The following is a 102,929-nucleotide window of genomic DNA, read 5'->3' as shown; positions in this document are numbered from 1 at the left end:
CCAGCACTCCTCTGCTTTGTGCCAGAGAGAAGACTCCTGGCCAGGTAGCAACTGCAGCTAGCATTATGTCAGCTAGGGCACCTGGTGGTATGGTGTGCTTTTAGGCTTTGTTGGTCTTTGATGTTTTGTGGGTTTTTCTGGTTTGTGTGTTTGTTTTTTTGTTTGTTTGTTTGTTTTTGAGACAGAGTCTCGCTCTGTGACCCTGGTTGGAGTGCAGTGGTATGATCACTGCTCATGCAGCCTTGAACTCCTGGGCTCAAGCAATCCTCCTGCCTCAGCCTCCCGAGTAGCTGGAACTATAAGCACTTGTCACCACACCTGGCTAATTTTTAAATTTTTCTGTAGACACAAGGTCCCACTATATATTGCCCAGGCTGATCTCAACCTTCTGTACTCAAGCAATCCTCCTGCCTCAGCTTCCCAAAGTCCTTGCATTACAGGTGTGAGCTACTGCACCTGGCCTGTTTCTTATAATGCACTCTCATCCCCATCCTGGGTAATTTTAAGTGGAGTGCATATGTTGGGAGGGCCTCAAAGGACTCTGGGCACACAGTCCCTCCCTCCCTCATACAGGTCTTGTCCTGTAGCCCCAGATTCCTTGCTTTCCCTAGGACAGTGCTGTGTTTCTAAATCTATCCGAGACTCATACAGAAATGAGTCTCCCCATGAGATGGACGAATAAATGGAGGCAAAAGCTAGCCTCCCTCTCAAACCCCAAGTCAAATAAAGAAGAGATGGGAAAGAGCCATCAGATGGGAGAACACAGGGCTGCCTCACTTTACCAGGCATCCTTGTACAACCAGTGGTGACTGGCAAGGGTCAGAGCTGGGGTGTAATCAGTAACTTGAGAGAGAAGCGTTGATCTGCTTCCCAGGAGCCTGCCTGTGCCCTGGCGTCCTCCGACTCTGCTGCTTGACTCTACTAATCATCATGCCACGTGACGTGGGTGGGCCACCACAAGAGCTGACATCTGCATTTTTCCCTCTCCTCGCCTGTTTCCACAAATACAATTGGTGCCCCCATCACCTAATAGAACCTCTCTTCCCTGCTCCTTACCTGAAGCTAATACCCTAAGTCTCTCCTCCATCCTGAAGTCCTCAGGAGAGGACTCTCCCTGCTCTCTCTGCTAAAAATGCACTCAGTCCTCTCAGTCCTTAACCCTTTGCGTGACAGTTTCTTTTCTTTTCCTCTCTTTTTTTTTTTTTTTTAAACGGAATCTCACTCTGTTGCCAGGCTGGAGTGCAGTGGCGCAATCTCGGCTCACTGCAACCTCCGCCCGGAGGATTCAGGTGATTATCCTGTCTCAGCCTCCTGAGCAGCTGGGATTACAGGCGCCTGCCACCATTGCGTGGCAATTTCTAACCCTTGCAGTTTTCTACAGAAATTTTTGCATGCCAGCCACATCGGCTGCTCCTCCCAGCATGAACCTCTCAGCCTCCGCCTCCTCTGGAATCCCTTCCTCACTTCCGCTCTCTTTCTTGGGGCCCTCTGCCTTTTCTCCCTCTCCTTCCTCCCTCCCTGCAACCCCGTCCTGGCAGCTGCTGTCCTGTCCTCACGTTGGTCATCTCTCCTATTCCCACACCCCAGTTACCAACCCCAGCTCCTCCTCATTGCAGTCCCACGTGTTCATGTGCCTCCCGGCAGCTCTACCTGAATATTCTGCTGCACCTAAAGCTCAGAAAGTGTACAATATTTGTGTCCTGGGAGTGCTCTAACAAAATGCCACAAACTAGGTGACTTAACAGAAAGGTGGTCTGGCGCGGTGGCTGACGCCTGTAATCCCAACACTTTGGGAAGCCGAGGCAGGCGGATTACGAGGTCAGGAGTTCAAGACCAGCCTGATTAACATGGTGAAACCCCATCTCTACTAAAAATACAGAAATTAGCCGGGTGTGGTGGCATGCACCTGTAATCCCAGCAACTTGGGAGGCTGAGGCAGGAGAATCGCTTGAACTTGGAAGGCGGAGGTTGCAGTGAGCTGAGATTGTGCCACTTCACTTCAGCCTGGACGACAGCGATACTCTGTCAAAAAAAAGAAAGAAAGAAAGAAGGAAGGAGGGAGGGAGGGAAGGAAGGAAGGAAGGAAAGGAAGGAAGGAAGGAAGGAAGGTCTGGAGGCCAGCAGTCTGAGATGGAGGTGTCAGCAGGGCCATGCTCTCTCTGAAAGCTATCCTGGAGGACCCTTCCCTGCCATTTCCTAGCTTATGGTCACTCCTTGGCTTGTAGATGCATCACTCCGACCCCTGCCTCTGTTGCCATGTGGCACCCTCCCTGTGTGTCTCTGTGCCTGTCCAACTCCTCTCTTCTTATAAAGATACCTGTCATATTGGATTCCGGGCCCATCCTAATCCAGTATGACCTTGTCTTAACTTGATTACATCTGCAAGGACTGTATTTATAAGTAAGGTCACATTCACAGGTTCTGGGTGGACATGAATTGGGTCGTGGGGACAGACACTATTCAACTCAGTCCAGTGAGGCAAGAGCACCAAGAGGCCTGCATTCCTGTTCTAACATTCCTTTTTCTCGTTCCTTCATCTGTGAAATGATTATCTGGATCGGACTCACTGGTGTGCAGACCCCTCCAGCTCTGTCCTTCTAATCTTTCTTCACAATCACCAACTCCTTCTTTTTTTTTCTTTTTTATTAAGACGGAGTCTCGCTCTGTTACCCAGCACAGTGGGGTGATCTCAGCTCACTGTAATCTCCGCCTCCCAGGTTCCAGCAATTCTCCTGCCTCAGCCTCCCGAGTAGCTGGGATTACAGACACCTGCCACCACTCCCGGCTAATTTTGGGGTTTTTTTTGTTTTTTTTTTTTTTTTGCGGGGGGACGGGTTTGACACAAAGTCTCACTCTGTCACCCAGGCTGGAGTGCAGCGGCATGATCTCGGCTCACTGCAACCTCTGCCTCCCGGGTTCAAGCGATTCTCATGCCTCAGCCTCCCGAGGAGCTAGGATTACAGGCGCCCACCACCACGCCCCGCTAATTTTTGTATTTTGGTAGAGATGGGGTTTCACCATGTTGGCCAGGCTGGTCTCAAACTCCTGATCTCAGGTGATCCACCTGCCTCAGCCTCCCCAAGTGCTGGGATTACAGGCGTAAGCCACCGCGCCTGGCCTAGTTTTTGTATTTTTAGTAGAGATGGGGTTTCACCATATTGGCCAGGAGGGTCTGAAACTCCTGACCTCGAGTGGTCCGCCTGGGATTACGGGCGTGAACCACTGCGCCTGGCCACCAACTCTTTCTAATGCCATTTTTTCCCCTTGCATTTACCTCCTTTTTACCAACCTGCGGCCAAGCATAGAGTCATCTCTCTCTTTTTTTGACTCTTAGATCCTATTAGCCACATCTGGATCCAGCCTTTGAGACAGCATTATCTACAGCTATAGTGACTCTGTAATTTATCATCCAAACTGGGACACTTTTTGAGAATGAAAAGGGTCACTGTTAACAATTCCACCAGGACAGAGGGTATAAGCTGAGACTATCCTGGAAAAACCAGGACATAGAGTCACCTAATTATAGCCAGACCTTGCTTGTCACCCCCAAAACCATGTCCCTCAACCTATGGCCCTTGTCTCTTCTTATATCCTCTTGGAAGGGAAGACTCTCCACATCTCCACTGTTGAAGTGATGTTCAACATTCATTTCTCAACTCAGACACCTCACCTTCCATGAAGTCTTCTCTGACCCCTAAAAAGTAAGAGGAACCCTGAAGCTCTTCTCTGCCTCTTCCACAGCTCTTAGAACCTTGCACTTTACATTGCAGCTCTGGAAGCCATGTCTTAGCCCTCCCATTATACTCTAAGTTCCTTGAATACACACAATGAATAAACAGTACTTATTATTAAATGAGTCAGAGTTTCTTTGGAAAAGAGCTTCATCTTCCTATATAACAGCATGAAATATTGCAGACGTCCATGATTCCCAGGGAGTTAAAGAACATGTTGCACCTCAGAGCTGGAGGTTCTGAGCACAGGTTGTGGAGAAGAGAGAAAAAGGTGACTTTTTTTTTCTTCCAAAGTATATGTCACAAACACTAAATTAGGGAGCTACCTTTCTTTTCTTTTTTTTTTTTTTTTTTTTTTTTGAGATGGAGTCTTGCTCTGCCACTCAGGCTGGAGTGCAATGGTGTGATCTCGGCTCACTGCAAACTTCGCCTCCCAGGTTCAAGTGATTCTCCACCCCAGCCTCCCGAGTAGCTGGGATTACAGGCACGCATCACCATATCTGGCTAATTTTTGTATTTTTAGTACGGGGGGGTTTCACCAAGTTGGCCAGGCTGGTCTCAAACTCCTGACCTCAGATGATCCACCTGCCTCAGCCTCCTAAAGTGCTGGGATTACAGGCGTGAGCCACCGCACCGGCCAGGGGACTATCTGTCTTAGGACAACATGGAGTTACTAAGCCGGGGACCTGGAAGAGAACTAGAGTATGATATAGCCTATAAGTCCTTTCTTACAGGTTAACAAAAGAGATCCAAGGTAAAGTAACATGTCCAAGGACACAAAAGTGGTTGGCGGCAGAGATGGGATAAAACCCCAGGTGTGTCATTCAATACCCGTTCACTTACTCACCTTTGAAATAAACTCAGAGCCTGATAAAACTCCTTTATTGCTATCATTTGTCATATCTCAGATGCCTGCTCTGTAAAAATCAATAGTCATCAATTCTCTACTCTGGTCAGGTTCACCTGACACAGCACATTAGCACACAGCCACATTTGCACAGTTTTGTACTGAGCTCTATGCACAGTGAATAAGAGAGTTCACTGACCACGATCCTTCAGGCAGCAAAGTCACTGTATTTCCCTGCCTCAAATAGACTACTGAGCAGAGAAGAGGCCCCTCTGTAGGAGGATGGAGATGATATCGCATAAAAATAACAAGCATGTGCTTTGGAGACAGATCAGGATTGAGTAAAACCCACTGCTTCCAAGAGTTGCCCTTGGGAGAAGCAGCTTGTTTGCAATTGGAAGCACCAATCACTGTGGTTTTCCATTTGCGTTCCATGTGTTTTCTCTGTCCACGGCATCTAATTATGCCTTGCTGGTCTCTCCTGACTTTAGTCATATGTGTCTCTCAAGTCTGGACCCCTGTTTCAGCTGCTGTTGGGGGGCAATTGCAGAGTGATTGTGAATTTGCAGGAGAAAGATGTGCAAAGGGGGCCTGGTTGCCACCTACCAAAGCAGGGGGGGCAAAGTGAGCACCGAGAGTCTCTCAGGTGGGAGAGAAGGGTTAACCAAGGATCTCCACTGGGTGGCCTGTCTCCACAGTCCTTCAGAAACATTGAGTAGCAGAGAGGAACCCTGGGAGTGGCCTCAGAGAGCAGCCAGATCTTCCCCCTCCTCTCAGGCTCCCAGGCTGAACCCTTCAGCTACTGTGTTGGCAGATGGAGCCCCAGTATCTGAGACTCCCAATGTGGCTGTACTAGAATGGGCTGGATGGTAACTTTTCCCTACATCAAAGCTCCAGGCTATGGGGAAATTCAGCCACATACACACGGTGAAGTTCTTAATTCTGCTTTATTAATTTCCAGAGTCTTATTTGATGTAATAAACACATCCTTTTCAGTTGAGCCCAAATGTGGTAATTCATAAAATTTGTCTATGTAGCAAGATGCTACGCAGCAGTTTTCCCCAAGAAATCTGCCTACTCAGGACAGATTTTCAAGAATCAGGACATTTGGTGAACATAATCAGAAAGAGTATTTTTAGTCCAGTTTTTAAAACTAACCAGCTCTGATGCAACCAGTTTAGAAAACGGTCTGGCAATGTCTAGTAAAGCTGCATATACACATGACTTATGACTCAGCAGTTCTACTCCTAATATATACCCCAGGAACACCCACTTTGTGCACCTAAAGACGTTCACAAAAATGCTCATAGCAGCACAATTCACAATAGTCCCAAGCTGGAAACAACCCAACTGTTCATCAGTAGCAGGATGGATAAATAAATGGTGGTATGTTCACACAATGCAATGTGACACAGCAACAGAAAGGAATGATTCTCAACTTTGGAAAACAACATGGTTCAATATCACAAACATAATGTGGAGCAAAAGAAGCCAGACACAAAATAGTAGACAATATGATTCATTTAACATACAATTCAAGAACAAAAAAAGCTAATTGATAGTGTTAGAAACCAGCATAGTCATTACCCTTGTGGCTGCAGGGAAGCGTGAGAGACCTCCTGGGATTCTGGTTGTGTTCTGGTTTTTTTATCTGGTGTGTTTACTTCATGGAAATTCATGGAACTGGACACTTACGATTTCTACAGTTTTTATAACATATATGTTGTAAGTCAATATATAAATATAAATGTAGAAATATTTATATATTCTGGAGAAAAAATATAGTAAATATTTGTTTAATTGATTGAGGAGGAAGCAGAGAATAGCAGGAAAGTTTAAAGTTTACAGGAAAGGTAAATTTTGAAGTCAGAACTCCTGACTTACCACCTACTACCTAGCTGCATGTCCTTGGAAAAATTACTTACCATCTCTGAGTCTGGTTCTCAATTATAAAATGAACACAAAGAATTCCTACATTACAGAATTAAATGAGAAATTACAGGAGGCACCTGATATATATTAATGCTATTACACATACATAGACTACTGCTATATGTATAATATATAATACATATAATAGTGATATATATATGCCAAACTGTCAATTTCCCCTTAGTGTTTGGCTAATATTTGTCAGCATTTACTGTAGCCATAGACAGTCACCCAGGCTGGAGTGCAATGGCACAATCTTGGCTCACTGCAACCTCTGCCTCCCTGGCTCAGGCAATACTCCTTTCTCAGCCTCCCGAGTAGCTGGAATTACAGGCACCCACCACCATGCCTGGCTAATTTTTGTATTTTTAGTAGAGATGGGGTTTCACCATTTTGGTCAGGCTGATCTCGAACTCCTGACCTCAGGTGATCCATCCTCGGCCTCCCCAAGTGCTGGGATTACAGGCATGAGCCACCATGCCTGCCCTGCCATAGAGATTTTTCATAGCATGTTTATGTTCACCAAAGATCTGTCTCTTAATCAGCAGTTAATTCTGCTTTTTAAGTGTCCTCTGGCCAGGCGCAGTGGCTCACACCTGGAAACAACCCAACTGTTCATCAGTAGCAGAATGGATAAATAAAATCCCAGCACTTTGGGAGGCCAAAGCGAGCAGATCAACTGAGGTCAGGTGTTCAAGACCAGCCTGGCCAACATGGTGAAACCCCATCTCTACTAAAATTACAAAAATTAGCCGGGCATGGTGGTGGGCATCTGTAATCCCAGCTACTCAGGGAGGCTGAGGCACAATAATCGCTTGAACCCTGGAGGTGGAGGTTTCAGTGAGCTGCGATCACGCCACTGCACTCCAGCCTGGGCAAAAAAAGTGAGACTCTGTCTCAAAAAAAAAAAAAAAGTCCTTTTTTTTTTCCAAAAATCAAAATCTATTTGATAAGTGCAAGTATATAAAATCAGGACATGAACATGATTTGCTCAGTTTAATGAACTTAATTTTAAGATATAGATCAATTCAAATTCTCATCAATTGTGTCACATCCATAAAAGTTACTTTAAGGGCATTAGTAGGCTCTCAAAATTGATCAATTTGGCACAAGTAAACCATGTTTCTCTTAAAAGGCTTGTGCACTCACCCAGCCACAAAGGTGTTACAGTCGAGCACATTTACACGGGTAGAAACACAGAGTGCCTTCTTGTAGCTTTGCTGTATTCCCCTCTGTCCTTCCGTCACTGTCCTAGAAGAGCAGTGAACTCACTTAGTTTCAGTGTCTCTCCATTCCCGGAAGTTGGTGGCCAAGTCATCCTAAAAAATGGCAACTTGATAACTTTCTAGCACTTTCAGATATCTTATCTCTTTTCCTTCTTAGGGCTGTTATTAAGGAGTAAGCTGGAGAAATGCAGGCTGTGTAATTTTATATGATACTTGGATCCATTTGTTGCTGCACCCCAAGAGGGTTGATTAATGGTGACAATATCAGCAGGAAGGGGGTGGGACACAGGATTCTGTCCTTGACTTGGGTTCAACTCAACTTTTTTTTTTTTTTAATCAACTACTAGAAAAAGTCCTGGGATGCAGATTTATCAAACTCTTAGAAGATAAAGCTCGGGGGAGTTACTTCTTAGAACGTTAAAATTCAAAATTTTTTTTTTTTTTTTTTTGAGATGGAGTTTTGCTCTTGTTGCCCAGGCTAGAGTGCAGTGGCGCAATCTCAGCTCACTGCAACTCCATCTTCAGAGTTCAAGCGATTCTCCCGCCTCAGCCTCCCAAGTAGCTGGGATTACAGACATCTGCCACCATGCTTGGCTAACTTTCTATTTTTAATAAGACGAGGTTTCTCCATGTTGGTCAGACTGCTCTTGAACTCCCAACCTCAGGTGATCCACGCATCTCGGCCTCTCAAGGAGCTGGGATTACAGATGTGAGCCCTTGCGCCTGGCCTCAAAATTATTTTTAAAATCTTTAAAAGTATAAAATTTTACCCTTAAATCCTAAACATTAGGGATTTACTGGACAGGACTCAGCACTCCTAAGCAGATAAAACTTCACATGGCACTGTCCTCGCCCCCCCCAAGCTTGGCACAAACTCCAGCTCCTAGAACAATTTTCCCGGGCTCTCTTCACCTGGGTAGTTGCTACTTGTCCTTCCAGTCCCCATTTAGATGTCACCTCCTCTGGGAAGCCGTGCTGACCTCACAGGTTTGCTTCTAGTTGCTCAAGCCAAAAACCCTGGAGTCATTCTTAAGTCCTTGTCTTTCACACAGAAAATTCCATCACTCAAGAATCATGCCAGCTCTACCTCCAAAGTGTTACTTTCCAATATACAGTATAGCTGTATGTATTCTTTTTAAATGTCTAACTGGATTATTTACGGTTTTATTTATTGTGCTTATTTGTTTGTGTTTATTAACTGTTTCCCCCCAAAAAATGTGTCTCAAGAGAGACAGAACTTCAATCTGTTTACTGATACTTTCCAGAATCTACAGCGGTTTGTAAGACATGGTAGAAACCTAAAAAGAATTTATTTTTTATAAATGAGCAGATAAATGTTCGGTACTCCTGTATCACCCTGAATTCTCTCATCATAAGACTTTGTATCCTGTCATGTGATTGACAGAGGTTTGTTTCTACATAAAAACCTGTCTTTTGGCTAGGTGTGGTGACTCACACTTGTAATCCCAGCACTTTGGGAGGCCAAGGCGGGCAGATCACCTGAGGTCAGGAGTTTGAGACCAGCCTGACCAACATGGAGAAACCTCGTCTCTATTAAAAATACAAAATTAGCCAGGCATGGTGGCACATGCCTGTAATCCCAGCTACTTGGGAGGCTAAGGCAAGAGAATCACTTGAACCCAGGAGGCAGAGGTTGCAGTGAGCCGAGATCGCACCATTGCACTCCAGCCTGGGTGACAAGTGCGAAACTCCATCTCAAAAAAAAAAAAAACAAAACAAGCAAACAAACAAAAACTGTCTTTTAATTACACCTTTGCCCATGAATAAATTCCAGTTGTCACGTAATGGTTTGACCATTTCACTAGACTACAAACCACAAAGAGCCCATAGCCGGTCAGCCTGGCTGACTGCAGTACCCCCAACACCTTGGGGCAGTGCTCTGTAGAGAGAAATAGCACATGCATTAAGTGCCAGGCACTCTTCTGTGTTTTACAGGCACTAATTCATTTAACCCTTACAACTACTCAATGAGGTGGGTACTACTGCTATCTCTACTTTATAGATAAAGAAATTGAGGCCCTGAAAAGTTAGGAAATGTACACAGTGGCACATAGCAAGAAATGGATCTTGGATTCTGACCTAGGAAATCTGGCTCCAGAGCTTGAGTTCTAAACTACTACACTGAAGTGCCTCATCTTCTCAGGACACTTAATAAAAATTGTTTAATAAATAAATCCATGAAATATGGCTGCCAAAAAGAGGAGAATGTGTTCTTAAGCTGCATTAATAAAGTGTCAAGATAAGTAGAGGCTGTTATAAGCCACATATATAATTTTAAATTTTCTAGTAGTCACCTTAAAAAATGTAAAAGGAAACTGGTGAAATTAATGTTAATAATATATTTTATTTATCCCAATTTCTCCAGCGTAGGGTACAGGTCAGCTCAGTTTACGATGACTCGTTTTCAAAAAGACATCAGTCCACTGAAGTGGGTCTGAAGACAAACCACAAAGGCAATGAGTCTGGAATTTATGAATAGTCAGTGAAACTTCTCAGTCTTTGAAGAGTTGGGGTGGGAATTCAGGATCTCCCTTCAAATCCAGGGATTCCTGTGGGAAGAGGACTCATCTGGTGCAGTGGGGCCTGAGGGCAGAGCTGAGGGGTGAGAGTTAAGTCCTAGAGAGGCAGATTTCAGTTCCCTATAAGAGGAAACTAGTAGTTAGAAATACTCAAAATTTCAAAACCCAAGGGCCTAGCAACAGATGAATGGATAAACGCAATGTGCTCTATACATACAATGAGATTTTATTCAGCCTTAAAGAGCAATGAAATTCTGACATATGTTACAACATGGATGAACGTTGAAAACATGACGCTAAGTGAAATAAGCCAGTCACAAAAGGACAATATGTGATTGCACTTACATGAGGTACCTAAAAGAGTCACATTCATAGAGACAGAAAACAGAGTAGGGGTGACCAGGGGCTGGGAGAGTGGGAGAACGGGGAGTTAGTGCTAATGGGTGCAGAGTTTTAGTCTGGGGAGATGAAAATGTTCTAAAGATGGTGGTGGTGGTGGTTGCACAGCAACATGAATGTACTTAATGCTGGTTGATTGTACATTTAAGAATGGTTAGAGGCTGGGCGCTGTGGCTCCCGGCTGTAATCCCAGCACTTTGGGAGGCTGAGGCAGGCGGATCAAAAGGTCAGGAGTTTGAGACAAGCCTAACCAACATGGTGAAACCCCGTCTCTACTAAAAATAAAAAATTAGCCGGGCCTGGGGTGCGTGCCTGCAATCCCAGCTACTCAGGAGGCTGAGGCCGGAGAATCACTTGAACCCAGGAGGCGGAGGTCACAGCGAGCTGAGATCGAGCCACTGCGTCATTCCAGCCTGGGCAACAGAGTGAGACTCCATCTCAAAAAAAAAAAAAAAAAAAAAAAAAAGAATCGTTAGAATGGTAAACTTTATGTTGTGTGTAGTTTGCCACAATAAAAAATGGAAAAATTAAATTTTTAACCCATTTATGCCTGAGGTTATGCAATTTTTTGAATTTTTGCAATCAGACCTTGGTGATGACCTTGAGCAGTAGGATATAAATAACTCCCACATGCTTAGCGTTGCGATTATGGAACTCTAGGCTTAAATGGGTTAATAAAAAATAAACAAACAAGGCTCTGCCCTGTGAGACAATAGCAGCAAATGAGCTGAGGCAGAGGTTAAAGAAAACATAGGGACATTCTTGAATGTGGGTGGGAGTTAGACAGGTTGGCCCTTCAGGTCCTTTTTAATTTTTGAGTTTTTAGTTGTCTGTTTTGAACATTTGTTGAGCACTCGGTATGTCATAACTATGTTAAGTATGAAGTATATCATTGACTTTCTACCACTCCCAGAGACATCACTATCATAGTCCTCATTTTTCATACAAGGAAACCCAGGCTTAGAATTCTCAAGCAATTTGCTCAAGGCTTGCCACATTCTAAATGTAAGGAAGAAGGGCAGAAACTCCAGAGACAGCACCAAGCTACAGGGCATGGATTTCACTGATGGGGAAACCAAGAGAGTTCCGTGACTCACACAAGACCATGCAGAGCCGGCATCAGGGCTCAGGTCCTTCCTGCTGTCAGGGGCTCCTCAATGACTGTATGCTCCCTCCCCACTCTTTCCTCCTCTGCTCGGGGCATCAAATGCTTTATGTGGGCATCCTATTTGGTCACAAAGGCTCTAACTGTCCTCAGGAAGGCACATGCCCAGGCTCTGAGAATATTACTGGGACAGGATGTCTCATGAGAGACATAAAGACTGGGCCAATGTCGGCGGCACCATCACTGTCCTTTCAGAGTCCAATTTCCTGGTTAACAAGTAAGTTACCTTGTTATTTTCATCACAATTTCCCATGTCAAAACCTCAGTGCTCCCTCATTGAAAAGGCCGTTGTAAAGGATGGTTTGAGAACACAAGCGCTTCCATGAACCCAGTGCCCATTTTAATTTGATGAGCACCATGCTTTGTGTTTGATATGGTCTGTTTGAAGCAGAGTCTAGACAGTAAAAATAGAAGTCAAGCCACATTATGTAATATTACACTTTCTAGTAGCCACCTTAAAAAATGTAAAAGGAAAAAGGTGAAATTAATGTTAGTAATAGATTTTATTTAACCCAATTTATCCAAAATAATTACTGATGAGATTTTTGCATTCTTCTTTCATGCTATCTTTGAAGTCAGTATATATTTTATATACAGTTACATCACATCTCAATTCAGCCTCGCCACATTTCCAGTGATTAACAGCTACATGGAACCAGTGACTACCATATTAAACAGTGCACATCTAGGCTCTTTTTTTTTTTTTTTTTTTTTTGAGACAGGGTCTCACTCTGTTGCCCAGGCTGGAGTGCAGACTGGTGCAATGATGACTCACTGCAACCTCCACCTCCTGGACTTAAACAGTCCTCCCACCTCAGCCTCCCAGGTAGCTGAGACTACAGGCATGTGCCACCACTCTCAGCTAATTTTGTGTGTGTGTGTGTGTATTTTTAGTAGAGATGAGGTTTCACCACGTTGCTCAGGCTGGTCTCAAACTCCTGGGCTCAAGCAATCTGCCACCTCGACCTCCCAAAGTGCTAGGATTACACTATGCCCAACTTAGGCCCTTTTTTCAAGGAGTTTGATGCTGAAGTATAAAAGAGAAGTAAGGGAGTTAGATCTAGTGAAAATTGTACTTAGGATGAGATGCTGATCATGCATGTCACCTATGGGGTATAGAGAGGGGAGGGACTAAAGATAGAAAAGAAAGGAAATAAATAATGGTGCCTTCTCCAGGAAGATGCTTGACTGGGGTGGATGGGGGCAGGAGGAGTACAGAAGGTGTGCTATCAAGGGCCAAGACAAGGGCAAGCTTTGGGGCCAGTGCTGATCAAGTTCTCCTTCTTCTATAAGAAACTCAACCTCTATAGAAACTCTTCTATAAGAGGACTCAAAATCATTTTACTCTTTTTGTAGGATTTCTAGTTTCCACCCTTATTTCCTTCTCTCCACCCTGTTGTCCCTCATTTATCCAATTGCCATCATTGTGATATCACAACAAAAGAGCTAGGACTCATGTCACCTACAAACCCATCCGAGGGGCCACTGCTCGACTATGGGACTTGCAGCAAATCAGCTTCCTTCTATGGCTCCAGCTTCCTCTTTAGTAAAATCAGACAGTCCAGCTATTCAGGTATTCATGCATTCATTCAGTTAGTCAGTCAATAAGTCATTCTGTAAGTATTAAGCACTTAATAAGCATCCCACGAGGTTCGAGCTGCTCTCTGATTGTCACCTCCCTCTGATTCTGCTTTGTGTTCCCTGTGACTCCTGGGTAACCCTCACTCTGCTGCCTCGTGCTGGATCTCCCAGGCTGAAATTTTTTGTTCCCAAACCAAACAAGAGGCTTCTCAGGCAGCCCAGATAGTCCCTGCTGGTGACCAAGAAAGGGAGGAGAATGTATTAGTCCATTCTTTCACTGCTATAAAGATACTACCTGAGAATGGGTAATTTAGAAAGAAAAGAGGTTTAATTGACTCACAGTTCCACATGGCTGGGGAGGCCTCAGGAAACTTACAATCATGGTGTAAGGGGAAGCAGGCATGTCTCACAGGGCAGCAGGCGAGAGAGCGTGTGTGTGAAGCGAAGGGGGAAGAGTCCCTTATAAAACCATCAGATTGCATAAGAACTCCCTCACTATCATGAGAACAGCATGGGGGAAATTGCCCCCATGATCCAATCACCTCCAACCAGGTCTCTCCCTCAACACCTGGGGATTACAATTCAAGATGAAATTTGGGTGGGGACACAGAGCCTAACCATACCAGAGAGGGAATGATCACTGACAGGATGGGCCACAGCTGTGCCCACTGCACTTTTCCACCCAGGAATTTTCTCAGTACAGTGGCCTCCTTAGCTTCCATTTGGAGGTTTTGGCCAACATCCATCTGAGCTCTTTGAACTATACGCCACAGCACTGGGAGCATAGGAGAGAAGAAGGCAAACACAACAAAAATCCCCAATCCGGTCTTCGTTCCTCAAAGCATGATTTATAACTGCTATTAGTTAGTACTTAGGGGGCCACAGGGTGGTGCCTCTCACAACTCTGGCAATGAGGGAAATTTGGCTTTCCTCTGACGGTCAAAGCTGAGAGTTTGCATAGAGTACATTGGAGCTGCATAGCCACCTGAAAGAGAGAGGAGGATACTCAGGTGCAGGAAGTCTGACTGATAATGGATTGCAAGTAGCAATGCTTCCATTAGAGAAGGAAATAAAAATGGGTTTGTGAAAAAGAGTTTTGAAGTCTGGGAGTAAAAGGAGAGTCACACCTAGAGACTTCAGCAGTGCCTGTCCCCACAGAGATAGGAAATGACACAGCCTTGGCAAGGCCCAGAGGTCCCATCTGCTGACAGCCTCCTGGAGCTGGGACACACAGGGCTTGTGAGCACAGATGGCATGCCAGTATCCTGTGGCCTTTGGTTGGACAGGTGTATAATGCCCTACTGTTTCTACTGATGCTGCGAAACGCCTGATTTATCTAGTTTCCCCTGAGTGTGGCTTTGTGCTCACCAGGTAACCATCCAGGCCAAGCTTTGGTTTCTACAAGGCTCTCCCTACAGAGAGGGAATGTGTCCAGGCTCTGGAGCCCGCTTATTTATTCCTCACTGTAAATTCACGAACAGGTTGGAAGTCTAGTTCCGTACATTAATCTTGAGAGTTTGATAAATATGAACCAGGCCCTGAGAGATCAAAGTACCCTCAGGGCACCAACAAAAGCAGAGTTCTGAGTCTGTTTGGTCCACACCCTGCACAATGTGTGGGCAGTCACCAAAGGTGTTCACCCATGCCACCCAGCAGGAAGCGGCCCTGCCTCAGTGGCAGCACCCCCAGAGCGGCTTCTTTATTGGAGAAATGTTATCTGAACACTTTGTGTTGGAGGGCACTGAGCTGAGTTTTGGGAATTGCTTTTTTGGTGCCTCTGGTTTTGCTTTCTACTGTAACTTTTAGAGAAATTAAAATAACAGTGCTTTCCTTCCTCTTCTCAAGCCAAAAGATGACCTTTGAAAAAAGTAAATATGTGCAGGCTGAAGGCAACCTCTGCAGTCCTGTTCTACCCCTCCCTGAGGTTTTGTGGCCAAGGAGGTTGACTTTAATGAGTGGTTTCCCCTGACAGGGAGGTTCTTAAAATTCAGCTCTATCTTTGCTCCATGTTACCTGAACATAAGAGTGAGAGAGGGCCTCAAAGGCTCTGACTCTACGGTAGCCTCTGAAGGCAGACAAGGACAAGCTGCAAGGCAGGTGGGAGAATCAGGTACACGGCCACCCAACAGGCAAGTCCTCCCTAAGGGGCCAGCTGTTATGGAGTAACAGGAATCCAGCAGGTTTTGGAGGTTCTATCTTTGAGTCCATTTCTGTTTTGTGAGTGTTGTGCGGCTGATCCTGTTGTGAAAACGAGCTTCGGGGGACAGTAGGAGGAAGCTGCTGATCTGTTCATCATTTGCTCACATACCATATTTAACCCTCCTGGGGGCTCCTCCCGGGAGAGCGCAGCTATATTTATCTCCCACTGACTTGCCAGCTCCTTTCTGGTTGATTAGAGCGAGGGCGGGTTTAGTCCTATATCGGAAACCATCTGCTCTCAGGCCAGAGCCACATGTACGGAGTAAGATCTCTCAGAGAGGTGGTGGGTATGGTAGGATAAGCTGGGAGTGACCTGTCCCCAGCACACACCCTCGTTAGAACCCAGGGGAACCGAGGCTCTTAAAGGGCCAATATGAGGTATGTTTGTTTCTCCAGCTTGCTTTGATTGTTCAGAATATTGTCTGGTATGATTTTGGCTTAAAGGACATTAAACTAATTATCATACACTGTAAACAATCGAGGACATGGCATCGTCCAGTGGCTACTAATAGGATATGTTCTTTTTATGTTCTCTAGGAGACGTTTCATCAACAATAGCTATGCTGCATAGATCATTTAGAAGCCAGCGCTTCCAGGTGTTGCTGAAATAAAGCAGGACTAGCTTAAGATTCACTTGATGCTAAAATACAGATTCCCAGGGACTACTCCCAGAGATTCTGATTCTGTAGGTCTAAGGTAGGACCCAGGAATCTGCATTTTTAGCAACTCTCTTCACCACTACCAACATCTCCCCTACGAACATACGCACACCAGGTGATTCTGAGGTGCAGTATCAGGGGACCCCACTTTGAGAAAGTCTGTAGAGAGAGTACCAGGCTTATGATCTGCAGGCTTGGATTTGGGAATAGCTGTGTGATCTTAAATAAATTCCTCCACTTCTCTGGGCCGCCATTTCTGTGTCTAGAAAATGAGGGAACTGATCCTTAAGGCCCTTTCCAGGACCAATATTCCAGGAGTTCAAGCACATTCTGAATGCCCTCGCAATGGGTGTTCCAAATCTCCTATGGTGGAAGTCAAGCACCAGAATGAACTATACCCCAAGGAGGATGGTCACCTGACTCCTCGATTCAGGATTAGGCCTTTTAGGGGAGACAATGCTATACTCTGATCTCACACAACCCCCTGCTGACTCTAAGTACTTCCTCAAGCACAGTCATTTATTTTTGCCTTCCAGCAGAGCAAAGGGTGAAACTTGCCTTATTGAAGGGACATTGAGGCACAGAGTGATGGAAAAGCTCAGAGACATGGACAGCTCATCTCTTCCGAACTCCTGTGCTTCATCCTTGAGTCTCCTGCGTAACATTGACTCATGAGGAGCTGTCATCTGTCAGAATGAATGGCGGACCCTGGAGGAGACTTATAAACAGGCCAACCCCTTTTTCTTTACTATTTTGTTCCGAGCTTTCGTTGCATGTACATGTCATAGGAGCAATTTGCACAGGCCCTGCACTCTTGAGAAGGAAAGCTCTCCTTCTTAAAGGAATTTGGAATCTTCATCCTTTGTGTTTTTATTAGATCTGATCATCATCCCCTCCCAGTGAAGTGATAACTTCTAATGAGCCATAACTTCCTGGACTCAGAGGCTTGGAACTCAGTTGTGAATCACCACCCATGATGTTACTGCCCCGCTATCACAGTATGAAGTGACATACAAATAAGAAAAGTCCTTATTTGTGAGACTTGGGCTTTGCAGCCCAGTTTTACATTCTCCCTTCCCTCCCGCTTCAGATTTTGCAAAGAATAGGTCTATGAAGACAGCCTCAGCTCTGCACATACCTCCCTGAGCTCCCACCTTCTCAGCTGCATAGAGTTGTGACTTTCAGGGGTAATTAATAATCACCTCATCTGTCTTGGGGAATTCTTGTATAAAATCACAAAATCTTACAGAAGATACTGTACGACTCCAGTTTCTGTTTCAATATAGGGCTATTCTCGCATTTCATCTATTGGCATCTAATTTCTATAACAAGAGCCTTGGGGTCATGGCACAACTTTTGACCTTACAGAGATCACAGTTTAGCAAGGAATAAAGCTGTTCTTTCCTCTCTACCCTCTACTGCCTCCCAAACTTGATGCCAGCACTTCAGAACACCACTGAAAACCAGAAAGCAGTAAAACAAACAAACAAAAAGGGCTGGGAAAGAGCCAAAATAGATTTCATAAAGTCTGTGTGTTCTTTGATCTTAGGGAATCCTCTGGTATGAGCTGTCATGCTGATTATTGTATAAACAAACCCAAAAAGTTAATTTCTAAACCCATGGTGAATTGGAAGAAAAAACGGTGCTTGAAGGCAGATACTGACAGTATAAATACATGACAGCCGTCAGAAATGGCAAGGCTGAGAAGGCTAGAACTAGATCCTCTGTGTTCAGAGGCAGGAAAGTAGGTAAAATATTCTAGAAATTATTACAATGTAAAAATTTTTAAGAATTTAAAAGGATAAACCCTCAGCTATCTGAGAAGACACATTTCCAGAAAGTAGCTATGTTTAACTGGAGTTAAATATTTACTGTCAGTGAGTCAAATTCTTGGAGTATGCTGGTTAATAGAACATCAGTGAAAAGTGGAAGAGCCATTTACTTAAACTCCGTGAGCAGCCTTGGCTAAGTGAATCTTGGAAGCTTTTTAAAAAAATACTTCCAAAGTTTGGGGACTTATCTAATTTTGCAATAAAAGCTGCCACACAAGCCAGGCACAGTGGCTCACGCCTGTAATCCCAACACTTTGGGAGGCCCAGGCAGGAGGATTGCTTGAGCTCAGAAGTTTGAGCCCAGCCTGGGCTACCGAGGGAGACTCCATCTCTACCAAAATCAAAAATAAATATTAGCTGGGAGTGGTGGTGCATGCCTGCGGTCCTAGCTACTTGGGAGGCTGAGATGAGAGGGTCTCTTAAGCCTGGGAGGTCCATGCTGCAGTGAGCCATGATTGTGCTTCTGCACTCCAGCCTGGGTGACAGAGCAAGACCTTGTCTCAAACTTAAAAAAAAAAAAACCGGCTACCCCTCCCAAATACAGTGCTGTTTATCTAAGTGATGGAGGAGAGAGTGGTAGTATATTTAAGATAACCTAAAACTAACTTTTTGAGAATTTTTGAAACTTTCCATAATCCTTAAAAAATAACTGTTTTCTTGTTACAAATGTGGTAGACAAACATTGTGGAAATTTTAGAAAATGCAGATAAGAAAAAAGAACAAGCTAAAAGTCACTGATAATTTCGTTCCCAAGAGATAGGACTGTGAACATACAATGCATCCTTCCAGTCTTCTATATTTTAAATTATTTTTAATTGAAAAAGAGATACACAAATACATGCCCCTTTTAAACAAAACTAGGCATCATATACAAGACTGAATTACCCATTGACCACCTCCCACAGTTCCAAACCCTTCCCTGCTATTCACGTGCCCAACTGCTCTTGGGAGTTTGATGTGTTTCCTTCCAGAATTTCATATGCATTCATGTATATATGTATACATATATATAATTTCACATATAAATAATATATATAAGGTTTTTTGTGTGTTGAATAGCATTCCATTATATGGATATACCATATTTTATTTGACCTCTTAAGCTTTTAGCAGACACTTAATATCATTAACAACTTTTCACTACTACAAACAACACTGCAGTAAACGTCTGTGTTTTCCCTTTCTCTATTCTAAATTCCTGTGAGAGGAAATTGTGGGTCTGAGGTATGCCCAAATTGTCCTCGCCATTTTAAATGTGAAAACAGAGTATGAACGTTCCTGTTTCCCTGCGATCTTGACAACCCTTCACCTACCAGATCTTTCAAGGTAGCCAGCTAAGTAAGTGTGAACAGTATCTCGCCATTGTTTTCATTGGTATTTGCCTGATAAAAAATGTGTTTGAGCATCTTCTTATGTGTTTGTGGCCATGTGTATTTATTTCCCCTTTTGTGAATTGCCTATGCATATCCACAGATCATTTTTCTTTCTTCTTCTTCTTTTTTTTTTATTTGAGACGGAGTCTCGATCCATTGCCCAGGGTGAAGTACAATGGTGAGATCTCGGCTCACTGCAACCTCCACCTCCCAGGTTCATGCAATTCTCGTGCCTCAACCTCCCAAGTAGCTGGGATTACAGGTGCCTGCCACCATGCCCAGCTAATTTTTGTATTTTTAGTAGAGACGGGGTTTCACCATTTTGGTCAGGCTAGTCTCGAACTCCTGACCTCAGGTGATCCACCAGCCTCGGCCTCCCAAAGTGCTGGGATTACTGGCGTAAGCCACTGTGCCCATCCCTTAGATCATTTTTCTAAAGGGCTTTTTAAAAAATTCATCTGTTTTACTCATTCTTTGATACATACATTGCAAAGTTTTCTCCCAGCCCTCAGCTTGTCTTTAACATTGGGGTATCTTATTGCATGGTTCCTTTTTTACTATTTGGATGACATTTATTCACTGACCTAATTAAAATGTTCAGCCTTTTACTGCATGAGTTTTATTTTCTGTGACTTATTTAAGATCTCCGTTTACTTGGGATCACAATATTTTCTTACACATTTTTAGCTAACAATTTGAAATTTTTATATTGAGGGGTTAGGTTTTTAATTCATCTATAGTATAATTTTGTGTACCACATAAGGTAGCGACTTAGTTTTATTTATTTTGCGTACACAGAGTTGATTCTGTCAATACCACTTATTTATTTAATTTTTTATTTTTATTTTTATTTTTTTGGAGACAGAGTCTCAATCTGTTGCCCAGGCCGGAGTGTAATGGCGCGATCTCAGCTCACTGCAACCTCCGCCTCCCGGGCTCAAGCGATAATCCTGCCTCAGCCTCCCGAGTAGCTGGGATTACAGGCGCCTGCCACCATGCCAGACTAATTTTTGTATTTTTAGTAGAGACGGGGTTTCACCATGTTGGCCAGGCTTGTCTTGAACTCCTGACCTCAGGTAATCCACCCGCCTCAGTCTCCCAAAGTGCTGGGATTACAGGCATGAGCCACCACACCCGGCCAATACCATTTATTAAATAGTCCATATTCCCTCACTGATTCGAAACGTTGCCTGCATCACATTCCATTTTTGTAGTGTTGTTTCTGGATTTTTTTTTTGGAATAATGTTTTATTGACCTAATTCTACTCTAATATTACAACAAAATGGGACTAATTTAACTGCCCTGCAGCACGAAAATGTGTGTGTGTGTTTACAACCTGCTTCTGTCTTATAACCTGCTATTTTTACTGAAAAACTGCAACAGGAGAATAGAGCGATTCTGGTAGTCACACAATGGAATACTACATAGCAATGAAAAGAAACCAAATCTTAGTATATCAACATGGATACATTTCCCAAGTAAAGCATTGAGTGTAAAAAACAAATTGTGTTAAAATGTCAGGGTTCCATTTACACACAGCTTTAAAATCTGTAAGGCAATATTTCACACAGTTTAGAAATATATATGCAAGCTGGGCGCAGTGGCTCATGCCTGTAATCCTAGCAGTTTGGGAGGCTGAGGTGGGTGGATCACTTGAGGAGTTTGAGACCAGCCTGGGCAACATGGTAAAACCCTGTCTCTACTAAAAATACAAAAATTAGCTGGGTGTGGTGGTGCACACCTGTAGTCCCAGCTAGTTGGGAGGGTGAGGCAGGAGAATCGCTTGAACCCAGGAGGCAGAGGTTGCAGTGAGCCGAGATCATGCCACTGCACTCCAACCTGCACAACAGAGTGAGCATTTGTCTCAAAAGAAAAAAAGAAAGAAAGAAATATGCAAAAAAAAAAAAAAAAACTAAAAGAAAATTCATGCAAATGAGAGAAACCAAAGTCAGAATTAGAGGTAGATTTACCATGAAGCATGTGAAGCTTAAGCTCAGACCCCTCACATACATGATCCCTTTCAAGGTCCTATACTTAAATTTGATTTCTTAATTTTTTTTTTTTTTTTTTTTTTTTTTTTGAGACAGAGTCTTACTCTGTCACCCAGGCTGGAGCACAGTGGCATGATCTCAACTCACTGCAACCTCTGCCTCCCAAGTTCAAACAATTCTCCTGCCTCAGCCTCCCGAACAGTTTTTTTGTTTTTTTTTTTTTTGTATTTTTTTTTTTAGTAGAGATGGGGTTTCACCATGTTGGTCAGGATGGTCTTGATCTCTTGACCTCGTGATCCACCCACCTCGGCCTCCCAAAGTACTGAGATTAGAGGCATGAGCCACCACACCTGGTCTTTGATTTCTGAATTTTAAACTCTTTTTTTTTTTCTTAAAAAAAAAAAAGGCTCTCCTCTTGAAAACTGTATTAGTTTCAGGCCTATCTGCAGGTGGGGGATGGGGAGGAGAGGGGAGGGAAATAGGGAAGAGAAGCAGAGAAGAAAACAGAGCCTGTTCCAGAAGACTGAGAGTTTCTCAATACCATGGTGTTATTGGCCAGTTCTTGGGCACCTGTGCCTGGAACTTATGTTTATTGGAAACCAGACGGTGGGATCGCAATTGTATTGAACTTGATTCACAGTTCAGTACCTTGCACAGTGCCAGGTCTAGAGGAGCTGGAACAGAAGCCATCTGATAGTGATCAGTTCCCAGGAATGCCACCAGCTGCCATACTGCACACCTCAACCAATTCTTCCAGCCCTAGTGGGCCTTTACACTGTCACAGAGCCCACAAAACCCAGTGCTTGTCTAGAGAAGTTCCCCAGGCCAAAAGCTGAGTGCTTAGGGGGTAGATCAAGGAGAAACCAAGGCACTCGGGAGCCCCAAATTTGCTTCAGTTCTTTAACATTCTAGACTTAGTCTCAATTTCTTTTACTGAAAGTGTATACCCTTTAAAAAAAATCAAATAAAATAAATAAATGACAGTTATTTCAACAACATGAACGTCGTTCCGTTAAATATTCCTCCATGACATTTTTAATACTGCATAGTACTACAGTTTATGGACATGGCAAAATGTATGGAACCCATCAATATTCTTAAACATTTAGATTGGTTCCAGTTTCCGCTCATTAAAAGCGATACTGTAGCAAACATTCTTACAGCTAAACCCTGACACACGGCCCTAATTATTTCTTTGGAAAAACATTTCCCATAAGTGGACTTCATTTGTGAAAGAGTCTGAATGTTTTCTGTTTCTGAGCTATGTTGCCAAATGTACCTCCAAAAAGACTACGTCAATTCACACATACACATCAGTACATGACAGCGTCTGCTTCCTCAAACTGAAGCCAATACTAGAAGCTTATATTAAACAAAAATACATTGTCCATTGTAGAGACCGAAGATAGTCTCTCATAGCTTTAATTTTTCATCAGTAACAAGGCTGAATTGCTGTATGTTCACTGAACATTCGTATTTCTATTTTATTTTGTTATTTTTTTTGAGATGCAGTCTCACTCTGTCTTTGTTTTTGTTTTTGTTTTTGTTTTTTTTGAGATGCAGTCTTGCTCTGTCACCCAGGCCAGAGTGCAGTGTGCAGTGGCATGACCCCGGATCACTACAATCTCCACCTCCCAGGCTCAAGCGATTCTCATGCCTCAGCTTCCCTAGTAGCTGGGATTACAGGCAAGCACCACCACGCCCGGCTAATTTTTGTATTTTTAGTAGAAACGGGGTTTCACCATGTTGGTCAGGCTGGTCTCAAACTCCTGGCCTCAAGTGATCCGCCCATCTGGGCCTCCCAAAGTGCTGGGATTATAGGCAACACTTGTATTTCTTCTTGGTTGATTTACCATTTACCTGGTTTGCTCTGTCTTCTACTGAGGCATTCCTCTTTCTCTTATGATTACTAAGAGCCTCTTATCTATTATATTAACCCTTTTCCCTGTATGTTGGTAATATTAATATTTTCCTTCCTACTTTGCCAGTTGACTTCACATTTATTGTGTTTTTTACATACAGACATTTTTTAGTTAAAAATATCAATGTTTTTCATTTCAGATTCTGTCTTCAGCGTTTTTTTTTTTTTTTTTAGTACCTTTTACCCAAAGATTACATAAATGTTCACCTGTACTTTTCCTCAACATTTCCATGGTTTTATTTTTGAGATTTATTCTAGTCTAAAGGCTAAAGTGGGCCTCTACTTCTTTTTTTTAAATCCAAAAAGTTCACCATTTCATAAATAAGCCATCTTTTTTCTTAGTGATTTTAAATGAGACTTTTTTTTTTTTCTTCTGAGACAGGATTTTGCTCTGTTGCCCAGGCTGGAGTCAGCGGCGTGGTCACTGCTCACGGCAGCTTTGACCTCCCAGGTGCAAGCAATCCTCTCTTACCTTAGTCTCCCAAGTAGCTGGAACTACAGGCGCATGCCAACACACCTGGCTAATTCTTGTAATTTTTGTAGAGATGGAGTTTCGCTATGTTGCCCAAGCTGGTCTCAAACTCATGAGCTCAAGCAATCCTCCTGCCTTGGCTTCCCAAGGTGCTAAGATTACAGGCATGAGCCACCATGCCCAGCAGAGACTTTCAATTTTATACTGCATTGAATCTGTTTGTGGGCTTTCCTCTTCTGTTTTAATTGATGTATATTCTTTTGCCAGCATTATGTTAATTATTGGAATTATGGTATATATCGTTTCTGGTATTACGGAAAGTCCTCATTATTTCTTTTCTTTTCTTTTTTTTTTTTGGTTTCTACATTAGTTTGGTTGTACCTGCATGTTCATTCTTCCAGAATCATTCTAGCAATGCTACTTTTTTTCTTTACTTGTAATATTATGAGCATTTTCATATAATTAATATTTTTTCTTTTAGTCAGGGGTGGTGGTGCATACCTGTAATCCCAGCTACTCTGGATATTGAGACAGGAGGATCACTTGAGCCCAGAAGTTCAAGGCTGCAGTGAGCTATGATGGAACCACTGCACTCCACTCTGGGCAAGAGAGCAAAACCCTGTCTCTAAAAATAAAAAAATAAGTTTTTAAAAAACAAAAACAAGTTTAAAATTTTTTTCTTAAACTCAAATGTTGTCAGGCGAAACTTGACCAGAAGATGATGGTTGGAGAAAAAAGTATAAGGAAATACATACCGAACTAGGTAAAATATTAATGGACTCTTGCTCTAGCCATTTTACAAACAGCCAGACCTGAAACTCCTCCAGTGGATTCCAAAGCCCTACCACCCAAGGCACAAATTAGAACCTTCTAAGTGAAAGGCATGGATGAGAGCTAACGAAAATATGAGTAAAGGTGAAACAAAACACAGGATCTGAAATTAAGAGCAACACAAAGACACATGAAATTAAAATGCCCGAAGGAACCTAGAAGAATTATTCATAGTTTTTGTGCACTTTTACTCTTTTTTCGCTTTTGTAAACAAACACAAATTCTAAATGTTTCTAAGAAGCCACTGACATTTTTTAGTATATCCTCTAAAATAGGTCTCATTTATGGTGTACAGAACTTGTATTTCAGAGAATTACAGAATACCAGATTCTTAGAGTTCATCTCCCTCCCAGTGCAGGAATCCCCCTCCAGCAGTTCTCCTGGGGGTGGCCATACAGCCTCTGCCTGGCTACTGCCTTAGGTGACCCCTGACACTATGTCATTGAATTCTTTTTGTGTTTAAATAGCTCTAATTATTAGAAAGTTTTTGCTAGTTTAGAAAGTCAGATTCTCCCTCCCAGTATCCCACCTCCACCTGCCCCTGATTTTAGCCCTGATTGTGCCTTTAGAATCATCAGAGGCCTTCACTGATTTGAGGGTGGCTCTTATCTTCCCTGTTCGGTTTTATCTTTCACAGGCTTATTGCTCCTGATTCCTTATTTTCTTAGGACATAGTTCTAGACCTCTCAAGCCCTGGTGTCTCCTCTGGAAACCTTGCAAAATAGCCAATATTTATTTTAAAGGTGCAACTCAGAAGTTAACATCATTCTCCAGATTCCATCTGAGCTGTGAACTAAATTGAGAGAATCTCATCCCTCACTTTGCATTTTTTAAATGAATGCTTCTAAGGTTACATTCCTCTCTGAGATGAAAGACTTGGGCTTTAGCTACTATTTGGCCTTGTCAACAAAACAGCTTTCGCTTTTTTCACATAAACTAGAGACCAAATTTCATAGGTAAAAATGAACTCCTGGCCGGGTGCAGTGGCTCACGCCTGTAATCCCAACACTTTGGGAGGCCAAGGCAGGTGGATCACTGAGGTCAGGAGTTTGAAACCAGCCTGGCCAACATGGGGAAACCCCATCACTACTAACAATACAAAAAAATTAGCTGGGTGTGGTCGCAGGTGCCTGTAATCCCAAATCCCAGCTACTTCTTTTTTTTTTTTTTTTGAGATAGAGTCTGGCTCTGTTGCCCATGCTGGAGTGCAGTGATGCGATCTCAGCTCACTGCAACCTCCACCTCCGGGGCTCAAGTGAGTCTCCTGCCTCAGCCTCCAGAGTAGCTGAGATTAGAAGCGCTTGCCACCACGCCTGGCTAATTTTTGTATTTTCAGTAGAGACGAGGTTTCACCATGTTGGCCAGGCTGGTCTCGAGCTTCTGACCTCAAGTGATCCACCCACCTCGGCTTCCCAAAGTGCTGGGATTACAGGCATGAGCCACGGGTTTCAGTGGGAGAAGTCTTCAAAGCCAAGGACAGAAAAGGAAAGCCCCTTCGATGTAAAAGTGAAAAATCATAATTGTGTAATTATGAGTGCTGTGAAAGTTTCCATGCCTAGGGAAGGCGGGTGGCTGCCCATCAAGAAGAAACCCATGCATGTGTCACTCTTAGGGTGTCTTGTTCCAGCCACCAGTCTCTGCACTGGCAGACAGCATGTGATAATCGTGCCTCAGCCACTTGTCAGTCTTGCTTCCTGTTTCTCAGGATTCGTTGGGAGCTGTGACAGCTTAAACTGCTTAAATTTCTGTCTTGTGTATGCCAATGTGCATACCCAGCCATGCAAATTGGAAGTTAACACTCAAGATCCCAGTTACTCTGCGCCTAGTATCCTCAGGTCCTGGAGAGCTTTAGCCAGGGCCCTCCTGGCAGCTTCTTTCTAGTCCACAGTACAGACAGCCTAACTCCCGGGTGCTCCTCCCTACCCAACAAAGCAAATGCTGTCAGCAGCCAGGCTGGTTGTGTACCTGGGCAGGAGGCTGTGGTGAGTCCAGTGTTAGACCTAGAGGCCTGAGTAGACCACAGCAGAGGGAGCAGATTAAGAAATTGGAAATTGCAGCCTCCCTAGCTGCATCTGATCTGCCCTCTCCTGCTGCCTCCAGACTGGAAAGATCAGGAATATTAGCAAATCAGCTTTGCTTGAAATCCAGAAGGAGGCTTACTTATAGAGCTATGCATCTCAATATTGTTGTTTCTGTTGTTGTTGTTGTTACCCTCAATCCCTGGCATAGATCACAGCGAGCTGTGTTAGGAACTAAACTCTGGCTTTGGTGGGAGGGAGGAGGGGATGGAGGTGGGTGGAAGCTCATGGAGCTTCTGTTGGCAGGAGAGGAGCATGGGAGGCCTAACAGTGCCAGGATCTTCCCCAGCCACATAGAAGTTTCTTCAACAAGTTCATTGTCATTGGGCCCAGCCCCCTTCACCTTTTGGGGAGGATTTGTTTTCTATAATCTCTCTTCTAGAATGTAAAAATCATTTTGGAATTGATTGCCTATATCTCCTTACACTGCTATACTTCCTGGTAAATTCAGTCACAGAAGAAATACAAAATGGCCTGCTTTGTCTTTTGCCCACAAATAAGGCAGCAAGAAGGTGTTGGAGAGGTGCTTTCTCTCTCTTTCTTTGGTTCATCCAGCTGGAAGGAAGGTCTCCTTTTGCAAAGTGTACAGTGGAGCACAAGGCCAGGGTTATAAAAATAGATGGGTGGGGTGGGAAGGGTGTTAGCACCCTGCATCCTGCCTGGGACCCAGGCTCAGCTGGGTGGGCCTCAGCCCATGACTCTCCAATGCAAAGATGTGACTGGGGGAAGGATCTGCTCTGGGCATCTTACCTCTCTTTCCTCCCCGAACTCCAGGAAGCCCTGGGCAGGGGGCAGAGTTGAGAACCAGTCACACTCCAAGCCCCCTTCCCTTCCCAGCTCAGCCTCCTCTATGGCTTGAGAGCACTGCTGAGCAGTTACCTTACTGTTAGGTAACTTTTCGCCTGTACCTGTCTCACCTCTCAAAACTCAGCTGCATCTCTCATGGCTCACCCTGTGGCTCAAGATGAAAAACAACCGTTCTTGAATGAATGAATGCATTTATCGTGCTCACTCCGCAAGTTCCTTAGGAGAAGCTGGGCCCTTAAGGGATGTTTCCCCAAACTAACTGAAACTAGCAAAGCTTTTTCGAATGCTGCAGTAGAGTTGGGTGTGTCTTTCTACTCTACTCTGAATCTTTACACTCTGGATTGGAATATCTCTGCAAAAGGCATTCATAAACTACCCAGTGGTACAATATGCCTCCCCTCCTTTTTTTTATTTTAACATTTTAGCATGGAAAAATGTAGCCAAATACAAGAGAAGAGAGAACCTGCATATATTCACCACTCAGTTCCAACAAACTCAACTCGTGGCTGATTAGGTATCCCTAGAACTTAATTCATTCATTACTGCTCCCCACAAAAGAATTATTTTGAAGCAAACAAAACAGGTCATGTCACTTTATCCTTAAATCTACAGTGTGCGTCTCCAAAAGATAGTAACTTTAGTTTTAAATCCTCCATGCCAGGATCTTTGAGACAAAGACTCGAGGCTGCTGAGCTCCTTTGAGATGACGGTCAGCCCTCTATACAACATCATTCCACAGGAACACCAAAATCTTTCCTCCTGCCTACGCACCCCATGGTTCCACTCCTCCCCCCATTTCCCAGTACCTTGCTCTCAGGGGCACTGGCTACTTAAGAGAGGTGTAAACTCTGAAGCCAGACTGATGTAAACAGAATCTGAGCTCCACCCCTTCCTAGGTCTGTGACCTTGAGTAAGATGCTTCACCTCTCTGTGCTTCAGTGCCCTCATCTAAAAGCTAAATTAATTAATAGTGCTTACTCGTTGGGTTGCCATAGGATTAAAATACATTGAAATCATGTGAAGCAGTGGAACATCCAGACAATGGAATATTATCCGGTGCCAAAACTAAATGAGATATCGAGTCACGAAAAGGGATAAAAGAAACTGAAATGCATATAATTAGGTGAAAGAAGCCAATCTGCAAAGGCTACATACTGTATGATCCCAACTATATGACATTCCAGAAAAGGCAAAACTCTGAAGACAAACAAAAAGATCAGTGGTTGTCAGGGGTTAGGACGGAGGGAGGGATGAAGAGGTGAATCTGGGAGGATTTTTAGGGCACTGAAACTACTCTGTGTGATACGATCAGTGTGGGTACATGTCGTTATGTATTTGTCCAATCCCATTGAACATGTACGCCTAGGGTGAACTCTAATGTAAACTATGGGTGATAATGATGTGTTGATAAAGGTTCATTGATTGTAACAAATGCACCACTCTGGAGGAGACTGTTGATAGTTTGGGAGACTATGCCTGTGCAGGAGTCAGGAGTGAATAGAAACCTTATGCTTTCTGCTCAATTTTGCTGTGAACCTAAAACTGCTCTAAAAAAAAAAGTATATTTAAAATATAATTACATGAGGCACCCGGAACAGTACCTGGCACATAGGAAGCACCATGTAAGTAGTGTTTAAAATTATTATTCTTTGCTTAATATATACACCATTTCTACCAATACCACTAAGTCTCTGAATTAAGTAACAAACAATGATAACCCCTCACATGTGCACGGTATAGTGGATATTTCTCAAAGCACATTTGTGCACAGTGTCAGGGGCAGTCTGGACATAATCTATGCATGGGGCAGCCCCAGGGGATTCAGAAGCAGGACAGGAGGAATTGAAAGATTTAGCTACAATGAGCCCTGTGTATGATGGGGAAAAATGAGAGCCAAACCAAAGGTCTAACGATAGGACATTGGTTGAATAAGATATGGCACATCTGTATGTTGCTATCATAATTAAGGCAAGAGAACACTTAATGATATAAAAATTACTTTGGTAGGCCAAGGCGGGTGGATCGCCTGACGTCAGGAGTTCAAGACCAGCCTGGCCAACATGGTGAAACCCTGTCTCTACTAAAAATACAAAAATTAGCTGGGTGTGGTGGCACACACCTGTAATCCCAGCTACTCGGGGGGCTGAGGCAGGAGAATTGCTTGAATCCAGGAGACGGAGGTGGCAGTGAGCTGAGACTGTGCCAATGCACTCCAGCCTGGGCAACAGAGTGAGACCCCATCTCAAAAAAAAAATTGTTCCTACTGAGTTATGTGAAAAAGGAAAGTTACAAAAAAGTAAGTAAAGTATGAATCTACTGAGCTTTTTTTTCCTTTTGGTATATTATGCTTGTTAAAGAGACCAGAAAGATATGTATCAGAATAATATTCATATTTATTATTTCTCAGTGGAGCAATAAGGAGTCATTTTTCCTTTCTTTTTTGTGTCTGAATTTTCTATGTAATAACACATAATAAACATGTATTATTACTTTTAAAACAAGGAAAGCTTATTGTTTAAAAATGGAACACATAATTGTATATGCGATGTGATTCAGTTACATAAAAGATACATAAAACAGGAAAATGTTCATGGGAGAAATGTGAGTGATGTTTTTCTTTATGTTTTTCAGGTTTTTACAAATGTGCTGCTCTGAGAGCCATAAGTTGTTTTTATGAAGATGGTTCAGATAGGGAAACTGAGAAATGGCAGGTTGGCAGGAAGGCTTTCTGGCTCCAAACACACATCTCTGCCTGCCCTGCCCTGTAAGAACCTGAGCAGATGCGGTCGATCATCCCCAGAGATGCCCTGCCTCCAGGTTCATTGCTGACTGTGGTTTAAGGCTCAAGGCAGTGACCAGCACGTAACAACACAATCTGCCTCTGCAGACTGCCAGGCAGCTGCATCTCCCAGCTCCAGAGGCCAGCTGTTAGGGAGGAGCCCCAGAGGCAGACGTGTTCTTAAGTGATAGCAGCCCACCCAGGCCCAATCTCTTGGGCCTCCCTGATCTACTTCCCTGACAAGGGTGTCTGGAACAAAATAAAACAGAAACAAAAACAGAGGTGAGTGAGGAAAGCAAAGGGAAATGAGAATGAGAGAAAAGTATTTTCTAGATAAAGCAGTTGGATTTGATGGGTGAGCCAGGAGATCAGCAGCAGGGAGGGTGGGTGGTCCAATGGGCAGAGTTATGGCTAGGAAGTCAAGAGTCAACAGCCCCTGTTTCACCCATGGTCCATGACTGTAGGATCCAAGGCATGATCCCTTCCCAGAGCAGTGCACCTTTAAGAGAGGGAAATGTGATCAAAAGGGTAAGAAGGGTCCCTTGCTCCTGGAGGGGAACTGCTGGCCCGTCTCCGTGATAGCCACTGGAGGGAGGCCTTGGTTAGGCCTTCCCACTGACACCCACTGGGACGCGATGGCAAAGCAGTTGGTGCTCTTGTCAAATTGCTGCTTCCAGATCTTCAGGTAAGGAAATAGGCCCCGTTTTCAGGGCCACAGAGCAAGGCTTCAGGCCAGATCATCAGCCCCCATCCTGTCTCTGTGTATGGGAACAGAGCCAGGCTTGGACTTGGGTGTGGTTGGCTGTGAGTAGCTTGATGGCCCATGACTGGCCCTTCTACAGACCCACATAGCACCGGACAGTCACAGAACTGTGTCCACTGAGCTCGGAGCAAAATGGACTTTGGGGATCTTTGTTTTTCCTAGGTGGAATAGAACCAAAAAAGTATCAGTGGTTTATTGCCATGGAAATTTTACATACAACCCTGGCAGCTCTAAACATTTCCCAAGTCGGTTTGAAGGTAGTTTCTTACCCTTTGGACTTGGGAAGTCTCTAGCAGTGATTTCAAGGCGAGAATATGGAATGAGAGCAACACTGAAAATTTGGAGAGTAGGAAAGAATAATTCACTCCTATTCCCTATCTTACTGACTTTTCTTTTGTAGGTTGCTATTAAAATCCCACCAAACCCTGCCACTGGAGTCCGTTGGGCTTTGTGGATTGATTCAGATTTAAGGTGCGCCCCTCTGGGCCTAGCACTGGAGGTGGAAACAACAGAAGAATAAAACTTGGTCTTGGGGTCCCCAAATTCAGAGGGAGTGACTGGAACAGGTAAGGTGACAGATTCTAAACCAAATTATGTGATACAGATCATGAATGGTATGCTTATTCCAAATTAGCACCAACCCCAAACAAAACAGATAAACTGAGTCCTAAAATGCACCCCGTCTGTTCACACTGGCCTAGGCTAATAATAAATGTTCCACAGGAGTGGTCTTCGGTCTAAGAAAACAGGAACCATAGAGTGGCCACCCCATACCATGCCTGGGCATTCTGGGAGTACATTAATGTCAACCTATACACGCTAGCACCTGGGCCTTTTAAAAATATATCTGGCAGTATTTACATATGTCTTGGACAGTGGATAATACAGAGGAGAGAAGATATTTACTGGGACCCAAGATTAACTTCAGTGGCATCGAAGCTGCTTCTAGCAGGGTACGACTGCAGGCTGCAGATTAACCCAAGGATCCACCCCTAATTTGCAGAGTGTATTCTCTTAATTGACCTAAGGTTTCTTTCTCACCTTTTCTACTCCCCCATTACTGATGTCTGCAAATGTTCTTCCAATTCCAAGTCAGTGTTACTCAACTAAAACTCATAATTTATATTCTATGTTTTATATTTACATTTGTATTCTGTGTATGTTGTCATTCCAGAGGTATAGCAGCTGATACTTCTTTTAGTTTGTTTGTTTTTGTTTTTTGAGACAGGGTCTCACTCTGTCACCTATGTTAGAGTGAGTGGCGCAATCATGGCTCACTGCAACCTCCACCTCCCGAGCTCAAGTGATCCTCCCACCTCAGCCTCCCAAGTAGCTGAGACTATACATGCATGTCACCATACCTGACTAATTTTTTAAAAATTTGTTATAGAGACAGAGTCTCACTCTGTTGCCCAGGCTGGTCTTGAACTCCTTGACTCAATTGATCCTCCTGTCTCATCCTCCCAAAGTTCTAGGATTATAGGGGTGAGCCACCACGCCCGGCCAAGATACTTCTTTAAGTCCCAGCATGGTGCCTCAGCAAAGCTCGGCGGTCCTGTCATCAGCAAAAGAAGGGTAAACACCATTCTCAGGATCTACTGATTGTGCTTTACCATTTAGCCAACTATTAAATGAAGTCCGGTGAAAACTTTCATAGGCATATTGGAAAGCACGTGGGTCAATACCTAGTGATAGCCATGACTTGCACCTTAGCCTGTGTCAATTAGATTTTTGGAATACATTGTTCAAACCCATGTTCATGGGCACAAAGTTTACAATCAAAACAGTCATTATTATAAATAGTAATTTGTGTAGTCAGTGGTAATTTCAACAAAATAATATGTATAATAAACATCGTTTTCAAGAACAAAAATTACCCAAAGAGCACAAATACATTCAAGAAATCTTTTGAGGCTGAAACCCACATGCTAACTGTTTTTGAGAGAATAATGAGAAAAACTTTCTTTCCATCTACACACCAGGTCCCATAGCTAATAGTTGATACGTTTGCCTTGTTACAAAACTTAGAATAAGTGATATATATATAATGCATATGAAGTTGATAAATTATATTATGTGCCCAAAAGATATATATATTTCTACGTATACCTCTCTACTCAAGACAGAAATATATGACTGAATAATTCTTCAACAGAATGGAATTGACCACAAAGGTGATACCAATTAATTTATGAATTTTTTCCACTTTGCTAAGAATATTAGTGCTTGTCGCATGTATTAAAGTATATTTCCTTCACTGATGCATTGAATATTAGTAGACGTTTGGTATAGAGATTTTAAATTTCTTACTTTCAAATACTGTACATGAACAAAACTTTCATATCTCCAATAAAAAGTAGGCTTGCAGGCCGGGCAAGGTGGCTCGCGCCTGTAATCCCAGAATTTTGGTAGGCCGAGGCAAGTGGATCACCTGAGGTCACTAGTTCAAGACCAGCCTGGCCAACATGGTGAAACCCCATCTCTACTAAAAATACAAAAAATTAGCTGGGCGTTGGCGCATGCCTGTAGGCCCAGCCATTCGGAAGGTTGAGGCAGGAGAATTGCTTGAACCCAGGAGGCGGAGGTTGCAGCGAGCCAAGATCACACCACTGCACTCCAAATCCAGCCTGGGTGGCAGGGGGAGACTCTGTCTTAACAAACAAACAAAAATTAGGCTTGCAAAGCCTGACGTAGTATAGCTTTGGCTTTAATGAGTAACAAGATACATTTTAATTCAAATACCCAAGAGCCAGCCTAAGAACAATCATGGCTTCTGCTTACAGTGAATTACTGGACGTTATTTACATACAAAAGGATACATTTAAGCACTTTAAATAGTTTAATCCCCTGGGTAGGTAAATAGTACTTATATTGGTTTCTTATGGCTACCCTAACAAATTAGCACAAATTGGGGGCTTAAAATAACAAACTGATTCTCTTACTGGAGTTCTGGAGGCCAGAAGTCAGAAATCAGTTTCACTGAGCAGAAATCAACCACCCAGATGATTGCTTCCTGGGACTCCAGGGGAGAGTGTTTTCTTTTTCTCCTAGTTCCCGGAGGCACCTGGACTCCAGCCATGACTGCCATCACTGCAACCTCTTGCTTTCATTCTCACACCTCTTACTTCCTCCTTCACCTTCTTGCCTCCCTCTTATAAAGACCCTTGTGATTACCTTTAGAACCTACCCAAATAATCCAGGATAGTCCCCCATCTCAAGATTTTTAATTTAGTCACACCTGCAAGTCCTTATTGCCATATAAAGTAACAGACACAGGTTCCAGGGATTAGCATGAGACCATCTTTGGAGGGAGGCATTATTCAGCCTGCCCCAGTGCTCATCTGATCTTATTTGCAGTGCGCACTGACAAAGGCCTTCTTTTAGAGATAGCACAAAGATAAACTTCAGAATGGGGAGCCCTGATCGTGAAAAAGGTGCTGGATGAACGGTGAGGAAGCTGGAGTTCGAGTCCCGCTCTTCCACAGCTGCAGGGTGTAGTGGTTAAGAATACATGGACCTGTTTTGAAATCCCAGATCTGACTTATTAACTGAGTGACCTTGGGCAAGTTGCTTTACTCATCTGCGGAGTAATAAAACCTCCCGGGCGGGGCAGTCCCTGAGATTATAAATGGGTTACTCTATGCAAAATACCTGGCACAGTAAGTGTTTTAAGAAATGACTGCCCTTCCCACCCCCGATCTCAAGTATGAAGTCATGCTTGTCAGCTTTTTTTTGACTTTATAAAAGCTGAGAGCATCTCACACATATAAATTTATGCTGTTATAAGAGACAAGGTGCATGTAGCCCGCCCTCCTATTGTTTCTGTCCTAAGCTGGGAGGAGAACAGGGTTTTAGGTATAGAAAGCCCTGGGTCTACCAGATCTTTAGCTGGTGTGGAGAGTGAAAGTTCATGTAGAGAATGACTTTGGGTATAAAGTGATCAAAGAGGGAAAACAAGATGAAAGAAAAGAGTTAATATGGGATCATGGGACTTAGGAAGATAGGAAGGGTCATTTGAGTTCACCTCTATCACCTGGGTATCATACTGTGTCCGGAATTGGTTCCTGCCAGTGGGTTCATGGTCTCACTGACTTCAAGAATGGAGCCGTGGACCTTCACGGTGAGTGTTACAGCTCTTAATGATGGCACGGACCCAAAGAGTGAGCATTAGCAAGGTTTATTGTGAAGAGTGAAAGAACAAAGTTTCCACAGCATGGAAGGGGCCCGAGTGGGTTGCCACTGCTGGCTGGGGGGGTGGCCAACTTTTATTCTCTTATTTGTCCCCTCCCATGTTCCGTTTCTGTCCTATCAGAATGCCCTTTTCTCAATCCTCCCCGAGAGTGGCTGCTTTTAGAATCCTTCTGACTGGTGCATTTTACAATCCTTTTGCTAGCTACAGAGCACTGATTGGTGTGTTTTCCAGAGCGCTGATTGGTGCATTTTACAATCCTCTTGCTAGCTACAGAGCGCTGATTGGTGCATTTTACAATCCTCTTGTAAGAAAGTTCTCCAAGTCCCCACTCGACCTAGGAAATCCAGCTGGCTTCACCTCTCAATCCCGTACTATATGGATGTCTGTTCCTCAAGTGATAGAGAATGTCTTCACCCATAGAATTTAGGTAAAGATTTTTATCATGAACAGACCTTTTTTGGTGGAAAAAAACATCATGAATTTCAATGTCCCTATCTGTGAAATGGACATTATGAAGCATATCCCATCTTGCTCCAATTACATACAAGTCGAGGAAATGTTTGTGAAGTGTTGTGGAAGTGGTTTTATGCTGTGCACATTTAAGCCGGCACCATAACCAATTATTGTTATGAAACATGGCAAGGAGTGGCAGTGACATTCATCCAACTTTAAAACACACTCATCCTGGATCAGCAGGCCTGTGTCAGCCTGGAAGAAACAGGCAATACAGCTAAGAACAGGACTTTGCAACAACAGAATGCAAAAAACCACTCTAGATCTCCTCTCTGTGTAGCCAATACAAATGCCTCCTTCTTTAGGACACACTGCGAGCTGTGTGTGCATCTGCATCCAGTTGCCTTGAAGGAAAAACAGCCGGACAGATGAAGCCCATCCTCGAACCCCCCAACCTCTCGGTGTCTCGTTTCAGTCACTCTTCCAAACCTGAACACTGTTTCCTGTTTCTAAGGAAAATGACTTAGAAATGGCTCATGGGAGCCTGGTTGCTCCCAGGGTACCCTGCAGCACCCTGGCAGTGAAAGGATCAGAATCAACCAATTTGCTTCTCCTTGAGTGCCCAAGAACCAAGGGAAATCCACACCAGGATGACGCCCTCAGGGCTTTGTCAGGCACAAAAGCATTGAGAAGTCAGTGAGTCTCTTCCACAACTCACAGGGCTCCCAGGGCTCACAGGGCTTGCTCTTGGGTGTGGAGTCCTATTCTTAGCAACACAACGATTTTCTCCTATGGGTCAAATCTCGGTTTGGTTTTCTTTTCTGGCTTTGCTCCAGTTACTTTCTGGGACAGTCTTAATCCCAGGGCCTCAGTTTCTCCACTTTCCCGTTAAGAGGGGTATGCTCCCTTGATCACAGGCAAGTATGATTTGTATACGTACAATCTTCTAGGACAACCCCCTCATTTTGCAGACAGGGAAACTGAGAGCTAGAGAAGGGCAGTGGCTTGGCAGCATTCACACAGGGGATGTGTGTGAAGCTAAGTCTCTGACTCCAGCTTTGTAGCCATCAAATGCAAATCGAATCATCTCAGCACCGTCTGGCTTCTTCCCTCACTGCTCTATGGGTGTTTGTCTTGTCTCCTCAGCCAGCTCCTCAGCTCCTCTTGGGCAGAGGCCATGGCTTGGCCTTCTTTCATGTCCCCTCAAGTGCCCAGGCCCATGGTGGTATTCTGTGGTCACTTGCTGATTGGGAGGGCTGACTGATGGAATGAAGAACTGGTGGATTTGAGTTGGGAAGATGCCACAGTGATCCAGACCTTGAAGCAGGCCCACATGGGCAGGTGTGGGTTGGGGCTCTGGCCAGCCACTTACCAGCTGGGTGGCCTTGGACAAGTTTCTCAATTTCTCCAAGGCTCAATTTCCCCTACTATAAAATGGGCATGACATACCCAATCCACGTGGTTTGACAATGTAATAAAATACTGCATGCCTGACGTGCCTCATCAATATTAAATTTTGTTGTAGTTATTTTTGTAATGGGGGGGTAGGCTTACTGGGCACCAAGATGGGGCAGGAAAAGAAACAATGAAAACATAGTAGAAAGACATGGTAAAGCACCGGGACACCACGCTGGCCACCACCCCTGAGACTGGAGAGCACCATGGGACTGCTGTAGGTCCTGGTGGTTCTGAAGGAGAAGGTGAGGCAGACAGAGGAGGAAGAAAGCAATGCAGAAAGCCTTAAGCTCCTTCACCTGTAATTAGTCTGTGAACTCCACCCTGGCACCAAGGTGAAATGGGCGGGGCCACTACTCCCATTTCCTCCCACACCCTCCTACCACGCAGATTACCCCTTCAGGCAACTCCAAGGCAATAGTGTTTGCCTTGACCTGGCTTTGCTGCATACCTCTACATGTGACTTCCAGACCACAGACCCCTCCCAGCAATTGATGCTACCCTGGAAGCTGGCTCCTCCAGGACACCCAAATCATAACTCGCTACCACCTCACCAAGATTCAGCTGGGCCAAGGAGATAAGAAGGCCCATGCGAGCCACTGGTGTGGGGCAGGCCACTCTGCTGGGTGGACTGGGTGGGCCACCAAGCTGAAGAGATGTTGACAAGCTATGGGGGCAGAATTCTCCTCTCACCCCTGGAAAAAAAATAATGGCAGAGGGATAAAACGGTTGCAAGGTACTTTTAAGAAATCCCCTCCCAGGGGTCAACAACCAAGGTGCTAATGCCTAGGTGAGCTCAGAAAACAGCTTCTGGCCACGTGGCCCTGGCTGACAGGTGAGGTTTGGCAGGCGTTTCTTCCAACTCCTGAAGCAGGCCCCCTTCCAGGTGTTAATCCTATGCCTTCTACCTGCACTCAGTGAACCTCTGCTTATCCCTGATAATAAGCAGTGAGATAATGATCACACTGGAGGCATCTGACATTTTAATGGAGGCAGAATAAAGAGGAAACCAGTAGGAATGAGGAAATTGGCTTTGGGATCCAGAAGGCTTGGTTTTGGGTTCCAGGGATCACTTTTCCCTGGACTTTGCACATGAGACTCTGCAGTAAGGGGGCAGATAATACAATTCATTTCAATAATTTAACACCAAAATGTTCTTCTCTAAGAAATGTGCAGGGCAGCTGGGCCCAGGGGCTCACGCCTGTAATCCCAGCACTTTGGGAGGCTGAGGCAGGTGGGTCACCTGAGGTCAGGAGTTCAAGACCATCCTGACCAACATGGTAAAACTCCGTCGCTACTAAAAAAAAAAAAAAAAAAAAAAATACTAAAATTAGCCAGGGGCAGTGGTGGATGCTTGTAATCCCAGCTACTCGGGAGGCTGAGGCAGGAGAATTGCTTGAACCCAGGTGGTGAAGGTTGCAGTGAGCAGAGATTGCACCAGTACACTCCAGCCTGGGCAACAGAGCAAGACTCCGTCGAAAGAAAGCAAATAAAGAAAGAAAGAAAGGAAGAAAGAAAGAAAGGAAAGGAAGGGAGGGAAGGGAGGGAAGGGAAGAAAGGGAAGGAAGGGAAAGAAGGGAGAAAGGGAGAAAGAGAGGCAGGGAGGGAGGGAAGGAGGGAGGAAGGAAGGAAGGTGGGTCCAGGGCATGTTCTAGGCCTTGCTTCTTCCATTCTCAGACCTCTCCTGGGAGTTTCAGGGAATTCACTTTGGCCAGTTGACTTTGATTGAGTACGTCCTATGTCCCTAGCAGTGCGCCTGGTATTAGGGACATGACCCGGAATACAATCCATTCCCCACCCTTAAGAAGCTTTCAATCTAGTGGGAGAGAAAATAATCATACCTATTTTACAGATGAAGAAACTGAAACTTTAAGATTCTGATATCATTAAAATATTCATGTTTTTTCTTTCATTCATTTATTTAGAAAATTTTTATTGAGTCCACGTGACGTGCCAGGCACTCCTTGAGGTGCCGCAGGCTGATACAGGGAAAAGTCGGGCACCTTCTGCCCACGAGACACCTATACAGACAACAACAAATATGTATTTTGTGCACAGAAGCTTTATGACTTTTGTCCAAGTCACTTCAATTTCATCCTTTAAATGCCATTCAGTGGATAATGGGAAGCTGTAATTGAAGTGTGTATATGAAATACAGAGGTGTACACACATACACACACACACGCTACCGAAACTGCTGCCCCAGATCTCAGGGAGGTACGGGAAGAAGGGTACCTGGAGAATGATGGCTGGAGAATGATATAAGAAAGTCATGTCCAAGCCGGGCACAGTGGCTCATGCTGGTAATCCCAGCACTTTGAGAGGCCGAGGCAGGCAGATCACTTGAGGTCAGGGGTTTGAGACCAGCCTGGCCAACATGGCGAAACCCCATCTCTACTAAAACTAAAAAATTAGGCCCAGCGCAGTGACTCATGCCTATAACCCTAGCACATTGGGAGGCCGAGGCGGGCTGATCACGAGGTTAAGAGATCGAGACCATCCTGGACAACATGGTGAAACCCCGTCTCTACTAAAAATACAAAACTTAGCTGGGTGTGGTGGTGCATGCCTGTAGTCCCAGCTACTCGGGAGGCTGAGGCAGGAGAATCACTTGAGCCCAGGAGGCAGAGGTTGCAGTGAGCCAAGATCGCACCACTGCACTCCAGCCTGGCGACAGAGCAAGACTCCATTTCAAAAAAAAAAAAAACAGTCCAGGCGCAGTGGATCACGCCTGTAATCCCAACACTTTGGGAGGCCGAGGCGGGCGGATCATCTGAGGTCAGGAGTTCGAGACCAGCCTGACCAACATGGAGAAACCCCATCTCTACTAAAAATACAAAATTAGCTGGGCATGGTGGTGCATGCCTGTAATTCCAGCTACTCAGGAAGGCTGAGGCAGAAGAATTGCTTGAACCCGGGAGGTGGAGGTTGTGGTGAGCCGAGATCGCACCACTGCACTCTAGCCTGGGCAACAAGAGCAAAACTCAGTCTCAAAAAAAACAAAAAAACAAAAACAAACAAAAATTAGCCAGGCATGGTGACGCATGCCAGTAATCCCAGCTACTCAGCAGGCTGAGGCAGGAGAATTGCTTGAACCCGGGAGGCAGAGGTTGCAATGAGCTGAGATCGAGATCGCACCACTGCATTCCAGCCTGGGGAAAAAAAAAAAAAAAAAGTCATGTCCACCTTAAATAATGGGCTGGTTCCTGCAGAAGGAGAAGACAGCATTACAGGCTAGAGTTCAAGTGGAGGGTTAAGACATCAAGACAGGGTTAAGAGCAAGGACTTGGAGCTAGTCAGTCAGATCTGCCAGTAACTGTCAATGTAATCTGGAGGAAATCAGTTTATCTCTAAATCTCAGCTTTCTCCTCCGTAAAATGAGGAGAACTGTGCATGTCTCATGAGGTGTGTACACACTGAACATTGTGAGATTCTCGGAAATGCTCTGCGTAACATGATTGGCCTGTCATAAGAACTTGGGAAGCTATATTATCACCCATCACCATCATCACTACCAAAAAAACTGCTGACGGAAGCATTCACAGGAAAGGAATAGGAGAAGGTGGTAATGAACCTGACAGGGGACTTTTGTGGCTGGGGCAGGCTGGGCAAGAAAGTGCTGAGAGAAGGCCACTCCCTATCTCCCTGAAGATCTCCAGCAACCCTAGGAGAGACCCACATCCTGAGCTGAGCTTTCAGGGGCCCAGGCTGCATCTGGCTGGTGGGAATTTGTTTTACGTGACAACTCGGGACGGGGGAGCCTCTACTCTGGGGGTAGGGCCTTGAGGCCCTTGAATAAGGACAGCAGTTTATCAGTCCTGTCCCCACCCAACCCCAGGAAGAGAGAAACTCAACTCATCAATCTCCCTTTCATAGAGCAGCTATTTTTTTATTTTAAAATAATTGCGGCATCTCCGCTGCCACTGCGAGTGCTGCACCCGCGCCCTCTGCCGTCGCCACTGCGGCTGCCACCTGGGGTCTCCAGGCTGAGGAGTGTGTTGGCCGCTGCCCAGCAGCACTGCAGAGCGGGAAGCAGGAGCCATGGAGCCGGCTGGAGGGCAGGCGGACGGGCAGATTAGCCTAACAGGGCAGACCAGAGACAGCGCTCACTGTCTACCTCTGGGGAATCATTGTACCACGTTCTTGGGCTGGACAAGAATGCAACCTCAGATGACATTAAGAAGTCCTATCAGAAACTTGCCTTGAAATATCACTTTGACAAGAACCCTGACAACCCAGAGGCCGCAGACAAGTTTAAGGAGATCAACAAGGCCCACGCCATCCTGACGGACACCACAAAAAGGAACATCTACGACAACTACGGCTCGCTGGGGCTCTACATGGCCGAACAGTTTGGGGAAGAGAACATGAACACCTACCTCGTGCTGTCCAGCGGGTGGGCCAAGGCCCTGTTTGTCTTCTGCAGCCTCCTCACCTGCTGCTACTGCTGCTGCTGTCTGTGGTGCTGCTTCAACCACTGCTGTGCTGCGGGAAGTGTAAGCTCAAGGCCCCTGAGGGCGAGGAGACAGAGTTCTACGTGTCCCCCGAGGCTGCAGTCTGACGAGAGGGAGGCTACAGACACACCAATCATCATACAGCCAATGATGCATCCAGGGGCCGTGTCCTCCTGGCGTCACCGGCATCACTGTCATTCCTTGGTGTCTGTGCTGGGCACAGTTGGCTTGCGGTCTGTGGTTTCCCGGGCCTTGTGGCTGGGTTTCTCCCGTGGGGGAATTTGGTGTGGAAAGCATAGGAGGCCCCTTCCAAGGTTGACACCGCGTCCTCCGCACAGTGTGTCTATCCTGGGTCTCCTTGTCACGTGGACTCTGCAGCTCCGGTCCTTGGAGGTGTGTCCTTCGCCCGCGTTGGGGTTGTTTGTCTGTCTTCCTGCACTTTTCCTGGCTGTGAGCTGGATTGATGGGGGCCAGTCTCCTCCTCCCCTGTCCTGGGGTCATTCTCCACATTCCTTCCAGCCCACCTTTCCTTTCCGTAGCCCTCTTTGGACTTTTACAACCACAGATGGTAGCACCAGCCCGATAAGCCACAGTCAGAGGACAGCAGATCATCCATGTGTGAGCACCCAGCCGCTGGGAACGGGGGCTCTTCCAAGACCCCTCCTCCCGTGTTTCCCAGAGCTCCCATCTGCCCCACTTGCCTTTGCCCTGTCATCGATGATTCAGGCAGAGCCAGATTCGTTACGTCCCTGGAGGAAGGACTGACTGGACCAGAGGGACCCCTCTGGCTCAGGAGGGTTGGGTCCCTGGGAGGCCAGCAGCCAGACCACGGAATCCACGTGTGGACCATTGGAAGTCAGTCTTTTGTCTGTCCTAGACCTTGTTGGTGGTGCCCTGGGTAGAGGAGTAGGGGAAACGGGTCTGATGTGCCTGTGCTGGCCAAGGGCTCAGAGCTGCCCCCACTCTGTGACTCACGGGATATGCTGGGCCTGCCTTTGGCCCCATGCTGCAGACTCCAGTGGGCCTGGTTTCTGCAGAACGTCCATGGTGGCCGCTGCAGAGCTGCAGGGTTCTCAGTAGAGATGAAGCTGAGGAAGAGGCTGTGTGTGGTGGCTCTGGCTCGGACCAACCAAATGAGCCTCCTGAGGCCCCTTTTCCCAGCCTGCCTGCTGACTCGTGGCCCCAGCTCACTCGTTGCCCCCAGCAGCCCACCCAAGGCTGTGCAGAGGGGTAGGTTGAGGTTGACCAGGAAGTTGCCAGAAGGGACATGGATGTGAGGACAAATCTGGACATGCTTAGGAGCGGGGTGCTGGTTGAGGGCCCCCAGCTGACCCCTACTGCAGATTCCCATGTAGGTGACGAGCTGACTGCCAGCACCAGGTCCTGGGGCAGTTTTGTTTGTACCACTTTTCTTTGTTTTTCTCCCTGAAATCATCATGAAGACCTTTGATGAGAGGAGAGCTACGCACTGTGATATTAAATTAGAAATAATTTGTCAAAATCAGACCTCTCCTAAAAGAATAAGAAATTCATTGTTTGGCCCATCCTGAAACGTGAGGCAGCGAGACGGTGGGGTGCCTCCATGCCACTCAACACAGCAGCAAGCTCAGCCTGAGATGCCGGCTGTACTCAGCCTTTGCGATTTTTGTAGATGTAGTTTAGGAAGTGAGTTATTTTTCCCCAGATTGGCCAAGAGCCAGGTTCTAAGCTTGGACCTAAAGTAGAAAGCCGCTCATCGGGGGGCCTGGCTCAGCCCCACCAGGCCTTCTGTTGGGCCTGCACACAGCTCTGTGGCTAGAATACTCCAAGGCCCTTTGGTACCCATCAGAGTGGGCCGCTTGTCAGGTGGCTTTTCAGTTACAGAGTCCAGTGGACCATTTTTTAGAACCATGCAGCTCCCCGCAAAGGGTGGGGTAGGGTGGGAAAGAGGAGCAGGTCTGAAGGTTTGTGGAACCCAGTCCCTGCAGAATTTGTAAAACCTAAATAAATCATAGCCATGACAATTCTCACAGCGGTGACTGTGATTATAAGACCCCCAGGGGCCAGGCACGGTGGCTCATGCCTGTAATCCCAGCACTTGGGGAGGCCGAGACGGGTGGATCACGAGGTCAGGAGATAGAGACCATCCTGGCTAACACGGTGAAACCCCATCTCCACTAAACAAAATACAAAAAGCCGGGCGTGGTGGCGGGCACCTGTAGTCCCAGCTGCTTGGGAGGCTGAGGCAGGAGAATAGTGTGAACCCAGGAGGCAGAGCTTGCAGTGAGCCGAGATCGCACCACTGCACTCCAGCCTGGGCAACAGAGTGAGACTCCGTCTCAAAAAAAAAAGGCCCCCAGGAAGCCCAGACACTCGGGGCCTCGAGTTCCTCCCACTGCCTGACCTGGAAGCAAAACCATTTCTGGTGTTCTGCCCTGTTGGTTTTAAGGCCTTGTCTTAATTCAGGAAAAAAAACCTCCCAGGTTTTCTCTTTTTCTTGAGTGGACTGTTTCCCTATTAATTAAAAGAGGTGGTGAGTCCCCGGGGGCAGCTTACGCGCCTCCTTGTCTACATGCTAACAGATCAGAATGCCCCCAGCACCCTGCCTGCTGGTGGCAGTGACAGGACCCTGACTCCTCACTCTTAGGCTGCGGATGATGCTGTGAGCCACTGTGGCCGTAGGCACAGAACGTCCCATTGGACGCTGCTGCTGGGTGCTGCCAGGGGCCTGCTGGGGTCATTGTGTTTTGAGGCATGTTCGGTTCACAAGGGGGTCCAGGCAGCACTGACTGCTTCCAACCTGCAGAAGTCACGGGAGCGGCCCCGCCGGCCCTTTCAAGGCAGCTGCTCGTATGTAGATTTGTCTCCACTTAGTGATATGGGATTTTTTTGGTCTTCCTTTTGGCTTTATTTTTAAACTGCTTTAGATACTACTGCTCAGTGTTTGTGAACTTTCCTAGTTCTCTGATGTTCAGTTAATGCAGCCAGCACCCAGTGCGGACTTATTAGGAAAAGAAACTGGCATATGCACGTGCCCAGCAGGAAGCTTCATCTCCACGTCAGCTGCTGCCATCCAGGGAAGGCCCTGGAGCCTCACGCAGTCGAGGCTGCTCTCAGGTGCTACGTGTTGCCAGTGGTGGCACCCGTTGCCCTGCCGAACCCAGGGCATTCTGTTCCGGGCGAGCCTTGTGCTGCAGGGGCACCAGCATGCAGGCTGCCCCGGAGGGTCCGGGTGCTGCAGGCAGAGTTCAACGTGGGGCTTGTCCGCCCTCCCTTAGCTCTGGCTCAGTGCATCCTACTGTGAGGACATCTCATGAGGGGACACGAAGTGACTGATCTCACTCTTTCCCAGTATTTGGAGCTGGGAACCCAAATAGTGTGGCGCAGGACTGACCTGTGTCTGTTATTTTGGTTGTGAGTCATCCTCCTGTGGAATTGGCAAAAGCTACATTTTTACTGTCCTTACCAGCAACGGTTCGCGTCGTCACATGCTGTGAGTGTGGGCTGTGGTGTGTCCGTGTGTGTACATGTATGTATATGTATATATCACGCACAAAGCGTGTCATGCTGCTGTCCAGCGGTGAAGCAACAAGTACAATAAAACGTGGCTCTAAAACAGCCTCTGGTTTCTTGACAAGTCGGGCAGGGACCTTCAGGAGCTTTCCTGGCAGGTGCACAGAAGGAACCACTGAGCCCACTGTGTGCAGAGTGTGTGTGCCCAGGGCACTGCCATGGCCCCCACCGGCACTGGCCTCTGGTCTGCAGAGTCAGGTGCCCATCCTGGGGGCTCTGTCATGCTCACCTGACCCAGGTGTGTGTCCCGGTGTGAAATCTAGGAGGTGACTGGAACAATTCACTTGAAACATTAAAGACGATTTTCTAAGCAACAGATACAATCAGTGGCAAAACTGCATCTGAAGGGGAGCCCAGGAAGGGGCCCTGTCCTGGCCCCAGAGGAGTCCACACAGCACCACCCTCCAGAAGGGGCTGGGCCCGGGGTCCTGTAGGTGGCACCTTTTGGTAGATTTTATTTCCCTGGAAAATGGGGAAAATGTTTCAAGCCAGGTGAGGGGAAGAAGTTAACACTGAAATATGTATTGTTTTTAAAAATTAAATGCAAATGCATGGAAGCTGGTTGTCCTTTCTCTGGGTTTGTCACTGGCGTCTGGAATCTGACTGTGTTGGGGTGCAAGCGCTGTCAGACTCTGGCTGATCCTGGCTCAAGCACACACATCTAAGGGCCAGGCTGGTTTCGCATGGTGATCTCCGTCTTGTATGTCTGAATGTTGACCTAAAATAAAGATTACTGTCGTAAAATAACTGTTTTCACTGCAGAAAAATAATAATAATAATTGTACTTTTTTCCTGTTTACATAAATAACGACTATTTATTACGTTGGTGCAAGCGTAGAAAAGCCAAGTCATATTTTATAATTACCTGAAGTCTCACCACCCAAAATAATTACCTTTCTTTATTCCAGATTATTTCAATGTATTATTTTTGTTTGTTTCAAATGCCATAGCCATCATCAGAATATAATTTTATTGTTTCTAACTTAACATTACTTCATAAACTTTCTTTGTTATTACAGACTTCATATACGCAATTTTAAAAGTCCACCTTTGATTTTAATTAGATGGTGTATCCTTCTCTGAGCATTCCTGCATTATTAGGCCGTTTTCAATTTTACACTATTACACAGAATGTTACATTAACATCTGTGTATTATAGCATACTCTATAATTTGAATTACTGTCTGATAGTAAATCTCCAAAATGAAATTTATATAGTTAAAGGACATAAACATGTATAAGGCATATAATTTAGAATATATAGATCAGGTATCTCAAAATGTTTTTCAGTTCTTTTTTCTTATAGTATATGTCACACATATTCATTGTAAAAATGTTAAAACACAGAGACAAGTATATGGAATGGAAAAAATGATTAACAACCCTGCCACCTCCAAATAATCACCTTGATATTTTCATATGTTCCCTTCCTCCCACATTGTTCTGGGACCACTTTGTATATAAAAAAATTGTATTTTTCTCTTATTTTAACTTATTTCTCCACATCATTAAGAATCCTTCTAAAACATGATTTTTTAGCTACCACCAAATGGCCCATTATGTGTGTACATCCAAATTTATCCTTTATTGGTGGTTATTCAGGTTTTCCCAGAATTTTTCAGTATTATAAATGACACTACAGCAGATGCTAAAATGTCACCGCATTTATGATGAAGACCTTAGTGAAAGTCACAGAATTATAGATCTTGAGCACTCGTACACCTCGAGAGATTCATTTACCCAGGATCCCGCAACTAATCTCAAAGTGTATCTCTATACTCATTTTACAGCAGTAGTATCCTGCACTTAGGAGAATGGGAGTGGAGGCCAGGCACGGCGGCTCATACCTGTAATCCCAGCACTTTGGGAGGCCTAGGCGGGCGAATCACCAGAGGTCAGGAGTTCAAGACCAGCCTGGCCAACATGGCGAAACCCGGTCTCTACTAAAAATACAAAAATTAGCCGGGCGTGGTAGCACACACCTGTAATCCCAGCTACTCAGGAAGCTGAGGTGGGAGAATCGCTTGAACCTGGGAGGTGAAGGTTGCAGTGAGCCGAGATTGCGCCACCACACTCCAGCCTGGGTGACAGAGTTAGACTCTGTCTCAAAAAAAAAGCAGAATGGGAGTGGCTTGTGCAAGTTCACAGATCTGGGACGTATCAAAGAAAACAATTGGAAAGCTAATGTGTTGGGTCCAAGGCTCTTTCCCAGGTGATTCAATGAGATCTTGTTATTCTGAAACATTTCTGGGTCTTGAGTATTGTGAATGCTAGGAAAGCATGCCATGATGATATGGTAAGGAGAGCCTAGGGAAGATTGATCCTTCATTCAGTATCAGCCTGAGGGAAGGGAAGGTCTCTCCTGGTGTGTCACAGGTCTATAGCTTTGACTCTATTCTGTCCAGCACTGGGATGACAATGGATAAAGCAGGCAAGCCTTAGACTTGGACTCTGGTTAAGTTCAACAACAAATCTACTGGAAGAATGAAGAGTAGTTCACATGGTCAAGGAAAAAGCTGAAGGAGCAGAGTTCTCGGTAGCAGGAACTCATGGACAGCAGTCATAGATTGTAGCTGTTAGGATGAAAGGGTTCCATTGCTCTGCATCCTGATTCCAAGGAGAGAGTAACTGATTGGCCAGACTGAGTCAAAGGAGAATAGCCCCCAGACTGTGTTCAGTGGAGTCTGGAGACTTCCTCCAGCAAGATCGTGCGTTATTACTTACAGAAAAAGGAAAGAGTCTACACAGACAAAATTGGATGACTACTATGCTGTTATTAACTAAAGTGTAATCAGTCAGTAGGGTTGTGTATTTTCTCCAGCAATATTCGGTCTATCTGGGGCAAGCCCAAAGAAAAGCAAATCACTGAGATTGAACAAGGTGAGTATTGTGGAATAAGGAGCTTATTCTAGCAATTAGAACTTACACAATTGTAGGAGGAGCCAAGGAAGTAAGAATCCAAATATGGAACTGAAGGATCAGAGAAAAGCCACCAAACAGGCCTGTGCTGGAGAATGGCTTGGAACTGCAGGCTATGTGGAAGCTAGCCACATTCAGTTGCTGAAAGCGAACTGCAAAAGGGGATGGGGTCAAAGTTCATAGAAGAGTGCCGCTGCTCTGCAAGTTCACATCAAAGTACCTGGAGATGGGCCTGAGGTCACTGTTGGTCAGTAGAGCAGCAGTTAGGAAGAAAGTCCCAGTGAGGGAAAGAGGGAGTGCACCCTGGAATCTCTGGTGCTCCTGTGTCTACCCCTAACCAATGACAGACACCAGCCTGGGTGTCTACCTCTCATCAATGACAACCTTCAGAATAATGACTGCTGTTTCACCTGGACTCCCAAATCTCGCACACTTTCACTGTTGGCCAAATCTAACTCTGAACCTTTCAGAGAAAGGGATCTGAGAAACAGCTCCCAGTGTAAAGACGTCATCAATAGAAAAAATAAGGTATGGTGAGTATCATGCAAGAAAACACAGACAAAGGGATTTAGGGTATTTTCAGGGGAGTGAAATTATGATGAGGGATCATAGAATCTAGAATACGGGGACCCCATACGTTAGCAATATCAAGGTCAAAGACACTGTGGTTGGTAGAGTCAGTGAGCTGTAAGCGTAAAAGATGATGGTCAGAGTGGCATGCTTGAACTTGAGATTTTGGATATTGTGACATGGTGACCTGTGATAATGAGGTGTAAGGCGGCTAAAGTGATGGAGACCAGGGCATTGGAAGAATCATCCATGTGGATGTTGAAATAGCTGGGTACAGTGGCTAGGATTGGGCAGAGAGAGTCAATGAGCCTTCAGCTGAGGTCTTCAGTAAGCATTGGGGCAGCAGCCAGTAGACTGTTAGGCACAGTAGTGAGGACAGGTGTCGGCAGCTCGGCCCTCAGGTACATGAAGGTGAGGGGGAAAACTCCACCCTTCTGAGAGGGCTGCAGGGGAACTAGTGTCCTGAAGGAAGGAGCCAGATTTCAGGTAACAAAAGCAGGTAGCAGGAAAGAGAGACTACACGGCCGGGTACGTAGCTCATGCCTGTCATCCCAGCACTTTGGGAGGCTGAGGTGGGAGGATCGCTTAGGGCCAAGAGTTCGAGACCAACTTAAGCAACATAGTGAAACCCTTGTCTCTACAAAATATTTAAAAATTAGCCAGGCATGGTGGGTGCACACTTGTAGTCTCAGCTCCTCAGGAGGCTAAAACAAAAGGATTGCTTGAGCCCAGGAGGTCAAGACTGCAGTGAGCTATGATCGCACTGCCCCCTGGGCAACAGGGTGAGACCTTGTCTCTTTAAAGAAAAAAAGAATACCAGAGAATGTGCTGATCACTCCATAAGTGCTCCAAGAGAGGACAACACAATATGCAACCCTCCACCCCTGAGGAGGCATGGGAGATCGAGTCAGGTTAGGGATTAAAAAATGTGCAACCCTCCACCCCAGAGGAGGTGTGGGAGATTGAGTCAGGTTAGGGATTATAAAAATGTGCAACCCTCCACCCCAGAGGAGGCGTGGGAGATCGAGTCAGTTTAGGGATTATATTAGGACTCTCCATTTTCAAATGTCAGAAATCCAACTCAAGCTAGATTCAGCAAAAGAGAAGAGAATGTGTTTGTCCATATAACTGGAAGTGTAGTGGGGCTGCTTGCTGGCTTCAGTGCTGATCAGCTCAGGGACCCAAGCCATGTCCTCGAGGGGCTCTCCTTCAGTCTCCCTGCTTTGCTGTCCTCTGTGTTGGCCACGCTTCCAGGCAGCCTCTCCCCATGCAGCAGCAGATGGTGGCCCAACAACCCTGGGGAGTGTGGACCTCCCTTATGGCACCAGGGAAATTTCAGCCTGAGCCATCCATGGTGGTTAGTGAGGCTGCATCTCTAGTGGCCACTCTGGGTGGGCAGAACCCACCAGAATCACATGTTGGCAAGCGGGGAATTGGTCCTTCAAAGGAAAACTGCTTTGCTGATATCAAGAGGAGGGCAGGCCAGGCATGGTGGCTCACGCCTGTAATCCCAACACTTTGGGAGGCCAAGGCAGAGGATTGCTTGAGCCCAGGAGTTGAAGTCCAGCCTGGGCAACATAGCGAGACGCCGTCTCTACAAAAAAAAATTTAAAAATTAGCCGGGCGTGGTGGCACGTGGCTGTGGCAGGAGGCTCTCTTGAGCCCGGGAGATTGAGGCTGCAGTGACTGTGCCACTGCACTCCAACCTGGGTGACAGAGCAAGACCCTGTCTCAAAAAAACAGGAGTGCAGGGTACTGGATAGACATAACATCAGATACCCTCATCAGACAGACACAGAGGTCGGGAATGAGAGTGAAGGTGATACTGAGTCCCTCCAGAGGCTGGATTTGGACTTCTGGTGGTCAGTGAGGAAGCCTGAGGAAGACAGGCATATGAGGCAAGATGAGGTTGGCACTGCTTCTTAGAGGAACCCTCGAGTCACTCTTGAGTACCTGGAGTACCCGGGTGGGGCCGTGGTCACAGCGCCATCTAGTGCCATGTCATGACGTAGCCGGAAAGCCAAGGGGGAAGATGCCCCCTTGAGCTCCTTTTGCTCCAAACAGCGTGGTCTACGAGGGGCAAGGGGCCGCTTGACAAATATTTGCAGGCAGCGGTGACATTTGGAGAGAAAAAGCTAAGGAAGATACAATGGCAGCTCTTGGCTATTTGAAGAATTGACCTCTGGGAGAGGGATGAAATCACAGAACTAGCACCCTTAAGGGGAGCTAGAGGAAATTTGGGGTGAATGATGACAACTAGAACTGTCTAATGAAGAAATGGGCTTTCTTCCGAGGGAATGAATTCCCATCCCTGGAAGTGTTTAAGCTGTGATTTGGATGCCTTTAGTCAAAGATACGATATAAAGTCTCCTATATTGGGTGCAAGATCAAGCCACAATACGTTTACGGTAGCTTCCAGATTATAATTATATGAGTTATTCACGCCCTGAATGAGGAAGAAATCATTCACCAAATGGTGCAGTAGCTAACTGTTGTCTTCAGTGTCTTTTCGCTTCCCTTTTGGGGCTTTTTCCTGTCTCCAGGCACCTCTATTTCATACTTGGAAGCTTGAAGCTCTCATGAGGTCTACCAGCTCCCAGGCTTGCTTTCTAGACATAATAATATCCCCGTTGCAAAATTCATCCTCTTCTTCCCATAAAAACTTCTAGGATCTGACATACAGCCTGTGATCAACAAATAATCCAGATGTCAACTCGCCTCTTGAATGTCAGAATTCAAGAAATGGAGCTCTGTTTGAGGAGCTATAAACTTAATTATAAACAGCCAATATCATACATTTTTATTTAATTAATTTATTTTTTTGAGACAGAGTCTCCCTCTGTTGCCCAGGCTGGAGTGCAATAGTACAATCTCGGCTCACTGCAACCTCCACTTCCAGGTTCAAGTGATTCTCCAGCCTCAGCCTCCTTAGTAGCGGGGATTACAGGTGCCCACTACTACACCCAGCTAATTTTTGTATTTTTACAAAATTACAAAATGTTTTTACAAAATTAGAGATGAGATTTCACCATGTTGGCCAGGCTGGTCTTGAACTCCTGACCTCAAATGATCTGCCCATCTCGGCCTCCCAAAGTGCTGGGATTACAGGCATGAGCCACCATGCATGGCCGATCATACATTTTGAATTACTTTTCATTTAGTAGCTTCTGTGTTCACTGTTAAATGTGTTTTCATTAACCTTGTCTCCTCCAGTCATTTTGTTAGATCCTGTAGGTAACAGTTTGTAATATAATCTTCTGAATCCTCCACAAAATTTGGTGTTTCAGTAATAGAATAGTTGATGAGGATCAATGTTTGCAAATTCCATTTGTGAGTTTGTTCCTCTGCATAGAGGATGCCAGGGGCTGTGATAGACAAGAACATGTAAAGGTGAATAAATAGAGTTCCAATTCACCTGGAATAAAAGTAAGATATAAAGGGCCTACTAAGTGCCAGAAACTGTGCCACACGCATGACACAGCATTACTGCATTTTACTCAGGCAGTTTCATGAGGCAGGGATTTCGAGTTTCATTTTATAAACCAGAAATTTAGGCCCGGAGAGGACTTTGCCTAGAAAGTAAGAGCCAAAACTCAAGCCCAAGTTAGTATGCCTCTCCTTTTCCTATAAACAAATAAACAAAATAAATTACAAAACAAATTAGTTTTTACTGGAGAAGGTGCACGTTTCCTTTTGGGAGTCCCCAGAAACAAAAGGACCACATTTTCCCTAGGATTGGATCCAGGGAATGGAGGAGCAAAAACTTCCTAGTTTAGTCTTGATAGATACTCCAATGGAATCAGGCAAAACCAGGGGCGGGAGTGGCTGTGTCTGATGGGGTAGAACTCTTGTCACCTCCCTGTCCCTGGCCACGGGGGCACCTCTGGACCGCTTCCTGCCGCCTTGCTGTGCCGCGGTGGAGAGCGCGACCTCGGACGCCATCTAGTGGTGAGTCCGAGGCTTCACTGGAGGGCTCAAAGAGGAACTGGTGCCAACATGCGTTCATGATTCGCGAAGAGCTGGGATTCAGAGTCAAATGCAGTGGGTCCCGAATCCCAGGTCAGAACCCATCATAGCATCCCAAAAGAAAGTCACCTGCTGCCCGTGTTGCGCTCAGTTCCATATCCTGGAGCTCAGTGGCTTCTCTCCACCCACACCCTCAACTTCTAGGCTTCTGGGAGAGACACTCTCCTTATCCTTGTTTGTATTACACTTCCATTCACGTTAGTCACAAGTGAAAAACAAAAGCCTCAGCTAATCAAGTCTTGCAACTCCAAGACACACAGACACGGACACACACACACATACGCACACACATACACTACAACTGTGGCAGGGTCATTCATCACGCAGCCTCTCTAGGGGAACTTTTGCTAAATACAAGATCTAGGCGAGAAAAATCCAACACCCTGGGGAGGCAGATGGATGAGGCCCACCAAGGAGGAAGATGTCCTTGCAAAAGGAAGCTCTGCACACAGACCCTAGGAACCAGAGACATTCTCAGCAGGTCCACCTTGAGGGCCTCGCTCCTGCTCTCATCCCCTCTCTCTGCCTGAAGCCATGCCAGGTCATGCCTCTGCCCTAGCCCCATCTTCCCACAGTAGCAGGCAGTTGTGCCAAGCTTGAAGAAGGGAGGCAGGCCTGGCCCTGGGGTCAAAGGTGATGAACAGCCAGGCTGCATGGTATCCCAGAGAGCTTTCTCTGAATGCCTCCAGGGAATGAAGAGTTCTCTGAGCTCATTTTTATACTTGACTCAGCCAATTTAGTCACTTGTTATATAAGTGGATAAATAATGTTATATGTTCCACGGATGCATATATATACATTTTTAACTTTTTATTTCTATAGGTTTTGGGGGAACAGGTGGTATTTGGTAAAATGAGTAAGTTCTTTAGTGGTGATTTGTGAAATTTTGGCGCACCCATCTCCCAAGCAGTCTAACTCACCCAATTTATAATCTTTTATCCCTTACTCCCTTCCTACCCTTTCCCCCTGAGTCCCTGAAGTCTATTATGTCATTCTTAGGATGCATATATTTTTAATTAAAGAAATATATTCCCATTTTAGGTCTTGTAGTAGCCAAAATAATCCCTCTCTCCACCTCTCTCACTCCCACGCATGTCCCTGACCTAATCCTTGGATCCTATAATACATTACCTTACATAACAAAGGGGATTTTACAGATTGATTAAGGTTAAGGACCTTGAAATGGGAGATTAGCTTGGATTACCCAGGTGAGCCCAATGTAATCACGTGAGTCCTTTAACATCAGAGAGACTTTCCAGGATTTGGGAAGAGAGAGTTGACCGTTGCTGACTGTGAAGATGGAGGAAGAGGCCCAAGCAGCAACCAAGGAACGATCTCTGGAATTTGGAAGTGGCAAGGGTGGTCTCTGGAAGTTGGAAGTGGCAAGGATGGTGTCTGGAAGTTGGAAGTGGCAAAGAAGCAGATTCCCGCTACAGCCTCCAGAAGAGTATGCAGCCTTGTGGCTGGTGAGACCCTTTTAGGCCCATGTCAACCTAACTGTAGGGTAATAAACTTGCATTGTTTTAAGCCAGTAAGTTTGTGACAGTTTGTTACAGAAGCAATCAAAGCTATTAATAGAGGTCTCACTTAGGCTTTACGATCACACAGTTTCATTTAATATCAAAGCAAGAACTGCCTGGAGCTATGCTGCCTCTCAGAGACTGCATTATGGTAGGCCACATTTTTGGATTTTGTTTCAGGACCTAAGAGGAAAGGCATCATTTCTGTTAATAATCTACTTTATTATTCGGAAACCAGAAGATCTACTCTGTTCCACCTAACGGAGATGGCCGCTAGTGCTCCAGTGAATGTCTTCAGACCCTTCAAAGAGATCTCAGTTAGGGGCCTTTGGAAATGGCCTCTGTGCCTTTTATGGTTAACTAGAACATATTGCATGAATATGTTCTGTAGAGAGGGCAAACCCTTGAGAAACACACACTGAATCATAAAATTGTCCACACCTCCCAAATGCAGTAATTCCATTCTTGGGAATTCATTCTAAGGCACTTAATTTCAAAGGTGCTAAAAAATGTGCATGCAAATTTTTATGATAATATTATCTATAATAGTAAAAACAAAAAAGGAAAGAGTCAAAATTCAAACTAAATGAAACCTTTAATAAACTATGATTCTCTGCTGGTCTGAAAACATTAAAAATTATAATTGCTTTTACTCTAGAAGCAAAGGGAAATGTTCCCATTACACTCAATGAAAGCAGTGTATTAAAAAATAGCATTCAGGCCAGGCGCGGTGGCTCATGCCTGTAATCCGAGCACTTTGGGAGGCCAAGGCAGGCAGATCACTCGAGGCCAGGAGTTCGAGACCAGTCTGGCCAACATGGTGAAACCCCATCTCTATTAAAAATACAAAAATTAGCCAGGCAAGGTGGCAAGTGCCTGTAATCCCAGCTACTCAGGAGGCCAAGGTATGAGAATCGCTTGAACCCTGGCCAGCAGAGGTTTCAGTGAGCCAAGATTGTGCCACTGCACTCCAGCCTGGGCAACAGAGCAAGACTCTTTCTCAAAAAAAAAAAAAAAGTATTTATTCAATAATCATTTGTTGGCCACATGCTATGTATCAGGTATTGCACCAAGCACCAAGTAATGAAAGGACACCAAAATAAATACATTCACTGCCCTTGTAGATTGAAGTATGCCACAATGGCAAAAATGTAAAGTGATCTATTCAGGTGGCAGGTGACATACCAAAAAAAAAAACCAAGCAAGTTCTTTTGTTAGAGTATAGTTAATATTCTAATTAACCTTCTTATATTACTTTTTCAGTTATGATAATTATATTAAAGTATAGGGCAGGAAGAAAACACAGACCTCTTGATCCAAGTCACGATGCAGTGGACTCCTCACTGAGGAAGCCGGCCCTGAAAGCATTGTTTAGAAACACAACAAACAACAGCCTCTTCCCCAGCAGGGGAGCAGGAAGCCAGCTGTACACACAGGTCACTCCCGGGGGGTGGTCAGCTTTGGGAGGCCACCTTTGAGCCTGAACTGACACCCTCTGTGTATGTGTATCTGGGAAACTTACACAGGACTGACTAAGCATGGCCCTGAAAGACAGTAACTCCCGTCTCTACCTGTCCCCCAGCTGCTAAGAGGATAACTATGAAAGCAGATGTGTTGGCCGGGCGCGGTGGCTCATGCCTGTAACCCCAGCACTTTGGGAGGCTGAGGCGGGTGGATTATGAGGTCAGGAGATAGAGACCATCCTGGCTGACATGGTGAAACCCCGTCTCTACTAAAAATACAAAAAGTTAGCTGGGTGTGGTGGCGGGCGCCTGCAGTTCCAGCTACTAGGGAGGCTGAGGCAGGAGAATGGCGTGAACCCGGGAGGCGGAGCTTGCAGTGAGCCGAGATCGTGCCACTGCACTCCAGCCTGGGCGACAGAGCAAGACTCCGTCTCAAAAAAAAAAAAAAAAAAAAAAAAAAAGCAGATGTGCTGCCTTGCTCATCATCGTTTTTATGCTGCCATCGGTGTGGGGCAAGCCACATACACTGCCCTCCATCTCCCTTAGTGGACAAGGAGACTCTGAGCTTGTTCATTTCTTTTTTGTTTGTTTGTTTTGTTTTTGAGACAGAGTCTCGCTCTGTCATCCAAGCTGCAGTGCAATGGCATGATCTTGGCTCACTGCAGCCTCCGCCTCCCGGGTTCAAGCGATTCTCCTACCTCAGCCGCTCGAGTAGCTGGGATTACAGGCAGCCACCATCACCGGCTAATTTTTGTATTTTTTAGTAGAGATGGGGTTTCACCATGTTGACAAGGCTGGTCTTAAACTCCTGACCTCAGGTGATCCACCAGCCTCAGCCTCCCAAAGTGCTGGGATTACAGGCTGAGCTTGTTCATTTCTAAAGTGCCTTCTGAAACTGCAGCTACCGGAGCTGTCCTGGGCTCCAGGCCAAGTAAGAGGAAACCCAGGTAGGCACAGCCCCTGACCACTGGATTCGAATCTGAAGACGCTTTTAAGATGGTGCAGAGATGAAGAACATTTGGATCACCAAACAACTACAGAGCAAATGACATGAGTGAAAGAGAGACTCGTTAGCAATGTACATTAATTGTCCAACAAGTAACATAGTTTGATTAGGAAGGGCATTTACAGAGATGTACTATTCTCCCTTGACTTGCCGTCCACTATCAAATTAGGAGGTGCGGTTTAATAATGATTCACAGCGGACTTTGTATCAATTCTTACTACATATCAAGCTTTGTACTTAGCACCTCATTTGGATTATTTCATTTAATTCTCACAGCAATCCAAACAGGTGGATAATGCTATCTCCATTTACCATTGAGAAAATGGGAGCTTAAAAAAGTAATAACGTGGCCAGGCACAGTGGCTCATGCCTGTAATCCCAGCACTTTGGGAGGCCAAGGCAGGTGGATCATTTGAGGTCAGGAGTTTGAGACTGGCCTGGCCAACGTGGTGAAACCCCATCTCTACTAAAAATACAAAAATTAGCTGAGTGTGGTGGTGCACACCTGTAATCCCAGCTACTTGGGAGGCTGAGGCAGGAGAATTGCTTGAATGCGGGAGATGGAGGTTGCAGTGAGCCAAGATTGTGCCACTGCACTCCAGCTGGATGACAGAGTAAGACTCTGTCTCAAAAAAAAAAAAAAAGTAATAACTTGCCCAAGGTCTCATAAGTGACTAATGGTTCAGTTCTTGGAAGTCCAGGTTGAGGACTTCATGCATTTTCATTACAATTGGAACTTTGTGTCTAGTTATTTCTACTTGTTCTTCCAAATCCAGCACATGAAACAGCCTACCCTTCCCTCCCACTGCCCCAGCTCCAACCAGTCTCCAGCCTTCTGTGCTCTGTGTCTCTGTGTCTCTGTGATCTGTGATTGCTGCCCATGTGATGTCCCTGCTGCCAGCCCCTTGGTCTTGGACCTACCAGTCTCTAGGACCATGAGATAATATATTTTTTCTTTTCTTTTTTTTTTTTTTTTGCGACAGAGTCTTGCTCTGTCACCGAGGCTGGAGTGCAGTGGTGAGATCTGGCTCACTGCAACCTCCGCCTCCTGGATTCCAGCGATTCTCCCACCTCAGCCTCCTGAGTAGCTGAGACTACAGGTGTGTGTGGCCACACCCAGCTAATTTTTATATTTTTAGTAGAGACAGTGTTTCACCATGTTGGCCAGGCTGGTCTCGAACCTCTGACCTCAAGTGATCCGCCTGCCTCAGCCTCCCAAAGTGCTGCGATTATAGGTATGAGCCACCTCACCCGGCCATAAATTTGTTTCTTTTAAAATCTAAATTTCATTATAAATTACCCAGTTTGTGGTATTCTGTTAGAGCAACACAAAATGGACTAAGACATCCCCCATTTCTGGGTATACATCCAAAGGATTAAAGCAGAGTCCCAAAGACACATTTGTATACCCATATTCATAGCGGCATTATTCACAATACTCAAAGGTGGAGGCTACCCCAGTGTCCATCAACAGATGAATGGATAAATAAAATGCAGTATATCCATACAGTGGAATATTATTTGGTCTTAAAGAGGAAAGACATTCCAACGCATGCTGCAACACAGATGAAACTTGAGAACATTAAAATAAGCCAGTCACAAAAAGACCAATGCTGTATAGTTCCACACACATGAGGTATCTAGAGTAGTCAAATTTATAGGCAGAAAGCAGACTGGGGGTTGCCAGGGGATGAAGAGAGAGGAATAGGGAGTCGTTTAACAGGTATAGAGTTACAGTTTTTCAAGATGAAAAACTTCTGGAGATTGGTGGCACAATAATATGAATACACTTAACATTACTGAAGCGTACACTTAAAAATGATCAAGATGGGCAGGGTGCGGTGGCTCACACCTGCAATCCCAGCAATTTGGGAGGTTGAAACACGAGGATCACTTGAGCCCAGGAGTTTGAGGTTACAGTGAGCTACTATTGTACCACTGTACTCCAGCCTGGGTGACAGAGACTCTGTCTCTAAAAATAAATAAATAAGTAAATAAATAAATTTAAGATGGTAAATTTTATGTTATGTGTATTTTACCACAATTTTTTTTAACAAAAGAGGAATCCTTCCTCCTCTTCACATTTATCGTTCTCTTTGTGTCTTCAATCCCAACTCATGCCACCTCTTCCAGGAGGTTTATTCACTCCTTCTGCGTTCTCCACTCTGGGATTGCCATAAACATTTGGAGGGTCAGGGCTAAGAGGACACACACATGTTTTAAGATGTTTAAAATGATAAATTCAGATAAACTAGTAAATCAAATGTTATAGCCCCTTTAATTTTTACATTTTTGCATTTATTTTTAAATATATATATATAGTAAATCTATATATCTTTGTAACAACAACATGGGAAAGTCTGTAATGCTGTGGTTTCTGTAAGACTGGAAGTCAGGCAAGTATCAAGGCTCAAGCTCTGTCCTGAAGCCCCACACTCCCCACCTATCCTCCCAGCTGCTCAGGCCAGCCCACAGCCTTGGGCAACAGCAGAGGCTTCTACAGTCAAGGCCATAGGGCTACACTTTCCTGGGGTAGCTACAGAGCTGCTTCTAGGGCGTGGGACCTGTGCAGTCAGTCACAGATGGCTGGCACTTAGAAAAGCCCTGCACTGATTGGATCACAAGGTCAGGAGTTCGAGACCAGCCTGACCAACATGGTGAAACCCCATCTCTACTAAAAATACAAAAATTAGCCAGGCATGGTGGCACGTGCCTGTAGTCCCAGCTACTCGGGAGGCTGAGGCAGAAGAATTGTTTGAACCCGGGAGGCAGAGGTTGCAGTGAGCCGAGATCACACCACTGCACTCCAGCCTGGGCAACAAGAGTGAAACTCCATCTCAAAAAAAAAAAAAAAGAAAAGAAAGAAAAGAAGGCACAATCGAGAAACAAGCAAATAGTCCATTAAACATGTTAGAACGCAGCGAAAATATACATGGAGAAGTGTCTGGACATCAGGCTTAAAAGTTGAAAGCAACTTAACCATGGCCTTGGGGTGTCATGCCAAGGAGACTAGTGTGAAGCCATCCTGTCCATGACATCTGATCACCTCATTGATTTGCAGTTGATTTGCTCAGGAATTTCAACCTTAACTTAAAGGTGATGGTGCATTCGGGAAGGATGCTGAGAGGAAGAATGGTATGTTATCTGGTGTGAAGAAGGAACAGAGAGAGGTTTAAGGTGTCCAATAAACTACCCGCTGCTTCCTGCTTAAGTTTGAATAATTTTAGAAATGAAACAAAAACTATATGAAAACCTGTGAAAGGAAAATATCTTGGGGCCCCAAAATCACTAAGCCAAAGGGAAAATGCAAGCTGGAAACTGCTCAGGGCAAACCTGCCTCCCATTCTACTCAAAGTCATCCTTCTGCTCACTGACATAGAGGCATATTCTGATTGCCTCCTTTAGAAAGGTTCATCAGAAACTCAAAAGAATGCAAGCCCTTTTCTCTCACCTACCAGCGATCTGGAAGCCCCCTCCTTGCTTTGAGTTGTCCCTGCCTTTCTGGATGGAACCAATGTATGTCTTACATATATTGATTGATGTCTCATGTCTCCCTAAAATGTATAAACCGAAGCGGTGCCCCAGCCACCTTGGGCACACGTTGTCAGGATCTCCTGAGGCTGTGCCACGGGCGCACATCCTCAACCTTGGCAAAATAAACTTTCTAAATTAACTGAGACTTGTCTCTGATTTTCTGGGTTTACAAACCAAAGTATCATCTTTATCACAGATGAAGCTGATATTGAAAAATGGGGCTTATATCTAATCAGAACAACATTGACTCATGTGCCAATCATCACAATCAGGAGAAAAAATTACCTTGCTTAACCAGGCCAGGGTCATAATTTCTGACCCAAATGGACCAAATATGACCTGAGTATATTCCTTCAGAAATTTGAGGTACTGTTACCAAAACTAGAGTGATGGGTCCCTAGCAGTAAAAGCAACCATGTCTGCTGCCTACGTGTGTGTGTGGTTTGTGTGTGTGTGTGTGCATGTGTTTGTGTGTTCAATTACCCATCTCCCATGTGACTCCTTTATGGTACAGTTTGATCACTCTGCTTTGATGAGAAAAGTCTGGAGGAAACCCTGGATTTAGGGCCAGATGTGGTAGCTCACGCCTGTAATCCCAGCACTTTGGGAGGCCGAGGTGGGTGGATCACCTGAGGTTGGGAGTTCGAGACCAGCCTGACCAACACAGAGAAACCCTGTCTCTACTAAAAATACATAAAAATTAACCCGGCGTGGTGGCGCATGCCTGTAATCCCAGCTACTCAGGAGGCTGAGGCAGGAGAATTGCTTGCACCCGGAAGGCAGAGGTTGTGGTGAGCCAAGATTACGCCATTGCACTCCAGCCTGGGCAACAAGAGCGAAACTTGGTCTCAAAAAATAAATAAATAAATAATTTTTTTAAAAAGTTTGGAGGAAACCCTGGATTTTGATGTTGCTTTGAACAAGTCACTTTCTCTTTCTCTCCACAACAAAACACCGTGAAATAAAAATCCCTTTGCCTTAGGAATGCTGAGCTCATAAATGAGACCATGTCTGTAAAGTGACATGATCTCCTGAAGACAAAGGCTGTGTAAATATATAGGATTATTAGCCAAGCCACTCAGAAATAGTCTGTGCATGAATGTCTTGGAAAGCAAACAGGTCCAGGGAAGAGGACTCCCCATTTCCAAGGGCCGCAAGATTCCTTTGTTTCCTGACATCTAGCATGGTTACCTTCCCCCAACACCCACACACAGCCAGGAGGGACAGGTGAGCCAATTTAGTTCCTCGGAATGATGGATTAAAACATTTGGAGAGCAGAATTTCAAGCAACTGCCATGTTGGAGGGTTTTCTAGAAAGATAATTAAAGAGAAATCATAATTGGGTTTTAGATATTGATGGTTGTTCATCTGCCCTAATCCATTCATCAACATTCCCATATACACTGTTACAAAGAAATCTCAAGTTCAACAAGAGAAGGAAAGAGGTCTTCTATCTTATGTTTGTTTTTTTTTTAAGTTTTCTTTGGAGACAGGATCTTGCTCTGTCACCCAGGATGGAGTGCAGTGGTGCGATCACAGCTCACTGCAGCCTCAAACTCCTGGGCTCGAGCAATCCTCCCACTTTCACCTCCCAAAGTGCTGGGATTATAGGCATGAGCCCCTGTGCCTGGTCCTTATGTTTCATTTCTTAAGAAGAAAGAGGCCGGGCATGGTGGCTCACACCTGTAATCCCAGCACTTTGTGAGGCCGAGGCGGGCGGATCACGAGGTCAGGAGATCAAGACCATCCTGGCTAACACAGTGAAACCCCGTCTCTACTAAAAATACAAAAATATTAGCCAGGCATGGTGGCGGGTGCCTGTAGTCTCAGCTACTCGGGAGGCTGAGGCAGGAGAATGGTGTGAACCCAGGAGATGGAGCTTGCAGTAAGCTGAGAAGGCACCACTGCATTCATTCCAGCCTGGGTGAGAGAGCTACACTCCATCTCAAAAAAAAAAAAAAAAAAAAAAAAAAAAAAAAGAAGAAGAAGAAGAAAGAGAAGGAAGGAAAAAAGGAGGGAGAAGAAGAGACTGTCTTAGTTCATTTGTGCCGCTATAACAAAGTACCACAGACTGGATAATTTATAAAGGCCAGAAATTTATTTTCTCACAGTTCTGGAGGCTGGGAAGTCCAAAGCACATTTTATATCTGGTAAAAACCTGTTCCTCAAAGATTGAGCCATATAGGTGTCCTCATCTGACAGAAGGTATGGAAAGACAGAAAGGGGTTGAGTGCTAAGTACTTACAGGGCAGAAGAGCAGAAGAGAGTAAACGTGTTTCCTCAAGCCCTTTTATAAGGTCTCTAATCCTACCCATGAGGGCTCCACCCTCATGACTTAATTAATGCTGAGAGGCAGAACCCCTTAACACTAATCACATTGGCCATTACGTTTCAACACATGAAAATTGGGGGGCACATTCAGACCACAGCAGAGAGGGAAAGGAGAAGAGAGAAAGGGAAAACCTTACTTCTAGTCTTCTCTTTTGCCTCTTAGAAATCATAGATTTTAGACCTGGAAAGAACGTTAAAGGTCAGCTTAGCCATCTCCACAAACCCCTTTCCTTTTACAAATTATATATGGGTGGTGAGGACCAGTGAGGCAAACTACAATTTCTAAGTTTACACAGTCTATTGGTAGCATAAAGGGATAAGGATTCAGGTTTCCTGCCTCCCAGCTTGGTACTTTTTACACTAAGTCATCCTGTCTCCCATTCAGTTTTATGACCCTGAGCAAGTCACCCAACCAATCAACAAATATTTTTAAAGACCTAATGACAACTAGTGGAATATCCAACCAAAAGAAATGTAAACAAATAAAGAGCTTATTTTTCTCTCCTAATAAGAAGTCAGGGGGTAGACACAGTCACTGGTACTAGTTCAGCGGTTTAATGATGCCATCATGGACCCAAACAATTCTATCTTTTGGTTCCATCGTATTTATTGTTGGCTCTTATCAGGATGACTGTTGTCCCATGGTTGCAAAATGGTCATGTATCTCCAGGTATCACATATTTGTTCAATATTTCATTTAACACTTTTAAAGTCCCATGCACATAATGAGTTACTTTGATTTTACAACCATGATAGCTGTATTCTTTTGTAGATGCTCCATCAAGCTGAGGAAAATCATTCCCTTTATAGTTGATGAAGGCTTTCTTTAAAATCATGAATGGGTGTTGAATTTTGCCAAATTTTTTTACATTGACTGAGATCATATGAATCATATAAATTTTCTTCTTTACTCTGTTTATGTAGTGAATGACATTGATTGATTTTCAAATGTTGAGCCAATTTTGCATTCCTCAAAAAAAAAATCCCACCTGGTAATGCTATCTTGCTCTTTCAGATGCCGCTGGATTTGATTTGCCAATTTTGTTTTTGTTTTTGTTTTTTTGAGATGGAGTCTCACTCTGTCACCCACGCTGGGTGCAGTGGTGCAATCTCAGCTCACTGCAACTGCCACCTCCCAGGTTCAAGCAATTCTCCTGCCTCAACCTCCTGAGTAGCTGGGATTAAAAGTGCCCACCACCTTGCCTGGCTAATTTTTGTATTTTTAGTAGAGATGGGGTTTCACCATGTTGGCCAGGCTGGTCTCAAACTCCTGACCTCAGGTGATCCACCTGCCTTGGCCTCCCAAAGTGCTGGGATTACAGACATGAGTCATTATACCCGACCTTGATTTGCCAATATTTTGTTAAAATTTTTGCACCTATGTAAGAAATACAGGTGTGTGCTTTTCCTTCCTTTTTATTTCTTGGTATCGGGATTATACTGAATTATAAATTAAAAAGTGTTCTCTCTTCCTTTGTTCTTTCAAAAGAGTTTATATAAAATCAATATTACCTTTCTTAAATGATTGATAAACATTTACTAGTGAAGCCATCTTGCTCTGGTATTTTCTTTTTAGGACCTTAAAGATACGGGGTGATTCAAATGTTCTATTTCTTCTTGTGCCAGTTTTGGGAAGTTGTATTTTTCAAAGACTTTTTCCATTTAATGTAAATTATCGAAATCATCAGCATAAAGTTATTCATAATGTTTTCTTACTATATTTTCAATTTCTGTATATCTGTAGGGATGTTCCTCTTTTATTCTTGATATTTGTTATTTGTGTTATTTTGTCCTGCTCAATCTCACTAGGAGTTTAGCAATTTTGTTAATATTTTCAAAGAACCAACTTGTAAGTTGGTTAATGTCTCACATTATTTTTTATTATTTTTTTCCTCCTATTCACTTCAGGTTTGTTTTCTTATTCTAACTTCATAAGTTGGAAACTTAGATAATTGATTTCAAACCTTTTTCCTTTACTAAAATAAACTTTTAAAGCTATAAATTTCTCTTTAAGGACTGTTCTGACTCCATTCCACATATTTTGATATAGTTTCATTATCATTCTGTATGCAGTGTTTTCTAATGTTCTTACAACCATGCCTGGCATAGAGTACTTAGTAAGTGTTCCCTCCTGTTAGCTCCAGTTTTTTTTTTTTTTTTTTTTGAGATGGAGTCTTGCTCTGTCACCCAGGCTGGAGTGCAGTGATGCGATCACAGCTCACTGCAAGCTCCGCCTCCCGGGTTCATGCCATTCTCCTGCCTCAGCCTCCCGAGTAGCTGGGACTACAGGCGCCTGCCACTACGCCCGGCTAATTTTTTGTATTTTTTTTTAGCAGAGACAGGGTTTCACCATGTTAGCCAGGATGGTCTCGATCTCTTGACCTCATGATCCACCCGCCTCAGCCTCCCAAAGTGTTGGGATTACAGGCGTGAGCCATCGTGCCCAGCCTAGCTCCAGTCTTTGTTTCTCTTGTTAACAAGTGAGAATGGGCCCCTTCAGAGCCTCTTTGCTGTTTCCACTGACTGAAATACTATTCCTTCATATAGGCCCAGAATTCTAATAAATTCCCATTCATTATGCAGGTGTGACCTCAGACATCATTACCTCAAAGAAGCTTTCCCTGATGAACCAGACCAGGATGGTCCTCTCATGTACTAAGTTGAATAGTGACCACCCCCAAAAAATTCATGTCCACCCAGAACCCATGAATGTGACCTTATTTGGAAATAGGGTCTTTGCAAATATAATCAAGTTAATATGAGATCATAAGATCACACTGGATTAGGGTGAGCCTTGAATCTAATATGGCTGGTGTCTTTATGAGAAGAGAGAAACTTGGAGACAGAGACACAGACACACAGAGATAATACCATGTGACAACAGAGGCAGAGACCAAAGTGATGCACCTACAAGCTGAGGAAGGCCAAGGATGGCCAGTAGCCACCAGAAGCTAGGAAGAGGCAAAGAAGGATCCTCCTCTAGATCTTTAGAGAGAGCACAGCCCTGCTGACACCTTCATTTCAGGCTTCTACCATCTAGAACTGGAAGACAATAAATTATCTTGCTTTAAGCCACACAGTTGAGGGCAATTTGTCACTGCAGCTCTAGGATGTAATATGCCAAGTTACACGTTTCCATACTTTACTATATTTTTCTTTCCTAGCTCTTATCGGACAATTATTACATATAAATTATCAGGAAATATGGATGGTGTGATAATACTTACTAGTCTGGCTTTTTTTCTCTCTCTCTCTGAGATGGTGTCTCACTCTGTTGCCCAGGCTGGAGTCCATTGGCATGATCTCGGCTCACTGCAACCTCCGCCTCCCGGGTTCAAGCAATTCTCCTGTCTCAGCCTCCCGAGTAGCTGGGATTACAGGCACAAAAAAGCCACTATGCCCAGCTAGTGTTTGTATTTTTAATAGAGATGGGGTTTCACCATGTTGGTCAGGCTGGTCTTGAACTCCTAATCTCAGGCAAGCCACCTGCCTTGGCCTCCCAAAGTGCTGGGATTACAGTAGTGAGCCACCATGCCGGGCCTAGTCTGGCATTTCAGTAGAGCCCTCCTTAAGGAAGACTAACATAACCCCAACCAGTGTCTCCAATGGCAAGGATTTTGAAAGGCAGATAATTTCGAAGGAGCCTGTCCTTAAAATCACAGTATGTCAGTGGCCAGCTCTAGCTTCTCAATGCTAGCCTTGGGTCACAGGGTTTTCTAGTGTGTAAATTATCCAAAAGAGTAATTTCTTATAGCAACAGATTGTCAGAAAAAGACACTGATGCGCGAGTCATGTGGGAGTCTGAAACATTGGCTCTGCTCTCCTCTGCCTCCAGGGGGTCTTGGCCAAGTCACTCAACCTCTCTGGGTTCCAGGCTCTTAACTGTAAAAGAAGGTGATTGGGGCTAGACAGTAGAGTCCCTTTGGCTCTAACCTTCTGAGGCTTCATGGTTTCTTCCGTTAACAGTAGCTGAATCCACGAAGAGGTGACCCAGGCGGGTGCTGGACCAAGAAGGATTCCGTGTTAAGATGCAGACCTGCCAGTTCTGTCTAAGCTTGTTTTACTTGATAAATGGAATGGAGTAGACGTTTCTAGGGCTCTTGTTTCTAAAAATCTTTTAAAGTGACTGGATTGCTTCCTATCTCTGGGCCACAGTGCATTCACCTGTATACAAGGTGGAAGAAAGGATGGAACCCGGGATTCCCAAGGTCTCTTCCAGCTCTCAAGTGCAAAGTTCTGTGTCTTCAAAGTAGTTTATTGCTAAGCCAGAGAGCTAAGAGAGCTTAGCCTTGAACTAAGTGTAGGTCATGGGGTCAATCTCACGAACACTGTTCACTTTATTTCTTCTCATAACCATTGCGTGTGTTGGGGAGGGATGGGGCAGTCTGCCTCCCCCAACATAGGCACTAACATATGCCGTCGAAGGGCAAGAATGAAATCCTGGCTCTACCTCTCACGAATTAGGTGGATCTCAAGAGAGACTGAATAAGTGTGAGCCTCCGTTTCCCCACCTGTAAAACAGGGAGAGTTACCGGCAAAGGTGTAAACGTCAAGAGTTGAGCAACAATGCCTAGTCCTTACCAGGTTTTCAAGGGCTATTTTCCATAACCGTTAGGAGCGCTAAGGAAAGATAAACTGCGGTGTCCTAAGTACGCTGAGGCTCGCTGACGACCAGACGAGCACCACGCCACAGTACTGGCTGCCTCCCTGCTACCACTTCCACATTTCCCGTGCACTGCACGGTGGCGTGGCCGCGCGAATCCACGGAACAGCCCAGCGCTCGGATGCCAATCATCCCGGATCAGGCTCCGCCCCCCGGCGCTCAACGCGCCACTCGGCGTGCGCGCTCCCGCCGCCAGCGGGCGCGCTCCGGGCGCAGACGGTGACGCGTTGCCGGCGGGGGCCAGGAGGGGGTGCGGCTCCAGGAAAGCAGCGCGGCCTCCAGGAAGCCAGCTGGCCGTGATGCTGCCCACTGGTGGTCCCCCGCTCCCGGGGTCCCCGGCTGGCCAAGCAGGTGAGGCTGCCTTCCGGGCGCGGATGAGGGGAGGGAGGGCGGGCGGCCGAAGGGGCTGGCATCGGCGGGTGGGTTGGAGTGCGGGGGCCGGCGGCGCGGCGAGCGGGCTGCGGACGAGCCTCTCTGCCCCAGGCCCCCACAGCCGCCGCTCAACCCCGCGGACCGGTTCCCGCCGCCCCTGCCTTGCGGCCACATCCGGGCGCCCGGAACCAACCCTTGTGAGCCGTGGCGGCCGGCGCGCTCCCCCAGCCCCTGGCAGGGGACACCTGGCGGTCGCGCGCCTCAGTTGACCGCTCGGGATCCCCCCCTCGAATGGGCGGAGCTTGGCCGGGCAGCAGGGATGCTGCACCCGGGACCCAGCCGGCCCTGTCTGCCGCTTTAAATGATGACTTTCGCACGTCTTGTCGTTTTCACTTTGCTTTGCTTTTGCCAGATTTCATGTTAGATTTCTTCTTGGAAAAAATGGAGCTCATTGGGCAGTAAAGTGATGATGCACAGCATTGTTTCTGAACTTGAGTAATGCGCGGACCCCTTTTAAAGGGACAGTTCTCTCATGGTCTAGAATGTGTCCCAGAACCCTTAGGGTGCTCCAGACCCCAGTTAAATGAACCCTAGTGCAGAGCGTTTTCAGAGAACATTTATCACGAAGGAAACCAAAGAGATCCTTTATGATTCAGGAACTTTCAGGCTAGAAGGTAAACTAGAGGTAATGCAAGAATTCTAAATTAGAGACTCAAAGCCCAGGTTAATTTCACATTGCAGTCTTTGTTGTCTCCTGCTTTTGTGATGAAAATACCAAATTATCCAGCTTTAGAGAGGCCTAAAAGAGTTATGTTATTTGTGTTACCATATATTTGATGTTTTTGTATCAGGTTTGTTCATTCTGTTTGACATATTAGAATTATAAAATGGAACACTGATTCGTATAGTTTAATCGTTTATTTCTCTGTTTACCTTAACATTGATTTATCTCTTGTAGTTGTTGCATATTGAATCTATGGCTTATATTCTTCTACCTCTAATAGGAAATGTGTGACTGAGGCCCTTGAGGATATAGTCTAGGAAGGAGACAAAAATCAACATTTATCTAAGGATTTATATTCTCTACGTATTTACTCAGCATGTTTATTTAAAATAGACTACTCATGAATAAAGAGACGATTCCAATTGTGAGAAAACGTCAGGATGTGTAACAGGTTAAATCTTGACAAAGAAAAATGTTGACTTGTGCCTTGAAAGAAATGTAATCTTGAGAGGAGGACACGGTGCCTCTGAGGATGTGCTGTTAGTAAATGCCTGAGGCAGGCATGGAGACAGCTTGTGTGGGAGAGAAGAGAGAGACCTGCTGCACTGGAGCTGAGAGATGGTATCTGGGACTGATGAGAGGATAGGTTGGTGAGATAAGGTGGACCAGTTGATGGATTAAAGGTTTCAGGTGCCACACAGGAAATTTGGTGTTGATCCATGGGCTTCCAGAAGGTTCTTAGCTGATCATATTTTGAAGGCCGTGTTTTACAAAGAGTTGCTTGCAAAGTGTGGCTTGCAAAGTGTGGCGTGCACAGTGAAGGCAGAAGGTGGGTGAGTCGCCAAGAGATCTGTCTTGAGGTAGTGATGCCTGCTGTGGTCATCTTAGATATGAGGGATATCTGAGGAAGAATCGACGGGCTTGGAGAATGATAGAAGATGTCAAACAGGAAGTGGGAATCAAAGCTGAGAACCAGGTAATCCAGGTCAATGGGGATTAGTGGTACCTGTCTTAGACCTGCAGAATTTGGAGGGTGGTATTAGAGTTTGCATCAGAAGATTTCAACCGTAGACTTGGACTAGTTGAGCTTGCAGTAACAGGGCTTCAATGAGCTTGGAATGTGGAACTGGAACTTGAGGAAAGTCAGAGTTAATTCAGGAAAAGTGATCAGAAAAAGACTATTTAAAATGGGAGCCAGAATTTTGCAAATTAGTAGTGAGAGGGAGGAAGAGGTTAAGATTTTATATTGAAAAATAAAATGTGTAAGATTAATATTGAAGAACATACAGATTATAAATGCAGCTAGGTACATATCTTCTTAAAGAATGAATCAAGTTGTCTTCATGTATCTTTTGTCATAACTGAGTAACGGTGCCACCTGGCAGCCTTCACATCAGCCTCTCATTCTCAGAAAGACAGTTGTTTCTTGCAAAACGCTGCCGGAATGGTTGAGAGCATCTTTAATTTTTCCAGGTTCTCTGAATCCTTTGATATTCAACTCATTCTTTTCTGAAGTACCCTTCCCTATGGTACCTTTGCTTATTCAGAAGCCGAGCTCTCCCAGAGGCTGACTTCTCTGTGATTTTGTTTGCCTGTGATTTGAGTTGACTAACATCTGTTTCCTTGCATCTTGCGTTTTTTCCACCAGAGGAACCATTTCCCTTTGTGGTTGATTTGCGTTGTTTTCATCGTTATCTGTAGAACTGTCAGTGAGAGATTGACAAAGACATTGACGTCTGACTGTAGGCTTTATTCCAATAAAGAATGTTCAGCCAAGCAGGGCCCCACTAGCTGAAATCATGAGAGTTAATAGGTGTAACACAATTTAGGCTTTTTTAAAACATGTCAGTTTTATGTGGTAGTACTGAATTTGCCTCACAGGGCCCTGGTGTGAAGATTCTCAGCTAGAAGGACAATTGGAGTTTACATTTGAAGATCAAATTACCATATCGTTAACTTTTAGGCAATAATCCATTGTACTTTTGTCCTGAGTTAAAATTACAGTGCTTCAGCAGTTATAAGCTGTCCTATTTTCTCTGCTTTTAAACACGGGTTTTGTGACTTAAAATATCTATTTGTCCTTTTGATCAAAATCATCACATATCTCAAAAAAAAAAAAAAAAAAAGTCCTGAGACAAACCTCAGATGACACAAAGTTTCCTAAGTGTGCTGTGATCATTCTCGAGGTCACCTTCCTCTTTGAAGTGTGTTCTTTCTCACCCCATCTAGAATTGACCTCCCACCTCTAGGAATCCTTTCCTGCTAAAGCTAGCCTTCACTGTGCTCTTCTCTGAGCTCTTGTAACAAGAATCCGAGTAATTTAACATTGCCTTTAATTAGTATCTTGACTATTTTCTGGGCATTAGTATTTTCTCTGTAGCAATCTGCAAACTCCTTGAAATTTGGAGTTGGGTTTGTTACTCCTCATATCACCTTTGTAGTCCTGACTTTCTTCCTGAAGGACCAGTTTGCCTTTAACCATGACTTCAAGCTGTTAACTAAAACTTTCTTTTCTTTGGTTCTCAGTTCAGCTATCACACAACTATCACTGATTTTTTTTTTTTTAACGTTCAGATTGGAATTCCTATGTCCTGATAGGCTTTTGAGATAGGCTTTCTCAATATATTCAGAAAAGTATGTGATCCTGGAAACAAGGTTTCATCAGTCAAAGGTAGCTTGTTAAAAATCGTTATTTCCTCTAATGATAAAATTAATATATGTCCTTTGAAAAATACAGGCAAGCCTAGGGAAGAAAATAAAGATGATACCTGATCTTGTTGCCCAGAAATCACTAATCACTGTTAATATTTTGGTTTCTTTCCTAACATTTTATCCCCCCCATGCATGGTGACATTTTTTCACTTAATATATCATGAACTTGTTTTCATGTCAATAAATAGATCAGTATCATCACCTTTAATAGTCACATTGTATTCCATTGCATAAATGTACCCCACAGTAGACATTAGTAACAGTGTGTTGCTGTTATACTCAATACTGTGATGACCATCCTATAGATATTTTAGTGAATTTACCTGATGACTTCCTAAAGATGAATTTCTGGAAGTGTGATGGGTAGAGCAGAGGGTAGGCACACATAAATGTTAGTGTGTGTCACCCCAGTACCCCCAGAAGGTTAGTGATGTGCCTGTCCAGAGTCTCACAGCAGTACTCATCGACCTTTTCCCCTTCCCCTGTTAGCCAAGTATCACCAGGCCTTCATGTCTGCCAGTATGATAGCTGTTTTTATTTCTGTTTATCTGAATACTGATAGTTCTATTTTATCAGCCATTTCAGTGAGATTTATTTCAATAATATCAAATTGTCTTTGCTCATTTTTCTGTTCAGTCTTTCTCTTATTTCTTTATAATAACTTTGGCTATGTAAACGTTATTTACTCTTTGTCATGCACGTTACAAGTACTTTTCCCAAGTTGTGTGTATTCATAGCAGGGAGGGATTTTTTTTTTTTTAAGCACACAGAAGTTTTAAACTTGGGTAGCTATTTTATAAAAACATTAAAATCCATTTAACCGTCTAGATCATTGATTTTTTTTTTCTTTTTACTTTTTGCATAAACTTTTAAATCACAGACATTGCTTGTCCTAAATTTGGGGTACATGGTACAATATGGACACCATATTAAAACTTGAACTAATTAAAGTGATTTCTTTCCCCTTTGTCAGGTAGGCATTATTAATACTTTTTACTCTCTAATATCTTTGTGTGTATGTTTTATTTCCTCCACTGCATTATAGATTTTTTAAGGTCTGGGCCTATATCTAATTCATCTTTGTGTCTCCCATTTCCAGCCATTTGTGAAACCTGCAATAGTTACTCATGATTTGTGTGGCAGGCACTGGTCACGGTGGAAACAGAAGAATAAGAGGCTGTCCCTGCCCTAGTGGGGTTTGTCATGTAATGAGGAAGCCAACCACACGTATAATACTTTAGCCCACTGCTGTGATGAGCAAATACTCTGGGGATATGAGGATTAGGGAAACTTACCGAGGACTCATGCTTGATTTGTGTCAGCATTGATTCTTAGGAATGCAACTGACAACCCAAGGAAGGGGTTCATTCTGCAAATGCCAAGGAATGTGAGGCATTTCCGTGATCTGTAGCTTGTGTTTCGTGTGGCTGGAGCCTAGGGTACACAGGAGGGGTCTGTCAGGGGATGAGACAGAAAGATAGGCCCCAGATCAGTACTGTGCAAAGAGCTTTCTGCGATCATGTCAGTGTTTTGTGTGTGGACTGGCTAATGCAAAAGCTATATGTGGCTGTCGAGCACTTCAAAGGTGGCTAGTACAACTGAGGAACTCAATTTTTAATTTTATTTAAATTTAACTACTTTAAATAACCACACATGGCAAGTGGCTACCTCATTGGACAGCACCAGACTAAATCATGAGGGACCTCTTTTACACCCTAAGGAGTTGACTGTTTCCTGAGTGAGAGAGAAAAGTTGGGGGATGGGGAGTTATGATTCCCTGTTTGTTTTGGAAAGGTCACTCTAGTGTAGAGTTCTTAACCCTTTTGGGTCCCAGAACTCTAAAACTTGACTTCTTGCCAGGCCCTTTCCTAGGGTCTGCAAAGCTGCAACTGTAGCACTCAACTGAGCAGACCAAAACCTGGGCCTGGGGAGATCCCATTCTGGAGGAGGAGACAAAAAGGAGAAACGCAACACACACATTATGTTAGAGGACAAGGATAAGTGGATTCTCACACTTGCATCCCACATCTCCCTCCCAGGAGCTGTGTGACCTTAAGACAAGTTACTTAGTCTCTCTACCTCATCCATAAAGTGTTGTGATAGTAGTATCTGTCTTGTAAGTTGTTAGGAGGATGAAGTTAGTATTTGTACAATGTTTGGAACAAGGCTTGGCACATAATGAGCACTATAAAAGCATTTAATAAATAAATGCTAAGGAGAAAAGATCAATCAGGGAAGGGAGTTGGTGGGGAGGGGGTAGGCATTGCAGTTATTGATCAGGTGACCAGGGAAGTCCTCCTTGAGAAGGTGACATTATTTGGGTAAAGACCTGAAGGGAATGAAAAAGTGAGCCATACAGATTACTTCCTAGCAGAGGGGGCAACAAGTTGAGAGACCCTGAGACCAGAGAGTGCCTGGCATTTTTGAAGACCACTCGCAACATCGGTGTGGCTGGAATGCAGCGTAAAGGAGAGAGCAGACGATGAGGTCAGAGCCTTAACAGGTGTTAGATCCTGTAGGACTTTGTAGGTTGGAGTCTTTGGAGGATTTTTGAGTACAGAAGTAATCTGATCGGGGTCCTGAGCAAGGGGTGGGAGTGTGGGGCTATCAATTTCTAAGAAAGTATCATTGCCCGAGGGTGTTAAAGGCAAGGTCACTGGTTGAGACTGTGGTGGAAGACTAGTTAGGCTGCTCTTTAGAGCAGGCAAGAGATAAGAGCCTGATCTCCGGCAAAGATGATAAGGAAAGGGATTTTAGATAAGCTGAGGTTAAAGAAATTAAAGGAATTGGTAAGAAATTACATTTGGGGCCAGGCGCAGTGGCTCACGCCTGTAATCCCAGCACTTTGGAAGGCTGAGGCCGGCAGATCACCGGGTCAGGGGCTCGAGACCAGCCTGGCCAACATGGCAAAACCCCGTCTCCACTAAAAATACAAAAATTAACTGGGCGTGGTGGCGGGCACCTGTAGTCCCAGCTACTCAGGAGGCTGAGGCAGAAGAATCGCTTTAACCTGGGAGGAGGAGGTTGCAGTGAGCTGAGATTGTGCCATTGCACTCCACCAGCCTGGGCAACAAGAGTAAGACTCTGTCTCAAAAAAAAAAAAAGAAAAGAAAAGAAAAAAAGAAATTACATTTGGAAGATGAAGGAAGAGGGATCACACGTGAATCTGGTTTCCGATTTGTGTAGCTTGGTGGGATCAAGATTGGGACTGTGGGGGCAGAGCAGATGAGGAGAAAAAGGGGAGAGATTGCAGTTGTTAGGGGTGCAGTTTTAGAATTTTCTCATGGTTCTGTGCAGCATTCAGATAGAGATAGCTCATAGGCTGTTGAAGATGCGTAGAAGAGAAGCCTGGGGTGGAGAAAGAAAAATTTGAGTTACCTGATCATTGAAGCCTCAGTAATGATTGTAGTTAGAAGAGAATGAGGCTAGACAGAGAGCCTGGAAACATAAGAGTAGTTGGGGTTGGCAGAGAACAACACTTAAAGGATGCTGAGCAGCAGTTATTCCAGAGCTTAGAAGCAGACCAGACGAGACAGCTGTCTTGAGAGGTCAAGCAGCTTTGCGAGACCGAGGAAAGATAGAGACCGCTTGTCCTTTGGCTTCAGCAGATTGGAAGGAGGCCCTGGCTAAAGGCACCTGTCTGCTCTGCAATTTGAGGCCTGGAGGCTGGAGGAGGAGTGATAATGGTGGAGTCGGAGAACTAACTAGGGACAAAGTGCCTTGCACAGTACTTTGTACATGAAAGGGAAGTCTAATAGACATTTATCAAGTGAGTGGATATTTCAGGTTCACATTCAACTTATTCTGCCTGTCTCCTACCTCCACCCCAAATCTCCCTTGTACCATAAGGTATTTAAGGCCTATTTGATATCCTGATATTTTGGGGTCACAGACACTTTAGGTTAGACAGCACTAACTAGTACCAGACGATTATCATCTCTTTTGATTTAGGTCTATATCGGACAGTATGAAATTAACTTAGAAGTGTGTTGCTCAGAATAAACCCTTCCAACAGCTTCGGTGCAAGGATCATATATAGATTATATGTGGTTGGATTTAAGCACACACTTAAAGAACGTAGACGTTTTCTTTGATGATGCTATCTTTGTGATTTGTCTCACTTCCTGGAACAGGAGGGCTCTAACTCCGTGAGGACCCCAGCATTATTTCTATAATTGTTTGTGAGAAGGACTGAATCCCAGAGCGTTGCCTTGTTGCTGACCTTTCAGTATGGGGAGGTGAGTGATGGGCCTAATCACCATGAAACATGAAATCTTGGTGATGCAAAAACAGGTCTTGAGAGAAAAAAAATCTAAATCGCAAGTGAAAAATGTGAAGTTGTGCTGTGCTTCTGTTTAATACCTTTTTTCTTCCAGGGCCTAGTGAGGTATTTTAATGCATGAAGCACTCTTCAAGATGAAGAATAAAGAAATTAACTGTAAAATAATAAAATTTATCCCAAAGGCAGTGAAATTTTTTTAAATCCTAATCATATTTCTAGCATGAGCCTCACATTCTTGACATAAACTGAGGGGAAAAGTTCCTGATTATTTGTAGAAATGTCTTGTAGGAATATTTCTAAAAGTACAGGACATAGAAAACTCATTTATTGACTTTGTTATGGGGATGTTGTTAAAATGCTGTTTTCTCCCATTACTCGAGTCATCTGGGAGAAATTTGCCTTGGGCTTCAGTGTTAAGAAAATTTGTTCCTCCTGAGCTATTTGTATATTTCTGGTGTAATGGGCAATGAGCTCAGTCGTATTTGCAGCAGGCCCACCTTACGACATGCCTTTCTCCATACTGCATTCCCGTTTGGTCTCATCATCCTTACACCCGATTTCATGATCGATTTATATATTTATGTTACTGAAGTTATTCTTGTAAGCAGTCTCTAATTCTGTATCTATGTTGGAGCAAAGCAGGTTAAAATAAAAAATCTACATAATACTGTCAAAAAAAGGGGAAAACACAGAAGTGTCATAACCTTCAGGGCCTAATTCTCATTCAGATGATTTTATGATAAGGGATTGTGTAGCTGTTGTGTAGCATATGCAAGATGCCAGTATACAGATACCTACAGATAGGGAAATCCAGGTAGCTCAAGCCAAATATCTTATTTTAGGATCACTTTAGGTGAAGGAAGCCTCATTGGAGCAGATTGCTTTAAAATCTTTTTCCTTCTAATTTCAGGATTGGCATCTCCTGTCTTTTTCCTGCTTCTTGGCATTTTAGCATATCTCCAGTAGGGTGTCCTCGAATTCTGAATACCAATTTACGCCAAATTATGGTCATTAGTGTCCTGGCTGCTGCTGTTTCACTTTTATATTTTTCTGTTGTCATAATCCGAAATAAGTATGGGCGACTAACCAGAGACAAGAAATTTCAAAGGTAAGAGATAAAAACATTTGCTTTCTAGACCAGAAGCCATACCTTCTGTCTTACCTGTTTTAGGTTGCTGGAACAGAATTCCATAGACTGGGTGGCTTATAAACAACAGCAATTTGTTTCTAACTGTTCTAGAGGTTGGGAAATCCAAGATCAAGGTGACATAGGTTTTGTGTGTGGTGAGGGCCTGATTCCTGGTTCTGAGATGAGGAGGTCTTCTTGCTGTTTCATCGCATGATGGAAAGGGGGTGAGGGGGCTCCCTGAAGTTTCTGCCCTCATGAACTAATCACCCCCCTGAGGCCCCACCTCCTAATAGTATCGCATTGGTGATTAGGTCTCCAACATGAATTTTGGGGGGCCGCAGACATTCAGACCGTAACACCATAATTCCATGGCTTCACGACATTTGGCTTTAGGTTGGAAGTTAGGGAACTATAGGAACTAGATTCTGTACCATATTCATCATGGCATGAACAGTTAAACCATTTGAAGCTGGTTAACTGCTAACTACCAAATCCATATCATAAGAGGTCCTGGAATAATTATTTATACATAAGCGTCTCTTGTAATATGTTTTAAGCTGATTTTTGAGTTGGTAGTTTAGAAATAGAATTTTGCATTTTGGAATTTGTTTGAACTTCTGTAAAGGAGTGTGTGTCTGATTTAGATGATCTTTATCATCATCACTTGTTTTGTTTTCTTTTGACTCTTCAATTATTCAACAGTTGTATTGATGTTATAGTGATGCTGCTACATAGCTTAGAAATTACTGACTTGGTATTTGTTGCATTTTCTCTGTTAGACTTAAGATGATATTCTCTGTCTAAATCAAAACATACGTGTGTTTCTATACAAGGTACCTGGCACGAGTTACCGACATTGAAGCTACAGATACCAATAACCCCAATGTGAACTATGGGATCGTGGTGGACTGTGGTAGCAGTGGGTCTCGAGTATTTGTCTACTGCTGGCCAAGGCATAATGGCAATCCACGTGATCTGTTGGATATCAGGCAAATGAGGGATAAAAACCGAAAGCCAGTGGTCATGAAGATAAAACCGGGTATGTAAATGAGAATATCTGCCTGGTAACCAGGGTGTGTCCCTTCATTCTCTGTGGCGTCTTTCATATCGTTCCCTTTCTGCACCATCATGGCCCTGAGTCAAACCTTACACCAGGACCTGATGGGTCTCCTTGTTTCACTTTCTTTTCCCTTTTCTGTCCATTTTGCAAAGGGTGACTAATACCCTGATAAAACATCCAAACAGACATGTCTTTTTGTCTCCTATAGCATTTTAAATAGTACCTTACTCATGGTATCTACGCAGATGTTGCTGGTTGGCATTAACTATGGAGAGTTTTTTCCTATTTAGTAACCATTGGTCTCTATCCTTAATGACAAGGTAATTTCAGATAACTCATGAAAATCTGTAGTATATTGGCATATATTTGTCACTTTTAAAAATTGCTGGCCACATATAGTTCTAGTCATCTAGATTATTTGGTGAGTGTGACCACAGAACTTAGAGCTAATCATAATTATGTATAGTTTTTAAAGATACTATAATTTCTAAGCCAGTGTGACATGTAAAAGTTTAAGTTTGGCTTCCTTATTAGGTAATTTACATCAGTGATGCTCTTTTTTCTGTATCATCACCATTTCCATGGACAGCAGCTTCTGTCAGGAGCATTTAGAATGGGAGATACCGGGAGTGCCTTGAAACAAGCTTTTTATGTCTAGATAGTTGATCACTGATTTCAAACAGTTGACCACAGATCTTAATAGAGATGCAGCACTTTTATTTCATCGTACTAATGTATTGAAATAGTAAAATATCAAATGCAAACAATCCAAGAAATTTATCTTGTAAATTGTTAGAGAATATTGATAAATAATAATAATTATAGCTTATTATCCCCATTTCAGAAATAAAATTTAAAAGAATATTCAGTTTAACATGAGAAAAATGCATATCTTCATAGAAGAGTCTCCAACCATGTAGAATGGTGACCCCTTGAGTCCTCATTCTTCACGGAATAATTCAAACCCCACCTCCTCCTTCAGGCAGCCCTCAACAGGTTGATTATCCTTTGATGTATGGGCAGCTAGGAACCAGCATATTACTCAGAAAATCTAACATCTGTACCTCACTTTTCAGGTTAAAGAGAGAGTACCTACTCTATGTCTGTGTACCAGCATTATTTTATCAGAGTACATTTCCATGAACAAAGATTAATTTTTTAGTGAGTGTCTTTTAAGTTTTAGTTTTATGTATTTCTACCCTTTAAATTTTTATGTATCCCTAACCTAGAAACATTTTCAGTTAAAGTAATATTGATCAAATAAAAAATTTATGACAAGACTGAAAAAATAAAGCATTTTGCATTTCATCTAGCTTCACGTACCAGGTCCCATCAGTGACTAAACAGATCTCATGAAATAAGATGAAAATTTCCATGCCTTCGAGTTGTCCTTTTAGAACAAAGGGTCAGGTACATGATCATCCTAGAGTATATATTAGAATCTCATTAAAATCAGGCTTAACATTGGTCTGTCTTGCACTATACAGAGTGTATGAAATGGAAATCAAAATACCTTTTTATTGCACTACTCTGTCCTGAAGCATGGACTTCCATGTATAACATTGCAGCAAGGCTCTAGAAATTTCCTTAATAGGGTCTGGCTAGTTTAGGGCTTCGAGTGCATTGAAATTGAATTGTATGTGTCATCAAAAAACTTACAGTTTAGTCCATTTTTTGCTAATTCCTTTGATGAATCACTTAATCTTTGTGGGTTTGTAATTTTCTAATGTGTGAAATAAGGTATTTTTAGACTTCTAAAGCGCCCCTCATTTTTAATATTGTAGGCTAAATGACACCTAGAAATATTCATTTATGTACTCATTCAGCAGATACATGCTGGGCACCTGCCATTTGCTAGGCACTGTGTTAGGTGCTGGGAATAAAAGTTTGAACAGACACATTCTGTGCCCTTGAGAAGCTTTCAGTTGTAATGAGACAAGCAAGTAAATAGGTAATTTTGATATGGTGTAATGAATGTACATCTAGCAAAAGGAAGTGAGCATGGAATTTAACAAGAGTCGTCTTCAGGGTTCTGTTAGGGTGGCTTGCGTGGAGGCTGGAGCCAAGTGGGTGTGCAGGAATTAACCAGGTGAAAAGGGGTAGAGAGGTGGATAGAGAAGACTCTTCTTGGTGGTGGAGGAGCAAGGCCCTAAGGCCACAGTAAGGTGCATTATGGAAATGTTAGTTCAGTGTAGCTGAAGGCAATGGAAGGAACATGGGAAGAGATAAGGGTGGGTGAGTTATGCAGAGCAGGGTGTGCTGTTCTGGAGTTGAGCCTTATCTGGAGGGCATTGAGCCACAAAAGAACTGGAAGCCTGAAGAGGCATCCTTTGGGTAGGGAATGGTAGGGAGATGGTCAGGATCAGAGGGTGGGATGTGCTGTGGCAGGCTGGCAGAGGGTGTGTCCAAAGGGATGAGGAGTAAAGTCCTGTGAGAGGAACCGAGGAGAGGCGATCTATGAAACCCAGGTTGTGTGTTGGGATGAGGGAAAGGGACTTCATCTAAGACCCTGGCTTGGGCTGCTGGGTGCCCAGCACTGATGGCCTCGGAGGGAGGTAACCAGCAGTGAGAGCAGGTTTGTAGTGAAAATCGAGTTCAGATTTTGCCATGATGCGTTGGAGGTGGCTGTGAGGACAAGCAAGGGCAGTGTCTGGTGGACAGTTACCCCACGCTTACCTGGAGGCTAATGAGTGCTGCATGGCCGGTGGCACAGTTCGGAGTTCGTGGCATGCTGATGGTGATAGCAGCCTCAGGAGGGACTGAGCTCACCTGAGGAGAGGGGGAGCACGTTTCCTGAGGGCAGGCAAGAGCCCATGTGCGTGGCAGTGACACACAGCAGATGCTCAGTCAGGTCTGTGTGCTTTGATGAAGAAGAAAAGGACATAGCACTGAATAGCGCCACCAACATTTAAGTAAGGTCTGCAGAAGAAGTTGCTAGAGGGATAGGAAAAACTAAGAAAGTGTAATATGTAGCATGATTTCCCTAAAATTAGCCACTCTGAAGAAACATCACATGTTATAGCTAAAATATCCGCTTCTTAACTAAAGTATCCTGTTTCTCTAGGCATTTCAGAATTTGCTACCTCTCCAGAGAAAGTCAGTGATTACATTTCTCCACTTTTGAACTTTGCTGCAGAGCATGTGCCACGGGCAAAACACAAAGAGACACCTCTCTACATTCTTTGCACGGCTGGAATGAGAATCCTCCCCGAAAGGTGATCCTCCACGGAAGGGCAAGGGTGAGGGTGGGCTCCTGGAGGGGAGAGGGGGTGTTCTCCTCCCCCTTCCTCCTCCTCCTCTCCATCATCATCATCATCATCATCAAAAGGAAAATATTCAGAATTCTTTCTTCAAGTCTGTAACACTACCAGAACTCTTCCTTTAGCCAGAATCCACCAAATAGCCTTTAATTGACTTAGGACTATAGGGAACTGTAAAGTTGTCATTTTTAAAAACCTAATCTATTTTACGTAGTTAAGGAATGCTTGCAGTTGTAGTTTTACATCTAGAAATCACATAATTCACACAACTTGTTCATTTTGAAAATTCGTTCCTAATAAAATCTTTCCAACGAATTTCTTTTTTTAAAAAATTTAACTGTTTCATACAAGATATACCAGAGCCCTGGTTTTGTTTTTTGTTTGTTTGTTTGTTTTCCTTTTCTAAACAGAAGATACCAAGCTGTAATCTTTTGATTTGTAAATGTTTTTGTTGCCTTACAGCCAGCAGAAAGCTATTCTGGAAGACCTTCTGACCGATATCCCCGTGCACTTTGACTTTCTGTTTTCTGACTCTCATGCAGAAGTAATTTCTGGGAAACAAGAAGGTTGGTATATCGGTCTTCAGTTTAAAATTTGGGAAGCTGTTCCTTTAAATCCTCCCCATTTTCACCAGTGTACCCTTTGTTATACTCCTATTGTCTTAACATTTGGGAAATAATAGCCTTGAAATATTACAATTTTTAAATGACTAAATCAGTTTCTTATATGACTAGTCTTTGTTGCCCTAACATTAAGCCATTGAAAAATAACCGTTTGTCTTCACCACTTGTAGGGACATAGCTTGATATAAACTCACTTTGATAGAAAAGTCTTGTGTGCCTTGCCTAAGTTGTGTGGCTTCCTGGGACTTTGATCATTATTGAGCTGTTGGAGCTTCTTCTCGACTTTGATACACTGAGAAATATCAAATCTTTGTTCTATTTTCAAAGAAATGATTCTCCTTGAGAATGAAATGTCAAGTCAATGAAATTATTTGGGGTGTAGCTTGCTAGAAATGTATACCAAAAAGTATTTCAAAAGCCATCTGTCATTTCAGCATTAATACTTCCTGTGTGAAAGACACTGTAGAGAATACAAAAATGGGGTGAAATTTACACATTGCCATTCAGCTGCTTACAGACAATTGAGCTACACAGTTAGCTGTTCTATGAGGGTTTTAGGTACCAGAAAAAAGATGAGGAAAAAATATCACAGGAGTTCTTAAGAGGGAGGCATTTTTTTTTTCCAGCTAGGGCCATGATGGAGAAAGTGACATCTGAACTGCACCTCACGGAAAGGGATAGTTCTAAATAGAACATACCCCAGAGCATGGGAAGGGTGGGGCTCTGAGGGAGGGGCAGGAAGCGCACGCCAGGCAGAAGAAAGGACTTGACTCAGGACAGGTTGGAAAGAGGGCACTGTGGACAGAGAGACACAAATGTTTTAGTTTGACTGGGTGGTGGCCCTTCTGGAAGGAGTGGCGGGAATGTTAATGGTTGGCTGGCTCTTGAATTGTCAGTCCAGGAATTAGGACTTCTTTCTGTAGATGAGTCCAATAGCAGAGAGTAGAGCAGGTTGCAGCAGAGGAATAGGGGCAGGGATGGATTAGATGGATTACCCAAGGTGACAATGAAAACCAGGTGTAGAGAATGTGAAAATAGAATCAGACTTGGCAGCTGAGTGAATGGAGGGATAAGGGAAAGAGTAAAAGATACCTTGAATTTTTTTTTTTTTTTGAGATGGAGTCTCGCTCTGTCACCGGGCTGGAGTGCAGTGGCACGATCTCGGCTCACTGCAACCTCCACCTCCCGGGTTCAAGTGATTCTTCTGCCTCAGCTTCCTGAATAGCTGGGACTACAGGCGCTCGCCACCACGCCCAGCTAATTTTTGTATTTTTAGTAGAGACGGGGTTCTACCATGTTGACCAGGATGGTCTCAATCTCTTGACCTCATGATCCGCCTGCCTCGGCCTCACAAAGTGCTGGGATTACAGGCATGAGCCACCGCGCCCAGCTGATACCTTGAATTTTTAAAACCTTGGACTTGACAGGTTTAACATCATAAAAGTGAAAATTACAGTATTTTGAAACAACTTATAAATTTCAAAAGAAAACTGGCACCTAGCGTATTGTATTTCCAACCAGTGTAGATGGTATAAAACTATAAACATTAAAGTTGAGAGTTCTTGGAAAGCCGTTTAGAGTAATAAAAACATCAGTAGCAAGGTGTTATTTCAGATGATTTTACGGGTTATCAGGGAGTGAAATAAGTGAGACGTTTGCACAGACTGCGCAGATGGGAGTTACACAAAATGTTTTAAAACTTTTTCTTCTCTTCACCCTGTAAAACGTCTATAGGTGTGTATGCTTGGATTGGCATTAATTTTGTCCTTGGACGATTTGAGCATATTGAAGATGGTAAGTGTCATGTTTCCAACAAATGTATCTAGTTGGAAATTGGTGCTTTTCTGTTTAATCCAAAGGCTGAAAAAAGAGCTAAGCTTTGTGACACTTCTAAGCGTGTAGGAGTAAAATGAGAGCAGCTGCAGTTGAACGTAATTCAACTTGATTTTAGTTGGGAGGAGTAAACTGGGTTTGCCTGAATATGCTTGAAATAGACCATGAAAAGAAGGTGACTCTTCAGAAGAGCCCAGTTGTCTGGATTAGTTCTGTTCCAATGAACACTTTCTGTTCTTTCCAGATGATGAGGCCGTTGTGGAAGTTAACATTCCTGGAAGTGAAAGCAGCGAAGCCATTGTCCGTAAAAGGACAGCGGGCATTCTCGACATGGGTGGCGTGTCGACTCAGATAGCGTACGAAGTCCCCAAAACTGTAAGCTTTGCATCCTCACAGCAGGTCATTATCTGTACAAATTTCCTTCTGTTTGGTTTGGTTTTCATTTAACATGTGTCCATCGTTCTTGTTTTGTTTTCTGAGTCTGAACACATCTTTACTGTGCTTGCTGAGGTGCCGCCTCTCAACCCAGGAGAAAGGAGACAGGACGAACAAGGCAGACCTCAGCTGAGCCGCTTGTGTGTGTTCATTGAAATCAGCTGGTTTGTTTTCTGAACGTAGAGTTTTTCTTTGGTATATACGCAGTCACATGCTTGAGTTTCTGTTTATATTTTCTCTTCAATCACATCTTTTCTCAACAGGTTTTATGAAATGTAAAATAATAACATCTGATTTTTTAAGTTAGAATTGGGGGAAATTCTTTTTTTAATGGTTCAGACTTTGAGCTTCCTTGGGGAAGATTGAGGTTTGTATCCACTGCTTCCACATCTTTCAACTGGTGGTTTACTCGAACTGTTCTCCACCCTGTTCTGTGCCCTCTCAGTTGCTGCCTGGGCAACCTTGTCTAGAGAACCCCGGCATGGTTTCCAGATGTATTTCTGAATTGCTATACGTCTTTATTACTCCGTTTGTGTTCAGCTGTAAATGAACACCAAAGCCTAGCTTTCTGGATTTTCCCCTCAAAGGTGGGAGGCAGCATAGTGTGGCCGGCGGGGGACGGTTCAGAGTGAGACCATGGAGCTAGACAGGCCTGGGTTTCTTCATCATCCTTCTCCTCACTAGTTGTGTGACCTTATGCAAATCATGTACCTTCTTTAAGCTGGTTTCTTCATCTGTAAATGTGAACGAAAGTACCTACAACATGGGGTTATTAGAAGGTTTAAATGAGATAATGCATCCAGTATATCTAATGCACTGCCAGGCAGCTAGTATGCTCTCAATAAATGTTACTGACATCTTTATTAAGTTCCTTGGAAAAATGCTTTGTAAATTCAAGTATTACAATTTGTTTTTCCTACCTCCCATTCCAGACATGCCTCTAGAGACTGCTACACTCTTTGTAAAAGATCAGTTTTTCCCTCTCAATATAAAGTAAAAAATACATAGAAATAATGTTTGGAATAAATACTGAAAAATCAAAATTGAAAATTTCCCGTGGATTCATCACCTAAAAAAGCCATTGTTAGCCTTTCAGTGAATTTCTTTTTTTTCTACTCATAGTTTTAAAAAATATGGTTGTTATAATCTTAGTTTATATGATTTTTGTCCTTTATTTAACAATGCATGAGCATGTTCCTCTGTAAGCTATTGATTACTGTAATTAGCCTTCCCTTGCTATTATATATTTAGATGACGTCTAGTTTTTTCTGTCACAGAATGACAAAGGACATCTTTGCATATAGAAACATTTCCATGTTTAGGTTTATTTCCACAGCATAGGATTCCATAAATAAATTATGTCAGAGGGTATGAACTATTTTGCTGACTTTCTCTTTCAAAAAGTCATAACAGTATCACAAATTTGCAGCCCATCTGAAATTTCCTAAATCAGAATTGTCATATTGAATTATGAGTGATGCTTAGAAGGGTCCTTGGGAAGTGCAGAAGCAGACATTTTTGTCCCTTTTAGATGAGACTATTTTTAGACCCTTCTTTTTAGTAGGAGGTTAAAGTAGCTTAAGCTATTAAAGTTTGTTATGCTTATGTCTGCAGGAAGAAGTAGCTAAAAACTTGTTAGCTGAATTTAACTTGGGATGTGATGTTCACCACACTGAGCATGTGTATCGAGTCTATGTGGCCACGTTTCTTGGGTTTGGCGGCAATGCTGCTCGACAGAGATATGAAGACAGAATATTTGCCAACACCATTCAAAAGAACAGGTAAAGCACTTTTCACTACTTGGCAGTCATTTGCAAACCTAGGTCTCTCCTCATAAAAAACAGACCCAGGCAAAGTGGGAAGAACTCAATTAGCAAAAGTGTGTTGCACTGTTAGCTTTTTATTCCCCCACTAGCTGAGCAGGGAGAAGAGATGAAAGCACACCAGGGTCCTGCCTTTGGCCCTCTGTCCCACCTTGCCCTGAAGGAGGTGCGTGCGTGCTCTCTCTCTCTCACCTGCATCTCAACTGATGGATTAGAAATTTCACCATCAAGCTATAGAATAGTTTGGAGCCCTGGGTGGTGCTATTCATGATTCAGAGTCCTTGGGAAACCCAGTATCTGGAGCATTCCTGGTGTCCTGGAGGCCTCAGGTAGTGTGTTCTCTTGTTGTTGCTGAGGAGATTGAAATATGTGATGTTCTGGAGACTCTGTGGATGAAGCAGCCAGTGCAGCTAGTTAGTGGATAAGAACCATCGTGAAGGGAATTATTCAAGAGAAATAAATTATCTAGAAGATTCAGAGTTAGTGGCTTTTAAATTTAGCAATGAAGCTTTAAAAAATGAGTGTATGTAGAATTGTGGTATAGAAAATACATAAAACAAAACAACACTCTATTGGTTTAAATTGACTTTATAAGTGTAATTATATAGCAATTATTTATTTGAATTTTGTAAGAACATAAAAGCTATTTGGATGAATAAAAAAATCTGAATCTGGGGTTATGTAAGCTATCCTATTTATTACTGTTTTGTTTGTTTATTTTGATGAAACAATTTTGAGGGAAAAAAATCCTAGTTCATAGAGCTAAGAGATTGTATACTTCCTTGATTAATTTAATCTTAAACCTGTGAAGGCCTGAACTTGAAAAAAGACCAAGTTGGAGCTATTCAGTACATTTACCACAAAGTCATGTGTGTAAATAGGAAAAGCAATAAAAACGTTTTCCTGTGTCTCTTCCAAAAGTTAACTGAATAGTTTCAATTATAAGATTGGTAGTCCCATGATTTTGTATTTTTAATTGGTATTTAGCACATTTTGGTATAATCATTTTTATAGTAGTCTTAAACTAGAAGTATTTTATAAACAACATTTGAAACATATTTTTTCTGAAACTTTCTAATTTTTACTCATTGGTTTTCATGTCAGAAAGCTTAATATAATGGATAGTTTAGTGGTACTTCTTAATTTAGATATAGGACAACTAAAAATAATAGCATGAAATATATATTTGACTACTCTTGGACTTTTATAGTAATTACAAGTGTTTCATATGTCATGAATTGAGCATTGAAGTACACATTTATCTCTTCGCCATTTGTAGTGGTGATTAATTTTTTTAAATTAAGCGAACATTTTTATGGCAAAGACCTTAATTTATTACATTCAACTGCATGATGAGTAACCCTGATCTGAGGAATACACAACTTGTGAGTTGAGTGAAAAGTGAAAACTTGACTGTCAGTGATGAATATTGAATTCTGACCATGCTTAACTCTTAACAGTTCAACACCTGTCGGGCCTGTGTGATTTCACAGTATCCAACACCAACATCACTTGAGATTTTGTGAGCTCTTCTCTGTTTCTTGTTGCTTGAAGGCATGCACACACAATAGGATGACAGATATTCACTCCCAGAAATTTCATTAGCAAGTAATAAGCCTTTCAGTTAACAAAACTAGTGTTTATTTTCTACAGGGCTTCTCGGAGCCCATTGTACAATGGAAACTGCTGTCTGCTGCAGTTGGGACCCATAGCTGATCAAGAAAAGAAATAAGTTGAAACAGAATCATAAAAATAGAGCCAGGCCTTAGACATTCTGTCTTAACTTCTGTATTCATTTGCTAATCTTTTGCTCTGAACCAAGGTCTGTTTTTAGACTCCATCTTTTCTTCGGCATGCACTGCACCCCTCATTGAGATACCAGTTTGTCTTTGTGTAAAGAATACTGAGGACTCAAAAGAGATTTGCAAGGCAATTTGATATCAAATCCTTCTAGATGTTTGCTAATTTTTCCCAGTTTTAAAAATCCTGCCCACACCTAGTTTGATAATTTTCTAGTAACTTTTCTAAAGCATCTAACCTGCTTTGCCCAGGACCAGATCTTGTCACAGTCACATTCCTTCCATCTGTATTAGGTAAAACCACAAGCACTAGTGCAAAAATGGGGCTGGTAACACAGTTGCCTTGTGCCCAGCAGCTGGGAACATCAGGCCTTGTTGCCAAGATCGTCGGGTAATCGGATAGGTTATCCAACTGGACTCTGGTAGCCTGTCTGCTGCAGGCAAGTTTGTATCCTGACTCTCCAGGAAAGTCTCAAGTATGTATTTTCCTAACTAATTATCTCAGAACCCTTTTCTGTTCCACAGACACAGTCCTGCAGGTCTCATGTCCCACAGAGCGTATTTTGAGAAACACTGGTTTGCAGCCACTTCCTGAAAACACAGTTTTCTGTAGGACTCACGATGAAGTTTCTTGTTTTGCCATAGGCTCCTGGGTAAACAGACTGGTCTGACTCCTGATATGCCTTACTTGGACCCCTGCCTACCCCTAGACATTAAAGATGAAATCCAGCAAAATGGACAAACCATATACCTACGAGGGACTGGAGACTTTGACCTGTGTCGAGAGACTATCCAGCCTTTCATGAATAAAACAAACGAGACCCAGACTTCCCTCAATGGGGTCTACCAGCCCCCAATTCACTTCCAGAACAGTGAATTCTATGGCTTCTCTGAATTCTACTACTGCACCGAGGATGTGTTACGAATGGGGGGAGACTACAATGCTGCTAAATTTACTAAAGCTGCAAAGGTACCCTTGAGAGACGCCATCTGCTCCGCATGCTTTTGAGAGACCAGTGTGGACGGTGACGGGTTATGTCCTCCCTTCACATTGGCAGGGAAAGACAGAGTGTGGAAGGCTGCACTGCAGCATGTTGGGATCCTGTTCCCTTTGCTTGGAGGGAGGTTGAATAGTCACAGCAGAAGTAAAAAATGTACTGTACGCTGACTTCTGCACACCACTCCATTAGCTACCCTGGTCATCAGTTACCTTCAAATTACAGTCTTTTATGTCGTTTTTGTGCTTTGCTGCATCTGCCAGTTCTCCTACTAGCCTTCCCCCTCCCTGACCTGCCAGGATATTCCTGTTCTTGTGTTCTCTCTGCCTTCCTGACACCCCTTAAACTTAGGTGACGCCAGACTTCCACACTTGGCCCCTGATCTTCAGGTTCTTGGATGGTCTCATCCATGTTCAGGGTTTGCTCCTGCCTCTCAAGAAGAGGCTCCAATCCTGACCCCTGCCCACTTGCCTGCTAGATTCCACAACTCCAGGCAAACCCACCATTCTCTCTCCATTCTGTTCCTGTCGTTCTCTCGGTTAATGGCGTCACCAACCATCCAGTCCCCCTCCCTGCGGCCTAGGAGTCATGGACTTCTCCCTCTAACCAATTCGTCTCTCCCTATACACCCCAGTGTAATCAGTCACAAGTGTGATATTTTATCTTCCAAGTATTTCTCAAACCCATCTCGAAGCGCAGAGCACTGTATGCTGTAATCATGTCAGACAGCTGGCTTCCCTCACGCTCTTCCGTGACTTCTCTGTCCATATCCATGTTCCTGAAGCGCCTATGCCAAGCCCTTTCCCCGGGCCAAGTGCTTTTTCCTTGTGCTCCCTGTCACACACCCAGGCCCATCTCCCGCCTCTCTCAGCAGTGTCTTCATCCTTTAAATAGAGGTCGGGATGGTAGCCACCTCGAGGAGTTAAGTATTACGTTGAGAAGACACACTTACACAGTGCTCAATAAAAGTTATTACAGCAAATAACTTCAGGAAAAGTGGGATCTCTTTCCCTTCTGTTAAAGACAAAAACCTTTTGCAGTTATTATCCCAGTAGCTTGTACTGTGTCCTCCACAGATGTAGGACTTAGTTTGAAGTAGCTAAAATACTGCTTCACTTTTCCAAAAATGTATGCCCGTACCATGCAGTCATGGAGTGAGAAACTAAACAGTTTTGGAGAGGTTGGTTGTGGACAGCAAAGCTCTCTTTAACAATACCCTGGACAGAATTTTAAGGCAAAGCATTATGTTTGCGAATCAGTAAGTATTCCCTGAGTGTTTGTGTGTCTTGCATTTGTTGTATAAGTTAAGCTTGTGTGTTTCCTAATGGGAAGGATATGCTTGTTACAAATATAAATTTGGTAAACCATTTTTAAAGTGAGAATTTTAATAAGCCTTTACTAGTGATCTATTTTGGTGAATTTGTTTTCAGGATTATTGTGCAACAAAGTGGTCCATTTTGCGGGAACGCTTTGACCGAGGACTGTACGCCTCTCATGCTGACCTCCACAGGCTTAAGTAAGTACTAGAAGGTCAAGCCCAGGGCACTCTTAAGAACCATGATGAAGTGTTGGCCCCACTGGCTTGCCACACCCTGACCTCAGTCCAGCTTCTTCTCACTCACTGTTCTTCCCATCTACCCTGGGCCCCTTTCAAATGGGACAAATACTTGTGCCCAGACATATTCCATATCTTTTTTGTTTTGGTCACTTTTACTGTCTCTTCCCCCGAAATTCCCCTGTTCATACCTTTGCTTGTTCAAGTCCTGCCCAGACATCAGAGTCCAGCCAGAGGCTGTCCCTTTCCAGTCTTCCTCTGTCCCCTCTATCAGACTTCATCCCTTTCTCTGAGTCTCAAGAATTCATCCTACCTTGCTAATGCATTTATCATGTTCTGCTTTTTCTGTTGCTTTTTAAAAATCCCCTTTCATTATAAGTCACTTAAGTACAGACACTGTATCTTACTAATTATTGTATCTTATTACTTGCTTAGCACAGTGCTTAGCAAAAAATAAACCTCTAATAAATATTTAGAGTTATAGAATATCAGAGCTGAAGAGAACCTTCCTACCATCTCATTTTATAATAAACTGAGGTACAAAGAGGTTGGAACCTGTTCAGTATTCATTCAAGGAGTACATGGTGAAATGCCAGAGGGAAAAGAAACCTATCTCAGGGATATGTCACATTATGCCGAGACCGGGTTCATGCACTGATTGATTTGACAGGTGAACTGCTCCATGTTGTGGGACCAGGGATGTGAACCAAGTACATCAACCTTGAAACGCGTGCAGTTGGTTTGGGACAGCCGGCCTGAGGAAGCCCCCGTCCCAAGGCTGCCCACAGATGGAAGGATTGTGTGTGTGTGTGCCATCTTGACAGAGTGAGTCAGTCTGACTTGCCTTTGTGCTTGCCGTTTGTAGGTATCAGTGCTTCAAATCGGCCTGGATGTTTGAGGTGTTTCATAGGGGCTTTTCGTTTCCTTTCAACTATAAAAGCTTAAAGACTGCCTTGCAAGTTTACGACAAGGAGGTTCAGTGGACCCTTGGAGCCATCCTCTACAGGACCCGCTTTCTACCATTAAGGTAGGGCTGTGAATTTGGGAATGAGAATCAAAAAGATGCTTTTCTGCAGTTACAGCACCTCCTGGCAGCTGTGGTCTGTGGCTGTTTGGGGCATTGCTGTTAGAGCCGGCCATGGCAGCATTGTGGGGACAATGACGTTTGCTTTTGGTCTTGCCCGCTCCCCACGAGTGCTTCCTCCCTTCCCACCCTACCATCCCGTAATACACAGCACTCCTGTCCTACTGCCCTGTGTTTGGTTATTCTCAACTGTCTGTTCCCCAACCCCGGCAAAAGGGTCAGTTCCGGGGTTCTTAACCTTTATGACTCAGGCCTCTTCTCCAAATACTGTTTTTAAATGCATGTATAAATACATAGGATTACAAAAGAAACCATCATATTGAAATAATAGCAAAATATCACAGAAAACAAGTTTGTGATACTGTAATATGTGTTCTTCTCTATTAACACATTAAATAAGAGGATCTGGCAGCAGAATTAGCACTTTCTGTAATTTCAGTGTAGTCATTGAGCGTCAGTGATATTTTGAGGCATTGATGATACCATAATGGGACATGAAAGATCTGTGATTTTTGTTAGTAACAAAGTTGCAGGTGCTGCCAACGCTAATGATAGTTTGTTGTCTGCATTCATGGTCAAAGAAATGCCACATTTCAGTCAGCCCTTGGGTAGAACAAAGATATGCGTTTTTCCCCATTCACATTTGCAGATCTGCTGTCAGTTGACCTGTGGTAAGAACCTGAGTTACCTGATAGATGAGACATTTGCTCTTCCCCCCACCCCCTCCATTTAATTGAGCATTTCTCAGCAACCCTTTTAACTGGGTTAACTGTAAAAATGGTGAGTCGTGGGTGTTACTGATCACAAGCATGCAGTTTGTTTACACGTTGACTTCTTTGTATCAGCACAACCTTCACGGCTCTTCTAAATTCCTCTGGTTTTGGTTACCCAAATTATAATGACCGACTTCAGGGTGTACTTTCACGTGTTATCTCATTGATACTTAGAAGTCCTCTGCATTGGGCTGTTCCGTTCTCCATTTCAGAGGTAGGGTTGCAGTTCCTAAAGTGCAGCTCTGGGACCTGGGTCCCGCCGTCCCCCTGTGCACCCTTCCCACCCCTTTCCTTGCTTACTGTCCTGTTTGTTGTTTGGTGTTCACATGGGCAGAGACATCCAGCAGGAGGCCTTCCGAGCCAGTCACACCCACTGGCGGGGCGTTTCCTTTGTCTACAACCACTACCTGTTCTCTGGCTGCTTCCTGGTGGTGCTGCTGGCCATCCTGCTGTACCTGCTGCGGCTGCGGCGCATCCACAGGCGCACTCCCCGGAGCAGCTCCGCCGCCGCCCTCTGGATGGAGGAGGGCCTTCCCGCCCAGAACGCCCCGGGGACCTTGTGATCGCTCCACAAAGACTCGACTTGCCATTTTTGCCTCAGGGTTTCTCCTCTTTATTATCCTATGGTTTTGTTTTTTCTTTCCCTTTTTTGTTCCTCCAAACAAAAACAAAATGCAGGCCGGGCGTGGTGGCTCACGCCTGTAATCCCAGCACTTTGGGAGGCCGAGGCAGGCGGATCACGAGGTCAGGAGATCGAGACCATCCTGGCTAACACGGTGAAACCCCGTCTCTACTAAAGATACAAAAAATTAGCCGGGTGTGGTGGCGGGCGCCTGTAGTCCCAGCTACTCGGGAGGCTGAGGCAAGAGAATGGTGTGAACCTGGGAGGCAGAGCTTGCAGTGAGCCGAGATCGCACCACTGCACTCCAGCCTGGGCGACAGAGTGAGACTCCGTCTCAAAAAAAAAAAAAAAAAATGCATTGTTTATAAGCCCTGCTGTCTAGAAGTATTGCGTTTAGCCATTTTGAGTACAGCTTTAAATTGAGGAATGGGGAAGAGGGAAATTCACTTGATTTTTGCTGCACAGGATATCTGCCAAAAATAAATGAGATTTCTGGGGTTTCTTTAAGGAATGTTAAATTTAAACAAATGCACTTTGAGGGAGGTGGAAAGATGCATTCTGTCAGTGGAGCAGTGGAGAGGGGACTGAATAGTGATGCTTTTATAGAACCAAAAAACTTACTGCCTGAAATGATAATCCTCTTTTTTCTCTATCTTAAAAGCTCTAACCTGAAGAGGGTGATGTTTATTTTTTATTTATTGTTCAGGTCTGTTACTGTATATGTTTTCTTTGCAAATTTAAATTTTTTAAACCATTTATATCCAAAACAGAGAAATATGAGCAGCAGGAGATAACTATTTATAAAAGTGATAGTGAACTATCGACTAGAGCTTTGTGTGAATGTGTGAAAAATCCCAAGAAACCAGTGTGAGAGGAGGCAACGGGTGGTTCTTTAAAAACACACACTTCAGAATTTACTGGTACATTTTATTTAGAAAAGTCCTCATTACTATTATCTTTTCCTGACTGCAGGTAATTACTCTTCTTATTCCGTATTTCAGTGGCGTTAGAACACTGTGGTTTTGAAAGAATTGGAAATTCCTAGTTTCACCAGTTTCGGTTTTATTGGAACTAGAGCACATGCCTACTTCTTGCTCTTCAGTATTCCTCAGTGTTTCTGCTTAATTGTGCCTCAGTTTCTTCTAGCTTCCAATTGGTGTTTCCCCCACTCCCCTTAATTAAAAGTCGTCTCAGCTTTTAATCGTACTGGGAGACCCCATGCACAGCCTGCCGAGTGCTCTTCCTTACTGCATTGACTGAGGCTGTTGCTGGCAGTGCCACTGTAAATCCAGAAGGGAAGAGTCTGCATCCAATACAGGAAATAAATTCACATTTTGAAGGAAAAAATTCGACAATTTAAGGCAAAATCTAAAAAGGACAATTGGATTGGCATATGTGAGATTGGTGGTTTTTCACCTATTTATTTAGTTGAGAAGTTCGGGGAATTCTCGTACAGTTTTTTTAGGTGGAGTTTGTTTTGTGCGAGTGTCTGTATGTGCTGTTCCCTAACTCCAGAACAGTTAAATTCATGTAGTTGGTAGCAGATTAGTACCCAGAAGTGGGGTTGTTGCTGTAACAGATAACTGAGGATATGAAAGTGGCTTTGGAACTGGGTACTGGGCAAAGGCTGGAAGAGTTTGGAGAAGCAGGAGAGAAAAGGCCTGTATTGCCATGAACTGAGCATTAGGGGCAGTTCTGCTGAGGGATCAGTAGAGAAGACCAAGGGAATTCTGTCCCAATTGTGGCTCACACTGCCTCAGGTGCAGCTTAACCTGCCTCTCTGGAAGGTAAAATGCATCTAATCCTTGAGGCAAGAGCTGTGGGGGCATGGCTCCCTCCACCTAGATTTCAAAGCGTGTTACTAGCAGCCTGGGGACCCAGGCTGTGCCTCTCTGGATTTGCCTGCATCGTATTTGCGCTTCGTGGTTAAAGTTGTTAAGAAAGGGGGTGAGCTTCTGGCTACCTAATAAGTTGGTCTTGGCCACTCGCCTGCGACACTTCCTAAAGGAGCCATGGATTATTGGTGGAGGCTGCAGGGAGCTGGCGATGGAGCCACTGGGGTCTGTGGCAGAGAGAAGAAAGGAAAGGAAGGGGCCACAAATGGGTGAAGTGGGCATGTGGGCACCCAGGGAGTTAGGGGACCCCCACCTTCCAGCTCTGGGCATAAAAGAGTTAGTCACATACCTGAGGGTCCTGAAACAAGGGCTGAGAAAACCTCGCTGCTTCAGCTGAGAGGCAGTAGTGGATTTGCCATTTTTAAACAGTTACCTAAGAAAAAACGGTGAAGAATATGCAACAGACACTATGTGTGGCCTGTAAAGCCTAGAATATTTACTAAAATATTCACAGAAAAAGTTTGCTGGTGCTTGTGAGAACAATGCAGTTCAAAAAAGGATACAGACAGAAGCATCCTCTTAAATCAGGAATGTAGTTTCCATTTGTGGGCACGAAAAGATGGACAAGAGAAGTAACCAAACTTCAATCTTAAAATATTTGTTTATGCACCAGAATTTCACTTTGGATTATTCCGTCTAGATTATTTTCAAGATGAGTTTTCAAACAAACCAAGAAACCTGCCCCTCACCCAAAGTTGTTTAAAAAGAGACCACTCAAGGGAGTTCATTATGCTGTATGGAGATGTCTGCAGTGGCAGCAAATCACATTCCAGAGAAGGTCTCGCGTAGGTGAAGACAGCCAGGTGCTTTCTCTAAGAGATACAGGGTGGGTGAGAGACAAGCCAGGGAGGATCTTAATTCAAGAGAAGAATTCATATCAAGAGCTGACCAAGAAGGCAGTAAACTCTGTACTTGTAGCAGAAGAAATTGGACTAGGAACTTGCCAAAGCTTTATCAAAGAAGAGCATTGTGTTCAATCTTGGTAGAAACATGCCAGCAATAAGTGCTTATGTTCCATAGCCATATCATGGGCTTCTCACTTTTAAACCTCCTCCAGGGGATGTTCTCAGAGATTTCACAATCCCTCTGGGGACATTACAGTAGAAGAGAAACACATGGAATTGTACCAGTGCTTTTTGCCCGTGTTCATCCTAAGCTCCGGCTTTAGGCAGTGCTTTCTGACCTGGGCGGAGTGAAGGCGCTGCTAGTGGCTGAGGCCAGTAACATGGGGCCCCCGCCCAGCCGCCCTGAAGGCTGGGTAGGTCCCTCTTTTCACCACCAGTTTTCCACACCTGTGTACTCTAGATTAACAAACTCTGGATAAACAGATATTTACATTTTAAACTCAGGCCTACACAGAGTAGTTTTCCTTATAAGGAGCATGTATCACTTAGCAAGAAACTGAAAATGGCAAATGAGTTTTTCATCCTTTAAGAAAAAAATCAGCTTTAGAATTCTGTGTGGTCAGTTGTGTACAATGCAACAAAACTACCTTTCAGTAAATTACTTAGTTATTTATTTCAGTGTTTTGTTTCTTTTGATACTAAGTTTCCCTTTCAATAATGAATGATGTGACCAACCAAGGAGAATTTTTTTGTTCTGTAGTAAAATTCTATTTTACAGTTAGGAATTATAAAAAGCAAGGGAGCATCTTTAAATGTTTTTTGTTTAAGTGATGTCTTCCATCCAAAGTAAGAATAATTCTCTCAGAAGGTCCTTGTGGTGTCATGTCACTTGCTGTATGTGGCAGCCTTACATTGCCACACTTGGGTACTGAAAAATCAATAAAATGAAAGTTCATCATCCCATGGCCGGTAGACTGTGTGGGCTTGCTTCCTTGTCATCTTTGAATCTTCTTGCTCATTAGAATGATGAGTTGAACTTGAGTCCAAATTCAGTGAAATACATTGTCTGAGTCTGACACACACTCTTTGCATGTGTTGTGTTGGGTGTGCATACAGTGAAGCACAATTGTGTGGGGTTGTGGAGAGGGCGTCCACACTCTCTGCAGCTCAGAAACCAGATATTTCACAAGTAGTGACCAACCCACGACGTTAAGCCATTCACCAACAATAATTGCCACTCTGAGACGACTGTTTATAAGGTCACCATTTTAAATACCTACTTGTGTATAGACAAGGAAAAGTAATAAAATTAACCAATTCTTATGTATTTAACAGTAACAGCAAATGCTGACTTTATGTTACACTGTTTTGCAGTTCGATCTAAGCTTAGAACCTTTGGCTTATTTCCAGAAAATTATGACTGTCATTATTAATGTTACGCATTACCAATATGGAGGATGAAATTAGACGCTCAGCATGGAAGATGAAATTAGACGCTCAGCATGTTTCTCAGCCATTGGAGAATACATAGATGTTCTCCTGGAGCAGGAAGGTGGGCCTGAGCCATAACCTGAAAATAGATGATAGAGACAGATGGGAAGGGAAGGGGACCAGCTGTTAGGACCAACAAAAATAAAGGCCTGAGACATGCCGGAGAGGAGAGGGAAGCGCAAAACAAAATGAGAGAACAGAGCCAGCAAAGTGAGCTCAAGGTGGGTCCTTAAGCCATTGACCACTAGGAAAAGAGGACACAGCATTAAGATAGAACTGTTGTAAATAATTTTTGAGGCAGTGCAATAATTATAGGGCTTTTTGCCTGAGTATAAATACGTTAAAATATCTAAGATGTCAAAAGACATCTAAATTTTTATTCCACTTGGTGGAAGAGAAGTCAGTGCCTGTTTCCAACACTAACCGTGTTGACAGGTCTGAAAAGCCATGGTTCTGTGTTTTTGTTTGTTTTCAGTCTGTTTCCATTTGTCCTATGAATTGGCATGTGCCCTGTGGGGTTTTTTGGTTTTTTTTTGAGATCCTGAAACGCTAATGGTTTGCACAGAGGGGTCGTGAGGTGCAGGTCACCTCTGTCAGAGTCACAGTGTCTTCTTTTGGAAATGTCATGAAAAGACAAAGGAGTGCCCAGCTAATCCCAAAGCACGCCTTGGCAGAGTGGATCTGCCTGGAGCATCCATCTGTGGCAGCATGAAAGGCAATCCTGTGAGAGTCTTCCCGGCCCCACCTCGTCTGGGAGCATGTGGGCCTGTGATCCCACCTCCTCCTAACAAAAGAAGAGTGTGTCTGTTGATGTGTTTTATTTTGCTTTTAGCCAGGCTAGTCCCCCTTCCCTTGCGCAGTCCAGCCTCTTTCTATTAATAGATCCATTAAAGTTGACTGAGACCTGCTGCAGGGGACACTAGGGGCGCTTTGGCCTTCGATCTTTGCCTTTCACCCTTGACACTGTTTGGCAGGTGAACGACATCCGGGCTCCAGACTTCATGGCCACTTCAACATTTCTGTCAACAGCCTGTGTCTGTTTCATGTAAGAGGCCCAAACAAGAAAATCAAGCCTTGAGGATTTCTGCCTTGAGTAAAGGACTGAAAGCTCCTCACAGAACACGATGGTGACAGGCACAAAAGACAGGCTTCTTGTTTAAATATGTGAACTCCAAAGACGAGAGAAAAGGAGTTATTTTTCCTCCCGTTCAACCAGTCATCAAATAAACATCTCAGGCATCTGATGTTTTGTCAAGGGATTGGGATTCCAGTGGCCCCTGTGTGACTGGAAGGGGAAAAGTTGTTCGGTGGCAAGGCCATCGAAACACAAAGGAGCAGCTTTAGAATCCCCAGTGTGGGTCTTCTCTTGTGTTATTTCTACAACGTCCTTGTGCCGGCTGTTCTTGCTGTTCTCTCAGGCTTCTAATTGGGAGTGTGAATACTACCTTTCACCATTTTTGCCTTCATGAGAATCAGAGTTTGAAGTGGACAGTTCTGAAAATATTAATCATCTTATTCTTTTTTTTTTTTTGAGACGGACTCTCACTCTGTCGCCCAGGCTGGAGTGCAGTGGCGCGATCTCGGCTCACTGCAAGCTCCGCCTCCCGGATTCACGCCATTCTCCTGCCTCAGCCTCCCGAGTAGCTGGGACTACAGGCGCCCGCTACCACACCCGGCTAATTGTTTGTATTTTTAATAGAGACGGGGTTTCACCGTGTTAGCCAGGATGGTCTCGATCTCCTAACCTCGTGATCCACCCGCCTCGGCCTCCCAAAGTGCTGGGATTACAGGCATGAGTCACCGCACTGGGCCTAATCACCTTATTCTTGCCTGTGATTACACAAGACTTAAACTCCAGAGACCAGACTTAGCACTTTCTTTTCCTAAGATTGCTTTTTCTCCCACTTGGCCCAAGCCTTAATACCCAGATTTTAGACTCAAAACACTTAAAATATTTGGTGGGCTCTCCTCAGCCTTGTAAAGTTCTTTGATACTGGTCATGGCAGCACAAGAGAATTTTCCAGAAGTTCCTGGCTGTTTAATGTTCAAATTACACGTTTAAATTCTCTCCCACCTCCCGTGGACCTGTTGTCCATCAGTATATCTGTTTCTGGCCCAAATGTCCTTGAACATGGACCATGACAGGTCCTGTGTTTACTTTTCCGTGTTTCTACATTTATAATCCAGTAAAGAAGACACTGAGTAGTACATAGTATTTTGTAAATATTTGTAAACTAATGAAAATCTGGTTTCTTTCACAAATCACCTCTTTAGGTTTCTAAAATTTATGAAACAAATCTTTTAAAATCTATTCTAGGCCAGGTGCAGTGGCTCACGCCTGTAATCCCAGCACTTTGAGAGGCCAAGGCAGGTGGATCACGAGGTCAGGAGTTTGAGACCAGCCTGGCCAACATAGTGAAACCCTGTCTCTACTAAAAATACAAAAATTAGCTGGGCAAGGTGGCGGGCGCCTGTAGTCCCAGCTACTCAGGATGCTGAGGCAGGAGAATCACTTGAACCCAGGAGGCGGAGTTTGCAGTGAGCCAAGATTGTGCCACTGCACTCCAGTCTAGGCGACAGAGCAAGACTCTGTCTAAAATATATATATATATTTTATTCTCGATTTTTGCTGTTCTTTCCAGATGTGCAGAGTTTTGTGTGGTTTTAAAACCATATGCAGTGTGCCGTGAAGGGCGGGATGGAACCCAGGCCTCTTGAGTCTCAGTTCTCCGTTCACTTCCCTCCACCAGAGTTTGTTAAGGGAGTGTTGCATTTTAAAGCTGTATTTAGAAAAACTTAGGAAAACCAAGTTTACTTTAAGTGGTTTCCTTTTTTCGCAACCTGTTCAGGCTTGACAGAAAGGAAAAAGAAATCCCAGAATTAGGTAGTAATAATAGAGGCAAAGTAAGATTGATATTTTCTGAAGCCCTACTTACAGAAAATAATTCCTGCATATTTATTTTATTCTAAACATAGCTTCAGATTGTTTTTCATTCTAAGTTGTCCTTAAAAGTCACTTTTTAAACCTCACAAAAAGCACCAAATGTAAGGGGGAAAGGATGGATTTGACTACATCTAAAGTAAGACTTTCTGTTCATCATCAAAGCTAACAGATGGCAGACTAAGAAGGTATTTGCAGTGACTAAAATTGAAAAGGGATTAAAATGTACAAAGTTTCTTTCAAAACAACAAGAAAAAGGAAATCCAAAAGAAAAAACCGGCCATGGATATTAATAGGTGATTCACAGCAGGGGAAACCCAAATGGTGAACAAGAGAAACTAAGCTGAAGAAATGCAAATGTAAATTAAGAGCCACTGCCTTTTGCCCCTCAGAATTGCCAGACTTCAAGTGCTGGCAGTGATGCGGGGCCCGGACTTCAGTATTGCTGGTGGTGGCGCAAACTGCAATGCGTACCCCAGAAGGGAAGCTGGCAGCTTAAAAGTTAGCAGCATGTGTGCCCTTTGATTCAGAGAGCCACTTGCGCGTGGCTCTCCAGAGAGATTTCTACCTGGGTTCATAAATGGACTTACGGAAGGATGCCTTGGTAATGATTTTGAGTGACTGTGTTGATGGAGGCAAGCAAGGTCTTGGACAAGTCAAAGGCGGCAGGTGCGTACCGTGGAATACTGTATAGCCATGAGAGACAGACCTAGAGCTATGAACAGCAAGCGGGTGGCTCTTAAAAATAGTGTTGATTACTGAAAGCAAGACATGAGAATTGTTGCGTAATGCCATTATGTTAATGTAGGGCACACGACACTATTATGTCCTATGAGGATGTGCATATTTTGACTCAAATACATTAAAATGGACGTTATGGGGACACAGATTATTTATGAAAGGAGGACAAAAGATAAAACTGATCTCCTTGTTTTAGGGTGACCTCACATCCCAGTGAGCCCCTCAGTTCAGGGCCAGGGAGGATGATTGGTTACCCCAACCCAACCCAAACCAGGCTGTTTTCAGCACAGCAGCCTGATAAGGTGTGATTCAGACCTTGAAGTTGTTAGGCAAAAGCCCTCCACTCGGCTCTGTATTTGACTCAGGAAGAACCGAAGTCTTTATAATGGCGTAGACAGCCCTGCACCATGGCCTCCAACTCCACACCTCTCTGACCTCAGTCCTCATTTCTCCGCAACTCTGCTCCAGCCACCCTGGCCTCAGGGCCCTCTCAGGACTTTCCATCCCCCTCACCCTGCTTCACTTTCCCCCATGATGCTTATGACCTTAGATCTAGTACACTCTGTTTTCATTACGTTCCATGTAAGACTCTCCCTACTACCCTACTAGAACATGATCCAGGAGGCAGGGGGCTTTTGTCTGTGTGTTTTCATGTTGTATCCCCAGGCACAGGATCTGATACGCGGTAGACATTCAATAAATACCTGTGGAATGAATGAACAAGGCAGGATCCTTAAAGCGAGGGGGAATGACCAGGCTGAGAACTGAGAGAGCATGCTAAACTCCACAGTCTGGCCCCAGGGATGGAAGCAGGAAACATGGCACCACCTCCTTGCTTTATTGGAGGGAAAGAAGGTTCTTCTTGTGCAGAACCGTCATCATAACAGAACGATAGCTTATTACACACCAGGCACTGTTCTAGCTCTTTGTTAGCTTACATAATCCCTGTATTAGTTCGTTTTCACACTGCTATAAAGAACTTCCCAAGACAGGGTAATTGATGAAAGAGGTTTAATTGACTCACAGATCAGCATGGCTGGGGAGGCGTCAGGAAACTTACAATCATGGCGGAAGGTGAAGAGGGGGAACCAAGACACCTTAGCAGGTGGCAGGAGAGAGAATGAATGCAGAGGGAACTACCAAACATTTATAAAACCATCAGATCTCATGAGAACGCTATCACGAGAACAGCACAGGGGAAACCACTCTCATGATTCAATTACCCCCACCTGGTCTCCCCCTTGACATGTGGGGATTGTGGGGATTATAATTCAAGATGAGATTTGGGTGGGACACAAAGCCTAACCATGTCAATCCCCAAAATGACACCATGAGGAGGTGCTTTGATTACCCTCACTTTACAGGTGGAGAAACAGATGTGGAAAGGGCACACAACTTGCCCAAGGTACCCAACTAGCCAGTGGTGGGGCTGGGATTTGAACGCAGGCAGCCTGGCTCCAATCTGTACTCTAGAGCTGCACTGTCCAGTATGATGGCCACTAGCCACATGAAATAGGCCAATCCAAACTGAGATGAGCTGTAAGTATAAAATATACACCAGATTTCAGGCCGGGCATGGTGGCTCATGCCTGTAATCCCAGCACTTTGGGAGGCCAAGGCGGGCGGATCACGAGGTCAGGAGATCAAGACCATCCTGGCCAACATGGTGAAACCCTGTCTCTACTAAAAATACAAAAATTAGCTGGGCATGGTGGTGCACACCTGTAGTCCCAGCTACTCGGGAGACTGAGGCAGAAGAATCGCTTGAACCCGGGAGGCAGAGGTTGCAGTAAGCTGAGATGGCGCCACTGCACTGCAGCCTGGCAACAGAGTGAGACTCTGTCTCAAAAAAATATATATCTATATCTAATCTCAAAAAAATATATATCTGTATCTATCTATCTATATATAGATATAGATATATACACACCAGATTTCAAAGACTTCGTGTAAAAAAAGAAATATGAAATATCTCGGTTTCTTTACATTGGGTACATGAGACATGACAATATTTTAGGTATATTGAGTTAAATAAAATGTTATTGGATTAACATCACCTGTTTCTTTCTACCTTTTTAATGCGTACACTAGACAACTCTAAATTGCCTGTGTGGCTCACAGTATATTTCTATCAGACGGAGCTGCTCTCGGTCCTTGCTTCTCAAAGCGTGGTCCTTGAATCAGCAGCATCAACATCACTGAAGCCTGACGGAAGTGCTGGATCTCAGGCTTGCTCTCAGACCTCTTGAATCAAATTCTTCATTTTGCCAGCCTTCCAGGTCACTCATAATGCATGCTCACATTTGAAAAATGCCGCTCCAGACCAAGCAGCAATTTTTTTCTCTAAAGGGCCAGATAATAAATATTTTAACTTTGCAGGCCACATGACTTCTGTCCAAAACTCACCTCACTGCTTCTGTAGTATGAAATGAGCCAGAATACGCACGTGAATACGGATTCCACTGTAACCTGCATGGACCTAGGGGGACTGAACAAAGCGGGGCGAACATGGGAGTAAAAGACAAGACAAAAGAGTATATTTTGAAGAAGGGGTCAGAGGGCACCTTGCCCCTAGTGGACAAGGGCCCTGAGCTTTACACAGCCCTCCTTATTTATTAGGCAAAAGAGCGAGAAGTCGGGTGGAAGAAGGGGTCAGCTGCTCAGTCT

General features: G+C 44.1%; 2 protein-coding genes and 2 long non-coding RNA genes across 12 annotated transcripts; 3 read left to right on the top strand and 1 right to left on the bottom strand.

Moving 5' to 3' along the window:
- The first annotated feature begins 11,925 nt into the window (after window positions 1–11,925).
- On the top strand, window positions 11,926–18,619 carry LOC129060925 (uncharacterized). 3 transcript variants are annotated; one of them, XR_008527823.2, is made up of 4 exons: window positions 11,926–12,057; window positions 13,197–13,413; window positions 16,158–16,305; window positions 16,819–17,528. It is a non-coding gene; the product is annotated as an uncharacterized LOC129060925 (long non-coding RNA). The 3 variants fall into 3 exon arrangements; XR_008527821.2 differs by having other exon boundaries at window positions 16,158–16,316; XR_008527822.2 differs by lacking the exon at window positions 16,158–16,305 and having other exon boundaries at window positions 16,819–18,619.
- Window positions 18,620–29,595: 10,976 nt separating this feature from the next.
- Window positions 29,596–32,623, top strand: LOC129060926 (uncharacterized). The gene is made up of 3 exons (XR_008527824.2): window positions 29,596–29,881; window positions 30,217–30,646; window positions 31,528–32,623. It is a non-coding gene; the product is annotated as an uncharacterized LOC129060926 (long non-coding RNA).
- An 11,425-nt stretch (window positions 32,624–44,048) lies between these two features.
- Window positions 44,049–70,050, bottom strand: LOC129060828 (uncharacterized). Its single transcript, XM_054561097.2, has 4 exons — window positions 69,975–70,050; window positions 69,232–69,378; window positions 67,184–68,039; window positions 44,049–45,951 (listed from the first exon to the last, which is right to left on the bottom strand). Exons 1-3 carry the CDS (start codon window positions 70,048–70,050, stop codon window positions 67,198–67,200), a joined length of 1,065 nt encoding a protein of 354 aa, XP_054417072.2. The 3' UTR covers window positions 44,049–45,951; window positions 67,184–67,197.
- On the top strand, window positions 67,478–102,313 carry ENTPD4 (ectonucleoside triphosphate diphosphohydrolase 4). 7 transcript variants are annotated; one of them, XM_024251419.3, is made up of 14 exons: window positions 67,490–67,616; window positions 75,207–75,311; window positions 76,266–76,463; window positions 77,318–77,523; window positions 80,609–80,759; window positions 81,267–81,370; window positions 83,162–83,221; window positions 83,505–83,659; window positions 85,310–85,476; window positions 87,963–88,287; window positions 89,746–89,831; window positions 90,736–90,897; window positions 91,604–91,625; window positions 92,062–92,124. In XM_024251419.3, exons 2-13 carry the CDS (start codon window positions 75,304–75,306, stop codon window positions 91,617–91,619), a joined length of 1,638 nt encoding a protein of 545 aa, XP_024107187.1. In that variant the 5' UTR covers window positions 67,490–67,616; window positions 75,207–75,303; the 3' UTR covers window positions 91,620–91,625; window positions 92,062–92,124. The 7 variants fall into 7 exon arrangements, with proteins under 7 accessions (XP_002818949.2, XP_024107187.1, XP_024107189.1 ...); XM_002818903.6 differs by lacking the exon at window positions 91,604–91,625 and having other exon boundaries at window positions 67,478–67,616; window positions 92,062–96,052; XM_024251421.3 differs by lacking the exons at window positions 91,604–91,625; window positions 92,062–92,124 and adding an exon at window positions 97,555–102,313.
- Window positions 102,314–102,929: the final 616 nt, after the last annotated feature.

The sequence above is a fragment of the Pongo abelii genome, chromosome 7 (genome assembly GCF_028885655.2).
Source record: "Pongo abelii isolate AG06213 chromosome 7, NHGRI_mPonAbe1-v2.0_pri, whole genome shotgun sequence".
NCBI lineage: Eukaryota > Metazoa > Chordata > Mammalia > Primates > Hominidae > Pongo > Pongo abelii.
The sequence above is the reverse complement of the archived record's forward strand: the minus strand, read 5'-3'. Positions and strand labels throughout refer to the sequence as shown.

What these genes read in the sequence shown, in the direction of transcription:
- ENTPD4 (XM_002818903.6), top strand. An exon ending in GGTCATGAAGATAAAACCGG is followed by an intron (nt 77,524 to 80,608) that starts GTATGTAAATGA and finishes CTGTTTCTCTAG; the next exon opens with GCATTTCAGAATTTGCTACC. An exon ending in ACCCGCTTTCTACCATTAAG is followed by an intron (nt 90,898 to 92,061) that starts GTAGGGCTGTGA and finishes TCACATGGGCAG; the next exon opens with AGACATCCAGCAGGAGGCCT.
- LOC129060828 (XM_054561097.2), bottom strand. Translation starts at nt 70,050, where the DNA reads ATGAAAACAACGCAAATCAACCACAAAGGGAAATGGTTCCTCTGGTGG. An exon ending in CAAGATGCAAGGAAACAGAT is followed by an intron (nt 69,379 to 69,974) that starts GTTAGTCAACTC and finishes CAAATTCTGCAG; the next exon opens with GTCTAAGACAGGTACCACTA. An exon ending in ATCTAAGATGACCACAGCAG is followed by an intron (nt 68,040 to 69,231) that starts GCATCACTACCT and finishes ATCTGGCAAAAG; the next exon opens with CAAAGCAAAGTGAAAACGAC.